The sequence below is a fragment of the Lutjanus erythropterus genome, chromosome 4 (genome assembly GCF_056507025.1).
Source record: "Lutjanus erythropterus isolate fLutEry1 chromosome 4, fLutEry1.hap2, whole genome shotgun sequence".
In the NCBI taxonomy this organism is placed as follows: Eukaryota; Metazoa; Chordata; class Actinopteri; order Lutjaniformes; family Lutjanidae; genus Lutjanus; species Lutjanus erythropterus.
Genome location: NC_139320.1, coordinates 27509494 through 27622107, shown reverse-complemented (window position 1 = coordinate 27622107; position 112614 = coordinate 27509494). Strand labels below are relative to the sequence as shown.

General features: G+C 39.4%; 5 protein-coding genes across 5 annotated transcripts; 2 read left to right on the top strand and 3 right to left on the bottom strand.

The window, feature by feature from the left end:
• Nucleotides 1-28993: 28993 nt before the first annotated feature.
• On the bottom strand, nt 28994-49849 carry tgfb1a (transforming growth factor, beta 1a). The gene is made up of 6 exons (XM_084717486.1): nt 47819-49849; nt 33491-33760; nt 33115-33346; nt 31375-31525; nt 30417-30527; nt 28994-30312 (listed from the first exon to the last, which is right to left on the bottom strand). The coding sequence occupies exons 1-6, from the start codon at nt 48147-48149 to the stop codon at nt 30265-30267; spliced, it is 1143 nt and encodes a 380-aa protein (XP_084573612.1). The 5' UTR covers nt 48150-49849; the 3' UTR covers nt 28994-30264.
• Nucleotides 49850-56164: 6315 nt separating this feature from the next.
• On the top strand, nt 56165-69820 carry LOC146328461 (cyclin-dependent kinase-like 1). Its single transcript, XM_084717487.1, has 10 exons — nt 56165-56609; nt 60488-60676; nt 61158-61279; nt 61884-61956; nt 64565-64655; nt 65035-65235; nt 66831-66913; nt 67014-67070; nt 67408-67560; nt 68474-69820. The coding sequence occupies exons 1-10, from the start codon at nt 56583-56585 to the stop codon at nt 68567-68569; spliced, it is 1092 nt and encodes a 363-aa protein (XP_084573613.1). The 5' UTR covers nt 56165-56582; the 3' UTR covers nt 68570-69820.
• Nucleotides 69821-70742: 922 nt separating this feature from the next.
• On the bottom strand, nt 70743-79580 carry LOC146328460 (cytochrome P450 2F3-like). The gene is given in 9 exon segments (XM_084717485.1): nt 70743-71947; nt 72846-73056; nt 73058-73263; nt 73971-74112; nt 74290-74466; nt 75500-75660; nt 76636-76785; nt 78112-78274; nt 79371-79580. Coding segments are annotated over 9 exon segments (1569 nt in total). The 5' UTR covers nt 79545-79580; the 3' UTR covers nt 70743-71762.
• Nucleotides 79581-81773: 2193 nt separating this feature from the next.
• Nucleotides 81774-89244, bottom strand: LOC146328459 (cytochrome P450 2F3-like). The gene is made up of 9 exons (XM_084717484.1): nt 89010-89244; nt 88709-88871; nt 87076-87225; nt 85023-85183; nt 84676-84852; nt 83391-83532; nt 83079-83266; nt 82857-82998; nt 81774-82435 (listed from the first exon to the last, which is right to left on the bottom strand). The coding sequence occupies exons 1-9, from the start codon at nt 89241-89243 to the stop codon at nt 82254-82256; spliced, it is 1539 nt and encodes a 512-aa protein (XP_084573610.1). The 5' UTR covers nt 89244; the 3' UTR covers nt 81774-82253.
• A 9753-nt stretch (nt 89245-98997) lies between these two features.
• gpr171 (G protein-coupled receptor 171) lies at nt 98998-111891 on the top strand. Its single transcript, XM_084716404.1, has 6 exons — nt 98998-99140; nt 106620-106718; nt 106830-107018; nt 108248-108460; nt 109260-109388; nt 110844-111891. Exons 3-6 carry the CDS (start codon nt 106848-106850, stop codon nt 111369-111371), a joined length of 1041 nt encoding a protein of 346 aa, XP_084572530.1. The 5' UTR covers nt 98998-99140; nt 106620-106718; nt 106830-106847; the 3' UTR covers nt 111372-111891.
• Nucleotides 111892-112614: the final 723 nt, after the last annotated feature.

The following is a 112614-nucleotide window of genomic DNA, read 5'->3' as shown; positions in this document are numbered from 1 at the left end:
AAAAACATCTGAAAGACAGACACATGGTAAAAAAAATATCAAGAAGGAATAATAATTACATTATAGTTCTTTTGCTTTGTTGACCAGCAGGGGTCAGTATTGACTTTCACTGAAATATCCAGCATCATAACCAGCAGTGTTGTGGTGTAAATAACTACATGACATTCAATTACTAGTTTTAACTACACTTTGCAACAGCTGGGTGGCATTTTAACCAAATTAAAACCTCAGTAGCCTTTTCACTACTTTGGGTCCTGCAGTTTAGATAGTTAATTACAAACCACATAGTAATAGTGTTCTCATAATGTTTTTTGCAACACAACAAAGTCACAGTTCAGTGGCCACTGTTGTCATTTAATGACAATCATCTGTTACTTGATTAAAATCACCTGTGGTTTGTCTAAGATCGAATGCTATAAATTTCCAGAGAATTCTATTGTTTTCTTGATTCCATCTCAACAATTGCTCCCTAATCTCTTCTCAAAACACATCCTCGGGCTGCGTCAGTGAGGATTGGCCTGTCCTGGTCCATAAATCAAACACACCTACACTTTACTCAGTGTGTCAGTTCAGTTGTACCTCCGTGTAACAATATGAGGCTCCAGGTTGTAAATACCACATTTCCCACATAAAAAAAAAAAAAAAAATGAAAAGAAATCGTATTGAAAGTACCAAAGCAAAAAAGTTTCTTAGTGCATATTTAAGATCTCACCTCAGTTCAGACAGTGTTGAGTTTTCTGTACCAGCACTGTGTGCAGGTTTTTATTGAAAAAAAAAAAAAAAAAGAAAAAAAAAATATTATCTTACTTAATGTGCCTGGGTCTTTTTTCTGTTTGCTGTGGTTTTGAAAGAGCTATAAAGTAAACAAATAAGCAAATAGTTTGGTAAACTACAGATTTAAAGTGGTTTCCCCAGCGCTGATGGCTGGTTGGGTTTTTAAGGCATCTGTAAGGCTGCTGATAAGGGCAACTACGTTCATGTGAGGTTAACCAGAAGAATTTTCAGATGTTGAGTAATGTGTTACAACCAAAGCATTAGTTCAAGATTAGGTTAATGATTCATGTGGGAGCAAGTTTTCCCTGCCCTGTCTGGAATAACGACTTTAATTTAGAGCGAAAGTCGGTCCTTAAATCTCTGCCTCTCTGGCTCAACTGCAGTAATATTCCAATTAATAAAAATACAGGCTCCCGTAAAACGGAAAGTACAGCCTCAGTCACAGTTCAGTTTGGTCTTCTTCCAGATGCCCCGAGGCTCAAGGATGTTACATATATATGCCTGGCTGTTTGAACCAGCTGAACATTCAAACTTCAAACCCTTCAGCAAAATATTTCCCTGAACCAAAGAGTTCACTAAGAGCGTGGCAGTGTTTAAAGTTTTCACGGCAGTTACTGTCATGTTACAGCACATGTGCACTTCGGTTACCATGGTTATACTGCACCCACAACATCTTTTGATAATAAAGAGAAAACAAACAAACGAAAAAGAAATCAAACTGGACGGAGACAGGATGAGAACTAGCAAGGGAGGAAGGAATATTTAAGCAGTTAAGGGCAAACACTGCGAGTGGGTTGCATCAACAAAGATTCATTTAAGATGATTAGTTCTAATCAGAGTTTAGCAAAACTAGGTTAAATTCAGATTTAAAATTAAGCAGAACTCTGTTGCATAATTAAAAACTAACCACAGTTTAGTGAATCCAAGTTTATTGATGTAAACTGAATTAATATGTAGATTCTTGAGTACCCAAAATGTACTAAATAAATAAACAAATCCATTAACTTGTTGCTGCTCTGTATTCCGTAACCAAACGTTAGATTGTTTGCTAGCTTATTAAAAAGTAAAACAAACAAACAAAATTAAAACATTATAGCCTTTTATTTGCTAGCTAGCTATGAAATAAACTAAATATCATATTGTTTGCTAGCTAGTTACAAAGTTAGTTAGACTAGTTGACCTACTCATGATGACTTGGCAGAGATGGCTCTAATTTCTCCACCTTTGAGAAAAACTTAAACCGAATAGCCAACTGGAGTGAAAGAAAGAAGAGAGACATCATAAAACTCAATTTAGTTGAGTCTGGCCCTTAACTTTATTCAAAGAATTTGATTATTTTTCTCAGTCCACCTCAAAAAGGCAGTGTAAGTTTAAAGTTAATACCGGATGACAGTTTAAATTGGAGTTTAATGTTATGGTGCAATTTAATTTTGGTTTAGAGTGAAAACTAAACTGAGGTTTAAAGAAAGGGTAATGGGAAACCTTAACCTAAGTACAAAAGTACAGCCTCAGTCATAACTCCTTTTGGTCTTCCTCCAGATGCCTTGAGGATGTTGCAGTGGAATTTTCTTGCCATGTGGACGCAGCTATCTCGGCCTCCAGCGACCACAGACGTGGCAATGAGAGGACCGGTGTGGCACAGGTGCACGCCTCTACAACTTTACTCACTCACACATGGCATCTGACGCGCCCCAGCCTCAAATAACTGGTTTGCAAAAGCATCATGCAACCTTAAACAAAAACACATCCTGCTGAAACACTTTTTGCTTGCCAAAAGCTCTAAATGTTGTATGTAAGCTCATCAAAAAGTACCGTGGGTCAGTGGAGTCAGGAGGGGGACATCTGTTTTGTGTACTAAAATGTTACCCTGTTTGCTAGCTTGCTAAAAAGTTAACTAAACATTGCATTGTTTGCTAGTCTCAGTCAAAAGTCCTTTTGGTCTTCTTCCAGATGCCTCAAAGCTCGAGGATGTTGCAGTGGAAGTTTACTGCCATGTGGTCGCAGCTATCTCAGCCTCCGGCAACAAGGGGACCAATGTGGCACAGGTGCACATCTCTACAACTTTACTCACTCACACATGGCATCTGACGCACCCCAGCCTCAAATAAGTGGTTTGCACAAACATCACGCAACCTTGAACAGAAACACATCCTGCTCGAACACCTTTTGTTTGCCAGAAATTCGACACGCTCGTCAGAAAGTGTTGTGGGCCAGTGGAGTCAGAAAGGAAAAGTCAAGGCATTTTGAGATGAAGGTTTGTGGTTTGGTGTGTTTGGGTTTTAGATGGTTAGGGTTAGAAGTTCAGCAGAACAGGAGACACTGAAGTGACACAGAGGATACAGCTCAGTCCAGTCTGCTGCCCTGACTCATATGCGACATCCCGCAGTGAAGAGTAAGAGGCCAAACAGTCGGGTGACTCACTATGACCCCTGTCGAACACTTACTAACCCTGGAGTGTGAGTTCACTTTCTCTTAGCAAGATTATCTATGAGTCGTCCTTTTCTCTGAGCCTTAACACGTCTCGTTCTGTGATGGTTTTACTAGTAGCGCTCGGGGGAGGGAAAAAAAAAAAAACCCAGAGCGAGTTGACGTTACAGCCTCAGCCCCACATGAGAGTAAACGCAGACAGTGAGTGGGAGAGACGGTGTGGGAGGGAGAGAGGTAAAGAAAATCTGGCTCGCCGGGAGGACGGACGGAGGAGGAGGGAAATTGCTGTCCTCTTGGGTGTACGATGCATGAGCGTGGGCTTTGGAGGGGTCCTGAGAAAGTTAAAACAAACATAAACGGAGGAGCGCAGAGATATACGAGCAACCAGAGAAAGAGACAGATGAAGGTCAGGGGGAATGTGAGTGACATTCCAGGGTCGCGAGCCAATGAAGGATGAGGCCTCAGAGTGAGCTGAGTATACGTTACATAGGCCTGATCCAGACCTTTGGACTATTTATTAGCCTGTAGCATGTAAAACCCCACTTTTGCTGTTTTACTCCACCCCTTTAAAGAAGGAATATGCAACAATTGCGCTTCCAAAAATGAGTACTACAGTCCAAATAGTGAGTTGGAGCCATGGACTGTAAATTAAAGGGGTTTTAGGAGAAATCTGAGATAGATTTAGTGTAATAAATCAGAAAATGAGCATGATATGCCATCAGAAATTAAGGAAACAAGATAAGTTGAAAGACTTGTTATGCTACAGCTGCGGTGTCCTCCTTAGAAATTTCTATTTCAGCCCAGAATAACCGTTTTCGTTTGCTCGTTTCACTTTAATTATAGTTCAAATTAAATGTTGAATGTTTCCCAAAAGAGTTAGTGTCTGTTTATGAGTCAAAATTAGAAGAAGTAGATGTTTATAATAGTTAAATTGAGCAATATGTTAGTGGTGTCTGGCAGGCAGAAGGCGGGCAGCGACTGAACTCAAACTCCAGTGTATTTTTGTAGCAGGAACGCTGCTTTACATTAGCTTTAGCTTTACACCGACAGACGACTGACAGTTATAAACAGCTGATGAAATTACAGTAGAGGACTTGTCATCACTTGTTATTGTCATTTTGCTCAATTTAACTGTTACAAACATCTAGATTATTAATGATCGCCTCACAGCAAGAAGGTCCTGAGTTCGATCCCCGGCTTGCTCGGGTAGGGCCTTTCTGTGTGGAGTTTACATGTTCTCCCCGTGTCTGCGTGGGTTCTCTCTGGGTTCTCCAGCTTCCTCCCACAGTCCCAAGACGTGCATGCTAGGTTAATTGGTGATTCTAAATTGCCCGTAGGTGTGAATGTGAGTGTGAGTGGTTGTTTGTCTATGTGTCAGCCCTGTGATGAACTGGCGACTTGTCCAGGGTGAACCCCGCCTCTCGCCCAATGTCAGCTGGGATAGACTCCAGCAGCCCGCGACCCTTACAGAATAAGCGGTTACAGAAAATGAATGAATGAATGAATGAATGAATGAATTATTAATGATTCTTACAACTCATAAACAGACACTTACACTGGGTTGCACCAACAAAGATTAATCCAAGATTAGCTCTAATCACCTAACTAGGTTTAAAATGAGTAATTCCAGACTTATATTTAAGCAGAACTCTGTTGCACAATTAGTAAATCCAAGTTTAGTAATATAAATGTAAATTAAAAAGTTTAATCTTACTGTGGAGATGTTTGCTTACCCAAATTAAAATTAAAAAAAGTAAAATTGATAAATAAATGAATAAATCCAAGTGTTTTGAGGCCTACTAGGCATAAAAGAGAGAAGGCTGGGAAACCATTAACTTTCCCTCACACTGTTTTCCTTAACAAAACATTACATTCTTTACTAGCTAGCTAAAAAATTGGGGAAAAAAACTTTATATTGTTTGCTAGCTAACTAAAAAGTTTTTAAGAGTTTGATTGTGTGCTAACTGGCTAAAAAAGAAAAAAGTTACATTGTTTGTTTGCAAGCTAAAATGTTAACAAAATATTAAATTGTTCGCAAGCTATAACACTAAAATGTTGTATTGTTTACTTGCTAGCTAAAAAGTTTTTAAAAGTTATATTGTTTGCTTGCTAACTAAAAAAGAAAAAGCATTACCGTTTGCTAGCTAGCCAAAAAGTTAACTAAACATTACACTGTTTGCTATCACCCGACAATCACCCAGCAGAGAATTAGTTTGCTAATTCATCTCATAAAGGCAACCTTTTTAAAATGTAAACTTTAAAGGGTCCCTTTTTAAATTCGATTATAATGTTTTGGTGCAGTTTAATCTTGGTCTAGAGTAAAAACTGAAGTTTCAAAGAGATTTAAATTGTAAATATTTCTTTATTTTAAGCTAGTTTAAAAGTTTGGTTCAACATAATTTAAAGGTAAGCCATGATTTAATCAGGTTTAAAAATTATTCTTTGTTGGTGCCTTACCCAGCTTTACTCATTCTGCAAACATTTGGCATTATTTGAACTTTAAATGATGTGAAATGGGCAAACAAAAACACCAGTTACAGTCCGGAATAGAATCTTAAACCCAGCATGTGTCCTTAATCTCTGATGACATATCATGGTCACTTTATGATTTATTACAGTAAATTTATTACAGATGTCTCCATTAACCATCATCTGTGACTTTGCCAGTGTTTTGTAGGAGCTGAGAAAGTCTTGTCTCCCCTCCTCTGCTCCACTCTGACCAAATAATTCACTAATGAGAGCATGACTTCAGGGGGTCTGTGGGGGGTCGCACTTATTTGAACCATATGTTTTTCTAGCGGGCAGGGCGAAGGACTTCAAGCAAAATTAAAGATAAATTGGGGAAAAAAACTCATCCTCTTAAGCTCCACCCTTCCTCCTATTTCTTGCTTCCCTCTATCTTGCGTGTGCTTGGTTCAGACATTTAGTTCCTCTTTTAAGCATTTTTTTTTGCTGACAGTCTCTTTGAGTCATGTGCGAATCGCAGGGATTGCTCACATTACACGGCAGCATTACAAAGTCTCTCCTCCATATCCCAGTGGAAGCTCCTGTTGATCAGAGTATCCATCAGTCAGCGCGTAAATCAACATCCTGAAATGACACACTGCATGTTCACTGCAAGTTATTTGCGCTACAGGGGAGTGAGGAGGAGTTGGAAATTTCATGTCATAGGAAAAAGAAACGTGATGCATACCTGTTTAAAAAGTCTGCTGCTGGCTTCACCTTTCCACATTAAAACCTCTTCTGTTTTCTCTTTGTGTTTCTTGGACTTGTAACCGGGGTGGTTCAGGGGCGGGGACTGCAGGGGGGTATAGAAAGCAACTGTGTTTATATTTTGATGAGTGTCTGTTTACATTTTCTTGTTGGAATGTTTTAAGTATAAAGTAAGGTTGTTACCTTTAGTGCCTGCAATGAAATCAGCTGCAGTTTAAGTCCTGGTGAGCAGATATGATTTTATAAGAATATGAATGAACAGTTTCACAGATTAACTAATTATTCTCTTTTTTTTTTTTTTTTTGCTTCGATTGTTTCTAAAAAAATGTTTGCAAACTTCTGCATTTAAACACACATTTTAGACAATTATGAAGTCATTCAATATGGCTTTAGTTAAAGGGTAATGGCCAATGCAATTTCCTAAAGAATATTTGGATGTAACACTTTGATTAGTAATGTAAATTAATTACATAGTCATTTTTTTTTATCAGTAACTGTAACAAATAATTACATTTATTTTGTAATTTAATTACATATAACAGGTTACATGTAAGTAGTTACTCTCCAGTAATGCTTGTATCATATTTGACTTTTGTGTGAAATATTTCCATACTGAACGTATACTGAGTTTTTGAGTTATGGCCAAAGACATGTCACACAAATCCTTGAGTCCATGTGGACGATTGTGTCACGTTTGAAGACATTCCTTCAAGGCCTTGTTGAGAAATTGTGCTGACAAGAATGGGATGGACATGAGGCCACAGTAGCCTTAACCTTTGACCTTTGACCACCAAAACCTAAGCTGTTTATCTTTGAGTCCAAGCTGATGTTTGCACTAACTTTGAAGAAATTCCCTCCAGTCATTACTGAGATATCGCTTTCAGGAGAATGGGATGGACGTGAGGTTTCAGTGACCTTGACCTTTGACCACCAAAACCTAATCAGTTCATCGTTGAGTTCAAGTGAACATTTGTGTCAAGTTTCAGGACATTTCTTCTAAGCTTTCTTGAGATATCCCACTCACAAGAATGGGATGGACATGAGGTCAGAGTGACCTTGACCTTTGACCTTTGACTGTCAAAATCTAAACAGTTCATCATCCAAATTTGAAGAAATCCCCTCAAGGTGTTCTTGAGATATTGCTTTCAACAGTTGTGGCCGTCACCAGAGTGGAGGAACAAAAAAGTGTTTTTTCAAAAACTGTGATTCACAGAGGTGCTTCAGCATACAGTCATAAATGTACACAAAAAAATTAGGCTGATCAGTCCAGATGTATTAAAGGTTAGCTGCAGACCAGCTCCAGATCTGTGGGTTATGCACATGCAAGCAATCGCATGATCCCCGCCACAATAATTTTCTATGCTTGATTATAAAGACTAAATGCAGGTTTTGCAATGCAATGCATATGCAATGACTGTTGCAGTTTACTTCGTTATGTCTTTTACATCTTATGCGTCTTGTTATGTATTTTATGTCCTGTTATGTCTTTAAAGCCTTGTTACATCCTTTACATTTTGTTACATCTTTTGAATAAATGCAGGTTTTGCTGGTGTATGTGCATCGTTTGATACGCAATAACTGTTGCAGAGGGGGCAGAGATGTTTCTGTCGACATTTTGATTTAATTTTTTTTTCTACTGTAACATCAGGAAAAATTGATACTTCTCTCCTCAAAGAATAACAAAGGTTTGTTCCATTCATGAAAATGTTTTGGCAATTTAAAATAGAACAAAAAGGAACTGTGTAATTGACTGTCTCAAATGTTTCCAACAGACTCTCCCATCCTTCATCATTAACATCCCTTTTCTTTCCTGGTCTGTAACTTTGGTTTCATATCATATTTTCTGGTAGGACAGGCTGTGAGCATGCACTGCCATGTGGCTCATTTTTTAGAATTATTTTCCAATCAAACAGGCAGTTTAGACTTTGCGAACTATGATACAAGTCAGGTCAAGTCAGTTTTTTAAAGTAATACAATAAGGGTGGTTACATTAGCCGCTGAAACCACGGCTCCATACCTGAGTGTAAGCCCACACACAGCGTGAATGGAATCACTTCTTGACGGTGGAAATTTGAAGCAGAGTATGGGAGGTTGTTTTCTTTTTTTTTTTTTTTTTTTTTTTTTTTAATGGCTCATACCCAGCAGGCCCAGACCCCCACCACCACCTCGATCGACTGGCACCACAGCCCTGTTAAAGGGAATTTAGAAAATGACTGACTAAACAGGTAATTAGAATACATAAAAACAAATTGCTATGGGAAGTGAAAGCAGCCCAGATTCCTTAAAAATTAGATTAGGATGAAAAACGATTTTGCAGTAAGTGCTCAGTGTTTGGCACAACTCTGGCCTCATTTGGCCATATCAGTGGATATTATGGATAATTAACCACTTTGTATTTTCTACTCCTTTCCCATTTTCCTCTGGTTTTTCGCTGTGTCTGGGTCTTCAGATGGTATTTTCCCTTCCAAAGTCCTTACATGCTCATCCTGATCGTCAGCAGCAAGAGTACAAACATTCTTTACTCAAGTAGAAGTCCAGATACTTGTGAAAAAATGACTCTGGTAAAAATAGAAGTACTGATTCAACTTCTTTATACAAGTAAAGGTGAGAACGTACAGACTTGTTATGTCTTTTATTTCTTGTCATGTGTTTTATGTATTGTTACATCTTTAAAGTCTTGTTGCATCATATATGTCTTGCTATATCTTTTACATCTTTCACATTTTTTTACGTCTTTTACATCTTGGTACTTTTGTTTTTACATCTTCTATGTTTTGTTATGCCTTTTGTTTCTTGTTGCATCTTGTATGTCTTGGGTGCGATATGCACTGATGAAAACTCCAAGGAATAATTTTTCTATATATTATTGTCTCATCCATTTAGATTGATATCAGTCTTGATATTAGGAAGGCAGCGCTCAATGATGTAAATTAAGGATAATCAGTAATTCCCCTCAAATGCATTCAAACTAAAGTAACAAGCCTGTTTCAAAAACATGGAAGAAGTAGAAAGTACAGATATTTGTTTTAAAATGTAGTGAGTAAGTACGTTGACAGAAAAATAAATACTTAAGTACAGATACCTGAAAATTCTACTAAAATAAAGTAACAATGTATTTGTACATCATTACGTCCCACCTCTGATCCTGATTCTCTTCACACGCACACCCCTCTCCCATTCACATCTACTTAGCCATCATCCCTTCATTTATATGCTTTCTGCATATCCTCCTGTCTGTTTCTTTTTCTCATTTTGAGCAGCATGAGTGTTTGATGTGTGCTGGGCACGAGAACAAGGGATCGGATACACACCCCAAACAGGAAATGAGAAATTCAAGCAAATAGACCCATGTCTGTGAGCCTCGGAGAGAAAGACAGAAACTCGCAGGGAGGAATGCAGATAGATAGAGTGGGGCAGACGGTGGAGGATGTGAAATAGACGCACTGAATCAAGAGGCTGTAAATGTTGGAGGTGAAAAGGTTGTTTCTGTGTGTGAGCGTGAGGACAGAGAGAGGAGGAACACCCCACGTATGATATTTATAGAGGGTGACCACCCCAGACACTGCGCTACATCGCCCTATGACATCAGCCATCCTACTGAACCCATCGAACGTCACAAAAACGTCCATTTAACTGTGCGTGTGATCTCACGCAGTTCACCTTGTTTTTCTCAATCTCAAAAACACATTTTCAGTGCTCGTTTCACAGCACTGAACTTTTTTTTGTTGTTTAGTAAGTATGGAAAAATATTTATGTTTCCAGACTGTTGCCTTTATTCTTTTTTCTAAAATAAAAAAAATCATTTTATATAAGCAAAGTGCTTTTCATTTGCAAACAGCATTTTCCAACAAATGAATGAATTATCTTATCTACACTGTGCTTTTTATAGCAGAGCCATGACTAAGATGCTGCAAACACACACTAAAACAGGCGATGATGTCAGTCATATGAGGACAATGTAGGCTCTGCAGCAGACATGTAGTTTTATAGTTTAAAATGTCCTAGAACACCTTTGTATTTTTTGAAAACTAATTTCAGATGTCCCAAATCATGTTTTAATCATTCTTAATTACAAAAGTTCTGATCACACAGGAAAAGGAGTGGTTTTAAATAGACTGTGTGTGCTAAAACTCACAAGAAGCCTAATTCTCCTGTGCAATAATTCACCGCATGTTTACAATCGAGTAGGCAAACTTATTAAAATATGCAAAATATGCAATTATTAAGAGAAGCGTATATGATGAAACGGCGACAGCGGTTAGTTGATTTCCTCTTTTGGTAGAGATAATTGTGCAACATTGTCCAACTTTCTGTACAGGATGTGACGGCTGCAATAAGTAAAATGTAAGTTCTCCGAGGGCTGACGTGACAACCCCAAATTGTAAAGCCTCGTTGGCAAAAGATCCCAAATGGGAAAACAAAGCTAGATCTCAAATATGGTCCACAAAGTCTGAGTTGAGTCTGGAAAAGTATGGAATTTTGAAATTGAAAATGTGTAGAAACCCTGATTTCAGGCTGTGGAAGACAACAACAGCTCACATGAACTGTTTTTTACACCAAAATCAGCATGTATATGCAGGTTTTTTAAACACTGGTATGCAACACATATGGATGAAAAAGGGGCAAAACAGATGGAATTACCAACGGAGGAGGACAGACAGTCTTCATTGCCTGCATCAAAAATGGGCAAAAATTAGAGCATCTGCTCAGGTGTCATGTTTCCATCATCTGAACTGGAGCTGATAAATACTTGTAACTACAGCAGATTTTACCCGAGAGTGAATGCCGATGGTCTCCTTTCCTACTGAAGAAAAAAGCCAAATGTTAGTGAGTGTTAGTGGTTTATTTGCCCAGTGTAAAGGGGGCTTTGGAGACAGAGCAGTATTTGTTTGCTCATGTCACCTGGAGGTAACACCAGCCCTGTGACAGGCGCTGCATCACACCCACATCCAACAGTTGTACTAAAGTGCCAGACGGCAGCCCTCTGGCAGTCAAGCTCATAAAACAAGAAAGAGCCCTGGGATTATCTATCAAAGCGACAGTGGCGCACCAGCAAAGCCGTTTGACCTGCTGCAGCCTTTTCATCTGGCAGTGTGGTTGTTGTTTTCACGCTAGTTAACGGTAGCGACGACATGTTGTGGCGGCTAGTTTATTTTACATCGCAGGCTGTGCGCCTACTGTTTATGAGCAATGAAGGATCGAGCAGGGCACACATGGTCAAGCTTTCCCACAGAGAGGAACCCGCATCATAAGTGACTCAGGATGTCTGGGCTGCACACACTCTGACCATTAGATGACTACGGGACTTAAAAGGGAAGGAAGACTTCCATAGGGCTCTGAAAACAAGGTGGAAATAGAGACGGATTGCTGAGGAAACCACCCCAGCCTCATCTAACGGGACTGAATTGTCTCAAGTGGCGTGAATAGCTGGGATCTGATGTGGTGAGACAGCAATAACAGACAAGCAAAGCGGCAGACAGACTAACATGTCACAAGTGTTCAAGACAAACTGTAAATATCCGTCAGCCGAACAACATTACTTTCCCAACCACTGCGTAATAGTGGATACACACAAACGGGAACACAGATGCTTTTTAAGTCTGTAATGACACACTAAAACTCTGCCATGTCAATACCAGCTGTGAAGCACAAACACAGACTCAGAAACCCTGCGCAGTGTCTGAAAATATCCATTCACACATAGGCAGGCCATCCAGGATGTTGTGGAGGAGAGTTTCCTCTTCCTGTTGCTCTTACTGCTGGACTTTCCTGTCAGTTAGTATTAACTACTGACAGACCTTTGGGTGCCTTCCAGACTCATCCCTGAGCCCTTTTTTATCTCGAGGGAGAATGATTCCTTACTGTTAAGTATTAGTTCACATCCTGTACACTTGGGTGGTCAGGCAGGGGAGGCAGCGTAGATAGGAGAGTCGGCCCTCTCTGGAGCAGACGGTGTCTTTGCACCAATTTATAGTTTAAAGACCACCAGGTACACTCTTAGAAATAAAAGTGCTAACTAGGATCATATAGGGTTCTTTGACTCCCCATAGGAGAACTGTTTTTGATTTCGCTCAACATAGACGCTTATACTGAGAATCATCTGTGGGCCCTTTCTCACCAAATAAGGTCTTGTTCTTAAACCAGTTCTGTTCAAGATACTTGAAACCTTGGTGGTATCTATTGAACCAGCATTTCCACCAGTTTTCAGTGGAACCACTGTAGTCAAGCGGCCCAGGGGGGTTTCTTTTTCATTACAACAGGGCTACCCACCTGGAGGTGTGTCTTTTACCTGAAGATGACCTCCAGTAGGCTTGCTGCAAAGTGGAGGACTAACTGTTCATATACACATCTGGGATAAACACACTGTTTCCTTAAATTCTTCACAATAAAAGTCTCCTTTTGTTTCATTATTTAAACGCTGTTATTATGAAGCAGCACAAACAGGAAATGCTTTCACTTGGAGGTTTCATCAGCAGTAATTTAACTCTGATGTGGCTGAAAGCAAATTTAAAGCAAATACCTGAAAGTACAAACAGTGACACAGGTGAGAAACTACATTTAAAACATAAAGATTCTGTTAGAAGCTACAAAAGTGCTGAGAGCTGAACATAAAGAGACTTTAAGAAACATCTTTTTCTCTGCTCTCATGGACGCACATGAGCTCAGTATCACAACACTCCCTTGTCCGACGGGGAGAATGGAGGCTCAACACAATTGACCGTGACTGGCGAGATGTCACTGCAACCCGCCTGGCGGGGCGGGTTCACTTTGGCCCCACTCTAGAGTTGGCACTGTACGGTTTGGCTCGGCACGGCCAAAAGCACCAGTGGAAAAGGCCCAAAGGTTGTCATCAACAGAGGGTGCTGCACAATGATCTGTAGAATATGAAATACCCACATTGGTTCCCAAGGAAATCCCCCTAAATTCTGATTGGGAACCACATTTTAGGGTCTGAACTAGTTCATTTTAAGTGGAAATGGTCAGAACGATTAAAAATTAGGTTCTTAAACTGGAACAGGGTGGGTCCATGTTGGTGGACAAAGGACTTGTGATAGGATCCACCCAGGACCCCTTTTGATAGGACAACAAGGAGCTGACCATGCCTACCTAGAACCATCTGTTCTATGGTGTAATGGTTCCGACTAGAACCTTCTCTGTGGGTTCTATCCAGATCCTTTCCAAATTCTAAGAGTCTTAAGAGGAAACCACCCAAAAGGCTCGACCAAGGACCCTTTTAAATTCTTAGGGTTTTATTTAGAACCTATCTAGAGGATTCCATTGGGAACTCTTTTATAGTCCAAGGGTTTTATCTAGAACCCATCTCAGGGGTTCTACTTTGAACTCTTATGTATTCCAAGGGTTTTATCTAAAACCCATCTAGAGGGTTTAACTGAGAACCCTTTTATATTCCAAGGGTTTTATCTAGAACCCATCCAGAGGGTTTAACTGAGAACCCTTTTATATTCCAAGGGTTTTATCTAGAGCCCATCCAGGGGGCTCTAAAGATATATTTTATAAGGGTTTCACCAATAACACTCTTGACTTTCGAGGGTTCTACGAAGAACCATATTGTATTCTACAGATGAAAAAAACTTCCCACTGATTGTGTAATGTGGTCATCCATCATTTTAGCAATCTGTGCTACAATTACTATACTTTCACACCCATGCTTTCGGCAATACTCGAGTAACACTTTCTTCAAAAGAGGGTTCTTCAGAAGCAAACATATCTCATTCCCTCAGAAAGAACCCTCTTGGAACCCTTATTTCTAAGAGAGTATATGTAAAAGAAAAGGAGGACCACACTTAGTGGAGCAGACACATGTGTTCATCAGGTGGTGTGAACCAAAAAACAACCACAGATACCATCATCCAACCTCTAACTGGACCTCAGAGGAATGTAGCCGACTTTATGATCTCTCTCTTTATCATCCCTGTGGTCAAAAAGCTGATCAGCTTAAATTAAAGTTGACAAAGACTGCTCAGAAGGCCACTAAAGAAGGCGTGCAGTGTGGAGCGCTCGGGGTTCCAGTGTATGGAGCGATAGCCTTTGTGATTCAGCAGTGCCAGAGGGCCAGACTCTGGTAACGATGCTGAGATACACCGACCTGAATTAGTGCCACATTTAAAGTCTGGGTTCTGTTATACCCGACCAGCCCTCTTCCTTTTTTGTCAGTGTACAGTAAATGAAAGTAGTAATATCTTTATGTCAAAATATTCTACTAAAACTCCTGCATTTAGAATTACAACAAAAGTATTAACAGTAGAAAATAACTTATCTATCAAAAGTTAAAGAAGCAATTATACAGACCTGACATGTGTTTTATCCATAATTTATGACTTTTAAATGTAACTGATTTATATGGAGATAACTATTTTTATATGTGTAGTTCAACATTTTAATGCAAAGTTGACATTGTTTGAGATGTTTTTGTCATGAAAGCTTGACATTAACCATGAAAACAATCTGTCAACACAAAACCAACCACATATGACAGTGTAATGTAATGTTACAACATAAAGCGAAACAGTCTGATTATGTCAAGTTGTTATAACAGTGACTTTGACAGGTTATGTTGTCTTGGTTAATGTGAAGTTGTCATAACAAAGACAATGTCAAGTTTGCATTCAAAATAGCAGCAAATGACACTTAATGACAACAGAGACAAACATTCATAAAGACTCCTTCATGTTCATGGCAGGTGTTATGGCTTGGTTATGACTGTTTAATGACAGGAGACATGTACAATCCTTCAACTAAACTGTTAAAATGACGTAACAATACATAAGATGGAAATGACATAACAATACATAACAAGATGAAAATGACATAAAAGACCTAACAGGATGTAACAAGACAAAAATGATGCAAACGACTTTACTGGATACAACTGGATGAAAATGACATAACAACAAAAAATGCCACATATGATGACAAAGATGACATAAAAGATATGAGAAAACAAAAATGACACAAGACATAACAATATGAAAGCAATGTAATAGATAAAAATGATATAAAAGCTGTAACAATATGAAATGACTGAGAGAAAAGATGAGGTTAGTTAGCAGTTAGCTCAGCAGAGAGATTTCAGAGCGCAACTTTTTACTTTTAATCTTTAAGTACATTTCAGAGCCTGTACTGTTTCACTTTTACTTGAGTAAAGAAGTTGAATCAGCGCTTCTCCTTTTTTTTTTATACAAGTATCTGTACTCGAGTTCAGAATGTGTGTACTTTTGTCACCTCTGACCCTCATAAAACCATGTCTCTTTGACCAGTGCACCTTGTAAATGACCGTCCAAGGATATTTTTTTTTAATATATGTGTGTGTATATTTACCTTGATGAAACATGTTTTGGCAGTGCACCTTGTAAACAAACATCAGACATGTTTAATTAGGGTAAACAGGCAAGTTGTAACCATGGTAACAACAATTGCATGACAGAGTAGCAAACTCAGCACTTCAGCTTACATTAACAGTGTCGGGCTCTGGTCGAGTTCTGACATATATGCGTCCCAGTCCATTTGCTGTGGTGTGAACATGTGCGCATATATATATTGCACATGCATGAGCTCGTGTGTTTGAATATGTTCTCCTGGGTGTTCCTGTATTAAATGATTGCGTGTGAAAGTTTGTTGGATGGGAGGAGAAATAAGGAAGGATTGCATAAACCAAACACATAATTTCACCCTGCTGCCCGCTCCCAAAGTGCCCCGATCACAGGAAATGGGTGTAAAGGAATGACTCAGCTTGCTTTGACCTCCGCCACCCCCCCCAACTCCCTAACACCCCCACCCTCTCCTCCAGGGCTGCTTTAATTAGAAAAGCAACTCGTTTGTTTTTCTTCGTCTCAACACCCAGTCTGCCCCTCTCAATCTCTTCCTTTTAAAACGAGCGCATCCCAAGTTTGGTGATGACTCATAGCTTTCTCCTCCACCCATCGCACTCATGCACCCTCCCTCTCTCTGTGTAATTCAATTGGCCTAGATTCCGCCTTCGCCGTGGCGATGTAAAAAACAGCTGTCACGCAGATGTACGCCTGTATCGTACCTGCTCAGGTGTGTCCCATCTGCAGAATATTCATGACGTGCTCAAACACACGCTCCAACTCTGACACTGTCATACCGAAACGTTTATGTATTCACCGAGACTGTGTTGCTCAAGGCTAACAAACACACACGCACACACATTCGTGCACCCATTCACATACACGTACACAAACACTCACACGCTGCTTCAAAGGATGGCGTGTCATAAACAGAGGGACTGGGAAGGAGGAATGTGTTGTTCATTGGGGAATTCAGAGCCAGTGGGGAGAGGAAGGAGGGGTGGGGGCACGCTGACCTAATGTCCCTCTGAGTGGAGGCAGTGGAGGAAGAGGCTGCCGAGCCGAGCCTGTCTCTCTGCTGTCATAACCCTTGTAAGCACATCAGTACAGCTGAGAGCCTCACTGACACAGGAGGCCGCAGATCACGGCTGACTAATCTGAAACAGACCCTGTACCAAGCTGTCCTCGAGAACCCAACACCTCCCCAACCTCCCATTTATCCAATAAGAGGAGTCGGGTTACCATGTGATACAGCCAGTGCGTGCGTGTGTGCGTGTGTGTGTGTGTGTGTGTGCGTGTGTGTGTGCATGCACAGAACAGGAAGATGATATTTCTTCCTGTCCACCTTGTCAGTTTAACTCCAGTGTGTGATTTGTGACTTTAGTCACACCTCCCTTAATTGGAGTCAGCAGCCTTGCCCCTGCTTGTGCATGTTCGTGTGTGTGTCCCTGTTTGTGTGTGTGTGTATTTGTTAGTCTATGTGTGTGTGTGTGTGTGTGAGTGGACGAAGGAGGCAGTGGGATGAGTAATAGAGTGTTACTGAACTTAAGTTTACTCCCCCTGGTGAGGGTCACTGCCCCAGTTCAGCCAAACTCACTAAGAGGTTTATGGACAGCTGAAGCCCCGCCCCCTCTCCCAGCATGCATCTGTTCCACTGGTTTAGGCAACAACTTGGCTGTGTCCAAAATCATTCACTATTCTCTGGGGTTAGACATGGACAACTGATTTCAAATAAGACATGATTTAAACATTATGCTTTCAGAGGAAATATGAAGACATTTTACTTTAGATTCTACGTATCGATTCACTCATGCCAATTACAAATTAAACTTAAATTAAACTTTCACACAACTCTGCTGTGAAGCATACAGGACTCATGTCGCTCATGTCTACCGTCCTAGAGACACAGGCACAAATGATCAATACAAAGGTCAAAGGTCAATACATCGTATTCAGTATCGTAGTATACAATTATTGGCACTGAGGTAAAATGTATGTCCACAGGATGTTTATTTTAAACATTTACAGTGAATTGTAATCAATAACATGTCATGTAGGGCTGCATCTAATGATTATTTTCATTCTAAATGAATCTGCTAATTATTTTCTTGCTGAGTAAATTAACTGACAGCAATTTCACAAATTACAGACCCCAGGCTTATGTAATGAACTGTATTATTTTGTCTGACTAAAAGTCAGAAACTCACATATATTCAGTTTACTGTAACATAAAACAAAGAAAAGCAGCAAATCCCCACAAATGTTAAGCTGCAGTTGGGTTATGTTCCACATTTTTGCTTCAAAAACTCACCAATTATAATAATTTTAAAAAATAATCGACAGATTTTCTGTTGATCAACTAATCAGTCAATCAGCTGCTCATTTCAGCTGAAATGTGAGTCAGCTCACAGTAATAAACCCAAGCTCTACGAAGATGTTTAGTCTCTTTTAGCTCATTGTTTTGGTTTTACTAATACTGTTCACAAGTCAAGCATCTAGCTGAATAGTGGGGTATATTTTCTCAGAAATTAGTGACAACAAACAGAGCTAACTTGAGAATGAATGTTGGACGTATGGTCAGCCATAAAGAGTTTTTAAGGTGATAATATAGCAAGTTCATCTGTGTTTCACTTTGTTTTGAAATAATTCTGTCCCTTAGACCACATTTACACCTGGATTTAAAATGTGATCTGTGTCTTGACACTTTATCTGGATATTAATGCACAGTGTAAATGCGTTGTGATTGGATCTGCTGTCTCTCATCATGTTCGGATCTTAGGTAGGTGTAAACGCAATATGACATGCTGACATTCTCACAAAGAACTTAAAGTTTGTTGTTCAACTTTAAAGCAACCAAGCGAGACGGCTGAGAGGGATATGCCTCTAGAATCTAATAATACAACTATTCCGTGCCATAAAAGTGCCAAAAGATGAGTAATTCAACAGAACTTTGAAAAACGAAAGCAAAGCTGGGGGTGGGAAACGAACGATATATAATAAAAACATAACTGTGCGAGTGACGTCTGCACTGCACTCATCTGAGCAGCTGATCTGCTGTTTACAAGGCATATAATTTATCTACTCATGCGGGTACTGCAGCATGCCGGTACTGCCGACACAACATTTTTGTACAAAGAATGGAATAACTAAATGTAAGACTGTCAAAAGCATTGATACTTTTTCAAAACCACATTTAAAATTGTACAATATCCATACAACATGAAGCATATATATGAATGCATGAATGAAGTAAGTATAAATCAAGTTATATAATCAGTTCAGTCTTTATTGTCCTGCCTGAAATTTGACTTGCAGCAGCAAAACCAGACAGTGTTTAGTGAATTTTTCTGTATCAGCACTGTGTGCAGGTTTTAAACAAATAAATGATCCCATTTTGTTTGCCTTGGACTTTTTTCTTTTTGTTGTGGTATCAAAAAAAAGTATTGTGCATTGTTTTTTTTTTTACACAAGTGTTGTATTGAAGTTTAAAATTCTGGTATCATGACAACTCAAACTAAATGTATTACATGTGCTGAATTTACAAGGCGGGACAAGTAGTTAAGAATTTGTCCTACACAGCGTTTCACGAAGTTTAAAATGTTTCCTCTAACTCAGCAGCTCACAAAACCAGAACATGATTTTTCAGTGGAGTCTGGGGCTGATTTGCCTTCACTTCACATTACTCACACACAGGCTTTCCTCTGGAGGACGCAGATCCAAACTCGATGAGGATAATGAGAACGCATTAAAAATACCAGGTGTAAAACACAAAGGCTGGATCGGATCATTTATTATCCGGAAAACATTAGTTTTTAATATGGACAGAAAACCTTGTGCAGATGTGCAGAGTTTCGAGCAGAGGCCGTTGAAAGAAACCATCTACTAAAAACTCATTGAGCTGCAGATGCTAGTGTAATCGAGGCTGCAGCTAGGGGCTGCCTCAGGGAATTATGGGACCCTCAAACCTCAGCTCTCACCAGTTCTCCTCCCCTCTCATCGTCACAATCACCCACTGGGGTACGCTCCATACGTCAGGGTTGTGAGATTAAACTGCTATTTAGGGGCTGCCTCTCCTCTGGGTGCAGCGTCTACATGGCCAGTGATGTGTTTTCAGACCCCAGAGTCGGATCCTCTCGTCTGTTTATTACCCAGGGAGATGGTAGCTGTTTATAGGGGCAGATTTGTCCCTCTGTGTCCAGGGACGGAGAGAGAGAGAGAGAGAGAGAGAAAGAGACTCGAGGAAGGAAGCGGAGGGGCGGACCGTGAGAAGGAGCCAGTCCAGAGATGTAATTGGTACCTTTCCTTTTTTAGAAAACATTTCTTACTTACTGAGGTCCAGCAAATGAGTCAGGGCGCAGCATGCTTTATAACCACACTCAGACACTCTCACATGGTTTATCATACTTTCCCTTTGTAGTTTTCACTTTGAAGAGGGTTTGAGTTTCTCCTCTTGTCTTTGATCCTCTGCATTTTAAGCTATGATGTTAGCTACTGGTTATGTGCATGACAAAAGAACACAGCCACCATCTGCTCTTAGGAATAAGGGTGTTCCGAAGGGACTTTTCCTCTGAAGGGCTGAGGTTCTACCCAGAACTGTTTGCTTTTGAAGAACCTTCTATTTTTTTCATAGAAAGGTTTCATCGCCCTTTTTTAAAGAAGCAGTTCTTCAGGGTTTGTTGAAATTATGGGTGTTAAAAGATGTTTCCTAAATGTAAACATCAGTAACTGTAACATAGATCGATGACATGATGGATGACTGCATTATACAATCTATGGGAACTTTGTGCCCTATCTGGAGAATACGATATGGTTCTGCGTAGAACCCTCTGAAGGGTTATTGGTGAAATCCTTATAAAATATATTTCTCGATCCCCTTGGGTGGGTTCTATGTTGAAAAATTGAAGTTTTTTTGATAGAACACCCTGGTTGAGTTCTAGATGAAACCCTTGGAATATTGTAGAACCCCTAGAGAGGGATCTGGCTGGAACCCTTACACCATAGAAAGGTTGTGGGTGGAACCTTTCACAGATGTTCTGGATATAACCCTTTATGTGGGCTTGTAGGTATGACTTTTTGAAAGGTTTCCAGGTGGGAACCTTTACAACAGGTTCTACCAGGAACCAAAAAGGGGACAAGCTGAAGAACCCTGTATGGTTCTAGTTAGCACCTTTATTTCTAAGACTGTTGTAGAGAGTAATTGAAAGATTCTCATAAGTGAATGTGTTTTTGTCCCCCAGTTAATTTTTATTTTTTAGACATTAAAGCTAAAACATGTTGACTAAACATCTGGATGCAGAGGTGTGTGGTCTTTCATTCCATCTTCTCCCATTCATTCATTCATTCACTTACATCTGTTTTCTTCCCCTATCGCTCACCTTGTTTAGTTCAGGCGATAAGTCAACACGGCTGGGGCGCCTTCAAAGAGCTGGCAGGGGTTAACAAAAAGATGAGAGAGGAAACGAGAGAAAAGAAGAGGGGGAGAGAAGAGATATGGTCGGCTGACTCAGACCGTGATAAACATCTTAACTTAAACTGCAGGTGTGAAGTGACAGGGATGCTGGTAAAGACAAGACAGGTGGAGAGGGGAAAACCCGTCAGCTCACCGCAGTCATTCTGCCTGTTCAGCAGTGCTGCCATTACACACTTGAGTGGAAATATCTCAATACTCAAATATATTTATAGACACTGCGGTGAATTTCTAAGAATTCGCAAATTTAAAAGTTTAATTCATATGTATCACAGTCAAACAATCATAAAAAAACAGTGAAACCAGTTTATTTTTTGATATTACGTTTGTAACACAAATCATTTTCATAAAGTGAAACTAGAGACTTTTAAGTATACTTTAATAAAGTATTTTTAAATGATTAAATAAATAAAATTGCTTTGAACAGAATAGCCATGCATCACATTTAAAATCCAGGACTTAGAAAACATAATAGAATAAAGCACCTTGAACATTAAGTCGGTATCTCAGGCTTAGATCTAATGTAAAGCCTGTGATCAGAAATTTTGTGAGTGATTTTTAACACTTTTGAGGAGCAGGTAAAGAGAGTATTACTTTTCCATCAAAATCAAATCTTTTTTTTAAATCTCCTGCTAATTTAAGAAGGTAATTCAGGCTTTTATCTGCCCCCGGCCAGAAATCTTGTTGAGAATGCTATGGCTCGAATTTCAATTTTCATTTCTCTTAAAGCAGTTCTCTGTTTCAAAAGGCAAGTCTCTGTCATCCATAGCAGACATCACCTGCGGTGTACCACAGGGCTCTGATCCCAACCCCTACCTCTTCTCCCTCCGTATGCTTAGGACGTTAGCTATGCCGACGACACACAGTTATATCAACCCTTAAGACAAAATGATCACAATGATCCCCACTGCTTTAATAACCTCTGAAATTATCTTATTTTAATATAAAGGCTGTGGTCAGAAAGTTAGGAGTGATTTTTGACAGTGACCTGAATTTGAAGAGTCTTGTTTCAGTCTTGTTTCCACCAGCCCAGACATGTTTCTAAAATAAAGTCATTTTTATCTTGTGCTGATTTAGAGAAGATAATTTATGTTTTTATGTCATCTCATTTAGATTACAGCAACTCGCTCCAGACTTACCTCAGTCAAAAATCAGTCTCACATCAAGTTGTTCAAAATGCTGCAGCTAGAGTTTTAATTGGCACTAGACGTAGCAATGACATCACCCCAGTCTTAGCACATTTGCACTGGCTACCAGTTTTAGAACTGATTTAAAAATTTTATTGATTTTTGCTAAAGTTGTTGCCCGCCCTAAATACTAACTCTGTTTGTCGGTGTGTATTTTGTTGTTTACCTCATATATTACCTTTTATCTTGTACTATTATTTGTATTTTTGTTGTATTCTTGTGGGGTGAGGAGGATTTTATTGTATGTAAAGCACTTTGTAAATTTAGTTTTTCAAGAACTAGTGTACAAATAAAATTATTATTATTATTATTATTAAATCATAAAGATGCATAAAGTGGAGTCAGTATTTGCATCAATTTATTCAGCCAGAACCCTTATATCAATAGGTCCCAACAATAATTAAAATATATTATAGCAATGTAATACTAGCAATAGTTACAATTTAAGTTTTTTTGGGGTAGGAAGCCATGTTTGTTGATGTGTGTGTACTTGCATGTGTTTGTGTGCAGATGGAGCACCTGGAGAAACAATGGCTCTGAGCAGCTGTATGATTGTGAAGCAGGGCTGAGCAGCAGCAGGACACCGGAGCGTGTTATTAAGGTCACAGTCAGCTCCGTCTGAGTCCGCAGGAATTACAACAGGCCGCTCTGCTGCTCCACGTCTAATGACCAGTTGTGGCAGAAGATCAGTGGACGTATAATTGCAAATGTCATAGATGTTGTAATAAGACAGAACCCAAAATAGCATTTCAAGAAGCAGCGATGTGGCAAATCAGCTGACATTGAGCATGAGAAGTTTTCATTGTGGACTTGTAAAAGTGCCACAAAGAGAAAATGTTTCAGGCAGCGTTACATGAAACAGAGCCTGTCGGATAAATGAAGATGGAACGCAGCACATGGACTCAATTAAAGGGCCAATTATGTCAAAATCAAATGACTTATTCACTCTGATGAAGTGCAATTTTCTGGTTACTCATGCAGTCGTATAAGCCCGGCACGTGGGTTGCGTTAGTGGTGAAAGAACACCTGCCTGACCTCGAAATGCTGCAGGCATCCATCTTCACTCTTTGCTCTTGTGTAACACTCGTACGTACCTGTTTTTTTTTTTTTTTTTCTTCTGTTTGGATGGAGCGTTTTCTGGGATGTGCTTCAGTCTGTGGCAGGAGGTGTCAGCACTTTGTTTCAGCCCCATAAAAAAAGCCTCAGGGCTCGAGAGGAAGCAGCTGCTGAGAATTGAACACTGGTTAGAAGGACAAGACTGCACTCTGAGAAGAACAAGTGCTAACAAGAACCATGAAGGGATCTTCAGCTTGTCCCCACAGGAGAACTCATTTTGGGTCTTGATCGGACCTTCTTCCACTCGGAAACCTTTCAGAGAGTTTCATCTAACATAAGGGGTTATACCTAGAACCACCTATGAGAGGTTCTGCTTAGAATCCTGAGCTTAGTTCCACACAGAACCTTCTCTGTGGGTTCTTTTCAGAACCACTCCACCCACCTGTTCTAAGGGTACTAACAAGAACCCACCCAGGGTGTTCTGTCCTTTTTCGATATCAAAGGTTTTATCTAGAACACAGTGACGGGGTTCCACTGAGGACTTTTTTAGATTCCAAGGGTTTTAGCTAGAACCCACAGGTGGTTCTAGGGGGAATCGTTTTACATCTCCAATGTTTAATCTAGAACCCACCGAGGGGGTTCTGCTGAGAACCTTTTTATATTCCAAGGGTTTTACCTAAAACACACCTACAGGGTTCTACCGAGAACTCTTTTATATCCCAAATGTTTCATCTAGAACCCACCAGGGGGTTCTACTGAGAACCTCTTTGGATTCCAATGGTTTTAGCTAGAGTCAACCCAGGGGATTCTACGGGAAACCCTTTTATATCTCAAATGTTTCATCTAGAACCCACCCAGGGTGTTCTATTGAGGATCTTTTATATTCCAAGGCTTAAGCTAGAACCCACCCAGGGGGTTCTACTGAGAACCCTTTTATATTCCACTGGTTTTAGGTAGAATCAACGCAGGGGATTCTAGGGGAAACCGATTTATATCTCAAATGTTTAATCAAGAACCCATCCAGGGTGTTCTATTGAGGATCTTTTATATTCCAAGGCTTAATCTAGAACCCACCCAGGGGGTTCTACTGAGAACCCTTTTATATTCCACTGATTTTATCTAGAACCCACCCAGGGGGCTCTAGGGGGAACCTTTTTATATCCCATCTGTTTAATCTAGAACCCACCCACAGGGTTCTATTGAGAACCTTTTTATATTCCAAGGGTTTTAGCTAGAACCCACCCAGGGGGATCTACCAAGAATCCTTCTGTATTCCAAGGACTTTATCTAGAACCCACACAAGGGGCTCTACCAAGAGCTAAAAGACACTCATGGGGATCTGGATACTCAGGGGGTTCTAACAGGAATCTTCCGAGTGTTTTAGCAGGAACTCACCCAGGGGGTTCTAGCTAGAACCTTTTTAGATTCCAAGGGCTTTATCTTGATCACACTCAGGGGGTTCTACCATGAATCTTTTTGTATTACAAGAACCAACCCCTTTTTTGTACAAACAATTCTTGACACGAGTTCTTCAAAGATTTCTACAATCCTTGAAGAACTCTTTTTTCTCACAAAGGGTTCTCTGGCTGAAACAAGTTCCTAATGCAACCCTTAGTCTCACAAAGAACCCTTGACAAAACCTTTCTTCGAAAAAAGGGTTCTTCAAAAGCAAATGGCCCTGGGTAGAACCTCAGCCCTTCAGAAAGAACCCTTTTGGATCCCTTATTTCTAAGAGTGTCCTTGAGTTTGACTTCCCTTTGGGACTGTTCCATTAACACCCTGATAGATTTATGAGCCTCTTGACATTCACACGCTTTGTTTTGGTCATTACAAGGAAAGTAAAACAGGTGGAAGTTCAGGAATTTTTAGAAGCACATTTTAATGATCTTGACTTCTCCAACTAAACTCGTGTCTTGCTTGTTTAGGTTTGGTAATGATCCTGTTTTCTTGGAAGAAAAAAAAACCTTTTAACATTCCAATTACGCTCGCCCTGCCAAGATAAAACAGTACATATTGTGCCTCGGCACCATTAAAAATCAAGCCCTGGCAGAAGATCAGTCTGAATCATTTTGAGAGGTGAGATAAAAGCGGATTCAATTATGTTGATCATGTTTCATTTTACTTTGTTTATGTGCCTTCAGAGAGCACTTTCCAAACAAGCACTCTCTCTGTGTTGGCTCACGGGAGGAAAATTCCTGAGCTTTCCAGAGGAACCCTGGGTAACATGACCAGCTCTGGAACAAGATAGCACAGATCACTGTCACCTTGTAAGCAGCACAAGCATCTCTCCGCTCAGAGCTTATGTAAGACATTTGACGATGATGTGGTTGAGCCGTGGCTGTGTGTCAATCAGAGAGGAGGAGTAACTGAGTACAGTACATACTTTTAAGTAACTTCCCTTGAGTGCTTATTTTCTTTTTACACTTAATCCCTACATTTTAACACAAATATCTGTGTTTTCTACTGCTTACAGGCTTGTTATTTTAGTTTTAATGCATTTGAAGGGACTAACTGATTATTTTTATTTTGCATCATTGGGTGCCGTCTTCCTAACATGAAGACTGATTTCACCTGAAATTGATGGGACACTAACACGTAGAAAAGACGATTCCTCAGTGTATCTATCAGTGAATAAGACACACAAGCATGACACAGAGGACAAGACAAACATAATGTAAGAAAACAAAAACAACATAAAAAGATGTAAGATAAAAACAATATAACAAGAGGTGACAAGATGTAATAAGGTGTATCACGACAGAAACGGCGTAAAAGACAACAATTTAACATAAGGTGTAACGTAAATAACGTAAGGTGTAAGAAGAGGAATATGATGTAACAAGGCAGGAACTACATTAAAGATGTAACAAGATGAAAATGATGTAAAACACACAAGAAAAAAAAATGATGTAAAAGTTGTAACAAGACAAAAATGTTGTAACAATATGTAACAAGACAAAAAAGACAGAAAAGATGTAACCGGATGAAACAATGTAACAAAACAAAAAATCCATAACAATACATAAAACAAAAATGATGTCAAAGATGTAACAAGATGAATATGAAATAACATAACAATACGAAAATTATGTAAAAATATAACACAACAAAAAGAAGGAGAAAAGTGAGGTTAATTTCGCTTTGCGCTGAAACAGCAGGTAGAAATTTGCTTCAGAGGACAACTTTTTACTTTTATACTTCAAGTACATTTCAGGGCCTGTACTTTTCACTTTTACTTGAGTAAAAGTTGAATCGGTATTTCTACTTTTACTAGAATCTTTATCTACACAAGTATCTGTACTTCTACTTGAGTACAGAATGTGTGTACTTTTGCCACCTCTGGTGTCAGTGGGTTCAGTGTTTTCATGTGCATGTGTACTGTATGTGTGTTTAATTTTCCATGTAGTCACTGCCCTTAAGTCTGGGACTTACCAACGGGTCTGGACCTGCTCTCCTCACTTCCAATTCAGCCTCGTGGGCTGCCAGTAATCCCTTGAGTACTGAGGGAGAGGGGTGGGGCCGGCAGGGTGGGGGTGGGGATGGACGAGGTGCTAGGAGATAGTAAAAAGTGTTGGTATGGTGTGCATCCCTACAGGTAAAAGCAGTGCCAATAACGGGCTGCACGTCCGGGAATTCTAGTGTTGGCGTAGCTGCCGGTGAGGCTCGGCAGAGCTTGTTGCTCTTCTTCAGTCAGTCCACAGGCGTCCAGAGTAAACAGGAATCCACTGCCTGCCCAGAAATAGACCACACGCACCTGGCATACACCACACTTTTCCACTGGTAGATCTCTCTCCTGACCCTGGACAGTCACAACCTGGTTTTATTTTTTTTTTAAATGCTCAAAGAAGCATGATGTGTATGCTGATGGAGGTATTTCCCCATGAGCAAAGGATTACATGAGAGGTTAAAGAAGAAGAGTAGCCTTATACTAGAAAAGAGTAGGAGAAGAGGAGGTGTGTATTTGGGTGGGGGCCCTGTGAGTGAGTGTTGAACTACAGCCTTAAACTACATCTGCCTGTGCACAGTTTCCAACCAGGCGTGCAAAGTGGATAGCAGGGCTGCACAATTAATGGAAATATTATAATTGAAAGTGCAATATGGCCAAGTGCAATATTCAGATTGCAGAAGTTTGATGAAATGTTTGACAACAGCATTAAAATGAAGTACTAATGAAGTGCTGCAGAGGTGCCCTGGTCTACAAATCTTATTCCCCAGATGATTTTATTTTTTTCCAGTGAAAATGAAAATTGTGATGCAAAAATGATCATTCCCACTAACCGTGAATCATATCACAATCACAATATCTGTCAAAATAATCAGAATGTGATTTTTCTTTTTAATTTTTACCATATTGTGCAGCAGATGGTTGACGGCATCCTCCATTAGCCCAACCCTACTGACCGCTGTAAGAAAACACTCAAATAACTATTTAAAACAAACCTTAACACTAACATTAGTAGTCATTGTAAGATGCAAAATATTAATTCACCTGGTCTACCGTCTGCTATCATATCCAACATGTTGAATGGAGGATTGTCTCATTAATCTGAAAACTGGCAGCAAACTCAGTTTTGTCCCGTTCTCTTCTGCTTTCAATGAAAGCTAGCTCATGCACGCCTTACATTGCGATGTGTATTCTGTTGAGTGGTAACGGTGTGTTCCATTTGACACAGGGAAGTCAGAATTTCCAAGTTCCCAGCTGGGAATTTAAACTGGAATCCCAGCTGAAGTTGGATTTCTGACTTGGTAAGTTGGAGGAACCTCCCCAACCCCAACCTCAAAATCCAAGATGGCTGCTCTGTGCATCAACAGTCATGAAAGCTGTTTATTGTAAATCAATCACAGCACTGTGGACATGTTACTCTGGTGTTTGTATGCGCAAAAATACCTCATAGCGTGTTGTTATTGAGCGCAGAAAGTCGTTTTCTGACTTCTTGTACTGGAAAGCGGTCACCTCGAGTGTGACGTCTTTCCACGCTCCGACTTCTGACTTCTGAGGTAAATGGAACGCCTCTTAATCTTACATTCAGGTTACTGCCACCATTTTCCTTAAATGAGTCAGTAGTTAACAGTGTTAGTTAGCGTGCTAACATCAATTTGATGTCTTACCTCAGGCTTTTCAACAAGCAGGTATTTTTCAGTTTTCAGTTGACGCCTTCTCTTTATTAATTAGCTATTTTAGATCCAAAATCTCCCAGAGAGGGAGAAGTTCAGGAAGTTTGCATGTCTGTCCAATTAAAAGTTTTATACGAAGTTCCATTTTCAGGAACCATACCCTAAACATCACAGACTAAAACATGCCAACACAAACAGGATAAAACCTTTCATTCATGTTTTCATGTGAAGAACGAGACCAAACTGCATGTCTCAACGGTGATGGCATTCATGTCCACAACATACTAGGTGTGTTCCAGTTTGTGCTTTCGTGTTCCCTCCTCTTACCGTAATTATAACACACACATATACAAGCATGCATGCGCTGACAAGTGAAATACACACACACACACACTCACACACAACACAGCTCTCTGACAAGTGGAAACATTGCATGTGGTTTTATTTTGTTCACCAAAATATTCCACTCTGACGTGATAATTTAACATCAATGTTTATTTAAATTTTTTTTAAATATTTACAAATACAAATTTCAAATGTTAAGTGCACTATAAAAAATATGGTAAACTAAAAAAAGTGTTGGTTTTATTCCTAAAAACAGATCGTAGAAGCTGAATTAATTCTTGAGTTGTGCAAAAAGCATCACACTTCAGATGAAAGTAAAAACTTGCCCTGAAATAAAAGGCAATAAATTGCCCCTAATTTACTATGGTGATTAAAAAAAACAGCAAATGTGTGTATTGAGTCTTAATGGCTTCCCTAAAACCAACACCACAACCACATTCCTCTGACCCTCACCATCTAAAGACAACAAGCTGACTGTAAATCCTGAGAGGGAGAAAAACATGGTGTCATCACTCTTACAACCACTGATTACTCATGGCTTTGACAGCTTCGAAAGGACAAGCTGACATTCAATTATGAACACAAACACGGTGACAAAAAAAAAAAAAGCATTGTATAAATCACGTGGGCCGAAACACAAACAAAGCAAGTAAAACTGATGGACGGTTCATGTGAAACGCTGCACAGCTGGCTGACAAGTCCTCCAGTCTCTCAGTCAGAGGGAGTTTCCCCCAGGTCGGACTGTCCCTGTGGTTGTCTGCTGTCCTTTACGGTGCAGCTCTCTCCAAAAACCACCTGTTGCGTTATCTTCCAGGAAAACCCCAACAACCACTGTTTTCCATACCTGGGATTTAGCACCTTTTAACTATGACCTCTTTTAGGAAGATGATACGGCAAACAGAAATGCCCCAGAAAACAAAAGTGTTCTTCCACTGAGGTCATTTTGGTCCTCATGACCTTTGGCATCCTTTATCAAATCCTTTTAATCCTTTTCCATGTCAAACTGACACATTTTTATACAGATCTGTCCCTCCAACAAATAAATTAATTCATCTCAAGACAGAATTTTTTTTGGGGAAAAAAAAGTATATACACATAGAAAATATGATCTGTGATATCTATATAAAGACGTCCATGGTTTGATGTGCGTTCAACTGGAACTCGCAGGAGGGAAAAGTGGACCAAAAGATCCGGATGACTTTAAAAATTTTGTTCCCCTCGTCCACATTATTCTCGTCTTCTTTAAATCTCTTGTCACGTGCTCTTCTCCTCTCTTTTCCCCGTCTCTCCTCTCTTCTTGCATCTCGGTGTACGTTTGAGGCGAGGCAGAGCGGCACACCCCGTCGTATTTTTAGCTACATTTGCAGGACTTCACAATCATATTGGACAGCTGCTCCACCTGGAAGTGAAAATCAACAGTCGCGTGATAAATCATCTCTAAGTGTTGCTTTCACACAAGAAGTCCAGTAAACATTTCACCTCAGAGTGAGGGTGACTAGATACCTTGTGTTGCCTGCCCACGTAGTAGAGGATTGGCAGCGGCTCCAGTGCCTGGGGGACGCAGCAGGGCTGGGCAGAGGCTCCTGGGTTGTGGTGCTTATACAAGGCCAAAATCTGTGAACAATTAAATGTGGGGAAAGAAATGAAAACAGAGTCCTGAGCTCTGAATTTCATCACCAACATGACATGTGCCAAAAGCAATTGTAACAGACGGCTGCGAGTTACAAGAGTGCTTTTGGTAAAATCCAGGAATTAGCCACAAAGTGTCACCTCATGAACACTCTTTGTATTTTTAATTTATTGTAAAAGTATTTGAGGATAAAAACATTTCTTAAAGGAGAAAAATGTAACACCCTAGTGTTCAAAAACAAGTACTGCACCAAGTAGGAGCCACGGACTGTTTATGAATCTGATAACGAGCTGATCATTTCAGTCAGGTGTGTTGGAGCCAGAGCTTGAGATCTGTATTCGCCCCTGACGTGACCTGACGTGACCTGACGTGACCTGACAGGCTTGGGTCGGGCTGGGCCTTGTTTCTCACATATGTCATGGGCTTATATTGGGTTTGGGCTGTATTATTATTTATCTTCTTCTTATTATTATTATTATTATTATTATTATTATTATTATTATTATTATTATTATTATCATCATCATTATTAAAGGTAATAGTATTTTTTTTTCTTTTTCTTTATTTCTCCCAAATTTTGTCGGGTTGCCAATCCAACCCGACAAAATTCAAAGATCTACCACCACCATGGCCATCCCTGGAGCTACTCCACTGTCATGGCTATAAGTATCTGTTTATCATTTGAATTAGGCCTGCGTTTAGTGACTACTGTCATTAATGATTAGTAAGTCATATATATGTAATTTTTTTTTTTTATTAAATAACTATTTAGTCACATTAAATATCAGATAAAAATGAGCCAGGGTGATGTTGTCTGGTGCTGCATGTTACCTGAGAATATTTGTTTTCAGCATTCCAGATGTAGGTGCAGGAGCCCATGCAGTAGTTAGCGTGGTAGCCTGTTGGCTTGTGTATCCACTTCCAGCCCAGATCTTTCCTGAAGTCGATGTACAAGCTCCGCACACAGCAGGTCTCTGTCTGGCTGCAGAAGAGAAAACAGGAAAACATCTTTTTTTGAAGTGAGGTGTGTGATGAGATGGGATGAGATTTTCAGATTGTAGCTGCTGCAGACGGGATGTTTTCAAAGTCAGTTGGTTTTGAGGATGTGCTAAGAGTTGTTGTCAAGCCCGTCGAGCTTTGCATTTCTCTACATGTTGAAGCGGTGCGCACGGGGCTCTAAGACGAGCGAGACTCTGTGTCTCATTAGTTTGGAGGGTGGCATCTTTTTTTGTGTAATCTTTCAGAAAACCTAACACAAGAGCAAACGCATGAGGAACACATTAAACTTTGTCTTTATCTGCTCTAAAGTAAGCTCATGGCTAATTCCCTGCAGTTAAATTAGGAAATTAGGCTCTCTGAGGTCTGAGCCAGGTTAGCTTAGCTCTTATCCAGGCTCTCTTCCTCCACCGAACACATCCTCTGAGATCAACAGAGGTTTGGCAACAGAGAATACAGTACGAAGGAGGTCTGATTGCCAGGTTTGGCTCCTGGCACCCCAGGGCTGAGTCAGCTAAATTATCTGCATGGCTAACCGAGCAAATGGCAGTTAGTGGCTAGCTTCTTTAGCAGCAAGTAAAGCTATCAGGATGATCAGGAAACCATCAGGAAACTCAGTAAATGAACTCTGGAGGTTGCCCGCTAACAGCAGCTAAGAAACTGACCTGGAGTTGAAGGTGAGCAGCAAATACCAGAGAGAGAGAAAAAATTTCTCCATAGAACATGATCAAAGTTCACCCAAATCAGTGACTGGAGTCATTATGTTGTGTTTTTGTACATCTTGAACAGAAACAGTAATCAGTGAGGCCCAGCCCCAAGTCCATTATATGATCCATGTAGCTAATTCTAGTCAGCAGGTCTGTAACAATGGTATTTTGGGGAAACAGAACAAGATCTGAGGTGGCACACTGACGTACCATACTGTTGCTAATCAGCTAATGAATCTTAGCATTAGCTCTGCCCCGCTAAAAGTTCAAGATTGATCCACATGTAGATGTCATAATGTTATTGGCTGATATTGGTTAGTTCTAGCTTATGTAAGCACCCATCATATTTTGTTTTACAGGAATAAAAAATGATTGGGTTTTCTATGATTTTTATATAAAAATACAAGCATATATTGTGAAAAAAAAGTGCACAATATGTCTGGGAATGTGATCTAAAAAGGTTTAAAAAAGACTAGACTTTAGACTTTAGGAGCCTTTAACAGGGTTCTCAGGTTTTAAAATGTGTCTGATGGAAATGTTAAAAACTCAGCTGAAAGTATTAGCATACATTAGCGAGCTCCACTTGTGAAATCTGCTAGCAAGAGTCATCATTTTAGCCATCAAAAAGCCATGGTTGCCTGCCAGGACTGCAAAGCTGCTTTTGTTTACTTCTTCATGGAATCTAAGACCTTGTGTTTCAAAAAAATACTGCCAATTTTGATGTTAAATATACCACCTTTTACACTGTGAACTGCACATGTGCTTGCACAAAGCTTGACAAACGTAGCAACAGTAACTAAGGACACTGCCTTGTGCAGGTAATGTGTCAATAAAAGAAAATGCAACAGAACTTTGCAGGAGTGCTTACGCTGTACAGGTATCCTTCACGTCCGTGGAGCGTTTTTTGCGTGAGGTGAGTTGGCTGCTGTGGTTTTGAGGGATGGACATGGTCAGGATGTACGGTGGTTGCTCCAGCAACCTTGATAACGGTCCCGTGTCTCCCCTGCCCCTAGTGATCCCAGAGATGCCAAAACCGAAGGCAGTGTCACCACTACTCTTACATTCACAGAACAACCGGAGTTCGAAAGTCTGCTCGTCGTCTGCCAGAAAAAACAAAAAACAGAATTACAATCAACAAACAACAATTACAATCATTTCAATTTTATCTGTGCAGGTAAATATCATGTGGAAATGGACCACAGTAGGACCAGATAAATAAATAAATAAAGCTTGTCTCATCTCACCAGTCCCTTGGAGCCAGTTGTGGAGCGTGTCTGTGACATCAAAGGACATCCATTTGTCTTTCCACTGGTTAGTGATGAAGCGGGATGTGAGGTAGCGGGCCGAGGACCCCTGACCCTGGTACAGCTCCACCCGCTGCTCCGCCTGTATCATGGGTTTCTTGATGAGCATCCGCAGCTCCGCGCTGGTCAGCAGGCGGTAATCCCCGACACTTTCCCGTATCGCAGAGATGTTGAAGAACATGCTCATGATTTTCTCTGTGGCGTTTTTATCTGTGATTTAAAACAGGTAATTACTCATTTGGAAGTTTTGTAAAACTACTTTTTGGAATAAGCAGGTTTAGGCAAGAAGTAATCTTTGTGGATATTTAAAGGCAAAATGTAGGATTGTTTGGGTAATCGTCTGTGATACAGCCTAAAATGGTGGCATCGCTATCAACAAATCTTTGCACCAATTTGATACCACATTATTTATTAACCCCGAAACTTGACCCTGCTACTTCCCAGCGGCGTCCTGTAGCCTGTTGCATTTTTTCCCCCAGGATGGTGAAGTCATGTTCAATGGCATTCAATCACTATATGTTTTACAAAGGGTTTCACCAGAGCTGGGACCTTCAAACAATCATAGCGATCATATCACATCCATTCAGGGTTAACAGTATGTAGCTGTAAAATAAAATAGTGCTGTGTAAAACATAAAATAAAAACAGAATGCAATGATTTGCAAAAGATTTTCAACCTATATTCAACTTAACACAAAACAAAGACAAGCTATTTAATGTCAAACTGATTAACTTCATTGGTTTTTGTAAATACACACGTTGTAAATATACAGTCTGAATTTGATGCCTGCAGCATGTTCCAAAAAGTTTGGGGCAGGAGCATGTTTACCACTGTGATACATCAACCTTTCCTTTAACAACACTCAGTGTGTTTTCAAGTTTCGAAAGTGAAATTCTTTCTCATTCTTGCTTGAAATACGACTTCCGGTGCTCAGCAGTTCAAGGCAAATCTCTACATTGGCCCTGTGCCTCAGTGGACGTTAGAGTTGAGTGGATAAAGTTTATATCTAGTGACAATGTGTGTGTGCGTTTCTCTCCGGACTACTTTAACAAGGGCTGGTTACAGTTCAAGCTCAACAATGAAAATCTCCCCATCGTGGGACCGATAAAGGAACATCTTGAGGAATATCTTATCTTACAGTGGATCGATTCACTGTCTCTGGCCTTACTTCAAACTTGAAAGCTGTGACTTTTGCCATATTTATGTTGTTTTGGTGTTTATTTGGCAGGTTAGCCCATTGAACTTAGCTGTGCTCCCATGAGTTGGAGCGATGGTTGACTAATGTTGTATTATTCAAGGACAGTAAAGAGCAAGTAAATAACAAGTAGTAAGTCGGAGGCCAGTGAGTAAGTTTTTTCATGTTGCTTTTGTGGAAGTTTATACTTCAGCGCTAGCTCAACTAGTGTTCGCTTCATTGTTATATGGAAGCCCGCTCTACTTTGTGATCTTCACTGATGTGTGTTTGTGTTGCTGCTGAATGTAACACAAAATTTACTTGATAGACATGCCCTGAACATAATGATATAGCTACATGTGAAAAAGAAATGGTTAAACTGCAGGAGTTAATTTCCTGGGCAATGTTGTGTAATGTTGATTAGCATCCTTTTGGACTACCAGATAGAGTGCACTCGGAGTGTACTGTGGACGATAATCAAAAATACATATTTTTTTTCGCCCTCGTCAACCAATTGCTTCAGTCATTTCAGTGAACCAAAATTTTCCTTGGTTGACTCCAGCCCTGTTAGCTACCTTATATTATGAAGGAGAATATGACTGGATCACGACTCTCTGTTAGGTTGCCTGTGTTGTTTCTGTCCTCTTCTCACCCGTCATTCCCTATTTTGCTCTTTTCCTGATCAAATACCAATATCAGTGAGGACAAGCACAGGAGCAATAATGAAAGGTTTTGCAAATACATTTTGTGGTCTTGAAGGGGCGGTGAGTTTTTGACCATGGACATCTGGTAAGATATTGATAGCTGACAGATCAAAATTACTATCTCTACAGGGTGCACTGTATACTTTACTGCAACATATCCTAGTACAAGAACAGATGATTTTTGAACTGATAGAACAGTATAGTGGGACAATCAATGTACACGAGGTTCAAAGAATCAGCTTCTTAAAGCAACACAAATAAGCTTCAAAATCATCTTGATGCTACGCTGACTTGTAAGAGGGTTATGTAACTTCTGTGGCCAGGTCGTCACAAGTGTGTAATGCTCTACTGCACCAAGTAACACACTATCAACTATGTCAGGGATTTGGGTGAAACTGGATTGTATTTTATGGGGAAAATGTCTTCCAGCTGCTCTGCCTCAACTCTCTGTGATTTACAGGGTTTCCTGATGGACAGTGAAGTGAACTGCTGCTAAATGTAGCTGCTCTTAAAAGGTTGCAAGACAGACACAGATCTGGGCTTCTTGCTGTTGGACAGGTCAGTAATATTAGCTGGCCTGCGCTTGCTTGATGTTCGGATGTTTTAGCAAAGTTGCTGACTTTCTAGTTTTTGACCATTAGTAATGTAATGACAACAAATGTTCATGTATAGTTGTATATATTTACCACAGTGGTGTATGAGTAAATTGCACAAATCAAAATTTAAGAATCTTTTAGATACAAACCTTTTTCTTCATTACAGTATATTTGTAAGAACCACTTTAGTATTTAGAATTTATTTAGTATAATATCATTATTTGGTAAGTATGTTATTATGACATGTAATACAATAGTTAAATTTTAAGATGATAAGATGATGTAATTAATAATTAAACTATAAGACTGAATAGATCATCACATCGATAATGGACTAACGTGAGATTAGATAATCTGCTGAGATGCTGTATTTTAAAGATTAATTGATTATTTGATTATTAACTTAATTACTAAATTAATTGCCAACCATTTTTTATAGTCGATTAATTGTTTCAAGTCATTTCTTAAGCAAAACTGTCTAAATTCTGTGATTCCAGCTTTGCAAATGTGAATCATTCCTGTTTTCTTTACTCTTTTATGACAGTAAACTAAATATCTTTGGGTTGTGGACAAAAAACATTTGAGGACATCACCTTGGGCTTTGTGAAACATTTTTCACCGTTTCCTGACATTTCATGGACCAAACAGCTAATTGGTTATTGAGAAAATAACTGAAAATAAAAAATAATAGATTGAACGATAATGAAAATAATCTTTAGGCCCTACTGTAAGCGATATTCAGATAAATCCTTGTTTAAGTATATCTGCCGTGTTGAAGTGTGAAAACACTGGGGTTTCACAAGAAGGAATATAATTAAGTGGAACAAGAGTTAAAGAAGAACTTGGAGCATGGTCAACAATCACTACAGTGTTGAGAATTCATCATCATATTTGCACATTTGCTGCATACACCACTGCAATTTACTACTTAGTGCAATACTGAGATGTTCATTACTCATGTTTTTCTTAAATAAACATGAGAAGTTTTTACATAAATGTTTTCCTGTACACGCATTAATGAAATGGAATAGTCAAATTCACAGTGTTACTCAATAATCTTAACTGCAGCCAAACAGTCATCTATTCCAGCTGCTGTAAAGTGGACCATAAAGAGTGTTTTGTTTTCTTACAGTATCCCTGCCCATATTTGCAACTTTTATTCCTGAGCCTGCCCATATCACGACAGCAAGAACATTCCCCCTGTAGAGCCTGATAGAAAACAGAGCCAAGCTACTGAGGGCTTTAACACCATAAATCTAGCAGCGTTACATTATACTGGATTAAGTTAGACACAGACATTCATAGATAAGAGCAGGAAGGCAGATGATAGAGAGTGAGAGTGGGAGAAGGTGTAGACGGGAGGGTGCATGCAAAGAAAACAGCAAACTGAAGAATGCACTCATGAATATAACTTACACTTGTGAGGGGTGGGTTGTAGCGTGGGTGGGTGTGAGTGGGGGTGCAGAGAAATCGGAGATGTGTATCAATGGAGCCTGGGTCTGGCCCGGGCCCAAACCTTCTACTCTGCCTCAGCCTGCCAAAGCCTGGATTCTCTGCTCTCGAATCCCGGAATTACTCTTTGACAGCAGAAGCTACAACCCAGCCTTGCATACTTGAGCTGCATAGTCGCTCTAGGCTGTACCGGTATCCTCCATGTCACAGCGGCTTGTGTATCATTTACCAGCATCACCATCTGTGTCGTTGTGTAGGTAGTGTTTCAGCCCTTATAGTGCAGCCAAACTGAAACTGAAAAGAGCTGGTGTGGCGTGTAAAGGGAAATGAGATGACATTTTACTGGTTCCACCCAGAGGCAGAGGCAAATGTTTGGTTGTAAGTGCATGAATGGAAACAAAGAGCGTCACAACAGTGTACAGTATGTGGAGTGCCTCGACTTGGCAGTGATGCACCGAGCAACACCAAGCACGGAAAGTCATCGTCTCCAGCTAGTTTGAGTAAACTGAGATAAATGTGTTACGGGTTAGAGAAGTGTTTACGAAACAGGAAATTACATCACTTCCCCTAGGAAGCATATCGGCTGCAGGACTATAATTAGGGTGAAGCTTAATTCTCACTTCTACTTTCAAATTAACACGTCTTGCACCCTCTCCAGAGGCCTTTAACTAGACTGCTCTGGTGATCAAAATACAAACCTTTTTGCACCAAAATAAGCGCATATATGAGGATATTTGCAAAATATAGGCAACTGACTCCCTTGTCGTTGACTTTTGTGATTTTCTGTGCACCAAAACGTGATGTATGTGCAGGAGAGCAGAGAGAAAGATGTTTTTAAAAGTCTCTTGTGTGTTCAGCTCTCAGCTCTTTTGTAGCTTGTAACAAAATCTCTGTAGTTTGAAGTTAAGTTTCTCTCCTGTGCCCCTGTTTGTACATTCAGGTGCAGATGCTCAGCTCAAGTTAAATACATACCGTCAATAGAGATGTGGAAGTTAAGGCCAGAGACAATAAGCCTCAATTGGGGTTTACAAAGAGTAACATCTGGACCTGCTCTATTTGAAAAGTGCCTTGAGCTAACTTAGATATCATTTGGCACTATACAAATAAAACTGAATTGAATTAAAGTGCCTCTGCTGGAAAGAGGCAAAAATTACCAAAATTAGTGGATATGTGCAGGTTTTTAAAACGTGGGTAAACCTGCTAAAAATATCCGACTGACCCTTTTTGCATCACCAGGAAACATGTTTGCCTTTCTTCCAATGTCCGCTAGAAAACCGAGAGTCAACTCTTGTGCAGGAGAGCAGAGAGAAAGTTGCTTTTAAAAGTGTCCGTGTGTTCAGCTCCCAGTACTTTTGTAGCTTCTAACTGAATCTCTGTGGTTTGAAATTAAGTGTTTCTCCTACATGTTTCACATTGACTTTCATCTCATCAGAGTCGTGAAGTTACTACAGATGAAAACCCAACATGTCCTGATTTTACTGCTTCATAATACATGCGTTTAGACAACTAAATAATAGGAAGAATTTACAGGACATTTATTCACCGTTTTACAGCCACTTGACTCAAGATGAGCATGTCTCAGTTAAATACGCACCTTCCATCAGGTGCAATCGTAGCCATGCTGGGCCAACCCACTGAGTCAAACCAAGTCAAGCCTTCACTACCTCAGCTGAAAAGGGGCAAAACCCAGTAAAATAGGCGAATGACCCTTTTCTCATTGCTCAAAGACAAGTTTGCCTTTCTGATTTTTTTTCTTCTTTTTTTTTTTTTTTTGAGGTTTGTGCTAGAAAACCGAGTCTCACCTCAGGTGCAGGAGACCAGAGAGAAAGGTGCTTTTAAAAGCGTCTGTGTGTTCAGCTCTCAGAATTTCTGTAGCTTCTAACTGAATCTCTGTGGTTTGAAGTTTTGTTTCTCTGCTGCATATTTCACGCTCACTTTCACCTGATAGGAATTGTATTAAGTTACTGTAGATGAAAACTCAACATTTCCTGATTTTGTGGCTTCATAATAAAGGCTTTTACATAACAAAATAACAGGACTTCTATTGTGAAGAAGTTATAGGACACTCAACTCAAGGTGAGAGCATAATTAGAGTTAATTACACATTTTCAAGAGGGCGTAAACTGTGCTGTGCTGGGCTGATGCACTGAGTCAAGCCAAACAAATATTTTGCTCTTGAAAAAGAGCAAAAGAGTCACAGTTAACAATGGAGATGATAAATTGCATGTCTGTGTTTCAATCACTGATGATCGGAGCTGAAGCTGATAAATACTTATGATCACTACAGTGTCTTTTGACCAGGGAATGAATGCTGTTTGCACCCTTTTCCAGTGAAAACAAAACCCTGATGTTAGCGGGTGTTAGTGGGGTTTTTTTGTCCAGTGTAAAAAGGGCTTTTGAGGGAACAGAGTGTTAGACTTCTTCTCCATGCTCAGCTGAGAAAAGGCCTCATTCTTCCACATAGGGGTAAAGATAGCACCGTCGCCTGCGTTCTAAAATGGGTGTGGGGGGATTTGTGTGTTGAATCAGGGCCTATCCTCAGGTAAGCCGGGGACAGCTGTTGTGACAGGCAGGGAGACAGCTCTGTAATTACCAGTGGGAGGAACCAGATTCCAGCAACAGCCTAAATACCTGCCTCCTTCATATGCTCGGCTCCACCCTCGTTTCCCCACCTCACCCTGTTTCACACACACTGTCCGACCCCTGTTACTACTCTTCTTCATCATAGGGTGCAGTGCAGTGACCCAAAACTAAACTAAAGGCAAATATGAGGTGTCCAAAAACCATTTTGGTCATGGAAGTAAAAACTAAATACAAGATTTTATTAAAAAAAAAAAAAAAAAAAAAAAGAAAGAAAGAAAACTAAAAACGTTTTTTAATAACTGATTAATCAGAAATAAATAAGAAAACAGTCACAACTCTCTGATTTCAGCTTCTTAAATGTCAATGTTTTCTGGTTTCTTTACTCCTTTATGATAATAAACTGAATATCTTTGGGTCGCGAGCAAAACAAGACATTTGAGGACATCACCTCCGGCTTTGGGAAACACTGATCGATATTTTTCAACATTTTCTGACATTTTATGGACTAAACAACTAATTGATTAATTGAGAAAATAATTGACAGATTAACCAACTATGAACATAATCATTAGTTGCAGCTAGGGCTGCAAATTTTGTGCATTTTCCTTATCCTTATCTGTTGAAAACATTAACAATCCACGTTTAATTTTTTACTTTTTTCCTTGTTTTTTTTTTTCTCTTTTTTCAGTTTAATTTTAAGTTTCTCTATTCAACAACTACTGCCATTTTTTAGTTTATCAATTATTGATTTAGGCAGTTAGATATGTAATCTTAATGATTAACCATTAACATTCTTAGTGGAAGCCCAAAAATAAAAGTATACATGAAATGCCTTTGGTTTAACTTTTTTGTAATTTGGTCAATTTTGTCAGTACAACAAGCATTGGTGCATATTTATTGAGACTGGGATGTCTTTTTGTGTTTGTGTTGTTAATCCCTTTTCCAAATTTAACAAAACCTTATACTGAAACTAAAACTCAACCTTTTTAGACAATAAAAACTAATATAAAAAAAAGCAAACCCACACTGGAAGCTAAACTGACTTGAAAACAAAAGTTAAAAACTAATGAAAAAGACTAAACTATAATAACTCTGGTGGTAGCAGCTTCATTTAATCTTAAACACAATAATTACCCCGGAGCAGTGAACTCATTTCACTCCTGAATGGCACAAAGTGGCTGATCTCCAAACGAGAAAAGAGTTCCCTCTGTAAACGAGCTGAATTACTTTTGGACCGATACCATGTTAAATGGGAGAGGTGGATTTGTGTGAGCTCCAAGGGACGGATGTGACTGCTAACTGGCTAAAGGAATTTAGCCTAATCCACCACACAATTACCATAATGAAGACTAAAACTATTAAGTTCCAAAATGCTCTGCACACAAATATGCACCCCCACAGGCTGTTCTGGGCTATCAGGAAAGTGTGAGAAGTCCAATAAAAGGAACCACAAATTGTGTGATGACTGGGATTGTTACTGAATATACGTGTGTAATGAATGTATATGTATGTATGTATTTATGTATACATACAGAGGTGGGAAAAGTACACACATTCTGTACTCACATAGAAGTACAGGTGGTCTACTTGTATGAAAATACTACTGATTAAAGTAGAGTAACAAATGAATCTTCTTTACTCAAGTAAAGTGAAAAAGTACAAGCTCCGAAATAAACTCAAAATATAAAAGTAAAAAGTCGCCCTCTTAAGTATTTATACCGTCTGTTTCTGTGCAAAGTTATCTGCTCTTATCCGTTTCATCTTGTTATGTCTTTTTTGTCTTGTTGTGTCATTTGTGTTATTTTTTTTCTTGATAGGTCTTTTTCATCCTCTTATGTTTTTTTCCTGTTACATCTTTTACATTGTTTTTCATCTTGTCGCCTCTCTTTTGTGTTGTTGTGTCTTACGTCGTTTTTTTGTCGTTACATCCTTTTGTCCTGTTATCTCAGTTTTACACTGTTAACCATATGTCTTTTATGTTGTTTTTCATTTTGTTACATTGTCTTTATCTTGTTATGTCTTTTGCATCTTGTTACCTTGTTTGTACCTTGTTTTTGTCTTTTTTGACTGTTACCTTTTTTATGTTTTTCTTCTTGTTATGTCTTTTTAGTTTTACATTCTTTGCATTGTTTTTTGCCGTGTTGCACCTTTATCATCTTTTTTTTTTCTTTTTATGTCTTTAACGTTGTTTTTTTTTCTGTTGTTGCCTCTTCTTTGTCTTGTTGCATCTTTTAGGTCGATTTTTGTCTTGTTACAGCTTTTTTACACTGTTTACATTATGTCTTTTATGTTGTTTTTCATCCTGTTACACTTCTTTGTCTTTTTGCAACTTTTTTCTCGTTATTTCTTTTTTGTGTTGTTACCTAGTTTTTAGTCTATTTACATTGTTAATGTTGTTTTTCATCTTGTTAAATCTTTTTAGTCTTGTTACATCTTGTTTGTCTACTTCTGTCTCTTTTTTTTGTCTTGTTATATTGTTTTCATCTTGTTTCATGTTTTGTGCATGATGTGCATTGATGGATGCATCTGAAGGAATTATTTTTTCTGTATTATTATCTAATCCATTTAGGTTTAAATGCATTGCAAATGCAAATGCATTGAAACTAAAGTAACAAGCATAGCTTGAAAATGTAAGGAGTAGAGAGTTCAGATATTTGTGTTAAAATGTAGGGAGTAAAAGTAAAAATACTCATAAAGTCCGGATACCTGAAAAATCTACTTAAGTACAGTAACAAAGTTTTTAAACTTAGTTACTTCCCACCTCTTTACATGTATATAAAAAAAACTTGTTTTCCTATTGGATTCTTTTTTAATTGCTTCGATCAAACACACTCCTCTGTTTTTTTAACTTCTCACAGCAGAGTAGAAGCTGGAATGTCTTCCACACCCTTTGTCTGTGGGATTTTTTTTAATAATTGCAAAACATTTCTTGCTAGGCCTCCACACGTACACTCGTACAGATGACGTCCACCATTTCCCAGTGTGTGGACGTTCAGTCTGTGCTGAGGGTTAAGACAGTGGATGCGTGTTCTCTGGCATTCCACAGAGGTAGGAAACACATGCTCCCCATGGGCACCGCTTGCACCGGACCTGAGTCACTCAAGATCTCAGTGGCCATCAGCCTGCCTTCCTTCCTGCCAAGCTGCCCTGTCACAAACATGCTGCAAACACACTGATAATAAGTTCAGGAAGCTCAGCGGAGAGGAGAGAGACAGAAAGAAAGACAGAGAGACGGGTAATCATGGGCAGAGTTGGGAGGGTTACTTCAAAAATATATGCCAAAACAATTATTAAACACCTACTAAAAGTGTAGTCAGTAACCTAATCCTTTAAGTTTTGCAATATTGAAGTTATATATAATGATTATGTTCTGTTGCTTTTGAAAAAAACAAAACACAAGAGAACGCAATTGATCATCTGATCGCGTTTGCTATTCTACCTGTGGCTTCCAACTCTGAAACGTATCTGGAAGGTTTTAGGTGATTTATTTTCTCATCTGAAGGCTTTGCTATCACTGTACTGTGACGTTATTCCGCTTTTCTGATTTAAAAATAAAATAATGTTACATTTCTTAATTTATTATGCACATTTAGATACTAGTATTGACAGGTTACCTAGCTAACTGGATTTCTGTGTAGCTAGCTTTAGTGGTTAGTCTATGTAGCTTACGTTAGCAGTGCATTCAAATGTTTACCATGTTTACAAGATGAGCCCATTTGAACACCCCACTCATGTTGTGTTCACTGAAAGTTTTTTGTTAGCTCCGACTTCACAACAATGTATGGTACTTATAAGTTCCATTAGAATATATACCGGTTATTATGTGTAGCTAATATTAGCGATTGTTCTGTGCAGCTAACATTAGCAGTTAGTCTGTGTAGCTAACAGTAGCTAACAGCTAACAGTTCGTCTTAACTGTAAATGTGTCTTTGAATTAGATGCTGAGTTCTTGGATGATGACAGCTGAAGGCAGAACTCTCGCTTTATTGTGAAGTTGTAATAATGTCGAAAATTTCTACCCAGGGAGGGTTTTTTTCACTAGAGGCCATAAAAATTAATTGTCTGTAAGATTAGCGGGTTTTTCTGAGGCCAGAGACTCATGAAACAGGTACTATATCCTTCTTTATTTTATAAACTGTAATCCTGCTAATAATCTCTATGTTTAAACATATCTGAAATCTATTTTTTATGTAACTGTCATGGATTACAGTTACCTTTTTCATATCCTAATTACGTAATACTGTTATATGTAATCTGTTATTCCCCAAGCCTGGTCGTGGGCAGAGAGACATGGAAATGAAATTGAAATTTTCAGGGAGGAAGAGAAAGAGATATGACGGAGAACAAGTGACAGGATAAGCAAAGGAGAACCCAATGCTCAAGTTACAGGAAACCCCCAATCCCGGAGGGACAGACAGAGAGAGAGAGAGAGAGAGAGAGAGAGAGAGAGAAAGAAAAAAAATGAAAGAGACAGAGTAAGGGTGAAGGAGTGCATTTCATGTCTTCTCTCATCTAATTTTTCACCCCGTCTTTTGGTTCTCATCTAACCAGAACAAAATCATGCCATTCAGTTTGAAAACTTCCTTTGTTCTGTCTTCGGTGTGCACACTCCTGAGCACGGTCCATCCACTCAAGTCTGTCTTTTGAAGTGGTGGATAAAAGAGGGATAGTGTGGATGCCTGTCTGATAGGGTGAGGAGTATAGACATGTAGAGAACAATGGAGCAAAGAAACAAAACATACAAAAAAAATAAAGAATCTGTTTATCATAATGGTTTGGGAGTCATTGCACAATTACAGCCAAAAACCATTTGGCTGAACAAACAGCACATGCAGGCTAGCCAAACAAACAGCGCTAATAAAGCAGTAAAAATACCATGGATACCGTGAAAGCAACACACAGCATCACACCAGATGCAACACACAGTCCTGCTAACTTGTAACGCCTGTGATCTCTGAACTCCGCAAGCTGCCCGAAGATATTGGATGGAGATCAGAGGGGGTACACATGTTGAGGGAATTTATGGACATGATTGGAATTGACATCAGCCATTGGGCAAATGCTAGTTAATTTGGGCTGTAGCTGCTAAGTTTGTTTATCCTTTTGGGGACTTTAAGGCTTATTCATGCTGCTTTGTGGTAGGGTAACAAAAAGCGAAATATTGGTTTTGAACAACAAAATGCCCCACACCTTTTGGTACCACCTGGCTTTTGGTAAATTTATATACAGTTCTTGTCCATCTTCGGTATCTGGTCCATTGCACCAACAGTTCTTACACCAGGTCACAAGCCAAGTCGGTTGTAACTTGAGTCCAATCTAATAGTTATGTTGGTTGCACCATCTAGGCTTAGGCCTTCTTCTCACCAAGACCAGGTGTAAATCTTACACATGGTCAGCTGGGCGATATATCACTGATATTCAAGTGTGAATTATTGTGTGATAAAGTAGATGACCTAAAATGTGGAAATCAGCTCAGATTGCAGTGTAATGGTTACTGAAAGTCTCTGTGTTGTGTTTGCTGCCACAGTAACATTGCTACAGCATCTTCCTGTAATCTGTGAAAAGCTAACTTAGCTAGTTAGCAGCTACATGATTTTTTTTAGCTGTGGTGGGGGAAAAAAAAATCATGAGAAAACAAGGTTGATGATCTGACTGCTTTTGCTACTCTACCCACGGCTTGCAGCTCTGCAATATATCTGGAAGGTTTTAGGCTATTTTAATTGTCTTTAGACTGACTTGTAGCAGCTAACTGGCTAGCTTACTTTCACAACAAACCCCTCTCGACCTCCGTCACACAGGTTACCCACCTTCCTTAAAGGTGAAGGTTCGGCCGGTAACACACAGGTGAAGTGGCTGTGTAAATAAAGTCCATTACTTGAGCAAAAGTTCGGCATTCTTAACTTTACCAGAGTAAAAGCATGTCAAAATTATAGCAAAATTTACTGAAAGTGTCAAAATGTAAATGTAGCATTACCCATTGTACAGTAGAATAATCCTTGTCACTGTTTTACTATTATTTTATGTTTTTGGATTAATTATACTGCTACATTAATGTGTATATTGCATTTTCCTACTGTAGATATTTAAGATTGAGCTCACTTTATAAACTGTTGGGTACCTCCATCTACAGCAAAGCATCATATTCTATAAGATTATCATATGTTTGCACTGTCTGAGAATTTAAAGCATGTTATTTTAGAGAAAATGTGCATATCTGCATATGTATTGTATATCGTGGAATAGCCTAAAAATATTGAGGTATTATTTTTAAGCCGTAACACCAAACCCTATTAACAATCATCTACGTTCTCTGTTATTTCTTTCCAAGTCGACTGCCTCTTATTTGTTAGGCAGTTAGCAGTTTCTTGTGCTGGCTGTACAGCTACAGTAATTCGATGGAAAAAGCCTCATCTTTATCTTTGATCCTCTGTAAAGTTGCCACAAATTAGAAATGATTCGCTACAAATCAGCAAGACAGCGGAAGATTGTTAGCAGCGTATCCTAGCAATGTAGGCTGCTAGTTTTGTGGGCATTCACCTGAATGTGCATCCCTGAGACTGGACATATTAAGACGACACCTAGAAGTCAGTTCTAAAGACAAGCAAAGGTTAACAAAGGTCAACAAAGACCGACTTAGTAGTTAGGATCAGGCTGAGTAAAAACCAGCTGGTGCAACCACACTTTGTTTGTGTGTGTGTGTGTGTGTGTGTGTGTGTGTGTGTGTGTGTGTGTGTGTGTGTGTGTGTGTGTGTGTGTGTGTTGAGCAGTGTGTCTCAAGTGCCTGTAAGTATAGGATAATAAATCACAGTCGTACTATCACTTGACATTCTTAGTGCTGTAGTTAAACCATCAGGAATTGCTTCCATTTTTGACAACAGGTGTACATGTGCACAAAATACACCCGTTCTTCAGAACTGGGCCAAATCAGGCCCAACGACAAAACAAACAAACAAAAAAAAAACATTACTAATACCATAATTCTAAGTTTTTGGTTCTTTTAGGATTCATGTACCTATGTAATTTATGAAATGTTTTGGTCTGCTCTATTATTATTATTTTTTTTTTTTTTTTCTGCTCTGTGCCAGAAAGCAGCCTTGTTCAAGTGAAGGATTCACAACTTCAAATATTTTTAAAAACCTTCAAAATAGAAAACTAACAATACCTACTGATAACATAGGTATAAACATGTACTATCATAAACATCTTTGTTTTAAAATAAATTTTTGATGAAAATGTTGGCCCTTTAAAGTTTTGCCCCAGATATACGTCAACTCTGTCACTCCTACCCTAAGGACCCCTGTCTCACTTCCTGGTTTAAAAAAAGGAGGAATGGTACTCACACGCTGGTAAACTTTCTATTTTTTAAGAAATTCATCAAATACTATTGCTATCAGTCTCAACCACAGCATGTCAACTCTGTAATCCTTCTAAATCAAAACTAAATAAGTAATAAATTAAACTTAGTTTAAAAATTAAATATAGTTTAAAAATGTGCATTTAGATTAGCATTAAGATAAAGAACTCTGACCAATCTTAAAAAATAAGAGGCTACTCATTACGACTATGTTGTGAAATGAATAAATATAACATGTTGTCAACTCCGTAAGACATCAGCTCTACATTTAATGAAGAATTCTCTCAGCATGATTGAAGAGTAAAACTCAACCCCCCCTAAAATTATGGTTTTGTCCTAATATAAAAATAAAAAATATGGTTTTCAAGCACGAGTGAATACTGTTCTGAGTTATCTGGTACTCACTGGTCATGTTGAACTTGTTCAGCACCTTGGCGAAGTACTCCTCCTCCTCCTGTTCGATGGAGATGTCTGTCTGGATCTCAGTCAGCTGCTCCTTCAGCATGTCCTTGGTGCTGTTGTAGAGGGACACCAGGGAGGTCGGGATCTCCTCCTCGTCTCCGGCCTGATCGGGCGCAGGCTCTCTTGGCAAACGCAGTTTGCTCAGGATCTGGCTCCTGATGGCTTCAATGCGCTTCTTCTTCACCATCTCCAGGTCCAGCGTCTTACATGTAGACATACCGCTCACGTTCCCCACCGTGTACACAACCATGAGCATTAAGAACGCCAGCTTCATGGTGCCAACCTGACTGTGTACAACCACTTATGCACTTTGGTTCTCAGCAAAATCCTCACCTTTTCTGTCAGTGCCTGCCTCTGTCCAGGGATGCTTAGGGAACAGTGAATCACTTCGTGGAGAGGTGTGAGTGATGCAAGGTGTTTACACACAGCAGAACAATTAAAGCAGTGTGGAGAGTCCTGAAAGTTCGGGGCTACTGGTGCCACCGCTGTCGCTGCTGCTGCTGCTGCTGCTGCTGTGGAAACCACCTAACACTTATGTCTTGTTCACACAGAAGCAGGTGGAGAGAGTCCCAGTGGGCAGACAGACATCGAGTGATGAGCCAGCCTCTGACTCAGCTACACAGGTAACACAATGACGTCTCAGACGCTGAAGTGAGTCCAGAGCGGAGCTGTCAAATGCTAACAGAGCTCAGAAAAACAGGCACACAGACAGCGCCCTCAAGGCTCAGAAGACCTTTACAGCACCTATCAGTCCAAAATAACCAACACTCAGATAGTCCACAGAGCTGCTACTGTAGGTGATTGATATGACTTCAAGCCTCCACCAGCGATATGGAGCAACTATACTGTATACACCTCCACGTGTCAGCTCAGTGCTTTATTGCTCACCAGGCAAGTCTCTCTTTACATGCCCCCAGGGACCGGCTGAGCGAGGGTGAAGGGAGCTGAATAACACTCAGCAAAAAGAAGAGTTTATCTGAGTCTAAGGCTTTTCAACTTCCTGTCCTCCTTGTCCCACAAACTTATTGTCACAGATCATTCAGGACTATTGTACTTTATGTGTCAAAAAGGTCGTTGTCTAAAACAGAAAGTCGCACTGATGCGTACCGTTCTTAAAGTGTAAAAATGGTCTTCCTATTTCTCAGTTTTTGAAGTTTGATCAGATGACCTCTGGCTTCCTTTACAGCCCAGATAAAACTCTCAAGGGCTCTGAGTCAGTCCAGATCTAATCAGATATCCACTACGCAGGCAGGGGAAGGAAGACAATGTTGTATTTAATAATCTCACTTTAACTTATTCTACACCGGTCACAAACCTATGCAGTCGAGCCATGAAGAAACGTCCCCACAGAAAAACATCTGATAAACTTGTATCGCTCACCGCCCTGACTACCTCTTTTTAGCAATAACAGCATGTGATCAGTGTGCAGCTGCAGTTCCAACAGAAGTTGCTTTCAACACCTCCGGCTCATGCCTACTTCACACACAGAGCAGCTGTCTCTTCATTCTCAAACACGATTAAATGATAGTGTATGATATCTGTGTATCAAGATAGGGAAGAGAGAAAACACAGCCTGTCAATCAAACACTGTCCTCTTGTACAGACCTTCTTTTTAACCATCCACACACACAGCAGCAGTAACCACAGCAGTAGCAGGAGTAACAGTCCCCTCTTAGCTCACGCTGTGTTGGGAATCGGATTGTAGTCTCGTCTCTGTCCTCTCCTCCCTCTATCCATCCATCGGTATCACCTCGTTTATGCCCTCTGCAGCTCCTTCACACCTTCCCTCTGGAGTCTCCTCTGACACAACTCCCTGATCGCACCTCTATTTAACTCCCTGCCTCTCTCCCTTTCTCCCTGCCGGTGCTTGTCAGAGCTTGCTGGTGACAAAGTGATTTGTGGGAGCTCTGCGCTCGGCTAACTTTTCTTCTGTGCTCGCTCGCTCGCTCTGCCTCTCTCTGCCTCCCTAACTCTTCTTTTTTTTCTGTGGTTCCTGTTACTCGTCTAATAGAGCGAGCAGCTCTCCGCCCAGGAAATGAGGGTAACGGCCGCAGTGTAAAACATCTGCTGTTTAACAGAGCTCTGCTGCCTGCCCTGTGTCCACAGCAGCTCAACACACTCAATAACTGCTCTCTGACAAAAAGAAGGTGTAAAATACAACCATAAAGGAGAAACCCACAGGAGAACCCTGTTTGGTTCCTGTTAGAACCTTTTGTAAAAGTTCTGATTAGAACTCTTTCAAACCAAACATAAAAGTTATATCTAGCCAGAGGGTTCAACCAACAAACCTTGTATATTCAAAGGTTTTCATTTAGATCGCACCCATGGGGTTCTACTGAAAACCCTTCTGTATTAGGGTACAAAGAACTTTTGACTAAAAAGTTCTTCAAGGAATTTAATAACCCACCCAAGGGGTTCTACCATCCAGAATCTTTTCTAGAACTGACCCAGGGGTTCTACTGAGAATCCTTTTATATTATGGTGCAAAGAGCCCTTGACCAAAGAGTTCTTCAAGGAATTAAATAACTATCTCTGGGGTTCTGTCCAGAATCTTTCCACTTTCTAAGGGTGTTAATAAGAACCCACCCAGGGAGTTCTACCAAAAACACTTTTATATTCCAATGGTTTCATCTGGAACCCACCTAGGGGGTTCCACCAAGGACCGATCTATATTTCAAGTGATTTATCTAGAACCCACCCAGGGGTTCTGCTGAGAACCACTCTATGTTATGGTATAAAGAACCCTTGAGTAAAAAGTTCTTAAAGGAATTCAATAACCCACCCATAGGGTTCTACTGAGAACCTCTCTATATTCCAGTGGTTTTATCTAGAACCCACCAAGGCCATTTTCCCAAGAACCCCTCTATATTCCAGGCCTTTTATCTAAAACCCAGGCTGGGGGTTCTACCAAGAACCGTTATATGTTCCAAGGGTTTTTAGCTAGAAACCACCCAGGGGATTCTAACAAGAACCCTTTTATATTCCAATGGTTTCATCAAGAACCCACCCAGAGGGTTTCACCAGGAACCCTTCTATATTCCAAGGGTTTTACTAAAATCCATGCAGGGGGTTTCTCCTGAGAACCCTTCTTTATTCCAAGGGTTTTATCTAGAGCCCAACCAGATGGTTCTACCAAGAAACCTTTTATATTCCAAGGGTTTTATCCAGAATCCACAGAGGAAATTCTAGCGAGACCCCTTCTATATTCCAAAGCTTTTATCTAGAAGTCGCCCAGGGGGTTCTACCAAGAACCCTTTTATAATAATGTGCAAGCCTTAACGAAATTCTTTCTTCCAAAAAGCAAAAAAGTTCTCAAAAAAAGAATCCCTTCTTTAAAAAAAGGTTTCTCATAAACAAATGTTTCGGCAAATTAGAAGCTCAGCCTTTCAGGAAGAACCCTTAATTCTAAGAGTGAGCTGTCTCTCACTCTCTGGCCCGTCTGCCACTGAGGTGGAGATGGCTGACATGTCAACAAGCCTCGCATGGCACCAGTGTCTTATACCAAACTGGCAGCCACGTTCACCTGACTGCTGTGAATATAAACGCCTGCCAGGTTAAAGAACGGAGACACTTGGAACCAGCATGTCTAAAAGTAGAACATTGAATTTCAAGGCCTGGAGAGCCAACAGGGCTGGACTGTGTGGTGCACTGTCCTAGGTCTGGCTGCTTTTTGAGGTTGGATTGTGTATTTTCAAAAGGAAGGCTAGACTTAAACAAACCAGTGATGGTTTCAATCATAATGTCTCTGTCTGAGGGATTATTCAACAGGGAAGTAAAGATAGTAAATTGCTATTGTACAGTCTTTGATCTTGGAATTTTCTAAGGTTTTTCCCAAACGTATTTTCCATGGTAATCTATTGTCTTCTATTAACTGTGAAGAAAGAGCCATTCATCAAACGCTGGTACTAAATGGTGACATTTAACATGAGGAAACACATGGCAAAAAATCCCCTACAGTGCTATCAATAATGACAACAGTAAACAATGATCACACAAGCAAAGATACCAAAAACAATATGTCACACAGTCTGTTGCTCTGTATCTCTGATTACTGTTAATGATAAGAGAACAAAATGAGTTTCACTATCAAATGCCTCAACTATTACTGTAACTTGTCCTTGTGTGTTTGTCTGTAGGAGCTTTGATGGGTGTGCACCGCCGCCTGGTGGTCAAAGAAGGTGCTAAACTAAACTGAGTGTTGTTTTTTGTAAATATACACTCATTCTGAATTTGATGCCTGCAACATATTTCAAAAAAGTTGGAAAGAGGGAAGCAAAAGACTGGGAAAGTTGCAGAATGCTCAAAAGCACCTGTTTCCCCACATGGTAAACAGGTTCATTGATAACAGGTGATAGTATCATGGCTGGGTATTAAAGGGGAATCCCAGAAAGGTTCAGGCATTTACAAGTGTGGATTTTTGTGGAAAAACTGCACAGGCGAGTAGCCCAACAGTTTAAGAATATTTCTTAACACACAATTGCAAAGAATTTAGGGGTTTTACAATCTATGACCCATAATAACTTTGAAAGATTCAAAGAATCCAGAGAAATCTTTGCACATAGAGAGCAAGGCCATGAATGCCTGTTACCTTTGACCCCTCAGGCAGTGCTGCATTAAAAACTGCCTGATTGTATAAAGGATACTACACGAGCTCAGGAACACTTTGGAAAACGACTGTCAGTAAACACAGTTTATTGCTGCATCTACAAATACAAGTTAAGCCTCTACCTTCCAAAGAGAAAGATGTATATCAACAACATCAAGAGACGCTGCAGACTTCTCTGGAACTGAGCTCAACTGAGATGGACTGATGCAAGTGAAGTGGAAAGTGGAAAAGTGTGCTGTGGTCTGACGAGTCCACATTTCAGATTGTTTTCACAAATCAAGGACGTTGTGTTCTCTGGGCTAAAGAGGAAAAGGACCATCCAGTTCGTTACAAGCACAAAGTTCAAAACAGAGCACCTGTGATGGTGTGTGGGTGTGTTTGTGCACATGGCATCATGGGTAACTGTCACATCTGTGAAGGACCCATTAATGCTGAAAGGTTCATACAGGTTTTGGAGGAACATAAGCTGCCATCCAGGTGACGTCTTTTTCAGAGACGTCCCTGCTTATTTCAATAAGACAACACCAAGAGACATTCAGCGGAAAATGTGAGAACCGAGACCCCTAACTGTTGAGCACCTGAAGTGTGAGAAAGAATTTCACTTTGAAAACATCAACATTTTAGTGTCCTCAGTTCCCAAACACTCATTGTTGTTAAAAGAAAAGGTGATACATCACAGTGGTAAACATGCTCCTGACACAACTTTTTTGAAATGTCTTATAGGCATCAAATTCAGAATGAGAATATTTACTAAAAACAACAACGTTTATGAGTTTGAACATTAAATGTCTTGTCTTTGTACTGTATTCAATTGAATATAGGTCGAAAAGTATTTGTTAATCATTGACTTCGGTCTTTAATTACATCTTACATAGCGTCGCATCTTTTTTTTTTTTACTGTTTTTTTTTTACATTAACAGAGGACGCCACTGACTGAACAGACGTTGTGCTAAATTTTGCTCAAGCAGCACAAGTCTTCTTGTCATGCAAATAAAACCTGATTGAAATTCCCAAGTAAACGTTCTGACCTATTTTCTCTCCTCTCTCCATTGTTTTTTTTTAAACACACTGCATGGCCTCTGAACACAACCACCTCTGTGCCTCACTGACCCCGTGCAAGTTACCAACGTGTCTTACCAGTCTGCCATGTGGCATTTCATACCCTTCACCACAACGCTTTGATGCCAGTACCTCAAGGTGTCTGTGTGTCTCTGAACACAAGAGTGCAACATGGTTCTGTTTTCCCATCATTCACTGTGAGGTCCTACATGATTCTCCGTGTGATTCTGCAGAGGGTCCCCTAACCCAAAGTCTCTGAGCCAGACGAGCCGAGGGAGGACACTGGAGGGAAAAATATTCACAGTCAATAGAGAGACGACAGATAGTCTATAAATCATGTCACCACATCAGAGTTGGTCCTGCACAGATTTCGTATCTGTGGCAGAGTGACATGAGGCTGTAGCTTCTTCAAACAGTCTTTGTGACTGGTGAAACTACCGGCCAATGGAATGAGGCTTGTTTTGGAACTTCATTTGAACAGGAAAACAGTTTGAGTACACAATAATTTAGAGGCATGTTCTGAAGTGCTGAGATATTTTACTGAAGTAAAAGTTGCAATACCGCTGTAGTGACATCCAACAAAACTAATACACTTAATTAAAGTGGCAGACGTGTTCAAAATTGAGCACTGCAGTCCATGTAGTGAGTTGAAGCCTGAGACTGTATAGTAAATAGGTTGAAATCCTATTTAATATACAATCTATGGTTGTTTGCCCCCCATCTCTTCCTCCCCAGACGGGGAGGAGGAAAAAAAGAAACAAGTCCTACACTGTAAGACGGTCTGTCAATGTAAAGTCAAGCCCGTTATCCCGAAAACAAAAGCCCACTGCTCTGAAAATACACACACTAGACTTTGAGTTAAGTGGCTGCCTGTCCTAGTGGCTGCCAGACTCCACTAACATTTTGCCCAATTTAACTGTTATAAACATTTACAACTTTTATGAGCTTATTAGTGATTTCTTACAATTCATAAACAGACCCTAACACATTCAGTGAACATTTGGCATTAACATGAACTCTAATTAATGTGAAATAAGCATACAGAAACAGTTATTCCTGCGTGGAATAAAATTTTCAAAAGGGGGACAGAGCTGCTGCAGTGTTGTTGACAAAGAAGTGAATATTTCAACTTAATATGCTTCCTTGATCTCTGATGACATATCGTTGTCATTTTATGTTTTATTACAGTAAATATATTACAGATTTCTCCTTTAATGATAAAACGCTGCTACACTGGCACAGTCAAAAACTGTTTGCTTCCCCTTAAAAACACATGATTCTCACCTGGAGCTTACTCATGCAGCATGCACTTCCTATACTAATGCTCCACCCTGTGTTGAAATGAAAAACTGCATGTGTGTAGACATGATCTTGTGTGTCAGATGAGGATAAAATAAAACAAACAAAAAACTACATTGTGGCTCAGTAACAACAGCATTGTAAAAATAGTATAAGTCCTGTAATCAAAATCAAGTCAAAGTACAGAGGTTTCAGCAGCAAAATGTACTTAAAAGTTCAAAAGTAAAAGTAGCCTACCAGCCCTATTTATGCAGCTGAATTGCTGCTGTCAATGTTATAATTAAATTATTATGTGTAAGAGACGATTTGGTTGCTGGTTACGATTCTTTTAACTCTTTGTAACTCTTTTTAACTGTCATATCCTGTTATATGTTTTAATAGCCAAGAGCTTGGTATTTTAAAAACTATTTTCCCAGCATAATTGCAAAGTAAAATCAAAACCCCCTCAAAATACGGTATTGTCCCAGTTCTCAAGAATGAGTGTTATTCATTGTTATACAACACAGGGTTGCACAACAAAATTAAAGTTGTATTCCCTTCATGCTGTACACACATATAACATATATACAGATAATTAAATTCAGGGAAGAATAGGGTGATAAAATAAAATTTAAGTAAAGTAAATAAAATAAAACAATATACACAGACAAATCCAGGAAATAATTCTGTAGTGTTGTGTAGTGCAGTAGTTGAAGGTCAACAACATCAACACAACAGTGATAATAATATGATTGACGTCTTCACATAAAAAATTCAACATCTGGGAAACTTTTAACATTAATGTGTCAGCTGGTAATTTCAGCTACTTTATAAAGTGCTGGGTAGATTAATCTCTAAAAAATACACAATACTTTATTTCATGTATATGAAATAATAATAGTAAAAACAAAAATACAATAATGGCTTCAGAAGCGTAGTGAAATATTAGTATAAGATAGCATACAGTGGAAATATTCAAGGACAAGTACCTCAAAACTGTACCATACTCAAGTTAATATAAGCTTATGTTGTTACTTTCCACCACTGCTGAACAGGTTTGAATAAAATCTATTTTTTTACACTAAAAATACTTTGCCAATGTTTGTTCTGCTCTCTCTGGCCGTTTGTCTTTACATGATGAGCTCAGTAAGGTTGTAAACTGAAGTTTGGGGATGTAAAAGAACATTTATGGGATTCTGCATCTGTTCTGTAGCTTCTTTCTCTATTTAACCTTCAACAAACATACACACCTGTCAGCCACCTGTCTCCATGGTTACAACGCACGTGTACTCACGTGCGTGTTTTACCTTACGTAGTCTGCTTTGTGAATTGGTTTCCTGTGTTTGTCCCATTTTATTGTTGCTCTTTTCTGCGCAGTTTCTAAGGGCTAAGTTCAGCGTCGTAATGACCGGGACATTATTTCTGTGTTTTAAATAGACGAGACATCGATTCACCATGAAAACGGGTTAAAAATGAAGACTTACCTCGAGTTATTGGACGGTGCTGAAGTGACATAATTATCAGAGGGTTTGTTACCAAGGTAGAGACGACGCACAGGACGAGGAGACAGCGGTGGGAGTTCAAGGCTAACAGCAGTAGCAGACAGAGAGAGAGAGACCTCTGAAATCCTGCTGTATTTATATTACATACTGTCGTTATGAGGTTAAACTCAAAGAGGCTGAGAGACGTGGCTGCGCTCACATGTTCTGTCTTTGCGGACTTTTGATGGATTAAATCCTCCGGAGACTCGCTGCTGACTTGTCGATGAAGACTCTTTCAGATTGTGGACAGGTGAGTGTGACCCTCAGCCTTTAGGTTGTGATCGTGCTGGTTTAGACTGGGTTTCACCAACAGAGATTAATTTAATCTGATAAGTTTTAGCCAGAGTTTAGCAAAACTAGGTTTAAAATGACTAGCTAAATCCAGATTTCACATTAGGCAGAGCTCTGTTGCACAATTAAAAAAACGTTTATTTAATCAAAATTTAGTGTATTAAACTTTAATCGATAACGAGATGATTGCTTACTCAAAATTAAATAAATAAGTGAAAAAAATCGAGGGTTGACATACCTTAAATAGTATAAAGTGCTGGGGAGCTCTGTATTGTTTAGCAAAGAAAAAAAAACTTGAATTGTTTGCTAGCCAAGAAGATGTTTTGTAGCTAGCAAAAAGAACAATGTTGTACTGTTTGCTAGCTCGCTAAAACGTTAACAATGTTACATTGTTAGCTGGCTAGTTAAAAATGAAAACAAAAGCAGTTATATTGTTTGCTTGCTAGTTAAAAAAAATAACAACAAATGTTGTATTGTTTGCTAGCTAGACAGGGCTCTCCTGCTCAGCCCTCCTCCCGTCAATTTTTTCCAGTGGCCACTCGCGTTATTGCAACGAAAAATTCCCCACCTGCCCACCGGAAACACTACTATGCATATCCAGTGCAGTTACATTAACTGCGTCATAATGTAAAGTCTACGGGAACTTGTTGGTGAGGTGAAACGGTGAAACACTACTGCACATATTTTTAGTTTGCCTCATAACCAGGAAGTAAACCTGGGAGCTAGAAAACTTTTTCTGCTTATCCACCAGGTGAGCATCTCTCATTGGACTGAATGGACACTATCTTTGCATTCACTAACTAGTTCATTATGATATATCTATGTCAAAATGTTAAATTGTTTGCTAGCTAGATCAGATAAAAAGTTTAGCCAGCGAGTTGAGTTTGGTCCTGAAATTTCTTTGGTGATTTTGATTATTTTTCTCGGCCCATCTAACAAACATACAGCCATTTTAAAAGTTAAACCGCTTCATGTGTAAATTAAAAGTAAATACTGGATCACTTTTTGAACCGGAGTTTGAGTTTTTTGGCAACAGAATTAGATTTAATATGGGTTTAATAGAAAGGTTTGAATAGAGACTTAAAGGGGACCTATTATACTCATTTTCAGGCCTTTGTATTTGATTTTGGACTCCTATAGAGCAGCTACACACGATCGCCCGCACAGAAAGCCAGTAATGACCAGTGGTCAGTAATCTAGCAGCCGAATTTTGAATTAGTTGTAGCCTGTCAATGGACTTTTTTGGAAGACCTGTAAATAGTGCATTGCAATAGTCCAATCTGCTTGACACAAAAGCATGGATTAGTTTTTCAGCATCTTGCTGACTCAGGAATGGCCGTACCTTGGCAATGTTTCTGAGGTGGAAAAATGCCACCTTGGTCAGTTTATTTATGTGGGGGGTAAAACTTAGTTCAGAGTCTAAGATAACCCCCAGAGTCGTTACTTTTGGTTTTACCCAGGAGGACAAATGGCCAGTTTTTTCCAGCAAGTCCTTCCTTTTTGATAAGGGGCTGACTAATAGAATTTTTAATTTTAGAAAATTATGGCTCATCCAGTTATTTATTGCTGAGAGGCAGGTAGTGAGGGAGCGTACAGCATCTATGTCATTTGGCTCTATGGATATATACAGTTGTGTGTCATCAGCGTTTATGGAAATTAACATTGTATTTCCTGATGATATTACCGAGAGGAAGCATGTATAGGGAGAACAGCAGAGGGGCAAGGCAGCTTCCTTGTGCAACACCAGAAGTTATGTCATAACTCCCTGACGAATGGTTCCCAAGACAAACGAAAAATTTTCTTCCTGTAATGTATGTTTGGAGCCAGTTTAAGACCGATTTAGAGAGTCCAACATAGTGCTCAAGGCAGTTTATGAGAATTTCATGGTCAACTGTGTCAAATGCAGCGCTTAGATCGAGGAGAAATAGGATTGAGACCTTGCCGGCATCGGCACTAAGTCTCAGGTCACTGACTAACTTTGTAAGGGCAGTTTCTGTACTGTGGTTAGTTCTGAAACCTGATTGGAATTCCTCTAAAATATTGTGTTCGTTAAGAAAGTTATTAATCTGGTGGAAAACAACTTTTTCTAGAACCTTGCTTGTTGTAGACAGCAGTGGGCTGTACTACGAAGGAAGCTCATCACAGCCAGGCTTTCTCTGCATGATCTGGATCGACAAAGCCTAAAACTGCAATCAGAGATAACGGGTATCACGATGGTGGTTATCAACTTACTTAGTTAATCCAGGCTTTCGTCTTCAGACTCTGTGCGTGCTCACATAAAAGGGGCGTTTGTTGCATCATTTGACTCTTCTTCCACATGAAATGAAGTGATCACGAGCCACTTACTTAAGTCAAAATCATCAAGTTGTTATAATTATGAGCTGTGGAAAATATACAAAACACATTACGGCAAAAAGCAACATTGTTGCTGCAAATAAAGCAGGAGAAGAAGAATGCTGTCAGAAAATTACTGATGGACTAAATGCGGTCTTAATGCTGCCGTTTATTCTAACATGAAAACTGCACATTAAACAATAAAACTCCATACAGCAGATTTAAACACGATGAAGTCTGTCTGACACTGTCCTGTGATGACAGAGACGTGGACATCACTGAAGTTTTTGACCAAACCAACATAAAATGAGTGTTACTGATTTAAGACTGTCTGTGATAAATGATGATGAATTTTCTAATCAGTGATCTGAGCTGCAAAATCACCAAGAAAAAACAGATAACAGTAAAAAGTATTCAAATTGTCTGTAGTTGCTTCATCATTATTTTAGTGTGTGGATTATATACCATGTCAATTTAAAGTGTTAATATGATCTGGAGCAAATGGGAAAATGACTCTGCATCACCAAACGGAGGTTACCATCATGACAGCGCAACAGTTTGTGCCGCTGTTACATGTTTTACATTATATGGGTTCGTTCGGTGATATTACGAACATACAGCTCAGTAATTTTTCAATGTTAACCTCCTCCCTCAGTTTAAAAGCAAGGACAATAATTAGTTAAAGAACAGCGCGTTTTACAGACAATTTAATTTGAAACTCTGAACATAACCTGCTCGCGACCAGGTTATGAATTACCAGTTACCATGGTTACCAGGTTAAAAGAGAGCCACCTTCGTGACACTGAAAATCCTGGGTTTAGACTCAACATAGCTCGCTAACACATTAATCTCGCTTCGTAGTTCACCCCTCAATATAACTTCGGAAGCAGAGTGGGGGAGCGGGCAGGCCTTGAACACATGCCGGGGTATGACCATATAAGTAAGTCTGGCACGCATTGACGTCAATGTTACAACACCGTTCAAAAAAAGACAGTAAAACACAGCATGCAGAGCCATCCAAAACAGCTTGCAGGGCTCACTTCCAAATGCATGAACCTCAATATCAGACGCTTTGGAATCGTTTAACACGAGTATCCGACATTGTGACAACATTTATAGGTCAGAAAAGAGGAAAAGCATAATAGTTCCCCTTTAAATTTAATTTTTTTTTAAATTTTAAAATAGTTTGGTGCAACATGATACAAAGTTAAACCAGGATTTAATTGGGTTTAAAAATGAATGCTTGTTGGTGCAGCCCAGCAAAAACCATAGTTAACTCAGTCTGCGTTGTTTGTCTACAAACTATCACACACTAACATCTTCTGGGCAGTGGAATGTCAGGTGTCATAGGTTACAAACTTTCAAAAAGTAACGATCTCTTCACCAATTTTGTGTAGTTACAGTGTCTTTGTTTTGAATTGAAATTTAGTCTCTGGGGAAATATCTCCTTTTTACCTTTTAGTGAGGTGGTGAGTTTGTGAAAACGTTTTGCCCTTTTGACAGGTGACAGCTACTAACTGCCCGATGGAGAAATATGAAAAGCTGGCCAAAATTGGTGAAGGTTCCTACGGTGTGGTGTTCAAATGCAGACACAGAGACACGGGCCAGATAGTCGCCATCAAGAAGTTTGTGGAATCTGAAGATGATCCGGTCATTAAGAAGATCGCATTGCGAGAAATACGTATGCTGAAGGTAAGGAGAGATTAGTATTACCCAATAGTATCAAGTTAGCTCACATCTAACACCACAGGTGGACATGTGCACACACAGGTAGGGCTACACAAGTACTGTGTGATCTTTTGTCACTTTGTAAGGAATGTGTCACGCACAGGCATTATTATTATCATTAGTATTATTATCATTGTTAATATTGCAAACAATGCAGTTTCAAAGAGCTTTACAGACATTTAAAGTTTAAAAGGTGTTGGAAACCAACTTGGGTGAATGGTTTATGATATAAAAATGAAAATAAAGACATACAAGCAAAATACAAGCCCTAAACACAACATTAGGAGGCAGCAGGAAATAACAGGGCTTTAAGTCTGTTTTTAGAGATAGCTAAGAGTTCAGGCAGACCTTATATCCTCTGTAGGTTTGATATAACATTTGATTAACTTACATATTTTGGACTGTCCACTGACACATTGTTCTCTGTTCTCTGTTGGCCCTGCAGCAGCTGAAACATGTGAATCTGGTCAACCTGCTGGAGGTCTTCAGGAGGAAAAGACGGCTCCACTTGGTGTTTGAGTTCTGCGAGCAGACGGTCCTCAACGAACTGGACAAACACCCGCGAGGGTAGGTCAGGGGCGACACATCTGTCATCTGCTGCCATGAGAGCCATTCAGAGAGTTATCCAGTTTACTCATTGTGTGTACATTTATTTATTAAGAGTACTGCTGAAAAGAGCAGGGCAGCAGGAAGGAACAGGGTGAATTACAAACACAGAGTTAAGACTGTTGCCAAGAGATTTCAAAGATATGTGAAGGTTGGCAGCAGAGTGATGGAAGAATAGCCAAGCTAAATATTACTAGTCATTTAGTTCTTCTTTTTGCTCCATCCCGTGAGCTCTCCTAATGCAGTCCATAATCACAAGATAAGAGTTCTTGTCATTTGAAGTCACACACTGAGCCTAGGCCACAATGGCTCGCAGCTGTCTGACCATTTTTCCTTTTCCCAGAAGGCTGTGCAGCAGAAACTCTAGCTGCTCCTGAAAACAAAGGCGCTGTTGCTGTTAGAGACAGGCCTAAGGTTACCTGGGTGATAAGAGGGCCGTGTAAAGCACCACATCGTTTTTTTTTAAATCGCTGAAATAATAGATGAGGAAAACATGTTGAGTAAATAGGTTTTGTTTGGTTCCTCTTACAATAATCAATCTTCCTTTGTCTCTTGTCTTCCGTAGGGTCCCTGAGGCTCAGCTGAAGAGTATAGTGTGGCAGACGCTGCAGGCTGTCAACTTTTGCCACAAGCACAATGTCAGTATATTTTCAATCTGATATTTAAACCTGCAGTGCGGGACTTTTATACACAAATGAACGGTCGTTACATTCAAGTCAGTGCCAGGTAAATCTCTCTGTATTTCAAAGTATATAGTAGTTTTTAAATCTGGTGTCTGTGGCAACATTCCTTCACTGGCTCGCCGGACGTGATGTGTTTTATGTCAACCAGAAATGATTGGTTTGACATATGCATATAGAGGCCACATTGACTGATCAGCCCATTGCTGTGATTCGTCATTATTGGTGCGGTCAGGACTGAACAGATACAGGAGCTGCTACAACTTTAACATTTCAATGAGTTTTTTTATATTCACTGGTTTGTGATCTACATAGAATAAGAAAAACAGTTGATGTTTTTTCCTAACTTACTCCACAAAGACCATGAAAACTTGAATATATAAACGACTAATTAAAATTGGTTCGAAATGTAAATGCTATAGTGCTTTTTATTCAGAAACAATGCCGCTCCTGTGTCTATTTGTTTGGGATTTAAGGCCAGTCCAATATTGTAGTGACGCTGACATACGATCCAAAGGTCAATGCATCGTCTATGTATATATGTCTATGGGAGCAACTATCATATGATTGATGCAAAGTGGGAAATATTGACATATATCATCAGCTTTAAGATATGCCTTTATTTTGAAATTCCCAATGCATGTCTGTGTCGCTGTCTGGAACAGTTTGTTGAATTATAACTTAGTTGCTTTTTGTGACATAAATGAAACTAAATGTGTTAAATAGACCTATGACATCATCTGATATCAATCGTAGAGCCCTGAATTAAATCAACTCAAAATCATGTCATGACACACTTTGTGATATCAGCAAATATGTTATTGTTGTCCAAAGAATCGATATAAAATTATTAGTAATGAAACTTGTGATTTATTCCCCTAATAAGAGCACATCAACAGTGTTTGTGTAATTACTCTCGCTGCCAGAAGGGGGAGACAAGAGTTCCACACTGCAGGTTTAATTTAATTCTTTTTCTATAATGTTAATGTGTGATTTTCTTCAATAGTGTTTGTGTTCTTTTTTTGTCTTAAAGGATAAATTTTGAGTTTTTCTTTAGAAATACTTTCATGCCATTTATATAGTTCATTGAAGAAATAGTTTCCTCTCCACCCTGGCCATGCGGTGGTCCATTCTTAGCATGATACTGCAAATCAGGAGTCTCAAACTCAAATTGGCTTGGGGCCACTGATGGTATTGTCATCTCATAGAGAGGCCACTATTAGGGGCGCAATAAAATGTATAAAATGTACTTTTTTGATTCCATTACTAACTTATTGTTGTCGTACTTAAAAAAAAATGCAAACAACAGTTTCTAAATATTTTTACATACATTAGTTAGCCATGTGTTGGACACAAACACATGCAACTCTTCTGTCGCTTTCAACTGATAAAAATGGTTAGCTGGGCATTTACGTTTTTGTTTGTGCTTTTGTCAAATGCAGTGAAAACTGACGCTTTGTTACATAATTGTTTATAAATGTGACTTGATAAGTTGCTGATCTTCTCTGCCACTGACACAAGCTATTTGTTTCTGGACATAGAATATCAGCAAATTACAACATGCAAGGGTAGTTAAATTAGAAAAAATGCTTTTGGCAGCTGGATTAGATATTTTTGACATTGTGTCACAGGCTGGAGGGAGAGGGAGAGGAGGGCAGAGATGCCCCTTGGGCCAGCAGTTTTTGACACCTGCTATAAAAGATGGGGGGAAAATGCAATGTCATATAAACCCTGCTGATTGAAGAATGCATTTTTTTACAGAATGTGTATTTTGTCCAGCATATTTCACTGCATTGATGGAAAGGACAAATAACTACAGCAACAAATAAGTCTCTCAACAAACATATGGCATCTGATTTTTGTTTTAACATAAACTTGCAAGAATTGAAAGATAGACTTTATAAAATCAATATTATATTATATTATATTGTTCCTTTCTGTTTTTATTCTAATATTGTGATTACATTTATTTCATGATTTCATTCCCTTTATGCCTTTTTGCTGCATCATTGCATTCCACATGTTATATAAAGTTATTATAATTAATTATTAGATCAGTTAAATATTAATCTTATTGTAGAGTAGTAAACTTGCTCACTGTTGCTTGTCACAGCATTGCTTGAAATTTGTTTTCCTATGACAGTTCCCAGAACCTTGCACAAGCAGCTCATATTTTGACCGGCTCACTTCTCAGGACAAAATGTTTGTCTGCAAGATTTCCGAGAATTGACTGAAGCTGTCCAGGATTTTTGCACCATCTCAAACCACAAAACATGTGAACAACTACTTTAAATAGCTAAAATAAAATAAAATTCCAGGCCACATTGAGCAATCTCTGACTTTGTTTAGGCTTCAGTCTCACAACAGGAATCATTTAAGTCTCAGTGGCTGTGGTGCAGTATTCGGTTTCAGTATTGTTATGTGTATAGGTTTCTGATCTCTTGCTATTGTTCCTCCACAGAACGCCCATTGCTAATTTGTCGGCCTTAATATATGCCTCCTCCCCGTCACTTAGAGACTGTGTATCATGTTGCCAAATCCCTGATCCTGAGTATTTATGTTGCAGTGCATCCACCGTGATGTAAAGCCAGAGAACATCCTCCTCACCAAAACCGGAGTCATCAAGCTCTGCGACTTCGGCTTCGCCCGTATTCTGAGTAGGTCATCTAGAGAGTCAGTGCATTTATGTGCATTTAGTGTTAATGTACCTCTAATGACTTATTCAACATGGAACCTATATCAGCTCCTGCTCATGGCCTCCTCACTTTCAATGTTTCAATGAATGCATTGCACCGGAGGACATTCAGCCAGTTAGTGCGTCTCTGTGGAGAGTGTCTCTGTTTACCCTTCCTGCCTTAGGTTTCCGTGTTAGGTTACCATACATTAACATGTAGTCATGTAGTCATTCAGCATGCCATGTAATCCCTTCCTCTACAATGTAGGCGTTATTTAGTGTTCATTATTCAGTATCTAAGTGTGTGCGTGTCACTACAAGTTATCTCTGTCTGTCTGTGTGTCTGTGTGTGGTTTACTCAGCGGGACCAGAGGATGACTACACAGACTACGTAGCGACACGCTGGTACCGGGCCCCTGAGCTGCTGGTCGGAGACACTCAGTACGGGCCTCCTGTGGACGTGTGGGCTCTGGGCTGCGTCTTTGCTGAGCTGCTGCATGGGAATCCACTCTGGCCTGGGAAGTCTGACGTTGACCAGCTCTACCTCATCCGAAAAACTCTAGGTACGCTGAAAATGAACCACGTCAAAGGATGGTTAAAAAAATACTTTACTTATGGGTTCACTTGCACAAATCATCTTGCATAATTGGGACGGTCACTTACACAGACTGCATATGATATTGACCATATTATGCTAATTTTTAAGCTCATACATTTGTTTTAGGTTTCTACTAGAACAGGTGTTTTTCTTATCATGTAAAAAAAAACACAACATTTTTCTCAAACTAGCCATAGCTGCAGCACCTCTGTTCACCCTCTGTTTGAACACCCTGTAACCCTGCAAACTACTGCATACTGTTTCTGTGGAAATATTACACAATGCAAGAACTAGACAGTGTGCCAGCACAAGTATCCCACAATGCACCGCAGTAGTGACAACAATGACCACAACATAACAGAAAAGGCAGACAGCAATCAGGGCCACTTTGTGTAATGTCAACAACACTTTGAGTGTAAGTAAGGGGTCATTTTGCTAGGCACAATATTTTTTTTTAATTTGGTTTGTTGTTGGCACAAGTTATCATGGTTACAGATCTCCGACCAGCACATAATACATAGTGATGTCACCAAGTACATCAACGGCTGGATTAAAAAACAAGGTGTTTCAGGCAGTTCAGGAGGAGTGTATGTGGGAGGGAATAACTCCCTTTAGATTAGACTTTGGGCTTTGTAATTCTGCAAACATTTTACATGCACCAAAAAGCTTAAAAATCCTCAAAAAGCATAATCCGGCCTTTTCGATAGTAGTTCACTTTTCAAGCCAAACTCACATATCTTTTATCAGACCATCTTGTGGTTGGTTTGTTTTGCTTACACACAGCAAACAAACTGCACCAGAGCTTGAAAGCAGGCCGAGATCTAGAGATTTTCAAGTTTTCACACCAGTCTAAGCCAACCAAAACCAACTAGGCAAATACACCGGAGTGAAAATAAACTGAGCAGGTTAGGTGTGAAAGCCCTTTCAAGAAACATAAAGAAACTTCACTTAACCGAATAGGAAACTTGGCCTCTACAATCAACTTTGCCCTGGCAGGTTTGTAGGGAGCAGGCCTTTCTCTTTTATTTGTACAAAGATAAAACCAAAACCTGACATGTACAATGGATGTTTTTGAGGTGGAGTTTTATGAGGTACATATTCATAGGCAGTGTATTACCTACAGTAGATGGCGGCCGGCACGCCTGCTGTTTGGAGAAGCAGCAGGAGGAATACTGGTGCAGGAAACTAAACAAAATTTATTTTAGGGACCCCCAAAATGGCACACCTATAAAATCAATATCAGTTTAAGTATATGCTGTATTTAGAATATTATCACTGCTTTACTTTGCCAGTCATATGGCCTTTTCTGATGAGAATCTGCCTTTATTATAAGCCAGATATTGCTCCATTCAAACTCCATAGTTGAAAAAAGTCATTTTACTCAGCAGAACACAGGAGTTGCTGGTTTATCGCTGCCATGATCTGTCAGTTTGTTTGTATTGTATGACTCCAAATTAACCTTTTAACCCACCAAAGTCACCAACTAAAGTTAGTTAAAGACACACTCAATAAGTTTTTTGCACTGGATGAAGATTTTGATGATCTCATTTCTGACCTCAGGTGACCTGATCCCTCATCACCAGCAGGTCTTCCGCTCCAACATTTTCTTCAGTGGAGTCAGTATCCCTGAACCCGACACAACGGTACGAGTCCTGTTGATCACTGAGAATACATACAGCAGGTTCTTAATGGAGAGGTGATGAAGTGTGTTATGTACGTCATCATTTCCCCATTTACTTTCAGGAGCCGTTAGAAAAGCGCTTCCATGGAGTGTCTCTTCATGCCCTCCAGGTTATGAAGGTATGTTTTTGTGTAATAGAGCCTGACTGATGAAACAGTATGACTTTAGCTGATCAAAGATAAATCATGTCAGCGTATTATACATGTTGGCTGGTAAGTGATGAGAAAATGCAGAACAGAAAAGCTGAAGTGTTGCCACCAGATACTGTAATTTGCCCACCAGAGAGCAGTGACACATTTATTTTTGAGTCAGTATATCATTATCTGACTAAACTCTTAAAAACTGGATATCGTATCAGCCTTAAAATCTTAGTATTGGTCAGACTCTGTGTACAATTAATCAGTATTTTGAGATTCCAGCACTCCATGCTAACTCTGTGTGTCTTTGTGTGAGCAGTCATGCCTGGTGATGGACCCGTCTCTCCGGCTGTCCTGTGAAGAGCTGCTGGAGCTGCCGTACTTCCAGGAGGAGGGAGGAGCCAACTGGGTCCGTGATGGTGAGCGCCTGGGGAGACGACACGACAAAGGCTCCCGACGTAGACAGGCAGGGGTGAGTATGAAACACCGTGGTTTAATGATGTAAGGAATCATCTCGTAACCCTACATTTGCAGACTGTGCATGCTGCTACAGCAGGGAGACAGAGTCAGAAGAAGAGCTGGGAGAGGTTCAGTGTCACGTCACTAAGGCTGGCTTTAGATGGTGAAACTTAAACACAACTGTAGTTGATTGAAACTTAGTTGAAACTAAGTAGCAGTTAAGTTGCATGGTGTAAAGCCCTCTGCCACACAACGTGACTTGCTTGAAACCTTGCTGCAACACCTGCAAAACTCTCAACGTTGTTAAACTAGTTTTACACAACAGCAAATAAAAACACTGATAACATGTCAAATGTGACATCAAACTGTGATGCAGCTTCATTTCAACAGTTTTTGACTGATTTCAACTTGCATAAAGCAGAAATTTGTCTTTTGGACACTTCAGAAGGAAATTATCCCCATAGACTTCATGCAGGTTTCGTAAAACTGTCAACAAACAAATGTGAGATTGGCAAATTATGTTTACTTTACAGTCTTAGAGCTTAGTCTTAGTCTTACAGATTAGTTATAGCTATGCTCCATATATGTAATGTATGTTCTGCGTATGTTCTGACTAGTTATAGAATATAGACATCAAGACTCCACATGCAAGACTGGTTCGACTCTGCATTTGCAGGGATCATTTTGCTGAAGACATTATGAAAAACAGTGAACAGCATTTTGTCAACACTGTCACAATTGCTCATTTTGATTTTCTTGTATTTGTTGTTTCATCCATGAACCAGAAAATCATTTTAAGTGACAGCTTCTCTTGCCATTTTCATTGCTAGAAACTCTGATAAATTAAAAAAACACGTTAAAGAAATGCATCAGATGGGTGATTTACTCTTGGGACCTTTTTCTCTCCTCCCCTTTCCTCTCTGTAGGCTCAGTACCTGCCTCAGTTACCAAACAGCAACATCTCACCGGCACCGGATGTCAAGAAACAGGTGAAGCATAAATATCACCTGCCCAACATTTAACAGAGGAACAAGCTGCTCTACTAGTTTGTGGCTGAGAAAAAATGACTTGTGCTCTGCTTTGTGCAACCATTTCAATACAGTCATTTACTCTTGGTGTTGAAGTGAGACAGTGTATTTTAATCCAATGATCACATCTTATGTTTATCACACACAGCAGTTAGGGCATTTACAGTTGCATGTTAGGAAACACACTAACAGTACAATTACCAAAGAATGCAGCAGGTGTCAGTGATGAAGACACCTTGCACCAGATGCAATGACCACTGCATTTTCACTGCATCGCTGTAAAATTATGTTAAATGTCTTATAAAAGTCACCAGTGTGCCATCATCACTCGGTCAAAAGTACTACTGTAGTTTTCTTCTTTCTGACAACTCATCCTCATTATACTCAAGACCTGAGAAGCAAGTGAAAAAGAAAATCTGGTGATTCACTCATGTCTCTTTTGTGTGTATGCTTAAGAACATCTGAAGAAAAAAAGGCCGTTATGCCAGGATTATTTTTCTAAGTTACTTTTTTTCACCAATGAAAACAGGTGAAAAGAAACTGCAAGTTTGTGGCAGGTGGAAAAACATTTTGAGGGTCATTTTTCTAAGACTTGTCACACCAGAGTCCGCTTTAACGGAACCAAACTGACCAAACCGAGATGGAAGGCACTCAGCATGGAACTTCAACTGCAATACTCAATACACTGCATCAATTCTACAACCTAAAAATAAATAGTAACCTAATTCTGTTTAATTTCTAAACTAAAATGTCACCAAAAGGTCTTTCTCTGTTTTGTATAGCTGTCATTAAATGTACAAAATTATCCTATTCCCTCAGCAGGTGTCTAAATGTGCCACTCATAAGTGGTGAAGTGTCCCGTTACGATACAGTTAAATACATATACAGTAAACTAATATGCAGTCCGCTTGGTTTGTAGGTGTTGGTTAGCCATAAAAAATATTTTAGTTAACATATACACAACATGATGGCAGATTAACACAAATTAAAATATATTTCTAGCTAAATGAAAGACAGTACAGTTGTGTAACATAGTCTCCTAACCCACAATATATGTATTAAGAGTGTGTTTACCGTTCATGGAGAAATTAAAACTCACCTGGAAGAAAACAGGAATGATTTTAGTCATATTTAGAACATGAAAAACTTTTTTTCCACCTGCAAAAAAAGAAAATCTGTTTCAACGATGTTTCAACAATTTTTTTTTCACCTTTTCTTCAATCATAAATAGGAAATCACCAAAAATTCTTTTCCACTTGCCTCTCACTGGCTGCAATTATGTGCTGCATGTTAGGATTCATCTATTAAACAGGACAGACAGTAAACAGCATTTTAAGATAATATTTATTTCCTCATATATTTTATTATAAAAATGTAGAATTGATGCATCAGTGAGTTTTAGATTTAGGAAACATGTTGTACATTTTGTATTATAAAAACAAAAAAAGTGGTGAATATAAAATGCATTCCCATATATAATGCTGTATACTTGTGTAACTTCCTGACAGTCTTATTAAGGTTTAATAAAACCTGTCATGACAGTCGGTACTCTAACTAATTTGATGGGTTCTTAGCATATTGCAGCCTCACGTCTTTGACAGTGATCCCCAAAGACTGACATGGATGTTCACTCTGTTGCTGAGACACAAGACAGTGATACACTGGAACATGCATCAACACACTGACAGGCTGACACACAGAATGACCGATCAGCTGACTCATCTGACCTTGAACTCATCAGATTACAGATGCAACTCCTTCTTGTACATCACCGTACTCAGACGGTGTCAGTCTGGGGTTCGGGACCCTACATGTGGTCACAAGGTGATTGATGGAAGAAGAATCTTTTTTCATTTGAAGTGTGCCCAAAACAGCAAAAAAATAAACCACCCATAAAATATTTTTAGATGCTTTATATAAATTCTACATAAATCAGAGACTTAATCTGCTCTTTGGGATCATTTTAGATTATTACAGGTATAGAAGATAAACTTTGTGTGTTCTGGGAGCGTAACTAAAGTCAGCCAGTCCAAAAACAGAGAAATAACATTGTAATAAATGAAAGCATTTTTAAAGTCTTTGGTGAACCTTTACCATTTGGTATAACATTTACAGGGACAGTTCGTATTATTTGCAGTGGGGTTGTAGAGTCAGCAGTAGAAATGGGGTTGTAGAGTCAGCAGTAACATGTATTTTAATCTCTTTGAGATCCACCCAAAATAAAATTAAAAACAATATCAGTTAAGTGTAAACTATATTTCCAACATTTTCATTTGTTTATGTTGCCATCAGGCATCCATATAAGCCAAATATCCCTGTATACAAAGCCACCAGAGTCCTTAAGAGAAAACATTATCATTTCACCTCACAGAACACGAGAGTTGCTGCTGCACCGCTGTCTCAATCTGTTAGTTAGTCTGTGTTGTTATGGCGAATTTGACCTAAACTTTGAAAACACTGAAATCACACAATAACAAACAAACTTAGGGATCGAGGGAGTGGCACCAGCAACTCTTGTGTTCTGCGATGTAAAATTTTTCTTTAAGGAGACTAGTTGCTTTGGAGAGAGCAATATCTGGCTTAACTAATGGTGGTTCCCTCTTGGAAAAGGCTGTGTGATGACAAGGTAAAGTGTTGAACATACTCTAAATATAGTGTACAGATTTTTTGGGTGGACCTTTAAGTGTCTAAAAGACATTTTGCAGATTTTTCTAAGGTCCTAATAGTAATACTAGTAACACCATTTAAAGCAAGAGCAGGAGAATCAACCAAGACGATGAGGTAGATATAGATTAGTTGAAAATTTTGAAGTTGTTTCCACAAGGCGCTACATTTAATGTCATCTTTAAATTATTATCTCAGCAGGAATCCAAGAAATTCACATTGCAAAACATTTTAACATTCCAGTGTGTTTTTCCTTAAATTCAAATTTGTGTGTACTGTGGGAATTCAATCTAAAGACTACTGGTCTGATTAGTCTGAGCATTTGTGTGTGGCAACAGTATTTCAGAAAGCTAGTTGGGTGCATGGGAGTGTCATGGCAAAACTCAGAGTTACAGACACAAGAGAAAAAAATAATTAATCCACATGAAATTATGTCTGTTATTATCAAATTATGCAGTTGATCCTGAAACACTTGTAGGCCAGAAGAATGGTTGAAGACAAAGGACCAAGCTGTGAAGTACAATTACCACCGGGGCGTTGCGATTATCTTGTACTTGCGAGGTAAGTTGGCGAAGCTGCTGTACTCTGGGCTGAGATCGACACTGTCGGGTCCTCCAGGGCAAGAAAAGGTGAAACGCTGCAGAAGTGACACCACAAAGAGGAAGATCTCCATGCGAGCAAGAGACTCTCCAACACAAGATCTCTTTCCTGAGAGATAACAAACAAACAATGAGAATGAGAATATATACCTGAGATAAATATAAAATGCACCAACTTCAAAAGCCAGCATCTGTGATGGTATGGGAGTGTGTTACTGCCCATGGCATCATGGGTAACTGTCACATCTGTGAAGGCCTCATTAATGCTGAAAGATACAGCAGGTTTTGGAGCGACATAATGCTGCCATCCAGAGAATGTGTTTTTAAGAAACGTGCCTTCAAGAGATCCCGGACTGTTGAGCAGCTGAAGTCGTATATGAAGCAAGAATTTCTCTTTTAAAAGTTCAATAAGAGTGTCCTCGATTCCCAAATACTTACTGAGTGTTCTTAAAAGAAATTATTATGTATCACAGTGGTAAACAAACATGCTCCTGCCCCAAGTTTTTTGGAACATGTTGCAGGCATCAAATTCAGAAAGAGTCTATGTTTACAAAAACAATCAAGTTAATCAGTTTGAACATGAAATATCTTGTTTTTTCAGTTGAATAGGTCAAACTGTTTTTGCAAATCATTGCATTATGTTTTTATTTACATTTTACACATCATCCCAACTTGTTTGGAATTGTGCTTGGGTAGGGTTAGGAAAAGATCATTTTTGGATCAAACTAAGTATGTCACTTAGCTAAGTTCACCTATGTAGCGCACATAAGGTACAACTTTATAACAGCCTTCCAAATAATTTTTTTAGATCTTTTCGCCCAGCTAGGATACAATATAGGATGTATAAAATATTTATTACACAAACTAATGATAAAATAACCTTAATTATAGCAGTACTAATAATTAATAAACACAATTATCATGTCACTGTCTGTTAACAGTGAAATGACTTTTAATTACTAATGATGGTTAATATAAAGTGTTAGGAAATTTACTTAATAAGTTACCTGCAGAGAATGGCAGGAACGCAGGATTTTTCTTAAAGTTTCCATTCTGGTCCAAGAAGTGCTGCGGGTTGAAGGACCAGGGGGTCGTCCACCGTTTTTCCTCTCTCAGCACGGAGTGCAACAAGGGAATAATCAGCGTGTCCTGTTGAGACAAGACATTGTGTCAGATGGGACGTTTTATCTGGAAACATTCTGCGTCACTGACACTTGATGTGATGAAACCAGAATACCTTGGGAATTGTGTAACCCCTGAAAGAGATGTCCTGGAGTGCGTAGTGGGGGATGTTCATGGGGACAATATCTATAAGACGCTGGATTTCATGGAGGACTGCATCTGTAAAATGAAGGGACTTCCTGTCCTCCATGTAAGGACAGCGCTTCCGTCCAATCACAGCGTCAATCTCCTCCTGCATATTCTCTTCAGAATGAGAAAAACATTATTTAATATTGTTTTTTAACTAGTGCTGAATGGAATCAAATACGTTCATTGATTAGTAGTAAATCATTTTTTTTTAATTAAATGGATAGTTTGGATTTTTTAATGTGGGGTTGTATGAGGTACTCATCGATGGTCAGTGTATTACCTACTTACAGTAGATGGCATTTGGAAAGCCTCCAGTTTGGAGAAGAAGAAAGAACCAACTTCCAAACTGCATGATATAATTAGCAAACTCTTGAGTGTTTATTACCCCCACATGGATTATATTCATTCAACTTTGTTTCACTCTTCTCGATAGAAAAGACAATCTGATGGCAAGGTAAAGTGGTTGAAATATTTTAAATATAGCATAGATGTCTGTGCTGGTACTCCTATCTGTTGCTCCTTACTGGGGGCTTGCCAACCGGATCAAGTTAGTAGCCTACCTCATACAACCCCACATCAAGTAATCCAAACTATCCCTTTAAGTCTTAAGCAAAAGTGGTTGCATCTTCTCAGTTCTGAGGATTTGCCCCTGTTTTTTTAAGACATGGTTCACATTCATCTCATGTGCAAACTAAAATGAATGTAGCAGTAGCAGAATATACCCTGAGAGATCTTGTAAAATAGAGGCATGAAGTAGACCTCTTGAATCTGTCCCCAGTTTATAGAAGAAGCAAGTGTACAGTCTGGTTTCTGTGACCTACCCTGTATTTTGGGGTATCTGATCAGTACATTTAGTCCAAATCTGATAGTGGAGCTGGTGGTTTCAGTTCCTGCCAGGAACAGATTCAACACTGTTGACACCAAGTTGTCATAGTGGAACTCAGTTGTGGGTAAATGCTTTTCCTAGAGTAACAAAACAAGAACCATTTTACTGATGTGACAATAAAACTAGCAGGGTCAAAATTCAGGTTGTTCATGCGCACCCAGTGCTCAGTATTTGCACAAATATATGTTATTATAGAGTGTATGTGCTTTTGTATCAGTGAATAATTCTGCACAATGAACTGAGTCCGGTCATACCTGACGGAGTCTGGTGAGGAAGCAGTCGATGTAATCTCTGGGTGAGCTTAGGTCCAGTGTCTCCTGGTGTTCCTGGATCTTTTTCATGGTAAACTCTCTCAGAACTTCAATTCTGGCAAACGCTTTGTGCTGTTGACCTGGCAGCCACTCCATCAACCGAGGGAAGATGTTGTACAGCTGTGACAAGGAGTGGAAAGGACTCGTGTGAATAATGAGTCACGTAACAAGTTGTTAGCTGAGTAGAAATGCTCAGACCATGTTGTGAGCAGTTTCATGTAGGACCTATTTTCTTTCTACCAAACACCATATCCATATCCATACCATATGATATCACTGCACAGAAGGAAGCGTACATCTACTCATGGTGGAGAGGCTCATGCTTGTGACTGTTGAGTTGTTGTTAATTTCATCTCTTTGGCTATTTTTATTTTATTGTACTTTTATTTAATTAGAAAGTCCTACTTGAAAATCTCTTTTATGGACGCCCCTATAGCTCAGTTGGTGAAGTGTGTGCCCCATGTACCGAGGTTGTTGGTCCTCTGCAGCAGCCACCAGTTGGACTCCTGCCTACAGCCCATTTGCTGGGTGTCATCCCCTCTCTCTACACCCCCTTTCCTGTCATGTCTTAAGCTGTCCCTATCAAAGTAAGGGCAAAACATGTCTCCATCACCATATTCATTATGATGCCCTTAAATTCATCAGTGGATCTTTTTGTAGATTGTTTTATTCCCATGGTTTATTGTAGGAAAATGCAGTTTTCCCCAAATCAGTTAAAACCCATGGTGCATTAAAAAACAACCATTTTGAGGAGTGTAGCTGGTAACTACCATAGCTGACACAGAGAAGGGAACCTAGGAAGACTGGAAGTTTGCCTAATATCGCTTCATAGATAAAAGTATACCAGTGCTGTTGTCTGTGAGTGGTCAATGACATCCAGTGCACCAAATCATAAAGAATACAGTGGTGAGTGAGGGACTTTGCATTTGTAAATGGTTGCATTATGTTCAAGAGGAGGTCAACATCTCTTCAGCTGATATCTCTGTAACTTGGAAACTCACCAAATCTATGTAGATGGACAGGTGAGGGTTAAAATATGTGTTTCTGATAAGGGGTGAACTGTCCTTTTAATCTTCCAGTTGAGCAATGGTCTTCCTAATCACTAGCCAACCATCCTTGTCACTTGGCTTTCTCTGCACCACCCTCCTCCTACCTGACCCCATGGACTGCTGCCAAATTTCAGGGTTTCTGAGATGATCTGCAGGAGGTGGAGGAAGTGGTCATCGTCGTAGCTGAAGCGTTGACCAAACACCAGGCAGCAGATCACGTTGGACACAGTGCAGCTCAGGAAGTAGGTGGGATCAAAAGGCATGGCTGGAGAAAAAGAAGAAGACAATTACTTAACCTTCAGTGTGACTGTGAAAAGGCCAGCACCACTCTGAGTATCCGGTGCATGCTGAAACATGTCCAAGTAAGCATTATTGCCAAAGCCTGGAAAAACTGGATCTGCATCTTACCTGATGCTAGTCTTGAATACTTCTGGACCAATCAGCCACATTTTTTGTGCACATTCATAACTGTATGCTGAAGTACCTCTGTGCTTTACAGTTCTTGAAAAAAAACCTTTATTTATGATGTTTATGTCTTCAGGCTTTACTAGCCAGAGGCATTACTTTTCCAAGTTATTCCATTCTTGTGAACACATTATCTTGAGAACCCTTTTAAGGAATTTCTTCACAGTTGACACAAATGGCCAGTTGGACTAAGGGATGAACTCAAGTTTTAGAATGTTTATTTCAGCAGCAGAACATAGTTAAAGATTGGCATCTAGTCTCAAACCTCACCACTTCCCACAGATTATGTTTACATAGAGATATAGAGGAGTGATGAGCAAATATCTTAAACCCCCATAGGAGTCTGCAGGTTAATCCTGGGCTAAAAGAGCAGGCACTGACACTGGTGCAATTCAACAATGCATTGACAGACAGAGGGAGAGATGGGAGGTTTTAGCAGTTTAAATAGACTGCCAGATTGGAAGGGTTTGTTTGGTATGTAAATCGCTTGCAGGCATCGCTACAAAATTCAGGCTGATTATTTTGAAACGATCAACAACTGTTTCAGTTTGAAATCTTGTTTTGGCTCTGGACAATGTGTGTGGGAGGGTCAGGTAAATGTTGGCAGCAGCAAATATCTGCTGGTTGCATCTGGCAGCTGTGGTGGCAATGCAGTAGGTGCTTCACCTTCTGTTGCCGGGCAGGGATCTCTCAAAACAAGAGTGAACTTTAAGTTATGAAACACGCTCACAGAGCAAAATACAAGTCAAGGAGAGACCTCGTCACACATGCATACCTTTGGTGCTGTTAATGCGGGCCACCAGATGCTTGCTTTCCTCCTGGATCCAGTCTTCCATCCCCTTTCGTCCCATCCCGAAGTCTCTTAGTGTTGTCAGGGTGAAACGCCGCAACTGCCGCCAGCGCTCTCCATTACTGATCCCCAAACCTTTGAAGATGTAGAAATGGTAGTTAAAATAAGTTCAGAATAAATCTGGCCTCCACATATGGAAAAAACAGTGTAGCTGCTAGAATTAAAGCTGTGAAAGGGATTTAATAGGGTGCTTATCACTAGTCAGTGTATTACATACAGTAGATGGTGGTCAGCATACCAAAAGTTTGGAGAAGCAGAGAGGGGCACCAGCACAGAAGCTAAGCAATGCACTGCAGTGGACAGGGTCAGTAAAAAAAAAGGTATTTTAGTCACCTAAAAAATACACACCTAAAAAAGAACATCAGTTTACATGTATGCTATATTTTCACATTTTTAACTGCTTGACCTTTCCATCAGACAGCCTTTTCTGATGGGAAACTGCCATTTAATAAGCCAAACATCCATCTCTCCAAACCAACCAAACTCCATATGGAAATCAGTAATTTTATGTCACAAAACATAGGTGTTGCTGGTCCACCACTTCCTCAATCTGTTAGTTTTGTCTGTGTCACTGTGTGACTTTTACATTTTAAAAGAATTGTTCGGATTCACAGAAGTCACACAATAACAAAAATCAAACTATACAATAAACAATTCCTGTGTTCTGCGAAGTAAAACACCTGATTTTTGCCAAGGACTTTGGTTGATTTGGAGAGAGCAATGTCACCTCTGTCTCCTGGTGGAGCCACAAGGTGGACAGTGCGTACTGGCTGTGGACGTTCCACTGCCATCTTCTTCAGAAGAACAACAAGGACCGCTTTGGTCAGCTGTTCTGGAGACCCAGACCTCCCACTCTGCTCAGCGCAGACCAGATCAAGATGATCAAGGAGGATCTTAAGAAACACTGCCAAGATCTTTGAGCAGAAGGATCATCTGAGCCAATCCAAGGCTTCTAAGGAGCTGGTGGACGAGCACAGGTCCATGATGGAGGACCACCATCGTTACAGCAGAGAGGAACAGAAGAGCGTTCACCTCGAGAGCTCAGAGGAGGTGAAATTGAAATGTTTGTGTGGTTTAAAAAATAAACAACAAAATTTTAAAAACACATTTAAAAAAAACATTTAAAAAAACATTTTTTTCAAAAAGTGTAGGGAAAAAAAGGGAAAAAAAAGTCGATAATAATCGATAATTTCACAGAAGCATTCAGAAATATTTCACCAATAAACCCACTGCCTGCACTAATGTGATGATAATGACTTTGACTGTTGGGTGTGGTCACACCTGCAACAAAACACAGGCTTTTGCCTGAAGAGATCAGTGACACAATGACTTGCAGCACAAAATGTTGTACTCAAAGCCTGTTGATATGTGGCTCATATCATCACAAGATTCTCATATTACCGTAGCCCCGAGTAGCTCTGATCATGAAAGGAAGAGGACCTCTGCCGGTGAAGTCATCAGCTTGATCCACCAGCGCCTCCTTCACTGCATCGTACCCGACCAGAACCACAACGCGCTGACGGCCCAGGTAAACAGTCAGCACAGGGCCATAGCTTTCACTGAGCTGGAGGACAAACACAGACGTTCAAATACCTTTGACTCTTGTACAGACATGTGAGGACCAAACCAAAGTAAACAAACCAGTCCACCGTAGAGAACAAAACATAGGTCACAAACACAAGGCTATACCTATAACTGAGACTGTGTAATAAAAAATGAGCAAAAGTAGACTTAAAGGGACAGCTCACCCTAAAATCAAAAATACATACTTTTCATCTGGCCTGTATTGCTATTTATCCATCTAGTTTTCTTTAAATTGATATTTGAGTCCGCATTTTGTCAAGACATGAATGTTGCAAGACATTTCATATTATGAAAGACCAAACTGTACTGAACCAAAACTTGGATGTGCCAGCATACTTTTAACAAGTATATTAAATTAAAAGATAAAAAAGTAACTAAATAAATGTGAAAAAAAAACAAAAAAAAAGTGATGTACACATGCATGGCTTTGTTAGCTGACATTGTATATGATCTGTGATATCAGTCCCTTGCCTGTTGCCTATTATTAGTATAGTTCAGGAAAGGGGCTCCATGTTTTCAGAAATGAGTCCTGGTGTCCTGAGAGTCTTAATATGACTTGTTCATAACTTGCTATGTTGCTAGTTCGATGCAGTGTTCAAAAGATGAAGATGAAGGTTCTGCATCCTGTTAGCATGGCTGGTCAACAGCATAATTTACTGCTATTTTATCTATCCAGATTTGTTTAGTGTGAATTGTAGAGTTTTGGAGTTATGGATTAATCTAGATGGACAAATAGCACTACAGGCCAGGGGGAAATATATGTATTTTTGATTTTGGGCCGAACTGTCCCTTTAAAGCACAGTGTGTCTACATCTATATATACTTGAGTGAGGTTGAGGTTGAGGTTGAGGTTGGTGAAACTGTCCTTAGCGTTACAATGAAAATCAGCCAAGTTATTTAAGCATACATGGAATTTTAATCCCAGTGTAGTTGCGTACAGTGCCATAAATAAATGTACTGAATGTTACACACCAAAAAGCCAAAACAGACAACACTGAACATTATTGTGTGCAGGTTAGTGGGAGGGAAAAAACGATTAACAACAAAAATCAGAGTTTTCAATCTGTCGTTCTCACCTTCAGCAGAGTTTTGAATGGAGCTCTTTTGTCCAGCTGCAGCAGGTTTCCTATAATCGGCAGGCCAGAGGGTCCTGGAGGTAAACATAACTGTCTGCCACGACTCTTCAGGCTCAACAGCCACAGCAAAACAATGAGCAGCCCCGCTGCAATAAACGTGGCAGACAGCTCCATAATGCTCCACGACAGAAAAGATCCAACTTTGTCTTCTGCAGCTGACTATAGGTCTAAAGTCTGAGGACGGAGCACCTGATTGGACAAATACATACATCTGTTAGTCAGCTTGTCAACCTTTTGCCTGAATTTCCTGCTGATTTGTGGAATGCAGTTGAGCAGAAAAGGAAAGGTACAGCTCACTATAGTCTTTGGCTTTGCAGACACAAATGAAATAGACACAGATGAATGCTCTTACTTGTCTTTTTTTTTTTTTTTAATAAATTTTGATGCCAAGATATGGACATTTGTATCAGCATACTATTAGCAACATCATCTAGCTCCAAGTGTAAGTATACTTAAGTAAAATATTCAGTTATTTATCATCTAAAACACATTTTTTTGCATTTGATATCATGCTGCATGGTGTGGTGTTTAATCACAGAGCCCAGGGGGCTCAGAGGGAACCTAAGCCAGAACATCTGCGTAAATTAACTTTGTATTGTCAAAGGGTGCCTTTATGTCAATATCAGAGCCCCAAAAGTCTACTGAAAAACTAAAGGAATAGCCAGAACTTTCACAAAACTTTGAAGCTGTGACAAGAAAGAAACCATCATGATACACTTTAGATTATGAGGGTGTTTTCACACCTGCAGTTCGGTTCATTTGGTCTGGATCAAGGGGGAAAAAATGACTCATTGTTAGATTTTAGTTCTGGTCCAGTTCCTGACTTTTTGCACACAAACCAAGAAGAGTAAACACAAAGTTTTACAGACTGACAAGTAGCTCATTGATTGGAGAGTTTTGGTGATTGTCATCCTGCATCATCAGCACCCACGTGGGAAAATTAGAAGTTGAAACAGAAGTTTAGCAGCACTTAAATGCATCTGATTTCTGGTTGTCATGAAGAGCTCACAAAGAATAATCAATGGTAAGTATTATTTAGGAAATCACTGCATCTTATGAATAACAACTAACAGGTAGAGACAGGATGAGAGGAGGCGTCTTGTAGCCTCCAGTTCACTGTCCACCTGTGTGTGACAGCCACGTCGCTGCACTGCATGTAGTGTCCACACAGAGACGGCATTGCTGCTGCAGCACTGCAACTGCCAGCCCCATAGCTTCCTACAGTGAGTTTGCAGAAAAGTTGTGAGAGGAAGGAAAGAATAACCAGAAAGATTTTTGTTTTCCCCCTTTCAGAGAGAGAGGGGGAGGGAAAAAAAGAAAAAGGGCATCAGAAAAATACTGCCCTTCACCTGATTTTTTCATGCCTGTTACATCTTACTGTGGGATTGTTGTCACACACTGTTTTATGGGCTTAATGAACTGACAAAGTACACAGAGTGTACAACAACAGCTTTTGACCTATTAATCAGGGAAAATACTCATGCTGATGTGTGTAGCCTATGTACATAAACACATGGCTTATACATATCAATTATATGAATTATATAGTTCAGGCTTTGAAATTGTGAAATTACATAATAAAATCCTGTGGCTAGTTATTTGCTTTCACACCACAAACAAACAGGACCAGAGTCCATGTGTCAGTAACCAGGCAAATGAGCCACGGCCTGTTTTAACTGGGCCAAACGTGGTATGTGTGAGAGGCCCCTGAGTTTATCCTCAGTTTATTTACAGGACTTTAGAGGAGCTGAGTGCTTCATACAATATGGGCTCTTCAACTCTTTGGGGAGAAATCCAGTATGCTGTCATGTGAATTGCAGTTGATTGATTGTCCTTGGAAAAAAAAGAAATGAGACCTGCAAGAGTCACACCCCTGTAGTAAGTGCTGAGAAGAGTGTTATTTTCTTCTATTTTCTTTCTATTGTCTTCATTCTAGTTTGTTTAGTGGAGATAAATCATACTTCTCTCGTTTAATCTCTCTATACAGCCACTGCAGAGTTAAATCAGCCCTGCCGAGAGTAATGATGCAGAAAACTCCATTACCCTCTCTGCAGGAAAAGATCCCTCTTTGTCTTCCTTTAGTCTCCTCGCTGCTCAAGAGGTCTCTTCTAAACTCTTTCATAGACTGTAACAATCGTGCAGTGCTTGATTTTTGATAACAAGTAACATTATTAAAATAAATTTAGAAACAAAAATAAACAAACAAACAAATAGGTCTAAATGTGGAATTAACATTTTCCCAAGGACTTTGTTTTTGAAAATGTACCTTTCTCTTTCTGAAGTGATTTATTGCCATTTCTATGAAAGGTCTTAGTAGTTTTATACAAGTAATTCAGCAAATCATTTTTATAGTTGTAATACGTTTAATTTTATCGTGTAAGAAAGCATGTTCAGAATTAACACAGGGATCAAGAATTGATTAAAATCCACATGAAAAAAAAAAAAAACACAACCAAACACACCAAAAGACCAAAAGGGGTTTCATAATCTGTTGGGTCTGTCTGCTACATCAGCCAGGAAACAACAAACATCAGCTGTACAACAAACATTTCTGCATGAAAATAAAACAATGTGCATCTTGAAGAGCAGTGTTTCACAAACTTACAGACAGAATTAACAGGCACTAGTTTTTTCCTCCCATCAGTAAAACAACACACACATTTTAAATGCTTTGTAAAAGGTGTAGTGCAGATATAAATCTTAAATGTGCAGAATTTCTTCCATACTCTTATTTATTTAGGGACCCAAATAAAATATCCTTTGACCCGAGACAGTCTCTAGGAATGACTATTGTAGAATGTAAACAGGGTGGATCTGCTCTTTTCACCGCGGTGTGGCGATCATCTCGTACCTGCGAGGCATATTGGTAAAGCCGCTGTACTCTGGAAAGAGGTTGATACTGTCTGGGCCTTCAGCACAGGAGAAAGTAAAATTCCGCAGCAGCGACACTAAGAAGATAAAAAGCTCCATACGAGCCAGAGACTCGCCAACGCAGGCTCTCTTCCCTGTAAGGAGACACAACCACAAACAAAGCTAGATAAAACAGAAGAGAAGATAAAACATAATCAATTCTGACTGATATGGTGCAATGACTGAAGATATACCGTACGGCACAAAGTGACTGGCTGCTTAGTCACAAACAAACCACACTCACAAACAAACTATTAAAGGGAAGATTCAGCACTTTTTATGTGGATGTTCAATCAGTGTTGATGCTAAATGTGGTCAATTAAAGCTATAAATTCCCCGGTGTGTGCTATAAGCCTGTTCTGCATCTCACAGAGCCATGCTGGCAGGATGCATTGCATGTGAGCGTCTGATGCCTATGCCCATGTTGTCATGTAGCCTGAAATAGGCTGTTGTTCTTTTTTTGAGTCAAAATAAAACAAAAATCAGAGTGTTATTTGCTTCTGCAGACTGTTTTACCTGCAGCAAATGGCATGAACGCAGGATTTTTCTTAAAGTTGCCATTCTGATCCAAGAAGTGATGTGGGTTGAAGGACCAGGGAGTTTCCCATTGCTTCTCCTCTTTCAGCACAGAGTGCAACAAGGGAAAAATTATAGTGTCCTATTGAGACAAGATATCACATTAGGATAATAATCCTTTTTTTTTCCTCTAATAAATATGATGTTAAGAGTCAAGAATACCTTGGGGATGGTATATCCTCTGAAAGAGATGTCCTTGAGAGCATAGTGAGGGAGGCTGAAGGGGACTATGTCCAGAAAACGCTGCACCTCATGGATGACTGCGTCTGTGAAGGGGAGAGACTTCCTGTCCTCCATTTTAGGAGCACGGTCTTGGTTGATCACAGTATCAATCTCTTGCTGCATTTTCTCTGTACGTGACAAAGCAAAAAAAGTTTCCACTCTGTTAATATGAATGTCTTTAGGCAGGGACAGGATTATTCAGCTCTTGACCACAATAAATAAGATGCCTGTGCCCTCAGTCAGGGGACCCACCCTGTATTTTGGGGTATTTGATCAGCACACTGAGGGCATATCTGATAGTTGAGCTGGTGGTTTCTGTTCCTGCCAGGAACAGATTCAACACGGTGGACACCAAGTTGTCATAGTGGAACTCAGTTGTAGGAAGGTCCTTTTCCTGAGAGGACAAAGAGGTAAAAGTGGTATAAGATGAACAACAGAGCCAAAATTCAAAAGTTTAATATACATTTTAAGTATCAGGTGACAGGGGATCACTTGGACTTTTGTTTTCTCAAAGGAATAGTTAAGATTGTTTGACGTGGGGCTGTATGAGGCTCTTTTTGATAATCCTTACCTACAGTGGTCAACACACCTCCAGTTTGGAGAAGCTGAGAGGGGTGCCAGCACAGAAATTAAGCAAAGTACTGTTGTGGATGAGGTCAGCAACAAAAGGTATTTTAGCCACTTAAAAAAAAAGTTAATATCACTCTCTCCAAACTAACCCAACTCCATAGGCGAAATCAGTAATTTTACCTTGCAGAACCACAGGAGTTGCTGATAGTTTGTTTGTGTTATTGTGTGACTTTGGTGTTAAAAAGGTTAGTTTGGATTCACCAAAGTCACACAATAACACAAACTAACTAACAGATCAAGGCAGCAATAGACCAGCAGCTCCTGTATTCTGCGAGGTAAAATCAGTGATTTTGCCTATTGAGTTTGGTTTGTTTGGAGAGAGTGATACCTTTTTAAGTGGCTAAAATAAATAGCAGTTTATTGCATAGCTTGCTAAGTGCTGATGTCCCTCTCTGCTTCTCAAGTGGGGACGTGCCAACTGGTATCTACATAAAGTACGTAAAATAATCAGAACTATCCCTTTAAAGGACCAGTGTGTATTATTTGGAGGCATCTATTGCAGATTGCAAACATGCTCCTCATCATCACCTTCCAAACATGCAAGAGAACCTCCTACACAAAAAACAAAAGCTCCTCTCTAAAGCTGGTGTTTGTTTTGTCCAGTCTGGGCTACTGTAGTAACATGGTGGTGTAATATAGCAGCCGCCATGGAAGAGGACCCCTGCCATTTGCAGATATCAATGGCTCATTCTGAAGTAACAGATGCACATTATTATTTTCAGGTGATTAAACACATTGATGAAAACATACATATGAATATTTTATTCCATTTCTGGGATATTCTGCAAACAGATCCCACTAAATCTTACACACTGTACCTTTAAAATTACATGCATAATTAAACTATTTTATTCCAGAAATGTTCGAAATCAGTCACAGCTACACCAAGAAAACAATTCTTTCCGACCTGATCCATTCGGATGAGAAAACAGTCAATAAAGTCTCTCGGGGAGGTGGGATCCAGTGTCTCTTTGTGCTCATGGATCTTTGTCTGGACAAAATTTCTCAGCTCCTCAAAATGGACAAAAATGGAATGCTGGGGGCCGGGAAGACGCTCCATGAGCCAGGGGAACGTGTTGTACATCTGAGGGAGGGGAACACACAGCACACATGCAGCTTTGTTCCTCAGAGAGAAAAATATAAAAATGCTAAATTTCTCCCTAATACGGTCTTGAAGATGACACCATATGATAACATGGATTTGTATTTGGAGGACCATCAGCCCCTGACTTTCAGGCTCCCGCCTCCACTTACCACACCGGCAGGGCTGCTGTTGAACTTTAAAACCTCTGCTATGATGGAGAGGAGGCGCAGGAACTGCTTGTCATCATAACTGAAGCGTTGGCTGAACACCATACAGCAGATGATGTTGGACACGGTGCAGCTCAACAAAAACGTAGGGTCGAAAGGCTTGGCTGGAGGAGAGGAAGAAACCACGGTTAGACTCATGTTAAAAGGAACAATCAGAAGAAAAAAGGGATGGTGGAGAGATTAGAAACACTACTGAGAAGATGCCAAATGTTCATTTACAAATATTAGAGATACAAAGTATTATTGGCTAGGTACAGGCCGATAAAAGCTTTGAAATTAAAGATTGTTTTTTGTCCAAAATAGATATTTCTGTCAGTATAACAGACAGAAAAGATGATGTTTTAATTATGAGCACACAACACAAGTATGTCTGTGGTATGGAGGTGCACTGAGACATCATTATTTATATCTGTCTCTGTATCGGTTTTTGGATAGAAGACCAGAAGTGTGCAAGTTTTAGACCTGAAGTCATATTTATTGGCAGTGCAGTCATTGTGCCTACAAAACATCAAAATTATTTAATATTGGTATTTAGGAAGTTTTATGACCAGTCTGAAACCCACCACCCCTCTTTTAACTGGGCAATTTTTGAGAAATCAGACAATGAAAAACACGTTTTATAAATCAAAAGATATACAAGTGTATAAAAATATCCTTCAGTTGAATAATCTTGGTGCAATAACTAATTGATTGATTAAGATAGATGTGACCTTTTTTAACCCTGTCGAGGTATCAACGGAGCTGACTTTTTCCAAATACTGATGAGCAACTTCAGATTGAGGAAATATAATTTTACATCACGTTTTGTGCTTTTCCGTATAATTATTTACATTTGGATTTGGAGGCCTCCCAAGTTTTTCTGAAGGGTTCGAAAGGGATAGCAAAGTTGCTGTTTGCAATGATTCCTCAGTGTTGGTCATGTGAGGAGGAATCAGATCACATTCCTTCAACACTGACAATTTAATGGCCCATTTTAAGAGCCGTCATTTTACGTCTGCATCTGCCAGTGGGTCATCACAGTAAGAGCAGGCGTAATAATATGTTTATTCTGATACAGGAGAAACCTGATGTATTCTGCAATTAGATAAAAAAAAAAATATGCAAATGTCAGTGTCAGTGATCAGCCAGAAAGAACTATGAATTTATGTGTGCACTGGATATCTGCAAAAATCCAGTGTTGTGCATATGATCAAAATATGATGATTCCTTCAGATTTTTTTTTTTCTCATTCACACAACACACACTGAGGACACAAACTATGTCGGGTTTGTTTCTGCTGCAAGTTCTGTGAAGTTGAACCAAACTTTTAGTTAAAATGCTGGGACTGCAAAATTATGTGTTTATGTGCAATGTGTTTATGTCAACACCTACTCACTGTCTGGTTCATAGGTTTCTCTGTCGCAACTCGCAGCTTTTCTAATTTTACCAACTTCTTTCAATCATTAACTTGTATCAATCAACACAGACTGTAAACTAATAAAATTCACACTGATGACAAATGAACAACGTGCTGTTTGTTCAAAAAGTGTTTTAAAGTGCACCATTTGGTATCTAAGTGAATCAAAGCTGTGTTAAGCTTCGGTGTTTCAGCTGGTTATGTAATATATTCTCTGTTTACTTTGCACAAACTGCCATCAGAAGGACATAAGAATTAAAGAGCACAGCTGAAGCAAGAGAGATAAATACACACAGGAAGCAACAAAGCTTCCACACTCTCATCATTTCATTTATGATATAGTTATTTTTATGTCTGTTACGTGTATTTTGTACTTTTCACGTGGCTGTCAATGTGTTGTCTTTGTTCTCAATGTCTCAGTTCTCAGAAGTAAAGTTTGATTGACAGCTTTGGTCATTCTTCATTTGCTGTACTGAAACATTTGGCGTGAGAACCCATCCGGGACTGAAGCTGTGATTAACTTAACTTGACAGATTAGTCCTTTGTCACATCAGCCTCATGTGAAATATGTGTTCTTACAACAACAGCCGAAGAACACACCTTTGAACGTCTCTATGCGGGCTCTCAGGTGGCCGCTCTCCTCTTGGATCCACTCTTCCATCCCTTTGCGTCCCATCCCAAAGTCTCTGAGGGTCATCAGAGTGAAGCGTCGCAGCTGGCGCCAGCGCTCCCCGTTACTGATCCCCAAACCTGACAAAAGGAAAAATGTGGCCGTTGAACCAAATGGAGACACCATGTAGGGTAGACCGGGGAAGGCTGCAACAGGGGACGGTTGCAACAAATCACACGTACTGCACACACTCAGATAATGCCTAGATACTCAATCAGTGTGTACCGCATACTGTTCACACTGAAGTATACTCAAGCAACACTTCTTCACATCACATGACTATAGAGATGTAAATAAACATTATCTCTTCCACTAAATGTTATATTTTCCAGTATTATTTTAGGTCAGATTTGTTTAATAAAAAGGGAGGGGAGAAATAATAATAGTTTGTAGTTTTTTTTATTTAAAGGGGAATAAAGAATTATGGTCAAATAAATATTAAAATTAAAGATGGCCCAGCGAATTAAAGCTACTGTACTGTGTGACCATCTGCTATAAAAGTATTCTAACTGGTAAAAAAAGGACTGATTAAATTATAATTCAGGTCACACAGTGGTTCAAATAGGGGTCATAAGGATAACTGAAAAGAGATCATGTTTTCATTTTATAGCCAATAACATTATAACTCATCCAATCATATTAACTACAGTCTAGTTTTCAAATATCATCCTAAACAAGGATATTAAACATAGCAAACATGTATAAACATCTGAAACAATGCATAATATTATGTATAATAATATACATTTTCACCATTCATTTTTGTAAAAACTGCCAATATTTGAAGTATTCATGGGTGATTTCTCGCTTAAAAAGCTCTCAGAAATGAATTCTTTGATGAAATAGCAGATGAAGCTTGTGGACAAAATTATAGTGCTTTGCTCGAGCCGTCTGCCTCAGAGTCCGTGAGCTCACAGTGCGCACACGGGAATTCTTGCTAATCTAGTATGCATCCATTTCTCACGCACAAAAGCTGGAAGAACAGACCGTTGCTATGGATACAGCTCTGATCATAGACTCTGGAGGAACAATAATCCAATCCAATAATAAACCAAAATCATTTTAAAACTAATATTTTGTGAATCTTACATGTATGTATATATTGGGTGAATAACATCTGTAACACCTGCACATTGATTCAAGTATGTTCTACACACAAACAAACAAAACTCAATAACTGTTCTTTAATAAATATTAAAAAATAAATAAAAATGAATAAATGTAAAACAATGCATATTAACAGAATACTCTTACTGAGATGAAAAGCAGAAGTAAATTAATGAAATTTTATGTATTTTTAAGTGAAGACCACCCCTGATTGTGTTGCAACTATCCCTGGGGTTGGAGTCAGTTGCAACTCTTCTTCCATTCAAGTATTGTAAACAATATGTCATATACGTGTAGTAAGTATAATATATAAAGATTTGGTTGGTCTAATCCTGATAGTCCCTCAAAAACTGAGAGAAATGCAAAACTTATTACAGTCTGCAGTCTCTCCTAAATACAGAGGCATGAAGGAATCAAACTGCTCCCTTGACATATAGAAGTGTCTTGTCGTCTCACCGTAGCCCTTGGTAGCTTTCATCAGAAAAGGCAGCGGCCCTCTGCCTGTGAAATCATCTGCCTGGTCCACCAGAGCCTCCTTCACCGCGTTGTACCCGACCAGAACAACTGTCCGCTGCCAGCCCAGGTACAGCGTCATCACAGGACCGTAGGTTTCACTGAGCTGGAAGAAGACATGATCTGTTAGGGTGATAAACATTCTGATGCTAAGTTAATTTCAAAAAGTCAATATACAATAAAACTCAAATAATGAGGAGGCATTTGCTCTCAGTAATTATTCTGTTATTTGTCCCAGACTCACCTTGAGAAAGCTTTTATAAGGTGCCTTTTTTTCCAGCTGTGGCGTGTTTCCTATGAGAGGCAGTGCAGTGGGTCCTGGAGGCAAGCGATACTTTCTTCTGTTTTTCACAGTAAACAACAACAGCAGAGCTAACATTAGCCCTGCCAAGATCAGTGTCCCAGAGAGGTCCATGATGGTCGTCACACTTTGTCTTCTCGACTCTTCACTGGTCAACAGGTCTTCCTTTATACCCATTTTCACTCTGTGACTGGTAATTGATTATCTGTGTTTATATTTAACAGGGAGTTGGCAGCAGCGCTGCAGTAGGCAGCAGGTGAACCATGTGACTCTCTTGTTTACCTCTGTGCACCCTCACCTGGTTATTACTGTGCAACTTCTCAATGGCTGCAGTGATTGGCTGGTAATATTGCTGGCCCCTTCCTGTCCACAAACATCTTAAAGTTCTCATGAAGTCAAAATAAAAAGATGCTTAAGTGTTTTTATCACATATGCATTGCACTATATGTCACATGTCAAGTTTTGTAGTTATTCTCTGTATTTTTAATGGTATATAAGAGTTTTTCTTTTCTGGCAAAGCATTAGAAGCTGTTGATGATTCATCCTGCACTCGGTGTGACTAAATTTTCTTCCAGTGAAATGGTTCCACATGGAGAATTAAAGGAAGAGGCCTCACAGTTCAAAAACACAACTTTATATCTTTATTCACTGATTTGGGTGACACTGGATCATATTCTATGGAAAAAGACTGTCTGGTTTCCTCTCTGATGTCCTCTGGACAGATGGACAGATGGCTTTAGCTTTCTTGTTGTTAATGTAGCTAACTTTAACCATTAGCTGATGCTAGCGGGCAACAAAACCGAGATCATCAACCTCCCAGTGAACGCTGCCTGTCATCGGGACGAACACAGCCTTCAAGACTGACAGGGAATAATACAGTACCAAGGTTGTTTATGGAATGACAGCTAAAGTAACATAGCTAACCTTTAACTGCTGTTAGCTTGGTTAGCCATGACACAGCCCTGAGTTGCCAAAATCAATACTGAGATCTAACCCCTGTCATCAGACTGAGCTTGAAGGCTGCTTTCTGGAGTTTTAACTCTCAATGCACTTTGGGAATTTTGCAAATATGTTGTGCCTGAAAAAAACACATTGACAGGATGACTTGCTGCAGTTTTATGTTAGGAAAGCAAAACTTTTGCACTGCAGCTCTTATTGAAATAATGGTTTGTTTTTTTGTTATGTGCAGTGAACACAAATTAATTGCTTTTTTCAAGAAACTATTATATTATAATACTACTACATTATGTGTACATATATATATAACCTGTTGATTTGATAGTTGATTCAACAATCAAAATATATGGCATGTGCACATTGTATGTGTTCTTAATTGGTCTTGAAATAATGAGGCTATATTGACTTAATGCATTTTAGTAAAAATTAACTCAAAAATCTAAATTTGTCAACTTAATATAAAGAAATTAAGTCTGTCTCACAAAAGATGAGTGTTTGTGTCAAGTGAACATAAAGCTTTCATGTTATTTGTAAGGACATTTTTGTGTCAGGGATGAATGATGTTATAAGTTATTAATACATCCTCTGAACAGACTGAATTTATTTGATGAATAAAAATACACTATGTATTTAAACAAAATGTTGCATTTAATGCAGTGCTTATAGCTGCATTACCATTTCAGGGTAATAAATGAATATACTGATCATCATCATTGAGATAATTTACTGTGCATGCTGCACTCCGGTGAAAATGTAATTTGCCATCACATACTGTATATGTTGTACATCAGTAAATTCAGTCTGTGAGTGGAGCCTCAGCCTGTTATGTAACATACTTTGCACACACCACCATCAGAACGAGATAAGGATTAAAAGAGTGTGGCCGAGGAGACGGAGATAAATACGATAAGCACTCCAACAAAGCGTTCACACACTCTTCAGATTTTCACATGCATCACTTCATCCATCTGGTAATTTCTCGTACTGATGAGCTCTCTTTTCTAATGGTGTTGGGATTGCTGAGGGTGTGTGTACCCTGTAGAGGGAATTTAATGTTGTTCTTCAGTTGTTTGTGTCAGGGTGGTTGTTTGTTCTTTTCATATTGTGTTTTTTGCTGGTTTTGTTTTACTATAAAAGATTTTTTGTCTCTGCAACCTAAGCATCAATGGTGGCCACCACTGCAACTACAGATGAAAATGAGCTCTCAGCATGTAATGCATGTACAGTCTATTGCTCCTGCTAAATGAACTATAAATAAATAAATAAATCGTCATGTGGTCAGTTCAGCACAACTGTTTTGGTTGTCTGCTTCTCTTAGCACCAACTGTGTCTTTTGTGTCTAACTTGAAGGGTCGTGCATATATATTTTTCCCCTAAAGATGCTTGAGTTTTTGTTTGTTCATGTCAAATTTGATTTGGTGTCTTTTCTTGCCATATTTCACATGTCAATATACAGCAGATCTGTGGGGGAAAATACGCATTTGGACTTAGCAAACAATATGGCTAACTTTTTTTGTCTTGCTAGCAAACAATACAATGATGTCAGGAAAACAGAGCAGGGGAAAGGTTGGAATGGGTTTCCTCCTCTTTTATCTTACGGCCTACTAGGTCTCAACAGCACCTGAATTTATTTACGCACTTATTTATTATTTTACTTATTTACAGCAAGCATTTCCATAATGATACTCATCAATCAAAAATCATGAGTGTAATAAACACAAAAGACTTGTAGGGAAAGCCAGTCATTGGGCCAAACTAACAAAGATGAGATGCATGACGGTAATTTCCACTTCATTGCACAAGATTGCAATGGTGAGTATAACCTGATAGCAAAGACCTGGTGGCCTGGCTTTCAGTCTAGATCTTGGGTTCTCTAAGAGGAACCCACCAGAGGATCTTAGGCTACACTTACACTCATATGTAATAAAGACGTCATCGATATACTCAGAGACCAGTCTCATCCAAGCCTTAAAGCTGAATTAAAATCCTAAAATCCATTCTAAGCCACACAGGTAATCTGTGTAATGAAGCTGAAATTGCGGTTATGTGCATAATCAGAATTAGTGACGAGTCAAGCAGTTTGAACTAACTGAAGGCTGGAACGATTATGTTCAGTTAAGCATGAATACAGTGAGTTATAGTGGTCTGAACAGGATGTGATGAATGCATTAACTGTGTAAAACAGGACTGGACAACTGTTTTCACATGCTCACTAAAAATAAGGTTCTTATCAAAAATGACACCTAGATTTTTCTACATTCAGTTAAAGGTGAGAGTCATTCATTGGTGAAAAAGAGAAATAAAGCTGTGTGTCATCTGTGGAAAAAATTGAGCCAATATAGTGTTTGTGGATTATGTGTCCTAGTGGTAACATGTTGATGAAGAAAAGCAGGGGGCCAAAGACGGATCCCTGTGGTACTCTGACCATTACCAACGCTAAAAGTCCAACTTTAAAGAAACGGCTTTGGGTGAGGATGGTATTGTTTTTAGTTTTAGTGAAACCAAAGTCTTCTCATCAGTACTCTTATTCACTACTCACCATAATTCTGTGAAAAAACAAAGTCAGGACATGACAAGATGTGAAAAATCAAACAGTTATTTTAATTCTTTGCATAAATAACTAGTTAAATTGTTTCCTTAGTCAGTGCATTGAACTGCATTTTCATAAAATTTAGTATAGTGAGCATACTTTTGAACATTTTGCTCCATCAACCGATCAAGTAGTGTTACATAAAGACTGACAGCAGTATTGTTTGTCTAGGAGATATTTCCATACTGACCAGTCAGGTTCTCAATACCCATCCCTACTTTTGGGAAAAAATCTTAGGTGCTTTCTTGCTGAGAGTTAAATTTTCAGACTGACATTGACAGATTGAAGGACTGGATACAGGGGGAACACTTCTCCTGGTTCATGTACTAAAATCTACCTCCTAGCACCTGTAAAGTTCACTAATGCTAGTATGTAAATTACAGTCAGTTAGTGAGACGTGGTTTTACTATGAAGTCTTTTGGTGGGCGTTTGGCGTCACTCTGAGTCACTTCAGTCAAAAACAAGTGTTGTAACAATTTCAAAGAAAACTACATGCGGTTAGATGAGTGTTTGAATCTTAAGTCTGAAGGGTTTTATTGAAGTCAGGGTGCCACAGAGAAGTTTTTGCTGCAGAGGCAACATTTTCCTGGAAGAACTACTCTATCTTTTACTCATAGCTGCTGCCTGATGGTTGATTGATTTCCATGATGAAGAAACTGTTTTCAGCTCCATTATTTCTTCCCTCTTAATTTTGATAGTGAACACTGAGTAAAGACAGAATCTGAATCCAGATTTCAGTCAATAAAAGAGTTTCATCATACTTGCAACCTGCAGCTGGCTACAGTGGAGGTCTTGATGCCTGGAATTTAACAATTCATCTGAAAAGATCCCAGAAAAATAAAAAATCACAAAAAACTGTTAATGAACTACAACTAGTTAATGACAGTAAAAAACCTCAGACTCTCAGTTCAGTTTGATGGACATGAAGCAGTGAAACAGGAGAAGATCAGAAGTATACTAAGAAATGGTGTCGGTTCTCAACATCTGCCGGGACCCTCTCATCTATTTTCTCTTCTGCAAGGCCTTCAGAGCCCAGCTGAGCCTGAAGAGGGTGTTCAGCACCACACAAGTCGCAAGAAAGCTAAGAGGAGGAGCAGCAATGGGTGGATGAGTTCCTTCAGTGTCACCAGGAGGGTGTCGCCCAGCATGACGACAAAGCAACTCAGCGTGCTGTAGATTAAAGATAACAGACACCAACAGACATGACTGCTCCAATAAACAACCACCATTTCAACCCTCTGCTTTTTTTAACAGAAGACGTCAGGCTGCAGGCTGTTAACAAAGTTGCACTTGGATTTTTCTACTCTTTATTTTTGCACTTAAAAAAAAAAACCAAACAGCCACTTTATTTATTCAGGATAAGTTCACTGAGAATGATCACACCTGAAAGCTGCTCAGTAGAACCACAGTCTGATCTGCTGAGCAGCTCCACTGGAGCAGTTGGGGTTTATGAGGGAGGGGCAAGTGCTGCCTTTCACTTTCCCCACCCAGTTTTATCCTGCTGGTTGGGGGATTGAACCACAAATAAACTCACTTTTCTAACCTTTAGGCCACCATTGCCCACTTTGGCATCCCCATGTGGCAGCAGGAGATTGAGTTTAAGTTACTGAAAGCGGAAGGACCTCATTACACAGAAATCAATGCAAAGTGACGGCAGGAAACTCAATTTGTGGTTCCAGCTGGGCCTTACTTCTGTTTTATGGGATTCTCCTATTTCGAATTTTCATCATTAAAATGGCAACAAATTCAAGCAACACTGTTACAGGCTGTTTGAGAGGTGAGTGCTGCTTTGAGACAGACAGCAAAACAAGAAGTGATACTGATTTCTATGAAAATAATGACTTTTAAACTTTAGTATCATTAAATTATTTGAAGAGTATTTGTGTGTGATGTGGATCTTTTAGAATTTGTGGAGGTGACAGGATGCAGCCAATAATTCTTGAACTTCTTCTGCCTAATGGACACCCCTGTGTGTCCTGTATAAAACCCAGTAATGTTGTTTCCTGTGAACTTTTTGATTAGAAAATCATTTGCAGGCTTAGCAGAGGAGATAAGCTTGGTTGCTTAAAGCTGAATTTTGGTGAATTTTAATAATTAGCATAATGTGCTAATTAACTGCCCCAAACTTTATTAATGATTTAACATTTTGAAATAATAAACATACACGCTGACTTTGCTTGCGCTGCTTTTTTTTTTTAGGTTTTTGCCGTCCTGTGCATTTCTTACTTCCATTTTATTTATGTATTCTGTCTATGGCACTGTTTGCACTGTTCTACACATTTACCTTTTACAATTTTTATAATCCACTTTACACTTTATGATGCATATTATGTGTCCTGTTCTCACATTAGGATTACTATCATTATCATCTTTATTGTTTTTATTGTGTTGCCTAGTTTTTGTTCCTTATTTACTCGCCCTCTGAAATTTCAGCCACAGGGGAAAATGAGCTACCTACTTAACCCAGCTAATAGTAAATTAACAACACAGGAATAAAAAAAAAAATCAAATAAGACATTTCTCCATTAAACATGGTGTTGATGATTAATATGCCAATAAGGATGTGTAAAAGTGTTCTCCTGTACAGTGTTTTATATCCACTATGTAGTTCATTAACATTAAAATGGAAAACCAGTCTGTGTGAAAGTCTGTGATAATTTTTGGTTTTCTTCTTTATTGATCCTGATAATGAGCTCATTTTGCTAATTACAAAGATTGACCAACATGCAAGTCTTAGCAAACAAGTTGAATTTTATCCAGTTGCCCTTTAGATCACATTTCAGTCATTAAAGTTCACAGGAAGCAAAATTATTAGGTCCAACAAATTTCCAGTACGATATTTGTTTCTTCAGAGGAAAAGAACATTTAGTGATGCACAAATATGATTTTGTGATTTCCTCCAGAAAGATCATGAGTCCACTCAGCTTGTCTGCAGCTAATTTCACATCCTATTGGACACATCAGCCTGAAATGTTTTGTGCACACTTATGACTGTGTGTTGAAGCACCTCTTGTGGTTGCAGTGATTCAAAATTTTTGAAAACCCATATGAAACCTTTATATAACCTTCATGACTGCTGACTCCTCTTAACCAGTCGGTAGGGACTGCAGATCATCAGCAACTGCAAGGCTAAAAACAAGGTTCACTCAGCTGTCAAAAAATGACAGAAGACTGGATGGAAAGAACTCAGTCGCTTTTCAATTATTTTCCAAGAGGATGAGAGAGAGGAAGTGAACTGAAGTGACAACATGCTAACGTCAGACACGCCCATCTACAAACCAACCGACATCGAGGGAGACGCGGCTCATGTAGCTGATGGGGACAGGATGTAGGTACTGTATGTCCTGCATCTTTCAGAGTTAAAAAGGGTCTATCTTTAGCAATATTTCAAAGATTGATAAAGGAAGTTTTAATAATAATAATAATAATAATAATAACAATAGCAGTCGTTTCCACTCTGAGTTCCCCCAGCAAAGACACACAGGTACTTTTATTTGATGACTCCTGCTCAAATACCACAACATAACTCAACAATGTACAGCATGTTTCTGCTCGTGCAGCACATGTCCTCTGCTCAGCTCCTCAGAGTTCCTCTTTGTTGTGGGAGCAGAAGTCATCTGAGGACCAGCTACTGCTGCATGAGAAGGAATCAAATCAGGAAACAAGTTGCAGCATCAGCTGTGCTGATTAACTCACCTGACACTACTCTCATGAACCATCCCCCACAGCTGACTGCTAACCACACACACACCTCCACAACATTGTGAGAATGAGAATTAAAATTTAAATCATAAAGTCACTTCTAAGTTTGTGATGCTGGTTTTAATCTGTCTGAGCGTTGGGTGCAGTTTCTCTGTTTGGTCCTATTAAGAGAAGAATTGATTAAACTTGTCATCAGGGACAGACTATGGGAACAGGATTGAAATAGCTTGGTAAAATGTGCCGGACCTGCTTCATCCTGCTAATTACTTCACTGACAGCATCCTCTGACATCACCATGAAGGATGACATCATAGACAGGAAGATCCCATGGAGCATTCACAATACTAGTTCTAACCATTTTTTTTTTATCAAAAGGGAGGAAACTGTACCTTACAACTGAACTGAAGCAGGTCTTTAACCGTGTACTAAGTGACTCTGCTGGTTTCGGACAGTTGAGAGAGACGAGTGAAGCATTAGAGGTCTGAGCAAAGAATTCTGAACATGTGGAAAATCTGTGGAGAGTTTGGTGAGATCTGAAACCGAAGCAGAATTTTCTCACTGATGGGAAGCGAAGTACCATCACTTCCTCTTGTCTGCACCTCCATCAGACTGTTTCCATAGAGTCACATCAGGCCGAGTGATGCTGCAGCTCGTGTCACTAACAAAGGGGAGGTTTGATAGATTTGACTGAGAACTGACAATCACACTGACTGTTATCCTGAACTCAGTCACTGCCCACAGTTTAATCTTTATTTCACAGGATTGTTTTTCACAACAACCCTGCGGAAATAACTCAATCCGTGAATGCAGATTTGTTTTTTATTTTATCTGAAATAACCTCCAGACTGAACATAGACTCATTTTACTTTGAGGCACACAATGATTGAACTGTAAACATGTTCTTTGTTTACATGTAAACATCCCAAATATTCATGTATATGAACTTGACTGAAATTATTAGAAAAACATAAAGAAGATCATGAGAACTCTGAGAGTTCTCTTAAGTGTATTTTATGATTTCTGAGGCAGGGGGTCTGTGTGGCAGAGCTCCACCCTGCAGTCAAAACATTAAACTCTGCACACGCCTCCAGAAACAGCGCTGTCAGTTCTGAGTCTATGATTAGCTAATGGTTGCTATGATAGTTGGTTACTAGGGAAGTATTCTATTGGTGCAAACTGATAAACTGACAGCTGATGGCCGCCATGCATGGACTGACTATGCTGCTGCTGCATTTACCATGAAGTATTTCACCTCTGCAGAGAGAACCACCTGCAGGAACCACCCTTACACAACTTTAACTTTAATTGAAGAAGAAGTTATATTTTCTGTTGGTATTTATAAGCTATAGTTTCCTTGTATAGTACAAAGCAATCAAAATGACTAGGCATAACATGAATAAAACTTTTTACTTTATCTCGTCCATGAACATGAGTGAAGTCTGATAGATTTGTCATCAGCTATAGTGTTTCTTTTTTTTACAATGAAGACAAGAATTTCCATGAGTCCATGCTACTTTACAACGTCATCAAACTGCGTCTTTTGTTCTGTCTTTTGGACAGAAGGCCACAGCCTGTATGTTTGTTCTAAAGTCATCCTCTCAGCCCTTCCTGAATGACAGCACTGTGTTGCTCGTAGTGTAGAGACGACGCAGATGAGACCGATGCTGTTGTGAGGTGGCTAGCTTGAAAGCGCTACCTTTTTGACGGCAGCCTTCTGCAGCGTAGTGGAGGATCCGTAAAGTACTGCATTAATTTGGAAACTGAAACCTGTATTTAGGTGAATTGTTGCGATTGCTGCATCACAACTTCCTGGACAAAATGATTAAAGCTCCTTCCAACAGTGCAGCTCAGCAGACAGAAATAATGTAACTGGAGACCTCAGCTACATGTAACTGTGTGTGTGGGACTGAAACATGGAAATAAAAAAGATTAAAAGAAACTTAGAATGATTACAGCTCTTACTATCAAACACAAACTTAATTATAACTTATTCAAATGGATAATAACTGTTATCACATCAAGACAAGTTTAAATACAGAAAACCCCAGAAAAACCTTAGTTATTCTGCTGTCATCGTGTGGTGTTCGATGCCCTGTACTGAGTTTGACATGTGACAGCTTCACACCACAGAATCCTGCTGTTGTCACAAACTGTCTGACACATCTGGCTGAGATTTGGCCAAATGAGTGTCTGAGATACTTAGCGTCACTACTGTTAACGTCAGGCTTATGTCTGTTTTTAATATCATTATCGGCTTAATTTCATCTGTCCCTCTGCTATATTTATCTTTTAAACTCATTTCTCAGTTACAGTCGTCATAATCACACACTGCATCACAAATGTCAAAGTGTGACGATGATCTGAACATGTTTGATGAACCAGAAACTAACATCACCTTCAAATAAGTCTGACTTCATCTGAAACTAACTGCATTCATCACTGCTCTGCTGGAAAACCCTTTCACAGCTGCCTCTGTGTGTGTGTGTGTGTGTGTGTGCGCGCGTGTGTGTGTGTGTGTGTGTGTGTGTGTGTGTGTGTGTGTGTGTGTGTGTGTGTGTGTGTGTGTGTGTGTGTGCAGAGAGGCGTGGCCTGTGGTCACATTGACGACAGCAAACATGCTACTCACAGGCAGGAAAACACCTTCAATCTGTCTGCAGCTTCCGCAGCCAGGAGCACATGATCTGCTCCAACAGACGAATCAAACGAACCCTGAGGACCTAAAGGAGAACCTGGGGGTCCCGGACAAGCTCTCAGCAGGGGTCCAACACGTGGTCTGGGGACCTGTAAGAGGACTATATAAGTCCTCAGAGGGTGCGACACAGGAGGTAAGGGTTGATTCAGGTTTATTTTGAGCTTTAACAGGCTGCGTGTTAAAAGTCACACATCCTGAACCACAGAGAAGAAGCAGCTTCCTCCTGACGACGTTCTTGGGAACTGAAATAAGAAGCAGGTTAAACAAACACGCGTTTGATTCTGAGGGATTTTCTTCTTACACAAACTTGAATCTTCAGTATTTTGTAACAAAGTTGTTGATCTTTTGTCCCGATTATTCAAACAGGAGAGTTTCATTCAGATCAAAACTCTGAAAAGCTGTCAGTGTCTTCACAGTGTCTGATGGGAAAAAGAATTAGGACTTCCTGAACCACAGGAGCCTGAACTGACTCTGGTCAGATCAGTGTCAATCCAGTCAACGAAAACCAGGATGAAAAATATTAGTTAACCCCAGAAACAAGACAGAAACTCAAACTATATCAAAAGTAAACTTTGAAAACAGGAATGAAAGATGTCATTTTTTTTCGTCATCCATTAAAAAGAAAACGATAAGACGGATGATAACACTTGAGTTTTCAGGCTCATAATTTCATGGTAAATAGGTTGTAATTACCAAATAATATATTTGAAATTTCTTAGAATTTACCCACAAATCACCCCCACATTCCACGGTATGTATGGGATAATTCATAAGTGTCATTTTCAGTAATTACCACCTACTTGAATAAAAGCAAAACTTGTGAATTACCATATATTCACCATGAAATTTGGGGGTAATCTGCAGGTAAACTGAGAGAAATTTCAAATATGTTGCTTTGTAATCACCACCAACTACATGAAAACTGTACTGGCTAATTTTCATATAATTAACCATGAAATTTGTGGGATTCAGAAAATTTTTAATTCTTAAGTGATGTTTTGTTATTGTGGTGGAAAAATGACAAAATCAACAGAAATATGAAAGTTTCTTGTTGTACATCTCTGTTTGGTACAGATACCTGCAAAACTGAAAATTAGAATAATGTAAAAATGATCATTCCCTTGAATATTGCAAATCTTATGATATTTTTTCAGCCCTACGTTGCAGAGACTGTAGCTCTGTGAGACCTGCAGCTCCTGTTAGTTTGTCCTCTACATCTCTCTTGTGTCCTTTAGAGATTAATGACTTCATAACAGATTGTATTTGCAGTTAAGAGAGAATTTCTCATGTCTTGTCACAGAGTTTTGTCATGAGCAAACATTTTAGCATGTTCACCTTCTCAAAAGAGAACTTTAACAACAACAGTCATTTCCTCAAGAAAGCTGAAGTCCTGATGTCATTTCCTGTCAAACTGACTCAGATGAAAGAATCCCTCAAATACACACTGAACTGTTTCTCTGGCAGAAACACTCCTGGTTTATTGATTTATTTTATTTTACTTTTACAGATATACACACACAGCCTACATTTCTAACTCTTTCCAAACAAGTTAATGAACTAAACTGTTTGCACCCCTCAAACAGTGTCACTCATAAACACCGTCACTGTCCTTTAATTTTCACTGCACTGTCTCGTACAGCACAGATGATATGCAGTGATTATTCTGCAGAACAGAGCAGCTCTGACAGAGAAAAAACTAAGACAACAACAAGAAAAACAGTGTTTATTGAGAAATTCAATCCAGCCAGCATCGAATCTGTGGAACAGAAGCTTTCGTGACAGTTAGAGGCCATCAGTACAACAGGAAGTGTGATCCAGTTCTAGAGGTGATGGAACGTATCTGATAATTGGAACTCTCTCTGAGATTTGAGGTTCATCAGAGTCTTAATTACATGATGATCAGCGTACTGTGCATCTCCAGAACCACAGAACAAGAACTGATCATGTGATCATGAAGCCTGATGTTAGCTCTCAGCTTTAGTCTCATGTGATCCACGTATACGTTTGTCTCCTGTATGAAAGGCGCTGTCTCCCTCAGTGCAGTTTGTTGTGTTGTTGACTGTGTTTTTGTTGTTGTGGCTGCTGCGATGTGTAGTGCGTTTGTCTTCACGCTGATGCTAAACTCATGACCTGGTCAGGAGCAGGTTATGTTCAGAGTTTCAGATTAAATCGTCTGTAAAAACTGCTGCTGTTTAATTATTTTCCTAACAAAGTTTGTTTATGAGCGATATAGATTATAAACAGAGGGAAGACGTAATAATGAAAAGTTGTTGAGCTGTATGTTCGTAATATCACAGAACGAATCCATATAATGTCAAAATGTAACATAATGTAATGTAGCAGCAGCACAAACTGTCTGCATCGCGCTGTCATGGTAACCTCCATTTGGTGATGCAGAGTCATTTTTCCCCGTTTTCTCCAGATCATATTAACACTTTAAATTGACATGGTATATAATCCACACACTAAAATAATGATGAAGTAACTACAGACAGGAACACTTTTTACTGTTATCTGTTTTGTCTTGGTGATTTTGCAGCTCAGATCACTGATTAGAAAATTCATCATCATTTATCACAGACAATCTTAAATCAGTTACACTTATTTTATGTTGGTTTGAATACTGAAAACTGAAGTGATGTCCATGTCTGTCTCATCAGAGGACAGTGTCAGAGTGACAGCATCATGTTTAAATCTGTTGTATGGAGTTTAACTGTTTAATGTTCAGTTTTCATGTTAGAAATAAACAGCAGTATTAAGATCACATTTCGTCAATCAGTCATTTTCTGACACTGTTCTGCTTCTCCTGCTTTATTTACAGCATTGTTGTTGCTTTTTGCTGTGATATATTTTGTATATTTTCCACAGCTCCTAATTATAATGATATGATCATCTTCACTGAAATAGGCGGCTCATGATCGCTTCACTTTATGTGGAAGAAGAGTCAAATGACACACCAAACGCACCTTTCTATGTGAGCAAGCACAGATTCTGAAGAAGAAAGTCTAAGTTAACAAAGACAGTTGATAACCACCGTGGTGTTAACCTCTTATCTCTGACTGGAGGTTCAGGTTTTGTCGAGCAGCTCATGCAAAGAGAGTGTAGAGCTTCCTTCATAGTTCAGTCCTCCAGTCTCTTCCATCTACAACAAACTTTACACCCACACAGTGAATCCAGAACAAACGTCAAATCCTTCTCATTAACGTCTGTGGAGAACACATCCACAATCATGTGACCTTTGTCGCCCTGATGACAAATATAAGCATGTAGTAAACATTCTGAAACAGTTGTAGTTTGATTAGACTGGTTTAGTTAGGCTGAGGAAAAGATCATGATTAGGGGTAAAATTTTGTCAGATAAGTTGTGTGATGTAATCATGAAATAAACTTTAACTAACTTTAAATTACTGTTGCCGTATCTGTGGCGGCCATGAAGGCTGTGAAAAAGTCAGTTATACAGCAGTAATACGTCTAACAAGGTAAATATCAATAGATCAAAGCAGGTCTCTAGCTTGGTAAGTTTACTTGCTAACTTAAAGGTCCCACCCACTGATAACTGAAATGATTACAAATGTCAGTGGGATTTTCAGTGAGGTTTTACTTCTGGTACAGAGATCTGACTGTGGTTCTCTGTTGACTAAGTTCATTTACTCCAGTTACTGCAGTTAAACAAGTTGAACAATTTTTTAAGCACTTTCTTGAAATGACACTGTCTAAATTTACTCTAAGCAGACACTGCAGATGGTTTGTTACACAGAACCACCTGGGAAGTCACTCTCAGAAACTGTTTGGAAAAGGGCAGGTACTTTCCAAAATAACACTTGGCAGATGATTGTATGAGCCAAGCCATCTGTCAGGGCTCCATTCAAGGTCCTCTCTTCCTCTACATTAATGATCTGCCTTCAGCATATCCTTCCTCTTGTGTTAGCTTTCTGTTACTATCTCTTCTGTTAACGGGTCGGTTTTGGCCTGTGTCTTGAATCAGCCATAAAATACCCTAAAAACAATTATTTATTATCCAGTGTGTTTCTTATCTCTTGGTTACCTTGTTAGGCTTCCTTATCCATGAAAAGATTGGTTTTAATATTTTTGTTGTGGCCCCCTGGGCCTTTCTTTTGACAGCATACCCCTCGTTTTCAATACAAAAAAACTGTCAAATTAACCTCAAGAGAATTATATAAATAAATAAAAGGTTGTTGTGTTACCTGACTGTTACTGAGGGGTATTAGAACACATCTCTTAAATGTTCAAAAAAAAAAAAGTTTTTTTAATTTTAATATTATTGACTATAGTAACATCAATGGTGTTACGGGTCAGTTTTGACCCATATATATTTACTTCAAGAAAAAGGCAAAAAACAAGTATTTTTCTTTTCAAAAATAGAACTTAATACAAATACAAAATGAAAAGCAGAACTAGTGTCCATCCATCCATCCATTTTCTGTAACCGCTTATTCCCAAAGGGTCGTGGGGGGTGGAGCCTATCCCAGCTGACTTTGGGTGTGAGGCGGGGTTCATCCTGGACAAGTCGCCAGTTCATCACGGGGCTGATACATAGAGACAGACAACCACTCACACTCACATTCACACCTACGGGCATTTTAGATTCACCAATTAACCTAGCATGCCTGTCTTTGGACTGTGGGAGGAAGCTGGAGAACCCAGAAAGAACCCACGCAGACACGGGGAGAACATGCAAACTCCACACAGAAAGGCCCTGATCCAGCCAATCAATCAAACTCAAGACCTTCTTGCTGTGAGGCAGCAGTGCTAACCACTGCACCACCGTGCCGCCCCGCAGAGCTAGTAATAAGACAAAATGTAGATTTGCAAGGTCAAACAAACAACAACCAATCAAGCAAATCAAACCAACAGAAATCAAGTACTAGTTCCATAAAAACTCTATGTGCAAGAACATGCATGTGTATTTGTGTATTTTTAGATGCATGTGTGATAAAAAGTGACACTAGTGTGTTCTTTGCAGAGCTATTTTTTTGCAGAAGAGTGTTGTGTTTGTCTTTCTGCCCTTACAGTAAATCTTCTCATTGTTGCATGCTGTAAACTGGAGATGTGTCCTCTGCAAGTCACCAACTCTAAACTGAATTGGCCTTATGTACCTGGACATGTCCGTCTTTGTTTGGTCAAACATGCAAAGAGAGAAGCCCCTAACTGAAGCTCAAGTGGTTGGAGGAACAGCTGGCTGTGGGCTGTTGGCTGATAGTTTGTTTATGATTGCAGTTTTGGCACTTATTATTGTTTTATAATCTTATATTATAACTGGGTTGAAACTGACCCTAACAACACAAAGGTCATAATTTTCACCAGAGCATTTTCTAATTTAGTAAAATTATTATTATTTTTTTTGTTTGTTTAAATAGAAAGTCTTGATGCAATAAACAAATTTATGTAGTACTTTTATGCGTTTAAAATCAAAAACAGGTTGGTGCCGACCCTAACACAAGAGGAAGGATATACAGCAGCCGATGGTTGAATGTATGCAGATGATGCAGTCATATATCTACATGAAAAACACAAGAAGTAGAAAAGGAAGAAGACATTCACACTAACACTCAGAATATATCAGAACTGTACTGTATATTAAACTATTTTGGTCACAGAAACCATTAGCTTTGCATAGAAGAACATACAGACATCTTTTTGTTTCCAACTTGAAATAACAAGTGTTAAGTCGTTTCCATGGACACTTCTCACTGTTGGCACACCTAAAACCACGCCCACAGCTGCCAGTAGTCTATCCGGCTGCAGATACGATTTTGGTGCAGATACAAACAGATAACTTGAAGTGTGGAGAGATGGATTCTCACAAATCCAGCTGCTGTAAAATGTTATACTTTTTACTTCACTGCATTTATCTGATTATTTTTACACACAAAACGTACAAAAAAATCCTAAAATCTGATGTTTAGTTGTAAATAATCTACCCAACCGTTTAAACAAGCACAGCTGCAACTACTCATCCATCGACCAGTTAGATAATTGATATAATTTGGTTCACACTTTGCTGCTTTTCCTTTGAATTACTGTGATAATTTCTAATTTATTTGTAAAAATGTTGAGGTTTGGACAAAACAAACATGAAGGTGTCACTTTGGACTCTGGTTTGTAAAAATTCTGGCATCACGATGATGCAAACAATTAATTGATTAATAGAGAAAATAATCATCAGATTAATCCATAATAGTTCTTACTTACAGTTTGATACAGAATAGTTCAAAATGAGCTTCAGCTCAGTAACTACAGTAAATTCCTGCTTTTACTTTAATGGGTCACAATCATAGATCAGACACATCAGAACAACAGTCTCAGATGAGGTACTTTTACTTTGAATACTTTAAATGCATTTTCCTGATTACAATGTAGGACTTTTAGTTGTAACAGAGTATTTTCACAGTGTGGTATTAGTACTTTTACTTCAGTAAAGTGTGTGAGTACTTCAGTCTGTTGGTAATCTGAGAGCAGAGGCTGTCGTCACATGTGGATACAGATCTGTGTTGTCAGTACAATGATCAGCTGACTGTCAGAGATGCAAATGTTTCCTGTGTGAGAGACATTTGTATCAAACCTGAACAGCAGCAGCTCTGAAATGAAAAGAGGGAAAGTTTCCTGTTTGGTGACTTCCTGCTGCAGACACATTCACACAAGACCACAGAGTTTGTTTTGTATCCTGTCTCGTCTGTCACCTCTGATTCTGTTACAAACACTGACACGTTAGACTGAGGTCTGCAGGAGCTCCTGGATGTCCAACCAGACAAATCCAACACACTTCAGCTCTGGACATGTAGACAGAACAAACTGACTCTCTGCAGCCATACAGCTTCCACCCATAATGCATCAGGAGTGCTGCTGACTAAACTCTGCTTATGTGACCTGTGACTCACTACATCAAAATAAACAAATAAAAAAACGTTTTTGTGTTTTTTTTTTTTGTTTTTTTTTTTGGAACTCTTTCCTCATTTTAAATGTTTGATACGGTTTTAATGGGGTAAATTCTCAATGCCAAATAATTGATTAATGATTGGCAATCTATGATCAGATCACCCGATTGGCTACTAAAATACAGATGAAAGGTTTGGATATTAATTCAGCTTGTTCTCAGTACTCAATCATGAAAAAAAAATCTACTGAATTACAGTAACTTGAGTATTTGTAATTAGTTACCTCCACCCCTCATATTACACCAGCTGAAGCGGTGAGTGGATGTACATCTTGGCTGCGAGAGTTGACAGGAAGTTGATATTAAACGTGATTTCAAATCAAAAGTATCTCCTTATATTTTTGAATATTAGTGATGATTGATACAGTGATGAAGAGTTTAGCAGTGGAGAAACTGTGGAGGTGTGTTTGTAGTTCATTCAAATGTTGCAAACTCCTGATTGGTGCACAGACATGAGTGACATCATCACTTTTCTTTTCCTCGCCCACTTTAAACCAGCGAGAGGAGCTCAGACAGAAACATGAAGACAGAAAACTGTCAGATTGAATCATCACAAGTGTTCTAGATCTGTTCGTGTAGGAACCTGATGAAGAATCTGTACTATAAAAAATATTTTCAGAATCTTTAAAGTGTTTAAAAGTTGTTTTCTTTCCCATAGGCCTCTGCTCTTCCTGTTTCCAACCAGACTGTGAGCCCAACACGCAATCCAGACCACAATCACAGCAGCTGCTGAAGACTCAGACGTTCTCGAAACACGGTGAGAAGAACATCACGCCTGCAGCTCTCTGTCTGTCCTGAATTGCAGAGCTGAGGTTTATGGATTTATTCTCTGTGACTGATGGTGAACTTTGAGTTCTGTGTTCCTCAGCTGCAGCTGAAACTCCTGATGATGCCTCCTCCCTCCACCTCCAGCTCTGGAGGAGCTGATGAGGGGAAGCAGTGCATCATCAACGACCAGATGGGACCCTTCATCGTCCTCTACATCCTCATCTTCATTATCAGTCTGCCTGGAAACCTGCTGTCTGTGTGGGTCTTCATCCGCAGCCCCAGAGCCAAGGTACCACTGAGAGAAAGAACTCAGAACTAACTAGAACGGGTTCTAGAAAGGGTTCTTCACCCCGTCCCCATAGGAGAACCATTTTTGGTTCCTAGTAGGACCTTTATAAAGCTTTCAGAGAGTTCTACACAGAACCAAATATAAAAGGTTTGGCATTAACAAAACAGCGTGAAAAAACATACAATGGCTGCAGAGAGCTGAGATTACAATTATAGACTTCCCAATATTCCGACACACAATCCGCTAATCCCTACCTCACTCATGGCTCAAACAGCACTTTCCTGACACACCTCGTATATCTAGAACCATCTGAACCCCCTATGATCTAATGTTTCCACTCAGAACACTCTCTGGGGGTTCTAGTCAGAACATTTCCACCTTCTGGGTGCTAACAAGAACCCACCCAGGGGGCTCTACCATAAACCTTTTTTAAAATCCAAATTTATCAAGCACTCACAAAGGAGGTTGTACCAAGAACCTTTTTATAATCTACAAATTTTATCTAGGACCTACTCAGGTTCTACAAAGATATTCCAATACAGACTGACACAGGAGATCTACCAAGAACCATTATATCTTCCAAGAGCCTACACAGGGGTTCTAATGAGAACCTTTTTATATTCCAAAAGGTTTATCTACAACTGACCCTGGAGGCTCTACCAAGAACCATTATATTTTCCAAGAATTCTATCAAGAACTCACCCAGGAGGTTCTACTGCAAACACTTTTAATAATCCAAGGGTTTTATTTAGAACCCAATGGATCAACAGACTACATTCCAAGACTGTTATCCAGAACCCACCAAAGTTTCTACAGAGAACCCTTTCATATTCCAGTACAAAGAACACTTGACAGGATTTCAACAGTCTTTGACCTAATTTTTTTTATTCCAGAAAAGGGTTCTTAATGGAATCCTTAGTCTTACAAAGATACATTGACAAACTGTAGGGTTTTTCAGAGGCGAATAGTTCCGAATGGTTCCAGGTTGAACCTTGGCCCTTCAGGAAGAACCCTTTTGGAACCTTTATTCCATATCAGTCAAGGTGAGACAGAGGTCAGATCCTGTCTGACAGGAGAAGATGAGGTGAACTAAAATTTAGGTTGTTTTGTTTTTCTGACAAAAGATCAAAATGAAACAAACTGATATGACAGTTTGATCTTATTCAGAGAAGTGTTTGTCATTGTGTGGATAATTTAAAGATCTGAACTCTGTGTTTGTGTTGTTGCAGCAGCAGCAGAGCACCAGTGTGTATCTGATCAACCTCCTGGTGGCTGACCTCCTGCTGCTCCTGGCTTTGCCCTTTAAGATCCTGAAGGACGCTGGGGCGGCGCCGTGGAACCTCATGGTGTTTCATTGCCAGGCCAGCGCTGTCACCATCTACATCAGCCTCTACGCATCCCTTGCCTTCCTCGCCCTCATCATCACTGACCGCTACCTGCAGGTAGGAAAACATCTTCATCCCCGGGGCTACTGATGAAGCTGAGTCTTATCTTTTGTTTAATATTTGCGTTTATTCATCTCAAACATCCAGAATACATTTACTGTGAGCTAATGACCAACTAGCTAAAAGCTAGTGAATGATATATTACTCATCAGAGCAGAGGCTCCGGTTCTCTCCTCTCTGTACAGTCATGAAGTAAAGCACTGTTTTCCTCCAGTCAGTAGTCAACATGGATGAAGAGAGAAGAATTACAGAGATGTTACAGGCTGTTGAGGGCTGCTCCTGTGTGGCTGCTGCAGGCAGGTTGAGAAGCAAGAGCAAAAATTTATTTACTTCTTAATCCTCAAAAAACTTGAAAAAGTCTGAGCTCTCCGCCTGTTGGTAACCTACCACAGCCAAGCAGAATTCGGTGTGATGACGGTGTTTATTCCTCCAGAAGCTCCAGTCTGCCTCCGACTCTCTCCTCCAAAATTCCCCAGAGCTCAATAAAATGTATTTCCGTCCTTTTTCCCCACATGGTTTTCCATTTTTTCAGTTCTGACTGGAGAGCTTTCAATTAGGTTGTGTTATCGTGTACTCTTCTTCTGCAATGATTAATGGCAGCTACTGGAGAAAGAGCTCCACCTGCTGTTTGTCTCTGATATTCACATAGTGGTAGTGGATTAATAACAAATACTCAGATTACTGTAATTAAATAGTTCTTTTGTGTATATTTTAAGGTCTGTACTTTTACTCGTACTTAAGTATGTAAGTATGCAGTAAGTGTTGATGATGTTGGTGTTTGTCTGCTGTCCTGCAGGACTGTCACTCTCTGCGCTCCCTGCGGTTGCAAGAGGTCGGTTTCGCCCGGCTGCTGTCGCTGGTCATCTGGCTGCTGCTGCTGCTCATCATGGTGCCCAACATGGTTCTTCCCAGAAAAGAAGTACAGGTACTGTTGTACTACTGACTGAAAAGCTACTACTTCTACTACCTCTTCTTCTACTGCTGCTGGTCAACATTGACTCCTGAAAACTAAAAGAACCAGAGTGGTGTCAGGTCCAAAACATATCACCAAGACCATCCGAGCAATCAAACGATGAAGTCATGCACCAGAGAAGATCATTTTTATTGTTGTTCTTTAGTGATTTCAGGGATGAGGAGGAAGGAAAAAACTGAAACAATATCTTCATCATGATGGTGAAACATTTATATTTAGCGCTACAAACAGACAGCAACTAAATATCCGACGTTTCAAAATGTTATTGAAGTATCAGTTGGTTCTAGAAAAAAATGTTAATATAAATACAGAACAGGATTTAATTTTTGATCATGGGACACTTTGAGTCTGGTTGAAGGCTGGAGTACAGGGATGTAAAGGGAGTATATTTTGTTTGTGTGTACAGACGTGTGTTGTGTTTACATGCAGGTATGATCTGTTTGTCTGCAGGAATATAAATCAGTGTGGTTTCTGAAAGGGTGGGTCCAGATATGTGCATTAATATTTACACATTAATAATAATAATAATAATAATAATAATAATAATAATAATGCAGATGACACAGTCATTTCTGTACATGATAAAGACGGACAAATTATCATCAGCAACGGCTAAAATTTACAACTGGCTCTCAGAGTCTTGTCTAACACTTGATGTGAGATAAACTGATTTTATGCACAATTATATAAGGAAAAATGGAAGTCAACTAAATCATTCAGACTGTTTCACATTTTAAATATCCATGAATTATCACTCACTGACTCAGAGCTGATCTCTGACAAACACAAGTAGGTGTGTAAACCTTAAATTCAATCTGAGAAACTTTTATGTTTATCCAAAACCAGCGACTCATAGATGCAACAAGTGTACTCATTTCATACTGTATCACAAGCTGGAATAATGTGTTATTTGAGGCAATCAGAGAGAAATTGCACTATTTTATTTTTTTATTTATGGAACAGGCAAATGCAGACTTCACAGGCTGTAAACAGCTGTGAACAGTCTGGAAACAGGGACGTCTGCAGGTGTTTACGTTGCAGAAAATCTGTTTTTTCATGCACTGTTTTGTCATGTTGCAGTTTAAATGGTTAATCAATTATCTGGGGAAAAAACTCCATCACTACACTACCTGTCTGTTGGCAGTAAATAAAAGGATGAGTAATAACTTTTTAAAGTTAAATGAGCACAAAACTGAAAAAAAATCGGGGGAAATAGACGGTTACAAGTCTTGGTTTGTCCTTGATTCAGATCTAAGCTTCTTGCCCCAAATTATCTTTTTTTTTTTTTAACCTGAGAAATGTAGGACCATTTATAAATCAAAAAGATGCAGAAAAACAGATTCCTTTATTTCAAGCTCGTCTACCACTAACAAGTTACCAGGATTAAAATGTCATCTGTCTTTGCAGGAGCAGCGCTACCTCAGCTGCTCGTCTCTGAAAAAGGACATCAGTCTGCACTGGCACGCCCTCACTGTGTTCCTCAACACGGCCCTGTTCCTGAACGCCTCTGCCGCCGTGCTCCTCTCCAGCAGCCTGACTCTCAAAAGACTCCTGGGCAGTCGCAACGACCCCAAACTCTGGGTGGATGCCAGGCGGGCTGCGGGGAGCGTGGCAGCCGTGGCATCGGCCTACATCCTCAGCTTCGTGCCGTACCACGTGGTCCGGACGCCGTACACGTTGGCCCAGACCGAAGTCATCACAGACTGTCAGACCAAGAGGCAGCTCTTCCTGGGGAAGGAGTCGACACTGCTGCTGAGCGCATTGCACCTCTGCTTTGACCCGCTGATCTACTACTACCTCTACACGCCATTCAGACAGACGGTCCGCAGGATGTTACCCTGCTGCAGAGACCAGACGATCAGCGAGACGGAGGAGCAGGCCGCAGAGGAGATGATGCAACATGCAACCTCTGAACAGCAGGAGGACTCCGCCTGACCACAGATATACTGTCTGCACAACCAATCAACACACAGTTTATTGCTAAAGACTGAAATAAAGAATCATGCAGAGACTGGACATGTAACCTAGGTTAGCACAAAGACTGGAAGCTAAAATACACCCCTCAACCCAAACCCCTCATCTCCATGTTTAAAGATGGCTGAACTGAGAAGTAAAACTGCAAACCTCAAATAAACTTGATTTAACGTGTTTTTTCTGTTAATTTTACTGTGTATTCTTCATGTAAACTGTATGTGTGATCCTTGTTTAGGGTTTGACAGCTGGGTTTTAGTTTCTCAGAATTTTTATGTCTTTCATTTAAATTGATTGACAGGTCTGTGAATACAGGAACTAACACGAGACAACATCTAAATCTAACTTATTGATGTTTGCTGATGCTGTTAAAGGTTTTTACATCTGTAATACACATTAAAACTAGAGTGAAACAGACCTGCTGCAGATTCTTCTTATAAAATCTGATGTAAAAACACAAACAAATGAATAAATAAATAAATAAATAAATAAATAAATAAATAAATAAATAAATAAATACAGAGATATATGGTACAAATTAAGTGAATAATAGAGTTTGATGTGTCATTGTGTGTTTGGACCAGCAAATGACAGCAGTGATCAGTGTTCTCCATCAGTTATATTCATACTGTCTTTTTACAATAATAAAAAAAAAACTTTATTTATTAACTTTATGACAACATGATAATCAGACAGCTTTACATTGTTTTTGCTGAGGGGGGAGAATTTAACAAGATGTCATTCAGATCATGTTATTTCAATAAAACACAGATGCTTTGCCTGATTTGAAAAATATTTGTGTGTGTGTGTGTGTGTGTGTGTGTGTGTGTGTGTGTGTGTGTGTGTGTGTGTGTGTGTACTCCAGAGACCCTTCTCAGCTTCCCTGTAACAAAGAACTGATTCAATTTAAGTTACTTAAATAAAAGTCTGCTTGTTGATCGATTCCTCTATTGACTGAGCTTCTGTTATCAACTAAAACAGATGAACTGAGAGAATATTTGTGCATTTGTGCTGTGTGGCAGTAATGATATTATAAGATGGTATATTGACCTCAGTTTATTTTTAAGAAAAATATTCTCATTTAAGAAGCTGCAATCAGAGAATTAGGACTTTTTTTCTTTAAAATAATCACTCAAAACAATAATACTGCTGAATTAATTTGGTTTTACAGTGTATGTCTCTCTTTTCTCTTTTGATGAAGGCAGGC

Bases quoted from the DNA above. Each gene is read 5' to 3' on its own strand.
- tgfb1a (XM_084717486.1), bottom strand. From the start codon at position 48,149: ATGAAGCTGGCGTTCTTAATGCTCATGGTTGTGTACACGGTGGGGAAC. The intron at 33,347-33,490 runs GTGAGATGAGAC...TTTTTCTGGCAG, and splicing joins CAACTGGCTCCAAGGGACTG to ACGACGAGCAGACTTTCGAA. The intron at 31,526-33,114 runs GTAAGCACTCCT...TCTCTTCTGCAG, and splicing joins GTGAAGGATACCTGTACAGC to CCAGACAGAGACCTGCTGTG.
- LOC146328461 (XM_084717487.1), top strand. From the start codon at position 56,583: ATGAAGACTCTTTCAGATTGTGGACAG. The intron at 65,236-66,830 runs GTACGCTGAAAA...TTCTGACCTCAG, and splicing joins CCTCATCCGAAAAACTCTAG to GTGACCTGATCCCTCATCAC. The intron at 67,561-68,473 runs GTGAGTATGAAA...TCCTCTCTGTAG, and splicing joins CCCGACGTAGACAGGCAGGG to GCTCAGTACCTGCCTCAGTT.
- LOC146328459 (XM_084717484.1), bottom strand. From the start codon at position 89,243: ATGGGTATAAAGGAAGACCTGTTGACCAGTGAAGAGTCGAGAAGACAA. The intron at 82,999-83,078 runs GTATTCTTGACT...TTGTCTCAATAG, and splicing joins GAGGATATACCATCCCCAAG to GACACTATAATTTTTCCCTT. The intron at 82,436-82,856 runs GTAAAACAGTCT...GTCTCCTTACAG, and splicing joins GTTCATGCCATTTGCTGCAG to GGAAGAGAGCCTGCGTTGGC.
- gpr171 (XM_084716404.1), top strand. From the start codon at position 106,848: ATGATGCCTCCTCCCTCCACCTCCAGCTCTGGAGGAGCTGATGAGGGG. The intron at 107,019-108,247 runs GTACCACTGAGA...GTGTTGTTGCAG, and splicing joins TCCGCAGCCCCAGAGCCAAG to CAGCAGCAGAGCACCAGTGT. The intron at 108,461-109,259 runs GTAGGAAAACAT...GCTGTCCTGCAG, and splicing joins TCACTGACCGCTACCTGCAG to GACTGTCACTCTCTGCGCTC.